This window comes from Mirounga angustirostris, unplaced genomic scaffold (assembly GCF_029215605.1).
Source record: "Mirounga angustirostris isolate CCGP_5_RB_7025 unplaced genomic scaffold, mMirAng1.0.hap1 SCAF_15, whole genome shotgun sequence".
Taxonomy (NCBI): Eukaryota; Metazoa; Chordata; class Mammalia; order Carnivora; family Phocidae; genus Mirounga; species Mirounga angustirostris.
The window spans coordinates 72,662,625-72,798,966 of NW_026991723.1; the positions used below are offsets into that span (position 1 = coordinate 72,662,625).

The 136,342-nt window shown below is 42.5% G+C and overlaps 1 protein-coding gene, 1 long non-coding RNA gene and 1 pseudogene across 2 annotated transcripts; 2 read left to right on the top strand and 1 right to left on the bottom strand.

Moving 5' to 3' along the window:
* The first annotated feature begins 4,663 nt into the window (after nt 1-4,663).
* UGCG (UDP-glucose ceramide glucosyltransferase) lies at nt 4,664-44,763 on the top strand. Its single transcript, XM_045882927.3, has 9 exons — nt 4,664-5,231; nt 25,411-25,552; nt 32,470-32,572; nt 33,291-33,392; nt 34,834-34,946; nt 37,974-38,152; nt 39,212-39,298; nt 40,337-40,526; nt 41,027-44,763. Exons 1-9 carry the CDS (start codon nt 5,134-5,136, stop codon nt 41,195-41,197), a joined length of 1,185 nt encoding a protein of 394 aa, XP_045738883.1. The 5' UTR covers nt 4,664-5,133; the 3' UTR covers nt 41,198-44,763.
* Nucleotides 44,764-46,793: 2,030 nt separating this feature from the next.
* LOC123849414 (uncharacterized) lies at nt 46,794-67,462 on the top strand. Its single transcript, XR_010407845.1, has 3 exons — nt 46,794-49,206; nt 61,320-61,391; nt 67,100-67,462. It is a non-coding gene; the product is annotated as an uncharacterized LOC123849414 (long non-coding RNA).
* A 27,735-nt stretch (nt 67,463-95,197) lies between these two features.
* LOC123849240 (small ribosomal subunit protein eS6-like) lies at nt 95,198-96,015 on the bottom strand (annotated as a pseudogene).
* Between the last annotated feature and the right edge of the window lie 40,327 nt (nt 96,016-136,342).

The window sequence follows — 136,342 nt, forward strand, 5'->3', positions numbered from 1 at the left end:
TGTATCCACCATTATAGTATTGTACAGGATAGTTTCACTGCTCTAAAAATCCTCTGTGATCTGCCTATTCATCCCTTGCCTCCTCCCTGGACAACCACTGATCTTTTTACTGTCTCCATAGTTTTGCCTTTCCCAGAATGTCATATAGTGGGAAAGAGTCTTTCACTTAGTCATATACATTCAAGCTTCCTCCAAGTCTTTCATGGCTTGATAGCTCATTTCTTCTTGTTGCTGAATAATATTCCATTGTTTGGGCATACCACAGTTTATTTATCCGTTCATCTACTGAAGGACATGGTTGCTTCCACGTTTTGTCAATTATGATTTAAGCTCTTATAAACATCTGTATGCAGGTTTTTGTGTGGACATGTTTTCAACTCATTTGGGTAAATACCAAGGATGTGATTGCTGGATCGTATGGTAAGAGTATGTTTAGTTTTGTAAGTAACTGCCAAACTATCTTCCAAAGTGACTGTACCACTCATAATTTGAAGAAAAGTTATGAAAAATTTCTACTTGGTTTTTATTAACTCCTTTGCAACATAGAAAAATGGCAATTTTTCACCATAAAAACAATAATGCCCATTATAGGAAATCAACAACATAAAAAGGCAGGTAAAAAATATTAACACATTTCATTTTTCTTTTTCTTTTTTTTTTAAAGATTTTATTTATTTATTCATGAGAGACAGAGAGAGAGGCAGAGGGAGAAGCAGGCTCCCAAGGAGCAGGGAACCCGATGTGGGACTCAATCCCAGGACCCTGGGATCATGACCTGAGCCAAAGGCAGACGCTTAACCATCTGAGCCACCCAGGCGCCCAACACATTTCTTTCTTTTTTTTTTTTTAATAAGTTTCTTTTTTTTTTTTTTAATATTTTGTTTATTTGAGAGAGAGAATGAGAGAGAGAGAGAGCATGAGAGGGGGGAGGGTCAGAGGGAGAAGCAGACTCCCTGCTGAGCAGGGAGCCCGATGAGGGACTCGATCCTGGGACTCCGGAATCATGACCTGAGCCGAAGGCAGTCGCTTAACCAACTGAGCCACCCAGGCGCCCCGCCCAACACATTTCATTTTTCAAAGACAAATATTTATAATCATCTGGCGTAATTTGTCTTTTTTTCTCTGCATAGCCTTTCAGTGCCACATTTTAAACTTACCTAGAATCTTACCAAAGATGATGTTTTTCTTAGACACAACCCAAATCAGGAATCCTGATTGTTGAAAATGTAACTTTAAAAAATGTAACACTAACTTTTAAATACAGGCAGTTGGGGCATAATGTAACTAAGAGTATCAACATGCCAAAGATAAATTGTTTTGTTTCTCTGGAGTAACTTATGTACCTGTGTTCTCCCAGCCTTCTGCCCTATCTTTTCTGGGACATTGGGCTAGAACCAATACAATTTCATTTCAGTTTCAGTTTTGAGTCAGCTAAATATTTTGGTTTGGGTTTGGTTCAAGCCAAAAATGTGTTCTAACTACTTGGTTTGAACCAGATATTTTGAATTCTTTTCTTGTTAAGGTTTTATAAACTAAAATATCTAGGGCCATTAAATGACAGTCAAATTTGGATTTTGTTTGTCTCTGAAAATATTGCTCCTCAAACAGTATGAATTCTAATATACACTAATGCTACTGGATTGTCCCTGGAAAGCATCTGAAGCCCTGACCTTGGTGAAAACTGGTTTTCTGAAAGAGAGGAGGGCCCCTTAGACAACCAAAAAAAAAAAGCTAACTGCCAAAAAGTAAGATCAGTGGACAGGGTCTTTGCTAGATTCCTATGTTCCTGTGCTACGTGGAAGAAATATACACTTTTACAGTATCTATAGAATGTTAGGATTATATATTCTAATGTTAGGATTACATATTCATGCATATTCATTTTAGAATATGTAATCCTAATATTCTATAGATACTATAGAATGGTTTGGACAAGACCAAGTTTAACTAGGCCTATGTACAACATAGCTGATCTTTACTGATTATACTCAATTATACCAATTCTGTTCTTAAGAATATGTGCTTCTTTCACTTTTCTTGGCCTCATTTTCCATGTTATTGTTCATACTATATAAAATCTTTTGTTGTAAGGTTCCAAAAAAACATTTTGGAGAAAAGCAGAATATAACAAAATGCTTTAATTGACCAACTGATATAGTTCATTGAATATAAGAGGGCATTCATTGTAAGATGCACTGTTACTTACATATGATCAAGAAAAAATCATCTACCAGTTAGTGTTAAGATGTTACTGTGAGATACATTTACATTTCAGAAATGTTAAAATGGGGGCGCCTGAGTGGCTCAGTTGGTTAAGCGACTGCCTTCGGCTCAGGTCATGATCCTCGAGTCCTGGGATCGAGTCCCGCATCGGGCTCCCTGCTCGGCGGGGAGCCTGCTTCTCCCTCTGACCCTCCTCCCTCTCATGCTCTCTGTCTCTCATTCTCTCTGTCTCAAATAAATAAATAAAATCTTAAAAAAAAAAAAATCTAAAAAAAAAAAAAAAGAAATGTTAAAATGTGTTAAAGTGTTGTTTTTTTAAAGAGGGGGAGGGGCAGAGGGAGAGAGAATCTTAAGGAGGCGGGGCTCAATCTCACAACCTGAGATCATGATCTGAGCTGAAACCCGAGTGGGACTTAACCCACTGAGCCACTCAGGTGCCCAATGTTAAAGAGTTTTTTAAAGTGAGTCCTGGGGGTACCTGGGTGGCTCAGTGGGTTAAGCATTAGATTCTTGGTTTTGGCTCAGGTCATGATTTTAGAGTTGTGAGATCAAGGCCCCAAGTAGGGGGTAGGACTCTGCACTTATCACGGAGTCTGCTTGAGATTCTCTCTCTCCCCCTCTGTCCCTCCCACCACTCTCACTCTCTCTCAAATAAATAAATTAAAAAATCTTTTTCTTTTTAAAATGAATCCTAGAATTAATGAACTACAATGGTGATGTTTTTAAAATTTCCATTTATAGTTATTTTGCTGGTAGTATTCTATCCCGCTATAACTTTAATTCATTAATCAGTAACTGAACAATGGAAGTTTCATTTGTAAACATTGTTCTTTCTTACTGATTTTACCCCAGTAAAACAGAGTATAGTGAATGCAGAATTGGTTCTCAGTACAGAGAACTTTACCCCAGTAAAACAGAGTATAGTGAATGCAGAATTGGTTCTCTGATTATAGTTTACCATTTAACTGTAGATTAAGGTAGTTCATTTAATCAATATCAAACATAATAAATAGCAACGATAAAATAACCAACTTCTTTTCAAAATTGAATTCAATTCTGAAATCTCTCAAGGGAGGTCATGGATTATTTAAAAGGAAATCACTTGAAATAATAAACATTGTCTAAACATAAAACAATCAAGAAACAATATAAACTCATCTAGGCTAAAGAAACAAACAGAAACATTTAGTACTAGATTAAAACATCTCTCTGAACTGATTTAAAATTAAGATAAAGCCTGGGGCGCCTGGGTGGCTCAGTCATTAAGCGTCTGCCTTCGGCTCAGGTCACGATCCCAGAGTCCTGGGATCGAGCCCCGCATCGAGCCCCGCATCGAGCCCCGCATCAAGCCCCGCATCGAGCCCCGCATCAAGCCCCGCATCGGGCTCCCTGCTCGGCGGGAAGCCTGCTTCTCCCTCTCCCACTCCCCCTGCTTGTGTTCCCTCTCTGGCTGTGTCTCTCTCTGTCAAATAAATAAATAAAATCTTAAAAAAAAAATTAAGATAAAGTCTAAGTTAACCTATTGTCCAAAGTGCCACTTCTTTACATTTTAGAGCAGTGCTATCCACATGTGTAATTTAAAATTTTCTAGTAGCTAGCCACATTTAAAAAGTAAAACAACAAAAACAGTGAAGTTAGTAATTTTTAATTTAACCCAATATATCAAAAATATTGCTTCGACATGTAATCAATGTAAAATGTATTAAGGAGGTGGTCTTTGACATCCGGTGTATGGTTTAGACGCACAGGACGCCTCAATTCCTACCAGCCACATTTTAAGCGCTCAATAGCCCCGTATGGCTACCGTATTGGACAGTAGTCTTAGGGGACTTTGATACTGATTCCTTACATTCCGAGTTTGAGAATTTCTTTTACATTACACGCTGTCTCTATGGTGCTTACAGATCTGTGAGGAATAAGATTATTTTGCTCTCGGGTCGGCTGTGATCCAAGACAACACAGCATTAAAAGCAGTGAGGGAGGAAGGCAATGGGACAGCCAAGCGCCCAGGAACGTGGCCTGGAGGAGGGCCTAAGCCTCTCTGAGCAAGACCGGGCGGAGAAGCTGCAGACGCAGCTTTGGAAGCTAGATTTCGAGACAACTCGGGCGGCCGCCTGCAACTCCGTGTGTTTCTCTGGGGCGCCCGGAAACACTGGAGCCCGGCAGAGGGCAAGCAGCCTTCGAGCCGGACACAGGGTCACGTGCCGCCACCGCCGAGGGAGGCCGGCCCAGGGCGGCACTCCTGGCCGCCCCGGGCGCCGCCGCCCAACGCCGAGGGTTAGGCGCGGCGGGAGACAGGACCCCGCGGGGAAGGCGGGCTCGCGTCCAGCAGAAGCCTCCCAGGGGCGCGCTCCCGACGGTGACGGTGACGCAGCGGGCGCGAGGGCGGCAGGGTGGGCGGGGAGCAGCGGCGCGCACCACCCCTTAGAGGGACGGGCGCCGCCGTTCCGAAGGGCGGGGGCGGGGCGCGCCGGAGAGTCGGAGCGCTGGCCGCCGGTTTTGATTAGTGCGCGGAGCTGCGGCGGCGGAGCAGGGTGCGGAGTTGTGCGGCCCGGGGCCGGGCGGCGAGGCGGCGGGGCGTTGGCATCGGGGGCGCAGGCGCGCAGGGTCCGGCCGGCGACCGCGAGGGTGTGGAGAGGCGAGCCTGAGCGCGGGCCACGGTCGCTCTGACCACGGAGCCCGGCCACCGCAGCGCCCGCAGCAGCGAGCGCGCCTAGGACAGAGCGCGAACGAGTGCGCGCGGGCGGGGCGCGCAGGCCCTGCCCGCCCCTTCCGTCCCCAACCCCCTCCGCCCCTTCCTCTCCCCACCTTCCTCTCCCCTACTGCGCCCCCGCGCCGGGCGCCCACCCTGTCCTCCTGCGGGAGCGCGGTCCGCGGCGGCGGCCGGAGCGGGCCAGGCCAGGCCGGGGGATGGCGCTCCTGGACCTGGCCTTGGAGGGAATGGCCGTCTTCGGGTTCGTCCTCTTCTTGGTGCTGTGGCTGATGCATTTCATGGCCATCATCTACACGTGAGTGAGGGGCTGCTGGAGGAGCCGTTGGCGCGGGGGTCAGGGCCTCGGGGTGGGTGGGTGGGAGGCATTGCGCTTTGGAGAGGATTGGGCTCGGGTGGGGGTGGAGAAAGCTGATTCTCATACTGTTCCCCGCCCCCCATTCCCTTTCCCCTTGGACCAGCTGGGGCGGGGGTCCTTGAGGGGGGGAAGTGATGAGTGAGGGATTTTGCTGGGCTGCTGGCGACTGCACGGCCAGGGGAAAGGAGACTGCTCTTTCTACGTGTCGGGCGGAAGGTTGCTTGCTTGGTTTCATTGTGTCGAGAATTCGTTTGATTTTTCATCTGGGCCAAGATGTATAGTATGTTGTTGCTGTTGTTTTCTCGATCTGGACGACATTTCTATTATGATGATGATCGTTCCCAGTCTTCTGGGAGCTGCACACAGCTACCCGGGGACCTCCCTGTGGATTTTCTTCTTCCTGGAAGAGCTCTATGCTTTTAGATAGGTGTGAAGCACCTGTCCACCTTGAAAAATGTCCACCAAACCTCCGGGCTGACGTTATAGCCTTGAGTCATGTCAGCTTGTACATTTCATTGTGGTTTTTTTCTTTTTTTCCAGTTCCTTATTTATAGTCTTCCTTAGATTTGTCCCTCCCCCCACACACACACCCCTTTTTCATTATTCAACAAATACTCCTTGAGGCCTACTAGATGCCATTCACTGGGGACACAGTGGTGAGAAGGACAGAATTCCTGTCTTCATAGAGCTTACATTCTAGAAGGGAGAGACAGATAATAAAAATTCGAATAAGGTTATTTCAGGTAGTGATAAAGTCTGTGAGTAATATAAAACAGGGTGGTGGGATGAATAATGACAGGGTATGTGGCTAGTTTTGATATTTCAATTTTTTAAATGTCTTTAAAATAAAATCTGTTTTTCCAAAGAAATGAAAGAATTGCATAGAGCACATTTCTGATGGATTCACTGGCATTTTAGCCTGAAAAAAAAAAAAATGACTATACATAGTAATCTTTATCACCAACTAGAAGAGGGCATGTGTTAATAGAGGAGATGGGAGGACTTTTAAGAAATTTGTTGCTCCCCTCCCCCCTTTTACTACAGAAAAAAATGTGCTTTTTCTTTTGGAAGTTCTGCATTTTATTAGTATAGGGTGGCATTTCCTGGTACTGGAGAAAGATGCTACATTGTAGAAGACCTACCAGTATTTCTTTGGAGATGAAAGAAAATGCCACTTGGATATTGCTGATCTTAGTTTTTGTAGTTTGTGAACTGTCGTCACTGAACACTTTCTGGCGTTCATTTTTAATATATGAGTTCTTAAAAATCAATTTTGTTCCTTTTTTCCAATCATAAAAAATGTTTACTATGTAAGGAATTTAGACAGTACAGAGTGGAATAAAGAAGAAAGTTAAACACACGAACCAAAACTCCCTAACCTTTTGTGACTGTCTTTGTGTGTGTGTTTGTGTGTGTGTGTGTGGGCGTGTGTGTGTGTGTGTGTGTAGAGAGAGGAGATAGAAGGGAGGGGGGGGTCAACATTATGATTATTGTTCTGTAGCTTGCTTTTAAAATTAATCTATTTAGTAAATGCTTTCTGGGAAGCTCTTTTGTACAAGGCACTATTCTAGGTGCTGGAAATAAGGTTGAAGAACAGGACATCCAGGGTTTGCCCAGCCTGCTCACATGGAGTTTACATGTAGTGTCATGACCATTTTTTTCCATGTCAGTAAATGTATGATCTCTATATCATTTTAAATAGATGCATAGCATTTTTGTTTATGAGGTACTAGTATGTATTTGTTGTTATTAATTGGCATTTAGGTTGTCAGTTCATCAAGATAACAAACACTGGTGAATTCATATGTGTATATTTTTGAGAGAGGATTTCCTTAGTTTACATTCCTGAAAGAGGAATTATTGGGCCAGAAGTCTGCACATTTTAAACTTTGATACATATTGCCCTATAGAAAGTTGTATCTATTCATAGTCCTGGTAAAAATGTATAATGGTGCCCATTTCCCAAGTATCAGGCTCTTCACTGTTTTATTTTCATTCCTTTAATTACTGGTTCCATTGAACATTTTTCATATATTGATACGCTAGTTACATCTAGTTGTAAATTACATACTCATAATACTTTGTCCTGCAATCCATTGCTCTGTTAATCTTTATATGAAGATTGTTCTTCTGTGATAAGTTGAAGTTTTTTCCCTAGCTTTTTTTTTTTGTCTTTCAACTGTGTTCATATATTTAACATGGAGAAAATTATGTGTGCCTGTGTTTTGGGTTCTCAGGGCTTTTTTTTTTTTTAATGTTTTTGACTTGTGTAATTTTATATCTAGTCCTCCAATTATTATATAGTTAATGTCTGGTTTTCTTTAGTAATTTGAATTTTCTTCATTTTTTTTTTTTTTTAAGGTTTTGTTTATTTATTTGACGGAGGGACACAGCGAGAGGGGGAACACAAGCAGGGGGAGTGGGAGAGGGAGAAGCAGGCCTCCAGGGAGCCTGATGTGGGGCTTGATCCCAGGACCTTGGGATCGTGACCTGAGCTGAAGGCAGATGCTTAACGACTAAGCCACCCAGGCGCCCCTTCGTTGGTTGTTTCTTGTTTTTGTTTTGTTTTACATTTTATCCTGTAATATACTCGTTTTACTTCATTATATGATGAGAGCCAGAGCCTTAATTTTAGGTTCACCTAAATATTTAGCCACTTGTCCCAAAATCACTTAGTGAATTACTATTTTATTGTTCCACGGTCTTGAAATACTGTTTTTATTATAGACTAAATTCGTCTGTATACTTGCATATGTCTCAAGGCTCCCAGTGCTGTTTCATTGATCTATTCTTGTACTAGTATCCACTGTTTTAATTAATGAAGTTTTACTACCTTATTACTGGTGAGGCAAACCCCTCATTCTTTTCCAAACTTTATTGGCTTTTACACATTTTTACTTAAAGGTGTATTTTAACATTTTTTCCAAGACTCTTAAGTAATCTGGTTTTATAACTGCAATTTTTAAATCTTGTTCTTAAATTGGAATTATTAAATGTACAGCTCAATTTGGAAGAATTTGACTTCTTTCAACATAGGACTATGATATTCCCCTTCCCTCAATTATATATACATAATGGTAAAGTCATAGTTCTTTTTTTTTTTTTTTAAGATTTTATTTATTTGACAGAGAGAGAGAGAGCGAGAGCAGGAACACAAGCAGGGGGAGTGGGAGAGGGAGAAGCAGGCTTCCCACGGAGCAGGGAGCCCGATGTGGGGCTCCATCCCAGGACCCTGGGATCATGACCTGAGCCGAAGGCAGACGCTTAACGACTGAGCCACCCAGGCGCCCTAAAGTCATACTTCTTTAATTAGAATGAACACTAGTGATGTAGCCTAATATTCCAAGTAACCTGTGCTGTTAGACTTGAGACAACTCCACAGTTGTTTTAAGTTATTTATTTTATGTTTAGAGTTTTCTTTAAATACTTTGTGTTTGAGAATAGTGCAAACACTTAGCTTAGTTAAAATACTATAGAGAGGCTTTGTATTTATTTTCTAATGCCCCATATAGTTACCTTTGTGACTGATAGTAACAGGATCCTGAAAATAGAATGAAGAAAATGCAATTAGTTTATAACAGATTATAATGAACAGCTAGTTAAAGGAATCTTGTGAATACCTTTCCGAAATGGGTAATTCAACATAGAGCAAATAGTCAGCAGCTTAATTTATGTATAAATTAAATCTTAACCCTTTTTTTTGGATAAGTTCCTTTCTTCTGGTCCCACCTTCAAAATTACTTATGTGTTTGATCTCATTACTTTCTTACTGAAATAAAGATACTTCCCAGTTTAATGAGTTATTTTAGGCATAGAACTACAGTTTGTGCTCCCTCCCCACCCCCCCCACCCCCCCACTGTTATTTAGTGAAATTGCAAACTTGTTAACATTTTGACAAGGAAAGCTAAAGAACACTGGCAACAATATTTTGGTTAAAATAGTGTGCTAATGTTCTGTATTTTATTGAAGAATATATTTTCTGAACAATATATTTTCTGAACACATGGTCTGTGTCTCTCAAATCTTTTTTGAAATAAGGTAAAGTGTACATAAAATAAGCAGATACTGAAACTTTCCTACTTTGTGCTTGCAACTGGTGGAAATGGAGCCTATTTCAAAAGCTTATATTGCTCCATTATCTGGTTGTCACATTAAAGAGATTAATCATGGACACCTAATTGTTAAAAGCATTTAAGTCATGCAGATATTATAGTAAATGGCTAAGAAAAGTTATAAAACTTTTAAAAACCAATTGGTTATTTTTTTAAATTAAATACAGTGTGTAATGGTATCTAGTTAATTTAGATTCAGTGTTCTATTGAGTTGTGTCCTCTTAGAAAGAGACAGAGCTAATAAGTATTGGCCTGTATTAAAAAATGGAGCTCAGGGGCACCTGGCTGGCTCAGTTGGTAGAGCATGCAACTCTTGACGTCAGGGTTGCGAATTTGAGCCCCACCTTGGGTGCAGAGATTACTATAAATAAATAAATAAACTTTAAAAAATGGAGCTCAATGTGATTAATACAGTGAACAGTTCTTGCTCAGATTATTCAGACTTCACAAATGTCTCACAATTCCTATAAGCCTGCAATTAAAAAAAAAAAAAAATGAGGGGGCGCCTGGGTGGCTCAGTCAGTTAAGTGTCTGCCTTCGGCTCAGGTCATGATCCCAATCTTGGGATTGAGCCCGTGTGAGGCTCCCTGCTCAGCGGAGAGCCTGCTTCTCCCTCTCCCTCTGGCTGCCAGTTTGCCTACTTGTGCCCTCTCTCTCTCTGTCAAATAAATAAATAAAATCTTTAAAAACTAATTTAAAAATTTTTTTTAAATTGAGATAATTTATAAACCTGAAAGCCATTTTTTAAATTTTTTAAAAATTTTATTTATTTATTTGAGAGAGAGAATGCACACAAGGGCATGTGACCATAGGTGGTGGGGGGCCAGAGGGAGAGGGAGAAGCAGACTCCCCGCTGAGCAGAGAGCCCGATGTGGGGCTCCATTCCACTACCCTGAGATCATGACCTGAGCTGAAATCAAGAGTGGGATGCCCAACCCACTGAGGCACCTTCCTTTCCAGTTTTCGTATTGAACTGATGCTTAGTTATTTTGTAATATGTTCTAGATGGCAGACTTTTGTGGGATTACTGCCTGTAATGTTCAAGATAATATTCAAATTAGAGACTAAAATTCAGGGCTCTTATTCCCAAGATTTTTTTTTTTTTAATTTCCTAAAAAAACTAATGAGTCTAGCCTCGCTGGGCAGAGTTAACGGTTAAGTGATCTTTGAGTTTTTCCTTTTTGAGAGCTAGTGTGGTTTGATAGTTTGGGAGCTGCGGTGAAATCCTACAAAGTCTGGAACCAGTCACTTTCTTCTCTTTTTAGCCCTTAGGAGCCATATTGCTGGATTATAAGAGTATCTGAGTGAGGCATCTTGCCTTTTTCCCTCCATCTCCCTTTTTTTTCCCTTCTCCCTCTCCTTGGATTATTATATTTTGTCCTCTGTTTGTAAAGTTCTAATGTTCAGTGCTAGGCTTTATCTTTTAAGTGACTGGAGGTGCCAGGCTAGTGTGAAAATAACTTCTTGTATCTGTAAATATTAACTGCCCTCTAGTAAAGCAGAGGTCTTTCCCTGGAGTTTCCTTTCAAGTTCCTTCTACCTTTTCAAACCTTTTTAGCACAGCAACTTTTATACCTGCTGCATAGCTTTTGAGTGGAATTTAAATACTCATTGTATCAGGATGTCTGTGAACATCCTGTCAGAAACTAATTGTTTTTAATGTAAATTTTAGCATTTCAAATAATATTTTTAGATAGTATGATCTTTGCCTTAAATTCCTTAATACATTGGTGTTCTGAGCCTTAGTGGGATTGTAAATCAAGAGCTTCTTTTCTGGGTTCAGTTCTGAGGATGCTCTTGAACTTTGGTCATGTGTTGATCAGTTAGGGTCATTGCTGCCAGGACCACTTTTGGGAGAATGAATGAGGCAGTTGAGCCTCTTTAACCTGAGCCTGGGAAGACACCGAATTGGGTGACAGTGTGATAACTCTAAAAAGCAACATGACAATTATAATTCAGTGTTAATATTTAGTGATGGTTCTGTTAATGCATTATCCGACCATTTTCCTACATCATGAGTGCAGTACCCTTTATCTCTACTCTAGATTATTGAAACTGTCTCTATTCACTGGTATCTCTACCAACAGCCTTGCTCCCTTTCTGCTTTATTTTTCTTACTGTAGCCTTATCCTCCTGGAGTACTAATCTTAGATCATGTGCTTAAAATATTACCATGGTTCCCTCATTGACTTAGGTTAACATTCAGGCTCCTTAACAAGACACGCATAGTTCTTTAGGAGCTGAGCCCTTGTACCTAATTCTTCAGCAGTATTGAATTACTGACGTTCCCCTGAATATGCTGTGTATTAGAATTCTCTTTCCTTCCTTTTTTTTCCCCTCCCTTCCTTTTTGTTTTACTTCTACTCATTCAAGTCTATTTAGACTTTAGCTTTTTACTGCATTATTAGGCACCTCTTCCTCTTTTTTTTTTTTTTTTAAGATTATATTTATTTATTTGTCAGAGAGAGAGGGAGAGAGAGCACAAGCAGGGGGAGCGGCAGGCAGAGGGAGAGGATGTGGGACTCGATCCCAGGACTCTGGGATCATGACTGGAGCGGAAGGCAGACGCTTAACCAACTGAGCCACTCAGGCATCCCAGGCACCTCTTCTTATATCCTTCTTTAGTGCCTTGAATTTACCCATCCAGATTGTAAATGTGTTCAGTTGTCTCTTTTCCCAATTAGATTGTAAGATCTTGAGGGTAGGGATAGTGTCTTATTTACTGTTCAATGTCCAGTGTGTACTAGGCACTCAATTATTGCTGGTTGAATGAACGAACTTTGAATTTTTTCCAGTGGTAATGGTGGATTTTTCAGTGTCTTTAGTTCAGTGTCATTTGGCCCTTGTGATCTGAGGTAGATGGTCAGATTTGGGGATGCTTTCAGTGGTGATGGACTTTAATGAAATTTATTGGACCAAATGGAATCTTTATTTCACTATTTCTAATTAATAGCACATTAAAATAGAAACAGGGTTTTATAACATGCTTACCTACAAGTCTGAATCCCCTCCCCAAGGTTTTCCTATGGGAATGCCTATCTGACCATAAATAATCTTTACACTAAGATCTGACTTTCAGGGGATGCAGAGCCCAGTACTCTCCTGAGTTGGTTGATGTGCAAATCATCAGTGCCCCCCACTTTTCCTCCATCCAAGAATTTTATTTTATACACAGAAGAATTTGAACATCACATTCTGCTTTAGCCAGTTTTGTAGAAGAGCACTGAGATAGTCCCATTAGTTTCATTTTGATGTGAAAAGAGTTTGAGCATGTGGTATGTTTGAGGGTCTCCTGTGTTTTTGAGCACTATGTGCTGGAACCATAGCTTCTGCTGGGTGCCTGGCTTACTTAGTTGCTATTAGCAAAACACCATGCTCTATCCATTTCCAACTAGGGCAGCTCTGTTGTCACCAAAGGATTAGTGAATTGGGGTTTTTTGGGGGGAGGGTGTGGTAAAATTAATAAAGATCTCTTGTTTTCAATGGTAATGGAATCTTTTGTATTCTGTAGTATATAAGTGTACTGTCCAGTGGAAATAGGTTGTGTTTTCCCATAAAGCTAACTCAGTATTGGTTATTATGTGTTTTGTGGGGAATCTCGTGTCTGCAGAGTTCAAGTTGTACCAGAGGTGTGCTTTGTGTTGCTGAAGAAGCTCATCTTGATGCAGTACCGTTGTTGAAAAGATAGATGCAATATGGAAGTAACATGAGTCATGACACATACTGATTATAAACACACGGTAACAGCCTTCCAGGGCACAGTCAACAAGTAACAACAACAGAAGCCTTTAATCATGGGAAATTGCAGGCATGGACTCTGTGAAGTAGGGGACCTGCTGATACAGCAGTCAGCCTCATTTTACATGACATATTAACAAGCTTGGTGGCATGGAGCAGAGGAGATAAATTCCGAGAATCAGATAAATTGGTTCAACTGAGCCACCCAGCAGAACTATAAAAAAGCACGATCTGGGGCTGTTAAGCAAGGTGAACTTTGCTCTCAAGGAATCCACATTCTCCCTTCAAGCCTTGTGTGAGGACCTTGTGCCGCCGTTCTGGGAGGTGTAGCTTTGCATTAGGATTGCTGCAGAGGCTGCTGTCAGCCGACTGAAGGGGCACAGCCCGCCCTCTCTCCAGGGAGCTTCCCTTCGCACCAAGCTTCCTTCCCTCCTGCTCAGAACGAAATTAGAATATGAACCAGTAAAATAAATCATTTAAAGTCGTGCACACTAGCAAATCAAAAACTTGAGAGGGGGGGAGCTAAAGAGTAGACGGATGAAACAGTAAGCCAAAATGATGAAAAAGAGTAACAATTTTAGAGACTGAGCTGTTAGGAAATAAAAATCACCTAAGATGAAAGAAGGCCATTCCATCAGCTCAGAAGTTGAAACCCCTTGTGCCGAGAGGCGATTAGGCTTCACGAAGATAAAGCTGCTATAAAGTCCAGCAGAACCCCTGAATATTTCTTACCAGTTGCTTGGAACTCTTTGAAGTGTTCCCTGAATAGATGTCCTTCTAGCTCACAATGGAAAGCAGGACCCTGAAGGCCTCTCTCTTTTGCCTGTGATTCATCCCTCACAACCTTTTAGACTTCACTTACTCTGAGGAAGCCCCATGGATGGTGTACCTGCCTGCACTCCGGCTCCCAGTCCTACTGCTGCTGGCGGATGCAGCCCTGCAGGTGCCTGCTGAGAGCACCTCCAACCCCCTGCGCTTGAGGGCAACGGGACCTTAATTACGAGTTTTGTGACAGAGTGACTAGCTTCTGATAGAGAATTTAATTTAGAAATCATTCCTCAGGAGTGACACATTGAAATTTTCCTGTGCTTTCTGTCTCCCCAACATTGCTCACTCACATTCCAGGATCATTTTATCCTTTAAAAATGAAACAAATCAAAACCATTGACCGGACATAGAGGACGTGCATTCCTTTTATATCCAGTGTGTTCCTGAAAATGTAATAAAATCAAATTTCTGAAAATCAAATAGATGTAGGTGTTAGGGGAGATTCTATTTCATAAAGAACTAAGATGATTATTAAAATCCCCAGTTATGGTTCTGCTTGGCCTGCAGCCTGGGACATGGCTACCACTGGATTGAGGGCTCACCCGGTGTTAGGGGTTGTGCAGAGGGGCCTCCCCCTGGCCTGGACTAGGGTGAGAAGGCTGCCTTGTAGCGTTTGCTCTGGGGACTGCCATGGGCATGGTGATTTAATGGTCAACAAAACAGTCTCTTCTGGAATCCCTCAAAACGTCTCCATCCTGGAAGGCAGTGTGCTTGGATTACATAGTAACTGGGAGTGACTTTGCTCATCGTGTCTGGCCTTCTCCCCTCAGCTCTGAGCGTGGCGAACTCTCCCTCTAGCAGAGCCAAGGGAAGGGTTCTTGTGGCAGTGGAATCCCACATTTTGAGTGAGGCTCTGAGGGTAGAGGAATTCAGAGAAGCCAGGACTGTGCAGTGCCTCTGCCCAGTTGAGAACCTCTCTAGTGGTTTAAAAGGAGAGCTCAGGCCACTTTCAATGGATCATTGGTGATATTTAATGTTCCTCTCTGTTGTACTTAATTGCCTCTATGCTTTTGGATGATCTCTGTAGGATTTTGAATTGGTTCCTAAATAGTGAGCATAATTTTAACTTTGAATATAACTTTAGCCTAGATACTGCATATAATTTAAACTTTACATTAGATGTGTTTTATGCCATGTTTTGACTTGCTCTGTTTTAACCATGATTTGGGACTTTTGATGATTCCTTTCCCCCTTTAATCTTTCTTAATACACAAGGGTGATTTTATGTTTTAAAAAACCCCGAGTGCTTGGGTGGCTCAGTCAGTTAAGTGTCCAACTCTTGATTTCAGCTCAGGTCATGATCTCAGGGTGGTGAGATCAGCCCCATGTTGGGCTCCGTGCTGAGCGTGGAGCCTGCTTAAGATTCTCTTACTCCCTCTCTATCTGCCCCTGCCCCCCAGTGCTCATGCTCTCTCGCTCTCTCTCTCAAACAAAGTAAGACGAAACACCCACATAGGGGCACCTAGCTAGCTAAGTCTGTGGAGCCTGCAACTCTTGATCTTGGGGTTGTGAGTTTGAGCCCCACATTGGGTATAGAGATTAATTAAAAACAAAATCTCATAAAAAATAAAAATTAGGGGCGCCTGGGTGGCTCAGTCGGTTAAGCGTCTGCCTTCGGCTCAGGTCATGATCCCAGGGTCCTGGGATCGAGCCCCGCATCGGGCTCCCTGCCCCACGGGAAGCCTGCTTCTCCCTCTCCCACTCCCCCTACTTGTGTTCCCTCTCTCGCTGTGTCTCTCTCTGTCAAATAAATGAATAAAATCTTTAAAAAAAATAAAAAATAAAAATTAATGTAAAAATCCAACATAATGGCTTAATATTTAAATATCTATGAAAGAATCTTTAAATATATGAATTTCCAGTTCTTCCATTCTGGTGTATAAGCCTCATCAATGTTTGACATTTCTAAATCTCTTGGTAACTCAGAGAAGTGGAAAATGTCCTTAAAATTAAAAACAGTAATAGCTGGGTGCCTGGGTGGCTCAGTTGGTTAAGCGACTGCCTTCGGCTCAGGTCATGATCCTGGAGTCCTGGGATCGAGTCCCGCATCGGGCTCCCTGCTCGGCAGGGAGTCTGCTTCTCCCTCTGACCCTCCTCCCTCTCATGCTCTCTGTATCACATTCTCTATGTGTCTCAAATAAATAAAATCTTTAAAAAATAAAAAAAATAAATAAAATAAAATAAAAACAGTAATAGCTATCATTGAATGTTTACCTTGTGGCTTAATCTCATCTATTTCTCACTGCTTTATGAGGTAGGTATTAATTGTCCACACTTTTTTAAAAAATGAGATAAAGAAGTAATTTATCCGAGGATACTCAGTTTGCTGTGAAGCTGGTATAAAAATCCCAGCGATCTGCTCCAGCCCAGGCTTTTAAACCAGCATGCGGCTCTATACAGCTAGTGATAACCTAAAATTAACCCCGGAAGTAATCCACAGGGATAGAGTATCTGTATGGGACTTTTCTCCAGTTGCTGTGAATCTTAAGTTTCTGGTAACTGGCCATGTTGAGAGTACTATGGAGAGACCCCCTACTTCTTTTCTGCAGCTCTTCCCCATTCTCTGACTTGAACTGCTCCTTCACAGCCTCCTTGTTTTCAGCCATCCTATAACTGCTGATCTTCCTGAGTTTCCACCCTTCTTGCGTTCTTCTCTTCTTACAGTGATCTAGTATTCCTAGGTCCATGGTTCTCAGCTTTGCACTTTGAAGTCACCAGGGGAGGCCTTTTTAAAAAAAAAAAATACTGCTTGCTTACATCTTAGCCCTAGACATTCTGATTTAATTGGTCTGAGCATCAGGATTTTTTTAAACTCCCCAGGTGATTTTCTTGTGCAGTCAAAGTTGAGAACAACTGCCCTAGGCTACCTATCCACAGTTGTGGCCTCCACCTGTTATCTCTTGTTTTGTCGAGTTCTCCATCTAGCCAGAACTCAAGAGTTCATCACTCCATCATCTTGCCCCTCACCTTTCCTCCTGTCAGTCGGCCTTGTTATCCTGAACCCATCTTATAATTTATAGCTTCTCAACTTTCAAAATCCTGCAGAGGGCAATCACATAGCCATGTGGGTGAGTACTACTACACATTCGTGGTCTCAGATCTCTGCTTAGCCTGCGGTGCTATCTGAATGCTTTGTTGCTTTATTTAGCCCCTGTCACCCGTTACTGGGAGAACCTCTTCTAATTCTTCACCCCCCTACCTTCAATCTTGTCAGATTTTCCTAACTCCTGCTTCACACCGTGGGTCCTAGCATGCCATTAATTATTTTAAATTTTCTCTCTCTTTACCTTTGACTAGCTTGTTCCCCTTACTCTCTATACTCAAGTATTAAAGAAAAAAAAATTTTTTTTCCAAAATTAAACTGAAAAACCTTTCTCCATCTAGTTCCTCTGGCCAGAGTAACTTTTATTCAGGTCAGATTTCAGGAGACAATAGTGTTTATTCCCTGTTATCACATTGTACTTCTCATTTATTTACTTCTTGGCCTGTTTTCATTTACCTCCCCCTGCCCACAGTGCTCCAAGGTCCCCAAGGCCACACAGTCAGGGGACAGTCAGGGACATGTCTTGACCTCTCCCTCAGCTGCATTTAGTGTTGTTCTTCCTTGAACACTTTCAAAAAGAAAAACAGCTTAGCCAAATAAAGCCTTCTTTACTAAATCCTTTCTTCCTATCTTTCTGCTCCTTGAGTTACTCACTCCTGGTCTCCTTCATCCATTACTGGCCCTCTATCAGTTACATTGATTTGTGGGTACCTGCTAATGGCATGCTCTACCTGAGACAGCTAATGTATTTAACAAACTCTGGATGACTCCGTAATTTTTTTTTTTTAAGATTTTATTTATTTGGGACAGAGAGAATGAGAGAGAGAGCACATGAGAGGGGGGAGGGTCAGAGGGAGAAGCAGACTCCCCGCCGAGCAGGGAGCCCGATGCGGGACTCGATCCAGGGACTCCAGGATCATGACCTGAGCCGAAGGCAGTCACTTAACCAACTGTGGCTCCGTAATTTTATCTCTGAACCAAACCTTACCTTTTTTTTTTTTTTTTAAGATTTTTATTTATTTATTCATGAGAGACAAAGAGAGAGAGGCAGAGGGAGAAGCAGGCTCCCAAGGAGCAGAGAGCCCGATGCGGAACTCGATCCCAGGACCCTGGGATCATGACCTGAGCTGAAGGCAGACGCTCAACCATCTGAGCCACCCAGGCGCCCCAAACCTTACCTTCTGAGCTCTGTATATGTTTATTTACTCTTATTTAGTCAGTGGTTTTTTTTTTTTTAATTGAGATAAACATACTGTTTATCATTATTTTCCTGGAGCCTGGAGAATTTATAGTCTACTGTAGTGTGGTTCACACTAGCCTGCATTAGAATCATTTGGGATGCTTGTAAAAATAGATTCTTAAGCTCTGCAGCTGGTCCATTAAGTTGTGATTTTTACCTCTGGGCATTATGTATATTAAATGTTGAGAAACACTGGTCTCCTGGCCTGGAAATTGTTTCAAAGCAGTAAGCTGGGGCAATTGGAGGGCTTACTTCATTTGTTTTCCATGTCGCAGGAATCACTGTCCTTTACCTTATGTCCGGTATCTTAAAAACCATTGTTTCCCATATTTTGTCTGATTTTTTAAAAATTGCTTCAGGTGGGCAAGCAGATTCAGTCCCTATTTCTTCATCTTGTCTAAAAGTTTAAGTCCAGGGGTGGGAGTGGGGTTTAGGCCAGGGTTTTTGGTACTTTAGTAAGGACAGAGACAAGGCGGCAGACTATTTGTATTAGCCCCAAATTGGAAATAACCCAAATGCCCATCAACAGAAAGTAGCTAAATAAAATGTGGTATATTAATACAAGGAATACATGCTGTAATAAGAATGAATGAACCAAGGGCACCTGAGTGAGACAGTCATTTGGGCTCAGGTCATGATCTTAGGGTCGTAAGATCGAGCCCCGTGTCGGGCCCATGCTCAGTGCAGAGTCACTTAAGGTTCTTTCTCCCTCTCGCTGTACCCCCTCCCGCTTGTGTGTGCGTGCGCGTGCTCCCTCTTGAACATAAATAAATCTTTTTTAAAAATGAACTATAACTAAATGTAACAGCAAAGATGAATCTCACTGAAGTCAAAGAAACCAGACACAAATGAGTACATCCCATGGGATTCCATTTAGAGAAAATTGTAATGCTGGCAGAATTAGTGTGTTGGAAGTCGGGACAGTGGTGACTCTCGAGGAGGAGGGTAGTTAGTAGATAGGGACATGGCAGGGCTTCTGGGGTTCCGGTAATATTCTGCTTCTTGATCTGGGTACTGGTTACATGGGTGTTTCACTCTGAGAAAATGCATGTGACTTTACTATATGTGTGTTACCCATCAATAAAAAATACTCTCCCCCACCCTCTTAAAGAAGGACAAGGCCCGTAAGCCAAATGCACGATGGGGAGGTAGAACTGGATTTCCAGTGTAGAACCTGAAACTGAGAAAGTATTGTACAAAGGATCCCGACAGAAAGCAAGTCACCTGCTCTAGGCCCAGGGTAGAAATGGGCACCCATGATAAAGCCTGTGCAATGTGTGGGTGCAGTGGGCTCAAGTCCGTTCTAAGTAATACAGAACCCCTGCCCTGAGATACCAAAGTTAGAAACCAGATACCAAAGCTTGAAGCCAGTAAACCTTGTAGACCCTGTCACAGACACCCCACTTGGAGGACTCCATCACTCAGGCCACTTTTGAGACTCTGGGCAAATGGGCTTTTGATCATATTTTGAAAAATACAGATGTGTTTACAAAACACTGGCTACGGCTAAGGCATCCCCCTGCATCATTTCTCTGGGTGGCAGGCCAACTTAATATATTTCTCGCTTTAAAACATAGCTTGGTTGACTATACATATAAGTTTTATACGGAGAAGAGCTTATATATGTGTGTGCAACTCCCCCATTAGACTGCAGCTCCCTGATGGTCGGGAATTCCCCTGTTCACTCTACCACCAGTGCACAAGGTAATGCCTAGTGTACATTTGGGGTTCAAAAATGATTGTTCAACAAGGGAATGCTAAGTAGGCATGGAGCCCACTGTGTGCTGAGCACAGTGCGGAGTGATTTTGTGTGTGACTTAGTGGATATTTTACTGTTTTTGATAAACATTTCACCTAATTTGTAACAAGGGGCTTTGTCAGTTCTGTTACATAAATCGAAACAATATTCTCCGAAGTAGGATTCTTGTATCCTAGGGTATACTCCACAAGGTGACTCCTTGGGGTATGGAATGAAAATATTGGGGGGTGGGGGAGGAGAGATAGATATGGGAGAAACACAAATGAGAATTTTTTTTAAAGGTCCTATGATATAGTTTAGGTTATAGTTATTTTGAGTAGAAATTTCAGATTTAGTATTAACCAGTTCTCTTCTTCATAAACCCGGAGAGAGCTTCATTGCTGTTGGGTGAGTCAGAATGTGTCTGATAAAATGCTGCATTCTTGATATGAAAAGCTCTCCAAAGGATAGAAGGTACATCTGTATTAGCATTTAAACTAAAATGTCTTTTTTTTTATGTTGTATTTATCACCATACGTTACATCCTTAGTTTTTGATGTAGTGTTCCATGATTCATTGTTTGCGTACAACACCCAGTGCTCCATGCGGTACGTGCCCTCTTTAATACCCATCACCAGGCTAACCCATCCCCCCACCCCCCTCCCCTCTAGAACCCTCAGTTTGTTTCTCAAAGTCCATAGTCTCCTATGGTTCGTCTCCCCCTCCGATTCCCCCCCTTCATTCTTCCCTTCCTGCTATCTTCTTTTTTTTTAACATATAATGTATTATTTGTTTCAGAGGTACAGGTCTGTGATTCAACAGTCTTACACAATTCACAGCACTCACCATAGCACATACCCTCCCCAATGTCTATCACCCAGCCACCCCATCCCACCCACGCCACCCCCCACTCCAGCAACCCTCAGTTTGTTTCCTGAGATTAAGAATTCCTCATATCAGTGAGGTCATATGATACATGCCTTTCTCTGATTGACTTATTTCGCTCAGCATAATACCCTCCAGTTCCATCCACATCTTTGCAAATGGCAAGATCTCATTCCTTTTGATGGCTGCATAATATTCCATTGTATATATATACCACATCTTCTTTATCCATTCATCTGTCGATGGACATCTTGGCTCTTTCCACAGTTTGGCTATTGTGGACATTGTTGCTATAAACATTGGGGTGCACGTACCCCTTCGGATCCCTACCTTTGTATCTTTGGGGTAAATACCCAGTAGTGCAATTGCTGGGTCATATGGTAGCTCTATTTTCAACTTTTTGAGGGACCTCCATACTGTTTTCCAGAGTGGCTGCACCAGCTTGCATTCCCACCAACAGTGTAGGAGGGTTCCCCTTTCTCCGCATCCCCGCGAACATCTGTCGTTTCCTGACTTGTTAATTTTAGCCATTCTGACTGGTGTGAGGTGTTATCTCATTGAGGTTTTGATTTGGATTTCCCTGATGCCAAGCGATGTTGAGCACTTTTTCATGTGTCTGTTGGCCCTTTGGATGTCTTCTTTGGAAAAATGTCTGTTCATGTCTTCTGCCCATTTCTTGATTGGATCATTTGTTCTTTGGGTGTTGAGTTTAATAAGTTCTTTATAGATTTTGGATACTAGCCCTTTATCTGATATGTCATTTGCAAATATCTTCTCCCATTCTGTCGGTTGTCTTTTGGTTTTGTTGACTGTTTCTTTTGCTGTGCAAAAGCTTTTTATCTTGATGAAGTCCCAGTAGTTCATTTTTGCCCTTGCTTCCCTTGCCTTTGGTGATGTTTCTAGGAAGAAGTTGCTGCGGCTGAGGTCAAAGAGGTTGCTGCCTGTGTTCTCCTTTAGGATTTTGATGGATTCCTGTCTCACATTTAGGTCTTTCAACCATTTTGAGTCTTTGTTTGTGTGTGTGGTATAAGGAAATGGTCCAGTTTCATTCTTCTGCATGTGGCCGTCCAATTTTCCCAACACCATTTGTTGAAGAGACTGTCTTTTTGCCATTGGACATTCTTTCCTACTTTGTCGAAGATTAGTTGACCACAGAGTTGAGGGTCCCATTTCTGGGCTCTCTATTCTATTCCATTGATCTATGTGTCTTAAACTAAAATGTCTTAATAAAGAAGAAGGGAAGGGGGGGAATAGAATCAATACTAGACTGTTTAACACTGTTTAAGTTATCCTTATTGTTTTTAATCTAAAGACTTGCCAAAATCAATGGGTTAGTGGTCTGGGTTTCTCTGTATTGGCATGACCTCGTGCAAGTTTTGATAAGTTTAATAGCACTTAAAGATCATGGAGTGGGAAGAGATGAAAAAATTCCTGGGATATCAGGCCTTCTTGTTTTATCCTCCCATGTCTCAAACTGTTCCATGATTTCAGTGTCTTTCCATCCCATTCTCTCTGTGCCACATCCTGAATAATTTCTTCAAATCTAGATTCCAGTTCTCCAGTTCTCTTTTAAACTGTATATGCATTCTTTTGTCCTACTTGTCTATTGAGTTTCTAGTGTCAGTGATTATGATTTTTTTATTTCCCTTGGGTTTTGTTCAAGCATCACAGGTAGTTTGCATTATGGGTTCCAAACCCATGTGTTTGGGTGTTCTCTTGGAAGACTTTTTTCCTTTTATTCCACTTCATTCAGGAGTGAATCCAAGAAGGGAGCATCCCCATCTTCCCACCGTGGGTCAGCATTTTTCTACTTTGCCTTTCAGAGATGCCATATTTATACACAGTGGACAGAACAGAGTTCCCTCATTCTTGTCTCAGGCTTGTCTCCACCAACAGATGTCCCTGGGGCCAGTCAGCATTCCCTCACTCAGAGATTTCTCCTTGTTTCTGACCTGGGAGGTTTCATTTATTTTCCTAACAGTTCAGTTATGTATTTTAAAACAAGCTTTTAATGCATCTATGTTAAACATTATAAATATGTAAGAATTTGTGCATGTGTGTTGGCTTGTATATGCATTTTTAAAAAGTCTCTGGAAGGATGAGTAAGAAACTAATAATGCTGAGAATGGGGGGCAGGGATGACAGGGAGACTTCTTTTGTGTTTAATATCTTCAGTGATTTGAACCATGTGGATATTACTGTCAATCAATTAAATATATAAACTTTTTTTCTCCAGCAGTCTGTATGTTCTGTATTGGATAGGTTTCTCCAGACATCTAGTCTACCATTTTGTTAGGTATGGAATAGTGGTCATATAAATTTTGTTTTATTTTATTTTTATTATTTTTTTTTAGAGAGAGAATGCACGCATCTGAGAGTGGCGGGGGGAGGGGCGTGTTGGGGGAGAGAAAGAGAATCTTAAGCAGGTTCCATGCTCAGCCCCATGCAGGGCTCAATCTCACAATCCAAGATCATGACCTGAGCCAAAATCAAGAGTCGGATGCTTAACAGACTGAGCCGCTTAGGCACTCCTTATTTTATTTTTTTTAGAGAGAGAGAGAGAAAGAGAATGCATACGTGTGCATGGGGGGTGGGGAAGAGGGAGAGAGAATCCTAAGCAGGCACCAGACTCAGTGCAGGCTCAATCCCATGACCCTGAGGTCATGACCTCTGAGCCAGAATCAAGAGTCGGACGCTTAACCAACTGAGCCACCCATGTGCCCCAGTGGTTATATAAATTTTAGATCATGGTTTTACCTCTGGTCAGCCTCTCGATGAACTTGCTAGATGAATATTTTCCAAACTATCTATGGCAGAGGATCAGCTCTTTAAAATATTTCCAGTCTGGCATGGACTGATACTTTGGTAGACTACAATAAAAATAAATACTGATCACATGCTTGGATGGCATGGAAATGTCAAATTGCTGTAACTGTTTCTAAACGCTTTCTCTCCATTTCTTCTTATCGCAGACCAGTAAAAAAGCAAGTTATGCACTAACCACACCAAGTGGCACTACCGGAAATGGTACCCCATTATTCTCCGGTATTTGGGGGCTGTAGATCGGATATTGATACAATCTTGTTCTTTAAAAAATCTCTTACTGGTTTAAATTTTTTCCGTTGTAGGTAACCTGTTTTCTTTCTGTAAAATGTTTTGCGGCCTTATCTGAAACATTAGATATTCCGCTGTGGCACATCCCAGCCTTTAATTAGTTGAACCTGAGCCCATGGCTAACTGCTCTGCATGCTGTTAGTGGTGTACTTTCAGAAGTCATTCATAGATTAATAGTGTATTTCATGGAATCAAAGATGCATTGATGCTGGTGTTTTCTTGATCTTCTAGAAGGTTTCATTGGTTGGTTTTCATGCTACTAATTTAGGACTGCCACTGGATGCCACCAATTGTTAAGACGCCATCGATTTCAGAGATGTTAAAATGTGGAAGAAGGTGTGTCTTAAAATATCTGTGCATGGTCCCGTGATTGTTCTAACCTCTAATTACTGTTGAGTGCTTGGAGACTTGCTTATGAGAAGGAGGAAAGACTTCAGTGACTTCTTTTAGAAACATCACCCCTCGGGGCGCCTGGGTGGCTCAGTCATTAAGCGTCTGCCTTCGGCTCAGGTCATGATCCCGGGGTCCTGGGATCGAGCCCCTCATTGGGCTCCCTGCTCCGCGGAAAGCCTGCTTCTCCCTCTCCCACTCCCCCTGCTTGTGTTCCCTCTTTCGCTGTGTCTCTGTCAAATAAATAAGGTCTTTAAAAAAAAAAAAATAGAAACATCACCACTCTGCTGAAAGGCATCTCTTCTCTTTGTGGTCACACCACGAACATTAACCGGGGCAAATTCTCTCACTAATTGGCTTGAGAACAACGGCTAACTTATCTGTGTGTTGGTGGCACTGGTTATCTTCCAATGGCATTAATAGACATTTTTCTTATCAGTGAGATTTTTTCTTTTTCTTACTTTCAAATTCCTTCTGTCCCATCACTGCCATTCTGATCTTGTGTATATCAGGAGTTCTGCTAGTTATCCCATTTTCTTGCTTGCCGCTCAGGAGTGTAGTACTTTCAGTCGTGTGCTGTGTGGACTGCTTATTATAGAAATTTCTCAGATTTTTCTGGTTATATTTCTCTCTTTCTGGGGAAGATAGGGATTCCTCCCACTGTTGTTATAGTTCTTGGTCTACAGTGATGGCAGTTTGGGAGGAAGGGTGGTTAATATGTGGGCTAACACTGTAATTCATTTCTTCACCATGTATTTATTGAATGCCTCCTCTCTGCTGGGCATGGTTCTCTAAGCACTGAGACTACAGCCATAAACAACAGTCTTCAGCTCCAGCCTTCACTGGAACATTCGTTCTGCTTAGTTCTGGTTTTCCTAAACTGGATGCTTATTTGGTTACATCCCTTCATTTTCAGATAGCTTTTTAAAACTTAGAATTTAGTAATTTCTTGATAGCTTAACACATACTTTATACAGATTTGGCACTAATGTGTTCTGCAGAAATGACGTAAACATCATTTGCTTTTTAGCCGATTACACCTCAACAAGAAGGCAACGGACAAACAGCCGTATAGCAAGCTCCCAGGCGTGTCTCTTCTGAAGCCCCTGAAAGGGGTAGATCCTAACCTAATCAACAACTTGGAGACATTCTTCGAATTGGATTACCCCAAAGTAAGTACAGCCTTGTACTCATTAGGAATGGGTGAGAGCTTTTCTTCTTTTCTTTCTTTCTTTCTTTCTTTTTTTCTTTTCTCTCATGGTAAACCCTTAAAGAGGCATTTTGACTGTAAAAGGTAGAGGTATTAAAAAAACGCATGATGATGTTGGCCTCATACAATGATGCTGCAATAGCAGCAGTTACAGGACAGAATTGGGGTTGAGGAAGGGGTGCGGATTCCTTCTGTAACCTTGTAACCACCTGCATGTCCATCTGAATTAGAAATCCCAGAGTAGACCTCCTGGAACTCAGACACTGTTAAGTCCCTGATAGTTTGAATATAAAAATCTTGTTCCATGAGAGTTGTATGTGAACGACAGGAGGAAAAGGCAGTGCGAAAGAAAAAACAGTGTTTAGTGGTCTGAAATGAGATTCGAGAGAGCTAGAAGTAAACGTAAATTCCCTTGAGAAATCTGGCTTTTGAGCCAAGAATAGGTTACAGTTAGCAGTAAGATGGGGCTTCCTCATACCTAATTTCTAATTTCTTTATCTTTCTGGGTTTTAATGCCTAATTGTATTGTTCGTATCATTTATCTATACAGTCTGTAGATCTGTGAACTCAACGTACTCCTTTGGCGAACTCCCGGTTTTCTTGAGATGACAGTATTCTTTTTATCTCTTCCCTTTAATATTCCACCTGTAGTTTCTTAGGAGAACTTACTAAATCAAGAGATTTATGTATCTAGCTTTATTGCAGCTTTTTAAATTGCCTCTTTGAAACACCGCTTTTGAATGTGTCTTTACATTTCTACCTGCTTGATCATTCAGTCCCTTGAATTTTCCTCCAAGGTCTTGTGTCAGTTTTTACACTGACTGTCCAGTTTGTCCATAGTTTTTGCCACTTGGAGACCCTTCCCCTCCTATTTCTTTAGGGCAGTGTATCTCAGGTTGTGAGAAGGAAAACAATACACACCACATTTCTTAGGGTGACACTCTTTATTTCTTTTCTTTCAGCCCGTATTTTTCTCGGTAGCATCAATGAAAAGAATAGAGAAGACACAGATGTAATAGCCTTAATACACCTCTTATTAAGTATGTGGACACGAGTATAATTGGTTATTTTTTAGTGTTGTTTTTATATTAGTGCTTTTAAAGTTTGGAAGTGGGTATTTGAAGCTAATTTGAAGCAAAACAGTCATGTATTTTTCTTCTAGTCTGTGTGTGTGTGTGTGTGTGTGTGTATGCACGCAGTATGTATCCAATAAATTGAATATGCAATTTTTAAAAAATAAGATACATACTTGATGTTTTTAAACTAAAAGTGCAAAAAGTGTACTTTTGTAATTTAGGAAGAATGATACAAATAAAATTAATTAGAAAAATGGAAGGTTTTCAAACCTCACATTATGTAAGTAAATGCAAAGAGAATTTTTTAATGAATATTTTCATTGGTAATTAAATCTCATTATTATTAAATATTTCATTGATTATTATTAAGCTAGAATCATGCATTTATCCTTGTGAAACTTGATGTCACATTTTAATTGTTTAATCATCCCACCCTATCCCCATTCACCCACTCTCAGAACTTAGTTATGGAACTTTTAGGTTGGGTCCTTGGGAGATGATGGAATTGAATTGGTTGCGGAAGTTAGTGTGGGTTTTAGTTGTAGAAAGAGTTTCTAAAAATAACCCAGGAACATATGTATCCATTAATCCTGAACATTTGGGACAAATCAATAATTGTTTTCTTCTGAATGAATGAAGATTTTTTTTTTATTACAATTTGAAATTATCTCAAGAGCTCTAGTTTTTGCTTCTTTTTGCACTTACGTCATTGAGGTATTGTGGAGAAAGCTGTTTTGATACTTATAAAATGAGGAACCACATATATAAGAGATTGTTTTTATTCTTTTTTCAGAACTTTACTAATTATAAAAGTACTGTTTGTTAGCTGTGTAAATAGAAAATATAGAAAGTGGAGGGAAAGTGCTAGGGACCTGCAATCTAAAGGAAACCTTGGACCTCCTAGCATTTTATTGGCTTTTTAAAAGACCAAGCCCAGTGGCAAATGTTCCACAAGAAACTGAAGTTAAACTGCTGAAATTCCACAAATCTAAGTGTGAACAGACAAGTTGCTTATGTCACCCATGAGGCATGTAGTCCTGAAAGGGACATCTGTGTGACTGCCAGGCCCAGCAGACTTTACTGTTGGCTTTTTTTCGAGTGTGAACATTGTTTTCCAGAAGTATGTCCAGTTTCATTCTGGACATAAGGTTTTCCTCCTGATTTGATTCCGAACATTATAGACCATTCTGGAAAAAGAACATGTTGAAGTTCAGAAATTTTATTTAATTTTGGACACATGCAAGATTTACTGCTGGTACTTGTTCTGAATTTCTGGGTTTAAATTTTGGTGAGAATCGTTACTATACTAATTGCCCTGAAAGATTTCTGTACTTTACATATCTTGTCAATCCACTTATTTTGGGTTTTTTGGTTTTTTTTTAAGATTTTATTTATTTGAGAGAGAGAACACATGGACCGGGGGGTGGGGGACAGAGGGAGAGGAAGTCTTATTAAGCAGACTCTGCACTGAGCTCGAAGCCTGACTTGGGGCCCCATCCCAGGACCCCAAGATTGCGACCTGAGCCAAAACCAAGAGTTGGGACACTTAACCATCTGTGTCACTCAGGAGCCCCAATCCACTTTTTCTTTCTTTTTTTTTTTTTTTAAGATTTTATTTATTTGAGAGAGAGAGCGTGAGCACAAGCAGGGGGAGCAGCAGCAGAGGGAGAGGGAGAAGCAGACTCCCCGCTGAGCAAGGAGCCCCACACGGGACTCTATCCCAGGACGCCGGGATCACGACCAGAGCCGAAGGCAGCCGCCCAATGGACTGAGCCACCCAGGCACTCCTCCACTTACTTTGATATTTATTCCTTGGGGGAAAAAAATAATGAAAAAGCCATACAATTCATTTTCCGCAAAATTGAGCACTCAGCTTGGTGTCAGCATAGACGGCGTTTTAGGGAGAGATTTAGCTGCGGAGGGAAGATGCAGCAATGTCTCAAATGGCTTGACAGCTTTATGTTAGTAAATTCTGGCCATATGAAGAGTTTTTAAATTAAATGATCAGAGTTATTACCAGAGTGAGGCTGTGGTAATAATGGTGGGTTTTTTGTCTTTTTTGCAAATACAGAATTGGTTTAAAATGTTGCAAGTCCGGTGCCATGTTTGAACTCTTTCTTGCTGGTAGTGTAGTTACCCTTAACAGGATCTAAACAAAGAATTAGAGAAGACAGAAAATCGAATCCATTATCAAAAGACCAAGCACAATATATGTGGTGAATCTGCAAGATAGGAATTTGCCAAGTAAATTTGGAAAACTGTATAGACAATTTCTTGAAAATAGAGAAGTATGTAATATTACTTGTCCAAACTTTGAATTCAGAGCTGTGTTCTTATGAAACATCTCCTTCCTGGCATCTGTCTTTCACTCAGAAGTTATCCTAAGGATAAATGCATTAACTTAACAAGTGTATTAATCACTCCATGCCAGAGAATGTTCTAGGCATTTGTGGTTTAAATCTGTTCTGTTATAGAAAATTCATATTCTGCTGTCATCCAAATATCATCATAAAATTTTTCTGTAAAAATGTGTAGTTATTTATAGAATAGTTCAAGATATTTCTACTTGATATGCAATATGATTGATTAATATCATTAAAACAGTTTTCTATTTTAAGAGGATGTTTTATTTTGTTTGCTATAGTGCAAAGTTTATCAGTGAGGTTTTTCTAATGTTATTTATATACCTAAATCTAATATTATGTATGCATCTGAATTTATTTGTAAAAACTGAAAAGTAGCATTCATTATTGCTGTTTCAGATATTCAGTTCTTAAATATCAAAGGGCTGAATCTCAGTTTGTGGATTTCCTACACCTCTCTTGTTCTCAGCCTTTCAGTCATTGCACTGTTTGAAAAGAAAAAGGGAAAATTAGCCAGTTTAGCTATTTGTATAGTAACCTTACCAAAGAGTTGTGGAACACTAACCTTCTTATCTAAACTACTCTGGGGTTTATTTCTAGACTTTATGTATTCATAATACACCGATTTATAATGGAATTCACTATATCTTGTAGCCCTTTCAGATTTATAAAGTAAATGTTATCTTGAAATATTTTTAAAGTGTAATATTTTTAATAAACATTATGTTTTTGAACATATATACTTATGTCCGATCCTTAAGATAATATAAAAATATCCAGGGGCACCTTGGTGGCTCAGTTAAGCCTCCACCTCTTGATTTCAGCTCAGGTCATGATCTCAGGGTCGTGAGATCCAGCCCACATTGGGCTCTGCGCAGAGTCCGCTTGTCCCTCTCCCTCTGTTCCTCTGCCCCCGCCCCCCGCCAACTCATGCACTCTCTGTCTAAATAAGTAAATAAACACAGTCTTTAAAAAACATTTCAGAAATTTTTTTTGTATTAACTAAGAAAGCCTTTAACCAATTTGATAATGTTGTGTTTTGCCAGTTGCAGGGTAGTTGGAGTGACTTAACTATTCTAATAGAGATTCCTAGCAAATAAAATGTTTGATCAAACTGAAGACACAGGTGATTATCACAGCTAAAAAACGAACACCTGGTTAAAATCTCATACTTTAGGAAATACGTGAAATGCTTACCTCCTATTTGGTATGATTTTCATTTTCAATTTCAGAAACAAGCAAAAGTTATGTTTTTTTTAATAAGAGTCTTAACGTTTTTTAGATAATGTGAATTGAGTTTTATTTGTACCCTGGCTAATCAGGAGGTTTTTGATTTTTGTTTAAAATTAAGTTTAAGAGGTATAATCAATAAAAATAAAAACTTTAATTTTTTGAAGTATTTATTTTAGAGAGTACAAGCGGGGGGAGGGGCAGAGGGAGAGAGAAAATCTCAAGCGGACTCCCTGCTGAGCAGGGAGCCCCATGTGGAACTCCAGCTCTCAGGACCCTGAGAGCATGACCTGAGCCGAAATGAAGAGTTGAACACAACTGACTGAGCCACCCAGGTGCCCCTAAAATAAAAATTTTAAATCTTGCATTTGAAGAAAGGTAAACTCTGCCTCCTTTGAAATCATTTCTAGAACATATATTTTACAAAGTTTTTTCATTATATTTTATGGAATTATATCACTTATGAATATCCCTTTCACTGTATTCGCTCATACCTGCAAAACAACATAAATTATAAAAGCATTAAAGAAACCATGCGGTGTTTGGAAAAACAAGGAATTCTTTACCACAAGCCTGGCTGAACAGCTTGCTCTAGTAGGGAAGCCAGTTGTTACTTTTACCCTTTGGAAGGTCACTTAATCTTTCTGATCTTCATTGTTAAGGTCAGTACCTTTTGGCTGGTTCAGCCAAACATTGTTTTGAGAGTCAGGTTGCAAGGATGACTGATGCTTTATAGGACCTAAGAGTCAACCCTTTGGGAAATTCAAGGGTGTGGGCCAGAGTGGTGTCCTTCCCATCCTCCGATTTTTATCTGGTCCCTGAAGACTGGGTAGTTGTAAAGTTGGTTTTGATACCTCCTGAGTGGCAATTTTGGTCAGTCATTATTAAAGGTAGATAGTTGATAGAATGTATGCTAATAATAGGTGGAAAGTATGAGGGAAGTATACATTGTTTTCCCCTCTACTTAATTATTGAGAAAACTTTTTTTTTTTTTTTTTGCACTTAAAAAATCGTATTACCTCCTTCTTTGACCTTAGTCCTGGCCCCTTTTCATACTCAGCCACCAATTTCCATATTGCCAGTTTTTGCTGAGTTTCCCCTTTACGTGGGCTAGTCCCTGTATGTTAGACACTTAAAAAGTTATGTCTTTAGTTCTTTTTATTTTTTAGGACCCATGGATTTGTTATTTTTTTCATGGACATAATTAACCTCCCTCCTTTGCTTAAAAATGCCAACCCCATTTTAGAAAAAGATTGGTAGGAAATTTGTTGCAGAGTCAGCATGAATTTAGCAGCACTTCTGGAAAAAGAAATTACTACTTAGAATACCCCATAAAATATTGAAGTAGCATCTTTGTATGTGAAAGCAGATACTTTTTAAAAATTTAGTAGTTTACTAATTGGTAACTTAAAGTTTAGCTCAAGATTTTATAAACCTGGTTATATGTCAGAATCACCCCGTGAGTTCTAATTCAAAAGTCAGAGTGGGGCCTAGTATTCTCTTCTTTAAATAAATATCCCAGGGTAACGGACCAAACCAGTCAAGTGCAAAGAAATGACTTCCTAACCTACTGAGCAGAATAGAACCCTGGGTATTTTCATTGTTAAAAGGCTAACCGTGCTTTTCAGGATGATAGATTTTTAGTCAAATTCTATTTTATTTCAGAAATTACTATACAGCAAAAATCTAAACTCCCTTTGTCCTTTTCATGCGAAGAGTTTGGGAAAGTGCTTTAAATTGATCATAAGGGGAATTGATACGTAACTGATAGCACCTTCATGAAATGATAAATTCAGAGACCAAGCTTCTAGAGAACAGAGGGGGTGTTTATTTTGCTTTCTATGTTGCGTTTACACTGCTGGGCACCCTGTGAGTATTTGGTAAAGCTTCGGAGCCACAGAGAAGCTTGAGATCCAGTTTAATTACCAGGTCATGCCTATCTGGGAATGGCCCTCAGCTGTGAGGGCTGCCAGGCCCTTCATGATCTCTTCTGCTTGCAAATAGGCCCCTGTTCAGGGGGAAGCTGCGCTCAATTAAAGCAACACTTGATACCATAAGTGTTTGCATCCATTATGAGTACTCTCTTAACTTTTAAACTGTGTGTGTACAATTGCTTGTTTTTCCTAACGCCTTTTTATCAGTCAGCAAATACTAATAATGTGCTTATTTTTGTAAGAGATTAATTTACATAAAATGTGTTCTTTGACTAGTATGAAGTCCTCCTTTGTGTACAAGATCATGATGATCCAGCCATTGATGTATGTAAGAAGCTTCTTGGAAAATACCCAAATGTTGATGCTAGATTGTTTATTGGTAGGTAACAACTTACTTCTGCAATAATCCTTTTGCTTTAATAATATTAAGTATCAGCAATCTTTGTATTAAACTAGAGTGAAGTTATTAGCGTGTTTGCTTTATGCATGTTGGAGTAGTGATAGGATATGTTTATATCCTTTTGAGAAAACTTAAGTTCTAAAAACACAGGTTTTTTCATATCTGGGATTAACAAAATAACAACAAAAAACCCCTACTCCCTCCCCCCCCCATTACCCTGTTTTCTCAATCAGACATGAGAGTCTGTTTTTTTGTTTCTTTAATATTTTCAATCTGTGGGCTTTTCTATATCACATTCACTGTAATTGGGAGTGATCGATAGAATTTGCTCTTATGATATTGCAAAAAGAATATATATATATATTTTTTAATGTTTTTCAAAAGCCTATAGGCTTATTCTGAAGACTTGTAGAGAGATATTTGCCATTAAACATTGATTCATACTTACTACTGATGCATTTAAGAACTAAAAAACTGAAAATAATGTTTTCAAAGAAATTAATTCTCTTTGAGAATGAACAATTTCTTTCTAAATGTTACGAATAATAAGGAATGTTAAGCATAATGATAAAGTATGTTTGTTTAAATTATTATGTATGAAAGTACTTTTCACTTCTCTCTACCCTATATCTGTATTATAGAAAATATTTTCAGTATTGCATGAATCTTTTTCACTGTTGCACCTTTACATTTTTAGGTGGCAAAAAAGTTGGCATTAATCCTAAAATTAATAATTTAATGCCAGGATATGAAGTTGCAAAGTATGATCTGATATGGATTTGTGATAGTGGAATAAGAGGTGAGCTTCTTTTTATTTATTTCACAAAACTATCCATTTGATGGTAAAATGCCAAAAGCAGTCTGAAAATATATTTGTCAGTCCTTTTTATTTGCCTAACAAAGTAATTTATTTCATCTTATTTCATGGTAAAATGCCAAGTTACACTTACTAAGATTTGGAATTTTGTAATGCTAACCTAGAATGTTACATGTATAAAAATATTTTTGCTTTAAAGAGAAAATTCCAGCTATTAAGAAAAAGATAGTCATGGTCCATTTTACAGCCCCTTATATAAGATTTTTCATAGTTGTAAATTTTCCCTTGTTCATGATCTGTTTGTGACACCAACAATATACTATCTCACACAAAATGTAGTTCACAGAAATTAATAGGTGAATGTATTACCAAAATACAGACATGGCTTATTTTAGTAGGAAGGCGTTTATATACTGAAATTATAATTTGCAGTTTTGCATTTTTAAATATTTATATCTAATTACCACAAGTTTCTCGACCTTAGCATTTTGGACTGGATAGCTCTTTGTTGCTGAGGCTGCCCTGTGGGATGGTTAGCGAGTATCCCGGGCCTCTACACACTGAATGCCAGTCGCACCTCTTTCTTGGTTGTGACAACCAAAAACTGTCTCTAGACGTTGCAAAATGTCCCCTGCAGGGCAGCAGTTGAGAACCACTGTATTTAAGGTCCAAGTACACTTTATAGAGTAGATTTCGTTCGAAAGACTTGAAGGAAATAAAAATAAAGTCATGTAAAAAGATATGAGATGTTTGCTATTTGAAGAGGGGACAGTGATTTAAATTTTTTTATTAGCTTAAAATGCAGATTTGAAACTAATAGAAGTGTGGCATGCCTAATTAATCAGGATCATTACAGATCTCTCAGTTCGTGGTCAGAGATTATGTTCATTCTTCGTGTTTGCTATGTTCAGTTGTTTTTCTCAAATATTTGTTACGTTTTCATAACATGTACACATCTCTGTCAAGTATCATCCCATTCAGTTCGCATTAGCATTAGCGGTTTTAGGAGATAGGATATCTCATACCCTCTAAGAAAGTGGAGGCTCATTTCCTATAGTTAGAGAATGCTAAAGGACCGAGGTCCTTTAGAGCTCTGCTCCTGTACCTTTTCTTTTAGGACATACTGTCTCTAGTCCAGTTTGGAGGTTCTGAAACAGGGAGAGTAACATTTTCAAGGTATATCCTGTCTCTGGTACATGTTAGGTATTTATTAGCCTGAAAATGTATCGTGTAAATTAGCTTATCATGTATTATACCTTTTTTGAGATGTGTATTCTTAGAAAAGTGATTGAGAATGATTCTATTAGATCCAAATATAAAAAAAGGATAATAGCTCACAAAATATGTTTCACATTAGTGGGCACTTTACTAAAAATTTTTTTTCTCTCTCTCCCTTGCCACCTTTTTGTTTTTTTCATTGTAGTAATTCCAGACACACTCACTGACATGGTTAACCAAATGACAGAGAAAGTAGGCCTGGTTCATGGTCTGCCTTATGTAGCAGACAGACAGGGCTTTGCCGCCACATTAGAACAGGTAAGTATGGTGGTCATATGTAATATTCCTATTGTCACATCCCTCATCTACCAGAAACCTGAGACTAGTTTAAGTCTGAGAGTTGGGATGAGCTACCCGAAGTTAACTGTGATTAAGTCTGTTTTAACCTGCTAGGTGCTGACATCCTCAAGATGAGAGTAGTTGTTTTATTAGTGAAGACATTTTTGGGCCCCTGGAATCACTCACAGCTGAACTTAACTGCCCTCTGGCAGAGAAGGAATATGCACAGGAAACCTCTTACGGTCTCGTCACCAGCTGAACAGAGTGTATTCTTTCTCCTTAGGGCTCTCGCTCTCAGATCTAGAGTTAGGTTCTAGACTACTGATTTACATAAAAGCACATGGCATATAATTCTTTCAGAGATCCAGTCTGAAAAGAATCTTTTTTAAATATCACAGAATATTTTAGTTTTTAAAGATTTTATTTATTTGTCAGAGAGAGAGTGTGTACAAGCAGGGGGAACGGCAGGCAGAGGAAGAAACAGGCTGCCCGCTGAGCAGGGAGCCTGATGTGGGACTCAATCCCAGGACGCTGGGATCATGACCTGAGCCGAAGGCAGATGCTCAACCAAGTGAGCCACCCAGGCATCCCCAGAGTATTTTAAATATACAAAAAAGGGAAAATTATTCATACAAATCATTATAAAATCCATTTGATGTCCTACTTTTTTTAAAGTTTTTTTTTTTTTTTTTTAATTTGAGAGGGGAGAGCGTTCTGGAGCTTGGCTGGGGGTGGGGCGCAGAGGGAGAGAAAGAGGGAGAAGCAGACTCCCCGCTGAGCAGGAAAGCCTGACATGGGGGGGACCCTTGATCTCAGGACCCCGAGGTCATGATCTGAACCAAAGACAGGCGCTTAACCAACTGAGCCACCCAGGCACCCCTGTTTGATTTCCTTTAAAAACAGATTTCTAAAAGTTACCTGAGAAACTTACTTTGGGTTTTCCTTTTTTTTTTTCTCTTCACCCTATAACAGAAATATAAACTATAAATTTTAGAAAAATAAAAGAAGCAAAAATAAAAAACAACCCATAACCCTACCTATTAGAGGAAGTTTCTATTTTTTTCTATGTGCTTTTAAAAAATAAGTTGACTTTTGTCACTTCATTAGCTTTTCTCCATATCATTAATAACTTTTTAGAAAGTTATTAATTTTTATGGGCTGTGTCACAGTCTATCATATGTATGTTCTATACTTGATTTAACCATTCCTGTGCTGTTACACATTTGGGAAGAAAAACTTGCCTTAATGTCATCAGGGAAGGATATACGGTTGTAGTCTTCTAAATATATCAAATTGCTTTTAAGCATATCTGCACTTATATTATTTTGTATTTCAGTCTTGTGATTACCACAGATCTAAGGGGGTAAAGGCACATTGTGAGTGGAATTTAACCTTTGGCAATTTGAGCTATGAGCTCTTAATATTGCCTATGAATATATTTGTCCTATTGCAAGAAATTGTTAAATCTTTAAATAGTGGAGTTTTTGTTTATTAAGAAAAACTCTGAGCCGCTACTTTAAAATAAAATACTTTTTATTCTTATATGCCACATTGTATTTTTGTTTTAGAAATATCCAAGTTGATGTATATGGCAGTGGTATACCACATCTTCTAGATCACGGTCAGTCCCTTAGGTTAAATTTAATCCTTAAAGGCCCCTTTTGCCGTACTTAGAGTGAATGGAAATAGAGGGATTGTTTCAAGTCTGTAAAGAAATCCTGGGAGCCGTTGACATAGTCCCTATTTACACCTCATTCTTAAAGCCCCACATAATAACTGCTTAAGGAATTAAGATGTGTGCTTCTGGTCTTATATATTTGGTTCAGTTCAGTCCCACAAACATCAAAGCTTCATTGAAGTCTGGACATAGGGTAGGTAGCAAGAATCCTCTTCTTCATCACCCCTGATAATTCTCTTGTTCCACGCTGTGTGCATAACTCCTGCCATTGAGAAAAATCACCGTTCTCCTCTCAAGCTAATTGGAAAAGGCAGCATATCTCAGATGTAAATAATAATGTTTTATGTCTAATAGGGTGATGACCATTTTATTCTACCACTAATTTAGCAACTTGCATAGCTCATGACTTCAAAGCATATCTAGGGAAAGGGGCAGTAAAATGGGAGACAGAATTTTAGTATCTACCCTCTTTATGAAAAATACATTGAAAAATAACATTGGGGAACTCGGGGAAAAAGCTCAGTGACTTGGGCAGGAAGCGGCTAGCTATGAAAGGAATTAAAATAGGATTGTCCTGTAGGTTGATACACCTATGGGTGGTGTTTGTATGTATGTATGCATGTGTGAGTACACATGTACATTCACGTACATACACTTGTATATGTAGGTGTGTGTGTGTGTCATTACACGAACATTTGATAGTAGGCTATGTAAAATATTTGTTAATATTTGACATGTCAGTGAATGATATTTTTACCTAATTTATTTTATATCCCAGTTACGTTTTATTTGGATAATCTTTGAATCTTGCAGCTTTATGGAACACAATATTTATCTGAGAATAGAATACACTTTTTTTTTTCCCAGAAGTATATTTTTCTTTGTAATAGTGGTAACAAGAATAGTCAATCTAGGGGCATCTGGGTGGCACAGTTGGTTGAGCGTCTGACTCTTGGTTTCGGCTCAGGTCATGATCTCATGGTCGTGGGATCGAGCCCCACATTGGGCTCCTCGCTCAGTGCAGTCCGCTTGAGAGTCTCTCTCCCTCTGCCCCTGCCCCCTGCTCACATGCTCTCTCTCTCGCTCTCTCTAAAATAAATAAATCTTGAAAAAAAAAAAATAGAATAGTCAATCAAATAAGAAATTACTGATTGCCCGCTACATGTAAATGTTATTTTGTAATAACTTTTATTCAGGTAATTATATAAGAATAATAAGATACTCAGTCATACTTAAAGGAGGTTCATTAGGAAAAAAAAAATGTTTATAAATACCATACTTTTAACATAACATTCTAATTACACATAAATGTTCTTTTGTTTTGGCAGGTATATTTTGGAACTTCTCATCCAAGGTCATATATCTCTGCCAATGTAACTGGTTTCAAATGTGTGACGGGAATGTCTTGTTTAATGAGAAAGGATGTTTTAGATCAAGCAGGAGGGCTTATAGCTTTTGCTCAGTACATTGCTGAAGATTACTTTATGGCCAAAGCCATAGCTGACCGGTAAGCAAACGAAATGACATCAGGCTGTAGTAGTCTTAAACCAACTCCTGTTGGTTTATTGTATTTTTTAAACCCATGGGTTTGGGGCTATTTTATTTCTTGCTGGTGAGTACAGAATAGGTTAATATTTTACAAAGTAATTCCTATTATTCATAGATACATTATGAAAGAAATAAGTGAGGAAAATAAGTGTTCTGATTCTTTTAGATTCTTTAACGTGGTTTGACATTAAAAGAAGCTTCTCTGTGATTATAAATTTACATTATTATAGATGTAAATTTCTATGTGTTTTAGAAGAATTAAAAATATTAGTGCAGTCATAAGCCAGCAGGTGAAAATTTAAAGAATATGATTTCGCATTTTGGAATTTCTCAGTAGATTATTTGGTGCTTTGCTATGAAGCCACCTAACGATTCACAGAATGACTTAATAACATTTCTCTGTCACAAAATACTTGTTTGCTTTTAAAAGGGTTTTCATTGCCTTGTGTGATAATTTACTAAAGATAAGATTTTAAAAATTGAGGTATGCTTTTAAAATTCTTTCATGATGTTATTCATGTGGCTCATAGTTTCATAGTGTTTCCCATGAGATACATAATGCTGCATTTTGTTTGCATTTCTTGTTGAATATCCACAACATGTGGATATCTTGTTGATACGCACGTATCACATGTATCTCCCACCCCCCCACCCCCCCATTTGAGCTGGTGGTTTTTTGGTTTTGGTTTTGTTTAGTAGTGATCAGGGACTAAACTATGAAATACAGAACCCACTCCACTTAGTACTTTCAGAATGTCTGTATTTTAAGTTCTTAAACTGTAAACGGAGGGGTTGTAGTTCCTTCCAGCTGTAGATGGTACTGTCATGGGCCTGTGTAATTGCTAAAATATCCATAAGTATGATACACCCCAAGTAGGGTGCTAATCCTGAGAACTAGGCTCCCCCTGAACACCCAACAGTTGCTTCCTCTTTATAGTGATGAGTAAATGCATAGTCAGTCATGCCTGTATGTGTTCATCATCAACATAGTACATTTTATAATTGTCTTAATTTTCAGAGGCTGGAGGTTTGCGATGTCCACTCAGGTTGCAATGCAAAACTCTGGCTCTTACTCAATTTCCCAGTTTCAATCCAGAATGATCAGGTAAATCAGCTGGTTTTTTTCTTTTTATACTTGGTTAAAAGAAAAAGGGTGGGGGGAGTAATTTTTACATGGTCTAACTTGGTATTTAAAATATCTAAAAGTCAAATTTTGCTTAGTTCCAGAAAAGAGAGTTTAACATCATTATTAAAATAAATTTATTGTATAAATACATTTTCTTTGCTGTGTAACCCTGGAAGCATTCAATAAAGAGATGTTGAGGTGGGTGGGGGGTGGGGTAACTGGGTGATGGACATTAAGGAGGGCACATGATGTAATGAGCACTGGGTGTTAAATGTAACTGATGAATCACTAAATTCTACCTCTGAAACCAGTAATACAGTATATTTAACTAAGTTGAATTTAAATAAAGAGTTTTTAAAAAGAGGGGTGCCTGGGTGGCTCAGTTAAGCGTCTGCCTTCGGCTCAGGTCATGATCCCAGGGTCCTGGGATCAAGCCCCGCATTGGGTTCCCTGCTCAGTGGGAAGCCTGCTTCTCCCTCTGCCCTTCCCCCTGCTTGTGTTCCTTCTCTTGCTTTGTCTCTCTCTGTCAAATAAATAAAATCTTTAAACAAAAAAAAAAGGGGCGCCTGGGTGGCTCAGTTGGTTGGGCGACTGCCTTCGGCTCAGGTCATGGTCCCGGAGTCCTGGGATCGAGTCCCACATCGGGCTCCCGGCTCAGCGGGGAGCCTGCTTCTCCCTCTGACCCTCTCCCCTCTCATGCTGTTTCTCTCTCTCTCAAATAAATAAATAAAATCTTTAAAAAAAAAAAAAAGAATTAAAAAGATGTTGAGAATTTGATTTCTTTAATTTGCTGATCTCTGTTTTCTAACTTTCTATATTTTGACTTCTATAATCCATACAAATGAATTTATAGACTTTTTTATATATACTGAATAAAAATAGAAAAGGAATTCATTAAATACTCTTTAAAGAGAGGGCCTTTATATTATAGGGTAAAGAGCTGATCATTTGGGGGGGAAATTGATTAGTCTTGTAACCAAGCTGTTGTTTAAAGAATATCTTTTTTTTTTTTTTAAGGTGGACCAAATTGCGAATTAACATGCTTCCTGCTACAATAATTTGTGAGCCAATTTCAGAGTGCTTTGTTGCCAGTTTAATTATCGGATGGGCAGCCCACCATGTATTCAGATGGGATATTATGGTATTTTTCATGTGTCATTGCCTGGCATGGTTTATATTTGACTACATTCAACTCAGGGGTGTCCAGGTATGTGGATAGGCATGAAAAGGTTGGCAGTCATTTGGTAGAACTAAAACTATTTTAATTTAGAAAAGGTTGAAGAAATCTATCTGAGCCATTCTTTAGCTTCCCATTGAAGGTTAATATCAGGTTTAAACATTACTTTCCTTAGTAGAATGCGGATGCAAAACTCAACTTGATTTTCAACTTTCAGTTGGTAGTTATACTATGACTTTTATTAAGGCTCAAAAAATAATGTAATAAAATGATTTTTATTAAGGCTCCCCAAAGAATCAAGTATTCAAACTAAAATAGGTCAGGATAGCCATGATTTTAATGGTTTTTCTACTCATCATTAACACTTTTTAACAGATATAGCATGGCAGTTAAATCATATAAAGAAGCAGGCTTGATTTTTATGTAGTGTATTTAAAAGAGTGAAATTGAAGAATTTCATTTTTTTTTAACTGTGTCTAGTTCGACAGTCGGTCAGTCAGTTGTTGTTTTTTTTTTTTTTAAATCCCCAGGGTGGCACACTGTGTTTCTCAAAACTTGATTATGCAGTAGCCTGGTTCATCCGTGAATCCATGACAATATACATTTTTTTGTCGGCATTATGGGACCCTACCATAAGCTGGAGAACTGGTCGCTACAGATTGCGCTGTGGAGGCACAGCGGAGGAAATTCTAGATGTATAACGACAGCTTTGTGACTGTACATAAAGGAAAAAAAGAGAAGTATTATAAATTATGTTTATATAAATGCTTTTAAAGATCTACCTTCAGTAGTTTTATCACATGTATGTTTGATACCTGTTCTTTAATTTATTTTGCATGGCACTTGCATCTGTGAAGAAAAAAAAAAACACATCTGTAGTCTTGGCCAAATGGTACACTTTATTTTGTGGAAGTAGTGAATCAAGAGAATTGGTTCTAGGAACCTGGGTTTGGTTTTTGTTGTTGTTTGTTTATTTTTTAAAAATAAATAAATATATATATATAAAATATATGAATGCTCTGCAACAAACACTATGACAGTATCCTTCAGTAGAGAAAGTTTCTTATTTGTGAGTACACTCTTTTAGAACATTCATGGGATGGCAGCAGCTTTGTTTTGGGGTTTAGGAAAGGCTAGAAAGTAATCCCTTTACGTGTCTAAAGTGAAAGGTATTATGTGGTGGACAGCCCACAGTGGGGTACTAACTAAGAAACTTTTTCATGCTCTATGCCTACCTCTTGTAGTTGTTGCAGAGCAAATATAAATTGTAATAAGGTAGCTAGGCCTTGCAAAAACAAATGGGAAAACTTTAAAAATAATAATAAAAGAGCTGGAGTCTAGTATTTATATGAATCTGTGAGAGAGATTTTTTTTGTCTCACTGCAATGAACCAAAAGTGGTTGAGTTGGGTTTTTAATTGTAGCCATGTATTGAAGGCATCCTTTTGACCAACTCCTGTTGGTTCTGTCTTGAACCATTGTTAATCACTGTGCTGGTAAACCTTTCCTTCCTTGCTCCTTACCCGACCCCACCCCATCTTTCCTGAACTTTTTTTTTGGGGGGGGGGCGGTGGTGGTGGTTTTGTTTTAGTGTGAGTGGATGTTTTGATAGTTGTGAGGAAAAATGCATTTCAGACACATTTCACACATGAGCTATTTTCTTACACAGTATGTCTTATTGTTAAAAAGAATGTAATTTCATGATACAGGTATTTAATATCTTTTTTAAGTAAGTAAATATTCTAGCCATCAAATAAATTGCAGTAGAGTATTAAGTGGGGACAAGATGAGTTTTCCTCTTAAAATTAATCAGTATCAAACTAAGTCTACTGTGTATGTGTTTTTTTTTTTTTTAACTCTTACAGTTAGTCTAGTCTTATTTAAATTGGATTTTTGTATTCCAGTTTGTATGACAGAATAGACTAGATCGGCGCTAGTTGTAAATGCATGCTGTCTTTCACTCTTCTCCCCATCCTGCCGCTAAACTTGCTTGTCAGGTTGTACTTAACTTGTGGTGAACTGGACTAGTTACTGTTTTTTTTTTAAAAAAAAATAGGCAAAATGTAAGGGACAGTGCATAAGCCTTTTTTTTTCTGTAGTGGAATTTTTGCTTTTTCTTCAGGATTGGATGGCATGTTGTCCACATGAACGCCTGCTGCAGGGCTGACGCCAGCAATATGGCAGCTTTAAAGTCTAAGTTACTACAGTTTCCGTGTCAAAGCATCATGTGTAGCATATCAGCAATAATTACATATTTATAGAAAATGGACACATTGTCACTGCACTGAGCCAATTCATTTAATTGTCTAATGACTAACATGGTTTCAATTGTAATGTAGCTATTAATGTGTATATACTATGTATACACATTATGTATAAGCTTTTCTCTGGGCCAAACTGCTTCATTCAAAAAAAAAAAATTATTATTATTTTTTTTTTTTTTGCGCCTTATGACAAATTTGGAGGGCATTTTTTTCATGAACAAAGGCTTTGATGCATATTCCTTTCTATGTGAAATGGGTAGTAGTGTTCCCTGAGGAAAGTTGCACAGTGAAAACCAGTCTAGTTGTGACCCACTTTGTGTTTTTTTTTTAATCTCTATTACACAAGTTGAGTTTTACTGAATTTGTAATTTGTCGGTTTGTTTAATGAAGTTTGGTTGATGCCATCTTTTGCACTGCTGAAGTGAAATCTTGCTTATTAGTTAGCTTTTTGCTAATCTCAGTATGGGCAATGTAACAACGAATCCAAATGGCTGGACAGACTTCTTGTGTTTTGTAAATATAAAAATGACTGTTCTGTATGTGTGTTTTCTGTGGTAAAGTGAAGCTTCACTTAGAGTGATTCTTTGTTTAGCAAGTTTAGAGTGGTGATAATATGGTAAGAAATAATATAAATGTTGAAGGAAGCATCACAACAGAACTGTAGGAGTCCAAATTTAAAACAAAAATACCAACAAGTATCTAGAATATACCACATTTTATTATTTAAAATCATTGTATTAAGTTTTTTGTTCAAAATAAAAATTTGAATACAATCAAAACATTAACAATAATGTATTTTTATTTACTGTCTTTCCTTTTTTTATTTTATATTTTTGTAAATAACATGTTCCACCATTCATAGCAGAATTACTGGGAGAATTCTGTCAAGTGTTAATTTTGAAATCTTCCTTTTTACCTGCACTACAGTCAGGCTTATGGCTTCACATTGGGCTTTTCTACGTTGGTTGCATGTTAGAACCACCCAGAGAACTTTAAAAAAAAAAAAAAATACAGATGCCTCGCCCTTGCCCACAGGAGATTCTGGTTCAGTTATTCTGGGGTGAGGCCTGAGCTCTGCTTGTTCTGAGCAGGCAGACCTGAGAAGCTTTGGCCCTTTTTGGCCCCTTTGGCCCCCCCCCCTCCCGCCTTGGCTCACAGCCTGACTCAGCCTCTTAGATGGTACCACTCCAGTGGCTGGGAAAGGAAAGAAATGGCTCCACTGGCTGGAGACCCAGATGGGAGATTGCTAAGCCCGCCCCCCCGCGCCCCCCCCCCACTGTCCAGGGCCAGGCTCCTCCCAAGCTGGAGGCATTTCCAGGCCTATTTCACCATCAGCCTGTGAGGGCAGAATACTTTTAACTGGAGAGCAAGATCCCAGGGGAGGAAGAGTCTGAAAAGAATTTGAAATGATGAAAATGTTTTGCCGTAAAACAGCAGTGATGGTTGCACAACCTTGTGAATAGACAAAAAACCCTGAATTGTATACTTTAAAAGGCAGATTTTATGGTCTGTTAATTATATCTGAATTTTTTAAAATAAATAAAGGAAATCGTGAAACCACCATTAATGTATTATTTCCTTCCAGTCTTCTGATACCTGTTGCCGAAATGGTTCGAGAAAGTGCGCAGAGCTGCTCGTTGTTTGGTATCCTTGCTCAAACACAGAATGGCCGGTTTCAAAATCTTTCTAAAATTGAGAGATGAAAATATTGTACCTCCTTGTTTAAACAAGGAGTTTTTGGGTTTTTTTTTTTTTTAAAGTAGGCTCCACGCCCAGCGCAGAGCCCAATGCAGGGCTTGAACGCAGAACCCTGAGATCAAGACCTGAGCTGAGATCAAGAGTCGGATACCCAGGTGCCCCTCAACATACGGATTTTTTTAAATGACTGGCAAAATTGAGTATTTTTGTATGTATGATTTATAACCACTGGAATAGTGAGGGTCTTAATGCGTCCTTATTGTATATTCCAAGTCTTGTCTCTTAATCATAATAAACAATTTACATCACCAGATAGAAGTTCATTTCTGAACTTTATTTGCTAGTATTTAATGAAATATTTTCTAGGCTTCAGAGTGAGGTTATGCTAACTGCAAAGTCAGTTGGGTTTTTTTTCCCCCCTGTGCTCCAGAAATTACTTATTTAGCCAGGAATGATCTGTTCCATGAAAGTTTGAAAGCATTTATCCATAAAACTATATGGGCCTGGCACTTCAATAACCTTTTGCAGTTTATTTCATTGGTACGAGTCAGTTCACATTTTCTATGTCTTTTAAAGTCCGTTTTGGTTATTTGCACCACAGAGATGCACACAGCATTTTCGTAATTCTCTGCGGACTCCTACTAGCTGCGTGTGCTGCTGGGCAGGAGGTTTGCAGCCCCTGTGCGGATTGAACTTGCACCTCAGGTCTGAGAGCAGAGTTGCAGGCAAGGCCATCCCTCCCCAGGCCGCCAGTATCCTCTAAGAAAACCTGGCCTCCATTGCTCCTAGTCTTAAAACACTTGAAGGGCTTGATGTTGCCTTCAGGATAAAGCCCAAGGCTTACTCATGGCAGAAAGGCCAGTTTAGGTGACATCCTTGCCCACACCTCCCCTCTTGCTGTTCTGCCTAACCCACTCACACTGAACTCTCACTGTAAGCTTCCTGCCGTTTACCTGATGTCTGCTCTTGCCCGCTCTGCGCCTCTGTGCCTGTTACTTCCTCCGACTCCGTTCCTCCAGCCTCCACATTGCCTTTGGGACTCCACTCAGGTGCCAGTTCCTCCGTGACTTACCTGCACGGCTTATGGACCCTGTGTCTGCCTCCACAGCCTCGCCCTGCACGTCCGCCCTAGCACCTAGTACCTAGTACCTAATACCTAATACTAGTTATTTTCATTGGTCCTATAGTTGTTTGTGTTCATCATTAAATTGGAAATACCAAGGACAGGGAGGGTCAGTAATGTACTTGACTTGGTGTCCCAAGCTCCTGGCTTAGGACCTGATACAAAGTCCACTCTCTGGAATGAACGAACGAACAAAGATAAGCATGCCTTTGTCACTAATCTGAGACCTATAGCTAATCGCATGATAGGAATGCAGTCTGTGGAGCCAGCCTGCTCGGGTCCGCTTTCCAGCGTCACCATTTGCTTCCTATACACACTCTCTCTGCCTCAGTGGACGCCGACGTGATCGACCTCTCAGGGTCAGTGGGAGAATTGAAAGGAGGACTGCATTTGAAAAGCCACGTTCTCAGTAAAACCTTGTGCGTGACGATAAGGATCTCGAGGCACTAAGTGAAAAAGAAAGCTTAGTTACACCGTCGACAAAGTAGCTCTTCTTCCTCCAAGGCTTGAGGGAAAGAATTGTTCACAATCTGATGGAGAGAATTGCATGATCTTTTGTAGGGCAACTGACCCCTCGGCCCTTGGTGGTTCAGAGTAAATATTCTAGCCTTCAAGATGAAAATCAATCTGATTCATTTAAACTATTCTCAATAGTGCTACTGTAGCCCATGTAATACTGTTCAGAATGTCAGAGCCAGTGGCCTGAGCTGCAAGGCCTGGCAACACCGCAAGACCCCACCGCACAGACCCGCAATCCGACAACAATGGTCACAGAATCTAAAGGCCGAGAACCTGGTGTTCACAGCAGAGCATTACAACACCTGTGTGGAATGAGGTGCACCCGTGACACTTGGCTGGAATGGCTGGAATATTTCCAGCTATTACTCCTTTATAGGACAATTTTCTGTATAATTCAGAGTTTCCTGGGTGCTCTCTGACTCTGGGCACTGACAGCAATTAGCATGAAGGCCGAGGTCTCTAGACATGGCCATCTGAAGGGGACTTTTCTTCCGCATGGCTTTGTAGCTTTCATGGTTTCCAAACGAGTATTAAGAATTATTTTTTTTTTACTTATTTTTTTAAGATTTTATTTATTTATTTGAGACAGAGAGAATGAGAGAGACATAGAGCACATGAGAGGGGGGAGGGTCAGAGGGAGAAGCAGACTCCCCGCCGAGCAGGGAGCCCGATGCGGGACTCGATCCCGGGACTCCAGGATCATGACCTGAGCCGAAGGCAGTCGCTTAACCAACTGAGCCACCCAGGCGCCCAGAATTATTTTTTTTTTAAAGATTTATTTGTCAGAGAGATCACAAACGGGGGGAGTGGCAGGCAGAGGGAGAAGCAGGCTCCCCGCTGAGCAAGGAGCCCTGTGCGGGACTCGATCCCAGGATCCTGGGATCATGATTCGAGCCAAAGGCAGACAGACACTTAACCGACTGAGCCACCCAGGCATCTCATATGAGAGTTATTTTAAATGCCAACTGCAGTGCTCCACTCCCATGTCCTAAAGCCAAAAACCCCATACCTTTATAAGCTTTCCTTAGATTCTGATGCAGGCACTTTCTGGGACACTTGAAGGAACATTTCAGTAGAGCTATATTACCAGGGGGATGCATTTCACACAAGTCAAGGACTGTGGAATGAAGGTGGTGGCCTTGTGGGCAGGAAAGTTGAGGCTCAGCCCCTAGGTCATATTTTTTTTGATCTCTAAGTGAAGTGGCTGAGATACTTTGATTTATAATAAGAAACAGGGGCGCCTGGGTGGCTCAGTTGATTGAGCGCCTGCTCTTGGTCTCAGCTCAGGTCTCGATCTCAGGGTCGTGAGTTAGAGCCCCAAGTTGGGCTTTGCTGGGCGTGGAGCCTACTTTAAAAAAAATAATAAACATATATTTGATCTTCACCCCCCTTTCTGGCACAGAGCTCCTAAAACCCTTATAATCTCCTACATGAAGAGAGGCCTTTTGTTATGTTAATGAGGTGCCTCTCCGACTGCAGCTAGGGTTGGGGCTGGTCGCTGGGAGAACCAAATGTGATTGGAGGGTTGGAACTTTCAGGGAAGGGAGAGCACCTGGAGGTTGAATCTATCTCCAATGGCCGATTAATTAATTGTACCTATATAATGAAGCCTCCATGAAAACCCAAAGGATGGGGCTCAGAGAACTTCTAGGATGGTGAACACCATCCTGGAGATTTGGGGGAGATCCACGTGCCTGGAGAGAGCATGAAAGCTCCAAGCTTTTCCTCCTGCCATGGCCTCTATATCTTTTCCATCTGGCTGTTCCTGAGTTACTCCCTTTAGTAAACTGGTAATCTAGTCAGTGAGATGTTTCTGTGAGTTCTGTGAGCCGCTCTGGCAGAATAATGGAACTCAAGGCCGGGGTGGTTGGAAACTCCAATCTATAGCCAGTTGGTCAGAAGCTGAGGTGACAACCTGGACCAGCTTCGGAAGCGGCAGGGGGTAGGTTGGGGAACGGTCCTGTAGAACTGAAACCTTACCCTGTGAGATCTAATGCTATCTCTGGGTAGATAGTGTCACAATGGAGCTAAACTCTGGGACACCCAGCTGGTGTCCTGAGCATTGCTTGGTGTGGGGGGAACCTCCCCCGCCACATGGGGGAATGGTGATCAGGAACCAAATAGTGGCCCCATGCAAGTGTAATCACCAGAGGTTGCCATAACACCCAGGAATCTACGAGGCAGATCATACAGAATGGCAGATGTGGACTGGCAAACAAGAGGCCGGGTAAGTGGGAACTTAGACGCAGAGGAAAACACATTGAAAAGTTAACAAAGTTTTCAAATATTTTTCTCTTAGAAACTCTAATTTTGAACTTTGTTACCAGGGTAGCTGGAACTTAAAATTTTTACTTTGTTTTCATGGATTAGCCCAAGGGGGGAAATGTGTGGAAGAGTACCTGCCATTGCTGTGTCTCAAGACACTGAGCCAAAGTTGCTGGGAGCAGCACCTGCCGTCCCAGGGAGTTCTGGGGAAATGACCACCTGTTATAGTCACTTTTTTTTTTAAAGATTTTATTTATTTATTTGACAGAGAGAGACAGCGAGAGAGGGAACATAAGCAGGGTGAGCGGGAGAAGGAGAAGCAGGCCTCCCGCAAAGCAAGGAGCCCCATGCGGGGCTCGATCCCAGGACCTTGGGATCATGACCTGAGCCGAAGGCAGACGCCTAACGACTGAGTCACCCAGGTGCCCCTGTTATAGTCACTTCTGATCTCAGTCCCTCCCATCTAGGACCACTCAGCCACAGAATAAAGAGTCCAGACACAGCTAGGAGCTCGTTGCTTGAAATCTAGGCACGAGTCCAAATCTGGCTGCCGTACGTCCTTGCCGTGATCTTGTCTGGGAGACACCGGTGCATTCCACTGATGGTGCTAGAAAGAAGATTGAGCTTTCTTCCATCTGAGAACAGAGACCCCACCCCCAAAGCCTCAACAGAAATGTCAGGCTTCCTGTCCCTGTTCCGGCTGGCCCATATTACAGTGGCAGTCAGCCCACCACTGCTGGAGGGATTCCACAGCTGACTTACCAAATTATCAGGCAAAAGAAGTTGCAACCGAAGAGAACATGTCATTTGCAGGAAAGAGACCAAGTGGCCAGAAGATGTGGGTAAGTGGAGGCAGAATTAATGGGAGAAACAGAGGGGAATTCAATTTAAAAACATAATGAGTGGGAAAACATAATGAGAACTTTCAAGAAGATGGAATTAGAGCATAACAAATGAAATTATGGAACTAGGGGCGCCTGGGTGGCTCAGTTGGTTAAGCGACTGCCTTCGGCTCAGGTCATGATCCTGGAGTCCCGGGATCGAGTCCCACATCGGGCTCCCTGCTCGGCAGGGAGTCTGCTTCTCCCTCTGACCCTCCCCCTCTCATGCTCTCTCTCTCTCTCTCTCATTCTCGCTCTCAAATAAATAAAATCTTTAAAAAAAAAAAAGAAATTATGGAACTAAAAGGCAAGATTTCTAAATTTAGAATTTCGATGTAGAAATAGGGTGATTCCGTCTAAAAACCAATTAGTGTTTGAGGGTGGGAGGGTGTCTCAATAACCCAGCGCCAAACAAAACAAAACAAAGCAATTCTAAATGCGAAAATGCACGGATCCAAAAGGTAAAGGACCAGTCGGGTGAAGACTTAGTAGTCTAACAGTAGGAGGCCCAGGGAAAAGGGGACGAGAGAAGAAACCTGAAGACATGATTCTTATTTAAAGGGCCCAGGTGGGTTTATTGAAAAGACACACCCACAAAGAAGCATGCTGGTGAAAGGTCTGAGCTTCAAGGATGAATTTTACCCTCATCAGCCAGAAAGAGCAAGTTACTGACAAAGGAAAGAGAGTGAGGCCAGGATTGGACTATTAGCAATACCAGAGGCTCTTGGGAGGCACAAGAATGATATCTACAGGCTGGGGGGGGGGGGGGGGGGGGTAGTGGATTATGATCAGAAAAGCTCACATCCAGTCAAAACATTATTATAGGAGGGCAAAAAAAAGAAGGCATTTTTTGGACACGGAGGGCCTCAGAAAGTACACCAGCCATGTTCTCTGTCTGAAGAAATTAGTCAAGGAAATACTCAAGAAAATAAATCCGAAATCTCTGCATGGGAGAATTGAAAGAATTCAAGGAAACTGTGGTAAATAAGGAACCTTGTGGGCGCCTGGGTGGCTCAGTTGGTTAAGCAACTGCCTTCGGCTCAGGTCATGATCCTGGAGTCCCGGGATCGAGTCCCGCATCGGGCTCCCTGCTCAGCGGGGAGTCTGCTTCTCCCTCTGAGCCTACCCTTCTCAAGCTCTCTCTCTCTCTCATTCTTGCTCTCTCAAATAAATAAAATAAAATCTTAAAAAAAAAAATAAGGAACCTTGTGTTAGTATTGATCTGAATGGATGATGCTAGTGTGGCATGGAATAATGAAAAATTTTTGAATCAGTTAAGACTTTTTATAGGGGAAAGAAAGTTCAATAGCCTTGGCTAAAATTCTAACATCTCTAAACCTAGGAGTAGGGATGTGAAAGAAAATGGAGACGTAAAAATGGTTTCAGGCTTTGTTGAGGTTTACCAAGTCGCGAGCTGTGGTACCATGCCACAGTGCATGAAAAACAACTTCAAATTGCTCCTCAGACCTGCAAAGTCCTTTGCCCATCCTTCCACTGAGGATTTCTTAATGGTAATAGTAGTATCCCCTCAATCTCTCTCTCTTTCTGCCTGTCTCTCTCTCTCTCTCTCTCTCTCTCTCTCTCTATCTCACACACACACATAGTGGTGTCCTTTCTTTACCTTCTCAGCTCCCCATCCTTGTTTTTGTTCCTAGCCACATTCGTCTTACTCTTGACACAGGGCAGATTAGCTACAGATTGCAAACTTAGCTCCAGGCCCATCTGTTCAGCTCCAAATCCATCAAGATGCTCAGTTGAACAAAAGGAACAATTTCTCCCTTAGAAATAAAAAGGACTAGCAAAACCTTGTGATTGTGGTCTTTCTTTTGATAGAATCCACCCCGTTAGAAGGCTGTAGGCTTTTAAAGAACATTTCTCTTGCTTCATGACAGAGTCCTGGATGAAGTTCAGGGTCACTGGGAAGCAATAGGGTTGAGAGTAGGGGTAGGGATGGAGGTGAGGACCATGAGATGAAGATGGATGGAACGACAGGGCAGGAGCATGCTAAGCCTTGAAATCCTAGATAAAGAATTTAAATTTAAAGATAAAGAATCCTAGATGAAGAATTTAAGCTTTATCCTGAAGGCAGTAGGGAGCCATTGAATGTTTTGTGTGTTAGATTTCTCTGGTTGCTACATGGAGATAAAAGAGTGGTAATGACCCTGAAGGCAGAGACCAGAAGGAAAGTTGTTGCTCTAACCTAAGAGGATTTCTGTTTGTTTATGGAAACCATCCCTACCTTTATGACCACAGCGTGGCTAGAAACTTCTTTTTTCCCTTTGCACAGGTCAGATGGGAATGTTCCACCTACAACCTGCTCGCTTTCTACAGTTGGGAATCCTTTCTGTTCCATACCGACCCTAAGTCTGCCTTCATGAGGGTCTGACTTCCCAAAGTCCCAGGAGGCTGACACCTAAGTAAAATCCATGTCAGGATGACAGCCCACTGCATCTGACTTCCTACCCTCACCTGACTTCTCAAGGACACCACTCTCCAATTTGTTCCTGCATATGACGGGCTCTTGGTGCTATTAACTTTATTTCCCTGTTCAAGTCTCCTACTCACAGCTCGGCTTTCCCTGCTGCCACCTAATATTCAAAATTTGATTTTGAAGCTTGTTAAATTAAAACCTTAGCTGAATCCATAGCTTCATCAGGTCTATTGCAAAAGTTATGGCACTGACCAGAAAGAAGTAGGTCCCCAGGAATTGATTTGGGGGGATTTGTGTGCTTCAGAGTATCCCGAATCCCACAGAGCCTCTTGCCGGCAGACGCAGCTTCTCTTCCTTCTTGTCCAGTGGGGATCCCGCAATGATCTTCTCCCGGGACTTACTCTGCAAGGGGGAGCCAGTTTCTTCAGGCCCTACCCTTATCATCTCTGATTATCTCCAGACTTTATAACTAGAATTATATCCTAGTATGTCCCCAGGGGCCCAGAACCAGGAAGATGGCTAAGACATCAAAGGAATTTTTAAATCTTTGCTAATTTTTATCAGCAAAACCCTGGTGAATGTGTGTGAGATTAAGGGCTTGACCAAAGAGAGAGGGACATGACTAAAGATTAGGCTGCATTTTTCGAGACCGTATTCTTGCCAGAGATTCTGGATGAAACTACTAGCTCCAACAGCTGGGAGTACGTCTGATTGTCTTGCTCAACTGGCTGGCTGGAAACTACCTCAGAGGTGGACCCCACCAAATGAAGCCTGAAAGTCAGAAATTTCTGGGACAATGGCAAGGAAGGAGTAGACTTAGGAAGACCGGGATTGGGGAATGCATTTATCATTGGTGATTCAGTACTTGAACCACTACAATAGAAAACCCCATGTCCTCACTCAGTTCACAGGCCTGATTTATTTCAGAAACTCTGAGCCTCTTAAATGAAAGGAAGGGTGCATATCCCTGACAAAAGCCTCTATGATAACATGTCAGGTTTATACTGTGCCTCTTTCTCCCCATCTTCTCCGAAGAGACAGCTATTCATCAGCGTCAATGTATACTGAGGGAAAGAAAATTTCCAAACCTCTGGCTTTGAAATCATGGCAAACTAGGATGCCTCTGTGGATTACCAGTGAGTGGCAGCCTTATCATGATCAGATGATAAATATTTTAATTCTAATCAGCTTCACATGGGGCCCTGTGAAACCCCACACCTATCTTGTGGTTGAGTGTAGCTAGAACAGATCAATTTGGCAATGAGCATAATTTCCAACTTTGCTTCCTGACGCCTGTCATGAGGGCTATTGTGGTAAGAGAAGCAAATTAAGCCTCCAAGGAGTACTGTCCAATAGAGATATAATGTGAGCACACATCTAATTTTAAGTTCTCTAGTGGCCATATTTTACAAAGGTAAAAAGAAACAGGTAACATTAATTCAGTAGTATTTTTTATTTAACCCACTATATCCAAAATAGTATCATTTCAACATGAAAGCAATACACAGCTTATTAATACACTTATTTTTGTACTAAGCTACACTTACAGAACATCTTATTATGGACTAACCACGTGTCAAGTGCTACGGTATTGGAGAGCCCAGCTCTCGAGCTTCTCCTCCCCATTGTGAGGGCTAACCAGAAGCAATGACACGTTCGGGAAGATTCTCAGAAATGCGTATGCAATCGAAAAAGATTTGATTGTGGTTATGGTTATTTGGGAATGGTTCCTTTCATAGCCCTTTTTTTTTAATTAATTAATTTATTTATTTATTTAAAAGATTTTATTTATTTATTTGAGACAGAGAGAATGAGAGACAGAGAGCATGAGAGGGAGGAGGGTCAGAGGGAGAAGCAGACTCCCTGCCGAGCAGGGAGCCCGATGCGGGACTCGATCCCGGGACTCCAGGATCATGACCTGAGCCGAAGGCAGTCGCTTAACCAACTGAGCCACCCAGGCGCCCCCTTTCATAGCCCTTTTTAACAAATCTGTTTTATCTATGCAGCTATCAGATAAACTCAAAGAAGTATACAGTATTACTATAGATTTAATTAGGTAGAGACTCCAATTGTATCCGCCTCTCCAGATGTGGTCTCTTCACTAGAGCAAACAAGCCCAGTTCCTAATGTCTGGTGTGCAGCTATGGGTGGTAACTGTGTCCATTCAAATAAGGAGAAAGCATTAGTTGGTACTTCGCTTTCACCCGGCAGGCACAGCTGCTCACCTTCTCTGTTTGGCTTTGGGATTACACGGACTCTGCCTCCGTGCCACAGTTGTGTCCGAGCTTGGCTTTCTGCCTATTCCACAGGACGTGATGCTGGCCCATTATATGGATGACATCAGGCTAATAGAACCTGGAGGCCAGGATGCAGCAGGTGCTTTAGGTACCTTGGGGAAGATACAGATGTGACTAAAGGGAGAGACGCATGCCATGAAAATATAGGGGGCTGCTGCCTTATTAAGTATAAAGCTCTCATAAAGTGCAAGGCTTGGGATACCACTTTTTTTTTTTTTAAGATTTTTGTTTACTATTTATCTGAGAGAGAGAGAGTGCAAGAGAACACAAGCAGGCGGAGCTGCAGAGGGAGAGGGAGAAGCAGGGAGCCTGATGTGGGACTTGATCCCAGGACCCCGGGATCATGACCTGAGCCGAAGGCAGATGCTTAACTGACTGAGCCACCCAGGGGCCCCAAGGCTTGGGATACCACTTTCAAAGGAAAAGGTCGGTGTGCCTTGCAACTTCTACCATTAAGAAAGAGGCACATCGCTTGGCAGACATCCTTAGATTTGGGAGGCCCTGTATACCAATTTTAAGCATGCTGTTTGGACCTTTTTACTGTGTGACCAATCCTTCCAGGATTGAGCAGGATCCAGAGCAAGAAAAAAGATGAAATGGTGGGTGTAGCATCTTCACTGTTGCATCTGATATACCACTTAGTTTGATGCTCATTTCCACAACTCTGAGCTCTGTTAGTTTAGAATCTTACTACCAGACGAGGAACGTTTCCACCAGGGACACAAAAACGATGACACTGAAGTAAAAGCTGAGCCAGTCACTTGGCCATTTGGGCTCCTCCTATCACTTGAAGAACAGGCAGAAAGGGGGTCATGGTGTTGACCAGGATGATTTATCCTGATTTTCAAGGTGGAAGAGGGTTGCAGTTATACAATGGAGGCAGGGAGGAGGTTATGTCGGAAAGCCAGGATATACCTTAGGTCTCTGTAAGGACAAACCTGGTTTTCCTCCTGTGTGTCTCCTGTGCCCTCACCCTGCCACGCTCACGGTACTTCCGACACCAGGTGTGCGGAGGTTTTCCCCCACCGAGCAATTCTCTGAGACACCAGCTGGGTGTCCTACAACTTAATTTAATTCACTTCTGATGCTCCCTGGAGATAGCCTCAGATACCCCAGGTTAAGGGTCAGCCCCACGAGACTGCTCCCACCCCACTTGCGGTGCCAATCACAAGTCCAGCTTTAACCTGTGCCTCTGTCCCATGGCTCCCCTCCTCCGGTTCAATTAATTTGCTAGAATGGCGGGCGCCTGGGTGGCTCAGATGGTTGAGCGTCTGCCTTCGGCTCAGGTCATGGTCCCGGGGTCCTGGGATCGAGTCCCGCATTGGGCTCCCTGCTAGGCGGGGAGCCTGCTTCTCCCTCTGCGTCTCTCTCTCTCTCTCTCTGACTCTCATGAATAAATAAATAAAATATTTTTTTAAAAAAAATTGCTAGAATGGCTCACAGAACCCAGAGAAGCCTTTACTTATGTTTACCAGTGTATTGAAGGACATGATAAAGGATACAGATGAACAGCCAGGTGAAGAGATGCATCAGGTGAGCTCTGGGAGGGTGCCAAGCTCAGGAGCTTCTGTCCTCATAGAATTCGGGGGCATCACCCTCCAGTACCTGGATGTGTTCACCAACCTGGAATCTCCCTAGACCCCATACTACTGGGATGCTATGGAGGCTCCATCACAGAGGCATGATCACTTATGAACTCCATGTCTAGCCCTTCTCCCCTCTCTGGAGCTGAAAACTCCAAACTGCTAATCATGGCCTGGTCATTCTGGCGACCATCCCCTATCGAGGAGCCCACCAAGAGTCATCTCAGTAGACTAAAAGATGCTCCTCGTGCTCTGAGTGCTTAGAATGTACAGTCTGAGTCAGGAACCGGGGACAGAAACCAATATGTATTTTTCTTATTATTTCACAACCTCCCAGTATTTCTTCACCCAGTAGCAGTTAAATAAAAAACGCTATAGAATAGTGTAGAATCATCCACCCAACAGGCTAACTGAGGACAAAGGAACATAGAGTGGATGGTAGAGGAAAGAAGACATATAAACACCAACTCTGACCATTTAATAAATAGTGGGGGGAAAGGCTATATTATGTACTTGTATTTTTTCCTTTCTGTGTCATAACTGTTATTTTTCCTCTTTCCTATATGCTTACTAATGTATATGGAGGGTTGTGGTACTGGTGGTTATCTTAACAATATAATCCATAGGTTCCCGGATATAAAGCCAGAATCCAGATGAAACTAGAGAATGTGCATCACCCAGAAATCCGGGACTTGAAGCCGGATGCCCTAACTGGTGAGACCTTGAGTTGTCTCCTTTTTGGACAGAGGATAAGTCTGTTTTCTCTTGGAGGATAGTTGCATTATCTCAAGGTAGAAGACTTGTCATCGGTAAGCTTAAGTATGCCAGAAGAGTGTAGATTAATGTTGAGTAAACAGGGTTGACTATACCATAAATATTCATCACATTTTCTGGCTGCCCAGCAATATTTGAGCACTCTTGCTATGTTTTGGGAATTTGCCATCTTATAATTCTCAGCCCAACCCACCCCAAGGTAAAAGCCAAAAGAACTCTCCCAGCGTTCCTGTCAACCGTAGCATAAACATGTAATCCAGACCCCATCGATAAGGCTTACCCACGGAGACAGTGATTTTGAAGTAAGCAATATAAGGAAACAGTAGTGCATACATATTTAATTTTTTCTGTCCAAAGGGTAGCAGAAGTCTGGCTTCTAGAGCCCTCCAGACTGAGTTCTTGCTGAAGAGATGTCACAGATCCTGGCAGAAATAGCAGTTGCAGGGCGCCTGGGTGGCTCAGTTGGTTAAGCGACTGCCTTCGGCTCAGGTCATGATCCTGGAGTCCTGGGATCGAGTCCTGCATCGGGCTCCCTGCTCGGCGGGGAGTCTGCTTCTCCCTCTGACCCTCCTCCCTCTCATGCTCTCTGTATCTCATTCTCTCTGTCTCAAATAAATAAATAAAATCTTTAAAAAAAAAAAAAAAGACATAGCAGTTGCAATAAAATTGAATTTCTGACCCAGAAGTGGCAGCAGGGAAAAACCACAGATTTGGTTAGTGCTCAGGGAAACAACCAAGGTGTTTTCATCATAAACCCCCAGCTCTGTGGCTCGGCTGTTCGGGCTCTAGAAATACAGGGCTGTGGCTGACTCTCTCTGGTCTTGTCAATCAGTCTGCAAACTACCCCAAATCCAGAGACTATTTCTGTCCCTTGCACCTGGTGACTGAAGGATCCATACAGGTGCTAGTTCCATTTGAAAGGGTCGAAGGGTACACAAAAGGAAGGAACAGGAGGCAAGTTTAAAAACTGTGATTGTAGGGGTGCCTGGGTGGCTCAGTCGTTAAGCGTCTGCCTTCAGCTCGGGTCATGATCTCAGGGTCCTGGGATCGAGCCCCACATCGGGCTCCCTGCTCCGCAGGAGGCCTGCTTCTCCCTCTCCCACTCCCCCTGCTTGTGTTCCCTCTCTCGCTGTGTCTCTTTCTGTCAAATAAATAAATAAAAATCTTAAAAAAAAAAAAAAAAAACTGTGATTGTGGAACCAGGGCGGATCTCCGAGCAGGAACTGATGACATCAGAGTGGTGCATCGGGAAAAATTCAACTGGCAACAGTAGGGAAGCTTTATTGAGGAGGAACTTGAGAAAAGTTCCAATTAAGGCCAAGACAAGGCCCATGAAGAGGCCATTGCACTAGTCTAGGTGGGATGCCAAGGCTTGGACCAGATGGGGGTTTAGGTCAGGGATATGGAATTGGAGAAGTCTCATTCCTGGTTTGACTATTGGCAAAGAACTCACTTGGCTTTCTAATCACAACTTTTAATATATTAAAAGTCACTACTGGAACACCTGAGTGGCTTCAGTGGGTTAAACGTCTGCCTTCGGCTCAGGTCAGGATCTCAGGGTCCTGGGATCAGACTCCCTGCTCAGCGGGGAGTCTGCTTCTCCTTCTGCCCCTCCCCCTGCTCATGCTCTCTTTCTCTTTCTCTCTCTCTCAAATAAATGAAATCTTTAGAAAAGTCACTGCTAATCATTTTTAGGGTGTTTGAAAAAATTATCAAACTCAAATCTGTCCAGATGTCACATGACAGTTCTCTGTGTGGATTCAAGTTTGAACTTGACATTCTGTGAGCTTTCTTTGTCGTGTGGTCCTTTCTGCAAAGCAAGTTACTTCTATAAGAAACATTTCTGAGGAGTAGCATCCTACTCAGTGTTTAATGGAAAGAAGAGACATAACATTTAACATTCTAATCATGCGCCTGATCACTGAGCCCATTTATTCCCCCTGAGAACTTTATGAGATTGGAATGATTATATTCATTTTCTAAATGATAAGAGTAACCAGGGATTCTGACAAGTGAATTCCCCACAGTTTTCAGAATACCCCCCTGCCAGGCTGATTTAGTCCCAGTTGGTCTGGCTCAGGCCCCGGTTCTCCTTTTGCTCCAGATGAAGGGGCTCACAGAAAACTTAGCAATGCGATAGTCATCAGAAAACTACTGCATCTTTTTCGTTTCCACCAGAACACAAGAGGAAAAGCAGAGGGAGGTGGGTGGGTGAGAAGAGCACAATGCACTCATTCTCAGTGGGATTGTTGGCAACCACTCCCATCTGCAGAGTCGACAAACGTGTTCCCACTTATTTCCCTATTGAATGAGCTCTTCACAAGGACTGAGTAGGTATCACGAGGTCCATCTTAAAGATGGAGAAACTGAGACTCAGTAGACTTACATATATGTACAATTATGCAAATAGTAACCAGCAGAGCCGAGATTTGAGTTCAAATCCTCTCACCCCAAACCCAGAACATTTTCCACTGCACCGAGCCACAGAAGAAAATGAAGAATGGAGCATCTTTCTGGATAGAGTCCGGGGCCTGGGATTCCCTCGTAGGAGGCCAATATCCCTGCAAGGTGTCCTTCTTTCCTCAGGTTACTTTGGGACCCTTGAGGCCAATCACTCTGGGCTGTATCAAAGCTGGTGTGGCATGCTTTCTAACATCCAGGCCCAAGGATGGGCATCTATTGGGAAACAAGGTGGTTCTCGTTGACCATACTCCTCCCTCCTAAGCCACCTTCCAAAGTGACTGAGACATAATTGTAACATTTTACAAAGACAAAAATAAAAATACTAGCTTTATGGCTGCAAAGGAGACCATGGCTTCACCTCCCCAGACTTCCTACTATTTACCCCCCAAATAGTAGTCTTTTCTCTCTCTGAGGGGCAGAATATGTTCTGGTAAGTTCACTGCATCGAGAAGCAGAGAATCTGCCTTTTCCGAGAGTAAGCTCCTCCAAAAGAGAATTTTCCAGTTGGTCACTCCTCCTCCCTTGGGGAGCACTATGTGGAGAGACAGGCTGGATGTGTCTGCCCATGCTTTCTCCATGACAGTGTCAGGAACGGGGAACAAGCATTCCTTCCTCTCAACACTGTGCTTCCCACATTGCAACATCCTGAGTCTATCAGAGACATCAGCAGATGCAATATGTAATCCATTGTGATGAGGAAAGAAAGACAATGGTCTTTGATGTCTTATCTCAAATGGTAGGTAAATGAGACAATCATATAGGAGGAAGGACTGGTAACCAGGAGGAGCAGATGTGTTATTTGCGGACTGGTATAACCACCAAATTAGATTGTCAGAGCTGTAAAGAACCTTGAAGATCATGTGCAAGAAATCCCTGCTCACCTGACAGGCTTGTTTGTCGTATGGGAATACATAGAGCTGGAATGTGAGTCCAGGCATTTAGTCTGGTTGTCCTAAAGAAGTCTAATGACCTAAGCCCCATACCCATGACCCCCTTCTAAGGCTTTCTCACCCTGGATCCCATGCTGCCACTGTTGACCCCTCCAACATGGCCATAACTGAATGAGCATCTGATGGAACAGTAGCCAGCCTAGATGTCAGTCTATAAACTGAGCAGAAGGGACTCCAGTGACTAATTGAACCCACCACATTCTATCTTTTGAGGATTTTTGAATTTAAGACATTGGGCACTGAGCAATTGATAGGAAGAGCAAAAGACACAGAGAACAGGCAGTAAGAAGACATGAGCTGAAGCTATGAGTGCGCAGAGTGTGAGGTCAGGTGGAGTAAAGAGTATTTCATTGGCGGAGATGTAGATGGCAGAAGAAAGGATGGAGGAGCTGGATCCAAATGATGGTGAAGCTCCAGAGTAGCAATTAGCTCCTCCTGCTGCTGAGGGAGGGGTAGACATCACCTAGCTGTCAGACCCACACTGGATCCTGTACCTTCCAATTATCAAACTATGTCCTAGGCCCTGGGGAGGTTAGCTACTGAGCTATTGATAGGTTCACCAGAGACCTGGTTATATGGCCAACATGTCACTCCTCCTTAAAACATGTAGCTTCACAAACCACCAACACTCAGGGTAATCTGGATAAGCCACTTTGTATATTACAACCCAAACAGACTAACACACTAGCTTTTCCACTGGCAACTTCCCCTGTGCAAACCATATACATTAGTATTAAAATTTTTGATCCAGTAGTTTTATCCCCCCCCCCCCTCGCAGTAAGACCTAAGGTCTTTTGATTAGACCAGAATCTCACCTGTGATCATGTCCTCCATCCCAAATAATCACTAATGCAGCCTTAGAAGCCTTCCGGTACAGCCTAAACAACTCCTTTTTTCCTGGCACACTTGACAGGGACTCCTTGGGCAGTGGGTGCCTCCATGGCTAGTGTCCATCCTGAGGTCCAAGAATGGCATTGGGATGATTAAGTGCCCAGAGCATAACTACCTATTCACGGACGTGGAGCAGCTGGGTGGGATGTATGTGTTGGATGGAGGGAGGCAAGTCAGGTGGAGAGAGAAGAGGAATGCATCTGATACCTAGGAACTGTCATCTCTAGGTTCACTGGCTGTGCCCCAACCTACTACTACTTGACTTCCTCACCCTCTTCACCCTTTTTTTCCCCTCTGTACCACTCTTCTCTCCTCCCCACTTCCCCTCTCCCCAGCCTCTCTTCAGGACCCTGGGGTGATAATGAGTAAACCTCAACAAAGCTTCTGCAGAATCCAGATCTCCTTCTGCCAAAGAGTCTCCAGTGATACAAGCATGAATTTTTCACAGTTGAATGCAAACTTTATTTTATTTGCTCATCTATAAAATTGGCAAAAGCCCATTTTATTTACAAAGGTATAGGACAGCAAGCACTCTTCTCATACACTGCTGGTGGAGGTATAAATTGGCATAATTTTCAGTATGAAAATTACAGATCATGTGCCTTTTGACCTACAGTTCCACTTCTAGGAGTTTATCCTAAAGATATACACGTAGCAAACTTTATTTTTATTCTCTTTCTTTCAGGAGGTATCCGTTGAGGATGGCTCCAGTGAGGAAGAAGGTATCTTTGAAAGTCTCTTCAGTCCGAGATATAAGGTAAGCAGTGTTGTAGCCAACAGTCTGTCTGGATCAAGAATGGATAGAGGTGGGGGCATCTCCCTCCATCAAACCTTCCTCGATTTTTCCCATAGAACGACCACAGATAGCACTTTGCTACATCCCTTACAGATTGCAGCTGAAGAACTCAAACTACTCACCAACTGTTCTGCCTTTTTTTTTTTTTAAAGATTTTATTTATTTATTTGAGAAAGAGAGAATGAGAGACAGCACAAGAGGGAAGAGGGTCAGAGGGAGAAGCAGACCCCCTGCTGAGCAGGGAGCCTGATGCAGGACTCGATCCCGGGACTCCAGGATCATGACCTGAGCCAAAGGCAGTCACCCAACCAACTGAGCCACCCAGGCGCCCCAACTATTCTGCCTTTCTGATGCATGAAAGAGTGCAAGAGGGTTGTGACCATGTACTAGGGGATACTGGGCAAAAAGTGACAGTACTGTTGCATAGGAAATGCCAGGATGCGGTGTAAATGGGGAAGTCACTTTCAGTTCTGACCTCAAGCAGGAAGGGACTCCTCTGGCCAGAGAGCCTTTAAAACCCCTTTTTGCCACCACAATTTATAATGAATCCAGCCACTAGAAAAGAGGAGTCCCAGCAGAGTGTACGCTCAGAGACTTTGGGTAAGAGATTCAGGGCACCAGCCTCACTCAGCTATTCCCAGACTCAGCATCCAAACACTGTACCTTTAAGCATATGCAGAAAGATGACATGTAGCAGTTGGATCCTACAGAAAGAGGCAGACCTTGGTGTGCCTGGGTGGTTCAGTTGGTTGAGTGTCTGATTCTTGGTTTCGGCTCAAGTTATGATCTCAGGGTTTTGAGATCAAGCCCCTCATCGGGCTCCACACTCAGCACCAGAGTCTGCTTGAAATTCTCTCCCTCTCCCTCTGCCCCTTCCCCAGCTTGCATGCACATGTGCTCTATCTCTTTCTTTCGCAAATAAATAAATAAATAAAATCTTTACAAAAAAAAAAAAGAAAGAAAGAAAGAGGCAGACCTCCCAGTGCAGGGCATACTGTGTGAGATGGGGAGACATGGGCTGCCTACAGAGAATTAGACCTCATCTGCCCCTCTGCTTTAGGGTCATCACCAGAATCATCTAAAGAGGAGCCGGAGCTGGGGTTCAGAACTCACCATGGGCTGTTACCCAGTGTGTACTATAGCCGCGCTTCAATCATTCTCAACATTTCACTTTGCCATTTCCATAAAATTCTGAGCTTGGTGAATTCCAAGGCAATATTAGAGTCCTTTAGAAAAATAAAGATATGTACCGCCTTTCCCATCATTCCTGCCACATATTACACCAGTTCTTAATTTGAGGGGGCACGGTAGTTGGGTGAAAAGACCATTTCACTTGCTATTTGATGTAGAATGAGCCTTCTTGTGCTTATTTCCTTATCTGCAGTATCAACTTTTATGATTCTGAGATAAATTTTCTGACATGGAAAGAATGGCGGAGGAGGGAGGGAGTTGAGCAGAATAATGGTGGGGTCTAGAGTTCCTGGATGACAGGCAGATACTTCCGACAGAAAAATAAGTTGTGCCCTGACTGTAATGTTAGCTGTGTTCATTGTGTGGACAGGTGTTTGCCCTCTGATAATGAGTAGACTTTAATCCTAGGTGTGAGTACAAGTCATGTCAACAGGGGTGGTTCCAGAGAAATCCACAGTAATTGCCCAAGACACAACATGAGCCCACAACCAAATTCTCACACTGAAAAATGACTGACAAGTAAGAATGTCAGTCTTAATGCAGCTCATTAGGTAATAGAAAAGGCACTGATTGTTCAAGTCAACAAACATCTTCTGATGCTGCAAAGGCCAGCCAGGCAAGCTATACCAGCAATGGAGAGGTGTGGCTCCAGTGTGTGGTGACACACAGTGAACACCCAAGCTCTGTAGTGCTGATTAGTTGTGTAATGGGTGGATGAGTCAAAGATCATGCTTCCTAGTTTGTCAGCTACTTGGTAGCTCCCAGGAACTTGCTCCAGATTTCCAGTGGCTCCATGCAAGCAATCCTGGGGCTGGTTATGAGCCCACAGAGTCATCATCAAGACTCAAATTTCAGTGTCTTAAGCAGTGAAACAAAATACTCCTGACTCACATCCTTGAATCCAACGAGGGAGCTTTTGGTCAGAGATTGTGTTTCTGTGAGCATCTTCATTTTCATCAAGGCCTTGTGAATTTATGTTGACAGTGCAGGAGAAGGAGCAAAGTAAGAGTCCAGCAAAGTCAGCTCTTGCAAGGTTTGAAAACTTACTGGCAAGACACGACCCCACTGGCCAGTCAATAGCACCCACAGTTGTGGCCCCATGTTCCCTCCAGTGAGCTTCCTCCCACAAGTCCCCTGACTATAATATTGGTATCAACCCTGATTGCCCTGGTACCCAGTAGTCATGGAGTGGGTGGAATCGCTCGCTTTCCTTCCAATTCTCAGGGCTCCAGGAAGAATCAAGCAGTCATATACTCCCAGGGATAAGCCCTGGCTAATCTACTTAATAATTGGATGACCATGGACAAATAATCGGAGTCTCAATTTCTTCATCTGTATATTAAAAATAATAACATCCATTTTGTTGTGTGGTTATGAAGATTAAATTAAATCAGGAATATAAAGTACCTAACACAATGCCTAGCACAAGTATAAGCTCCATAAATGGTAGTTTTCTTATTTATTTATTTATTTTTATTATTTTTTTTATTTTTTAAAGATTTTATTTATTTATTTGACAGAGAGACAGAGAGCATGAGTGGCCACCCAGCCTCTGCTTTGAGTCTACCCAAGGCAAGAGAAAATATCTTTAGGGCTTCTGAGGACTAAATAGCAACCCCTTGCCCACATACAAGAGTAGCACTTCTGGCTGTGCAGACTTGTTGTTCACATAGACTACACTGTAAGGAGTTGGGCAGTGTGGTGGCCCTGTCTATGTAACAGTCATCCAAATATTTGGTGTCAACCTCATATTCCTTTGAGTCTTTTCTTCTCCAATGAAAACTTCCAAATTCCTTTTGTCATGTCTCACATGACAAGTTTTATATCTCCCAACACTCAAGTCACTCTTCTCTCAGTGCTCAACTAAGTACTGCCTCAATCTGGGCACAACACTCTAGTCATCATCTGACCAGTTGGGAGAAATGAGATCCACTTTTCACATTTCATGCTGCTAAGCTACGTTCTCCCACTACTCCATCCTGACTTGCGTGATGTGTTTTATTATTTTAGTTCTCACTTAATCCTTACACTTGCCCTGTGAAATTTCATCCTGCTAGGTGCAACTCATCATTCCAGATGATGAAGACATCTTTGTATCATGCAACATACTCATTCTCTCATGCTGGTACAAAGATTACTCAAGACTCACAAGACAATGGGCAGAGCTCTTTTTTTTTTTTTTTAAAGATTTTATTTATTTGACAGAGAGAGAGAGATCACAAGTAGGCAGACAGGCAGGCAGAGGGAGAGGGAGAAGCAGGCTCCCTGCTGAGCACAGAGCCCGATGTGGGCAGATGCTTAACCATCTGAGCCACCCAGGCGTCCCTGGACAGAGCTCTTTATTCCATTCTTAGAAAATTCCCTCCAATGTGACATGGATTCTTTCTTTCTTCTTTCTTTCTCTTTCTTTCTTTCTTTCTTTCTTTCTTTCTTTCTTTCTTTCTTTCTTTCTTTCTTTCTTTCTTTCTTCCTTCCTTCCTTCCTTCCTTCCTTCCTTCCTTCCTTCCTTCCTTCCTTCCTTCCTTTCTTTCTTTCTTTCTTTCTTTCTTTCTTTCTTTCTTTCTTTCTTTCTTTCTTTCTTTCTTTCTTTCTTTCTTTCTTTCTCTCTTTCTTTCTTTTTCCCTTTTGATATTTGTTGCACTAGCATCCAGTTAAGATATCTCTTTACTGACCACAACCTAACTATGGGAGACTTTGTTGAGTTTCTTGCTCAAGTTATTTATTCCTTCAGACAACAGTACTGGGCACCTGCTGTGTCTTGGCAGTAGTAGACACCTAGAGTACAGGCAGTGTTGTGCTGGAGTATGTTTAAAGTTGACTACCCCCGCCCCCGGAAAAAATCCCTGATTTGTAGCATTTGCTGATTTCCATGACATAAGTACTTCCCAAATGGCAGATTCCAAACTATTAATTTGATGTCACTGAATATGGAGAGGGAGGACATGTGTATGATCAGCTCTTGTGAGCCAGCATGAGCCAACTCCAGCACACCACTGATGAGGTACACATGAACCATAGATGGTTTCTTTTTTAAAAAAGACTTTTTTATTTTAAGAGAGAGAGAGAGCTGTGGGAGGGATAGAGGGAGAGGGAGAGAGAATCCCAAACAGATTCCACGCTGTGTGTGGAGCTCATCACAGAGCTTGACTCATGATGGTGAGATCATGACCTGAGCCGAAATCAAGAGTTGGATGCCCAATCAACTGAGCCACCCAGGTTCCCCGAACCATAGATGGTTTCTGCCATAGAAAAGCTCCAAGAGGTTCTTAGAGTCTGGTGATGCACAATGCCTGTCTTCCCTCCAGACCCACCATGGAGAAACCGTGTCAGTGGAGGAAATAAGATTTGTCTGATGTGATTTGTTCTCAGTGAACCCATGTCATTTCATAATTGCAATGGACCCTTTTAAGTGCTTGTGAACTTCAGTGTTTCATCCAAAGTTACTTCCAGGAGCAATGTTGAACTCATTCACCTATAGTTTAAGGAATCTACATTCTCCGTTTTAAAAATCAGTACATTTCTAATCTTTTAACATGTTTACTAATACTATAAATCCTTCAAACTCTCCACGACTAATTTGGAAATCTCATTCCTAAATTCTCAGTATCTTGGAGTGAATTCCATTCCAATCTGAGAGCCCAGAGCACATACTGCCGCTTCACCCACCTCGAGCTGTTTATTCTTCTCTTTTGGGTCCAAAGATCTTTCTACTTGATGAGAATGATAAAAGGAAAGTAAGGATAAGGATCCTTTCTCCTTGTTTTCATGACGGATAATCTTTGCTAACTGATAGGCAGAATAAGCTCCCCTCCCATGATGGCCACATCCTAATCCCTGGATTAGGAGTGATATGTTATCTTACATGTAAATGTGTTATATTTTTTGGCAAAGAGGAATTAAGGTTGCACATGGAATGAAGCTTGCTAAACAGCAGGTCTTAAAAATGAGAAGATTATTCTAGATTATCCAGATAATCCCAGTGTAATTACAAAGGTTTTTTTAAATGTGGAAGAGAGAGGCAGGAAAGATTTCAAGATGCTACATTGCTGGCTTTAAAGATGGAGGAAGGGACCATGAGCCAGAGAATGCAGGTGGCCCCTAGAACTGGGAACGGCAAGGAAATGGATTCTCCTTTAGAGCCTCCAGAAGGAAAACAGCTCTGCTTACTCTTTGATTTTAGCCCTGTGAGACCCATTTTGGACTCTGACCTCCAGAATTGTAAGACAATAACTTTGTTTTTTTTTAAACTACCAACTTTGTGGTAGATTTGCTGCAGCAGCCAAAGAAAACTCATACATGAGGGGCGCCTGTGTGGCTCAGTCAGTGAAGCATCTGAATCTTGATTTTGGCTCAGGTCATGATCTCAGGGTCATGGGATCAAGTCCTGTGTCAGGCTGTGCGCTTAGGGGGAGCCTGCTTGAGGTTTTCTCTCCTTCTCCCTCTGTCCTCCCCTGCTCATGCACGCTCTCTCTCTAAAGTAGATAGATGAATCTTAAAGGAAGAAGAAGAGGTAGAAAGAAAGAAGAAGAAGAAGAAGAAGAAGAAGAAGAAGAAGAAGAAGAAGAAGAAGAAGAAGAAGAAGGAAGAAGGAAGAAGGAAGAAGGAAGAAGAAGAAAGAAGAAGAAGAAGAAGAAAGAAGAAAGAGGAAGAGGAAGAAGAAGAAGAAGAAGGAGAAGGAGAAGGAGAAGGAGAAGGAGAAGGAGAAGGAGAAGAAGAAGAAGAAGAACTCACACAGAGTAAGTGTTCAGGACATGTTCAAGGAGCAAAGTACAGTCTTCTTTTCTCTACAGCCTGGAATAAACACCTCCTACCCTCAATTCTTGTGCCCAGACCAAACTACTAGGTGGTTGATACTGAGTTTTCCACAGCTGGTCATAGGCATCACTCCTTTGGTCTTGTTCAAAGCACAGGTCAGGGAGGGGAGGAAGTAGAGGGCCTAATTCCATAAGCCCCACCTCTCTCCCCACTCTCTCTGTTTACACTGGGGTTGCAATTGTAAATATCCAGAGAACAGACAGGTATATAAAACACGGGAAGCAAGCCAGGTGGGATGTGTGACAAATTGGAGAGTCCAGTTTGATCCTGGCCCCATAAAATCGCCTTTGCTTACACTTCCTGGGGTGCCCAGGGCTGGGAGACAGACAGCCATTATGGACCCAGCCATGGTTTGAGTTATACAAATGCTTACAATGTCATGTTTGCAGGGACACATGAGTCATTTCTTGACTCATAACACTATCAACACTGGGTGGGTACCTGTAATCCCCGGCCTGAGCTTTTATCTCACGGACATGGTGAGCTGTACCGAACAATCTGTACTTGGGGAAACTGCAGCACTGACAGCTCAGAGGAGACTTTGCGGCCCCACACAGAGATGCATCAGTTACTATGCATTTTAGGGTGGTTGTTTTTTTTTTCCTTCTTTGATCCTACCTAATTTTTTAAAATCCCCTATTTCCATTAAGAAAGAAATTGTGCTTTGGTAATATGTTCAAGTAAAAGTGTATAAAGTCAAATGTATAATTAAAATCCCTTCTAGAACCACCTCTTCGGAAATAACCTCAGCAAGAGTTTGATAGATCTTCTCCAGTTTTATTTTATTGCATACACACACTGTATTAGTTTGCTAATAACTTAAATCACAGAAATGAGTTTTCTCACTGTTCTGGAAGCTAGAAGTCTGAGGTCAAGGTGGCAGCAGGGTTAGTTTCTCCTGAGGCCTCCCTCCTTGGCTTGCAAATGGTCATCTTCTACCTCTGTCTTCACATGGCCTTAACTTGTGTGTGTCCGTGTCCTCATTTCCTTTTCTTATAAAGACACTAGTCATATTGGATTAGGGTCCACCCTCAAGACCTCATTTAACTTTAATTACCTCTTTAAAGATCTTTCCTCCAAATACAGTCACATCCTGAAATCCTGGGGATTAGGGCTTTGGCACAGGAATTGGCCAAATTGGTGGTGTATAAATTCCACCTGCAACACACACATAATAATTCCTTTTCTGCACAGTTCTGCAACTTGTTTTTTTTTTTTTTTTCACTTAAAGTAGTTTCAGCACGTTTCCAAGTCAGAAGATTGTGTATGTTCCTGAGGAGGCTGAGATAGTGAGTATTTAGCTTTCTTACCTGCTATATATATATATATAGCAAGAGAGAAGAGGTTGGGAATGGCCATTTGTGTCAAAACCAACAGCATCCGTCAAACAGCTATGGCGGCTCTTCACTGCCTCTCTTCCTTCTTCTTCTAATTGCCTTTTTTTTTTTAAAAAAGATTTTATTTATTTATCTGCCAGAGAGACAGAGAGAGATCACAAGTAGGCAGAGAGGCAGGCAGAGGGAGAAGCAGGCTCCCTGCTGAGCAGAGAGCCCGATGCAGGCTCAATCCCAGGACCCTGGGATCATGACCGGAGCCGAAGGCAGACGCTTAACCGACTGAGCCACCCAGGTGCCCTCTAATTGCTTTTATTACTTTGTGTTTTCATCTAAAGTTCTTGTGATTTTCTTATGCTTTTTCTTCAGATCCCACATTAAGTTGGCTATTGCATAAATTATGCTCTATGTGCTATTTCTATGATGTGTATTCATTGAAAAATGCTATTATGTCCTTGCTTTCTTTTCTTAGCTCTTCTGGCTTCCTTGTTTTATTTCATTCCATTGATTTATTACTATATCTTTTATCTCTTTTTTCCACAGAGGTCACATGCTCTATCTTCTTCTGTGGGAAGTGCAAGGCATGTGCTATCTGAAAGCCCCTACCGCTCCCTGGGATGTGTTCTCCAAGTCTCCTGTTTGACTCTCAGTAGTGCGAGTGGGTTCTTTTACTCACTTCCTTGTGCCTTTGGGTTGCCCCTCGTACTTCAAAAGGCACATGGATGCCCTATTGTTTACCTTCAGAAGGTATGTGTGTGCATGCATGCATTTGTGAATTTTGTCTCAACTCTCTTCCTTGACCTTGTCAGGGCCCATCCTGTGGGCATGCCTTCAGGCTTTAGAGTGTTCCCAACCTGAGATGAAGCTCATTCCCTTTGCAGGCTCCTTAAGGCCCCTTGAGCATTGCTTTGATGTGTCAGTCAAATCTATTTTAGTGTCTTTAATGTCATTGTTAGGAAAGATTTTCTTACTTCAAGATTATGTAAATGTTCATCCATATATGGAAGTATACTTATCACTTTTTTCCAAATGGCCAGCCAACTTTTCCAATATCATTTTAAAAATTATCCAAATCTTTCCTACCTGTATAATTTGCTGGATGGTGTTTATATACTTAATGTATATAACATACCAAATAATGTATAGACATAGAACTTTCCTAGGCTTTTCTTTCAGCCTCACAAAAATAGCTCTTCAGGTTATATCTATTTTCAGAACACTAATGTATATTCACAAATAGATTATATTGCATTATATTATATTATTATACATAATATATATGAGATTTTAGCTTTATAATACAGGAAATTAAAAGTTGCATAAATTAAATAAAAGCTCCCACTGCTCTCACCTCCCACTTAGACCCCATGGACAAGGTCTAGTCATAATGTTGACCTGAGTAGAGCACAATAGATAAGCCCTAAACAAGAAAACTTAGGGACAACCTCTACTGCCTGTGGGTAAGCCTGCTAGAGCAGGGCACAGGACCCATGCTGTGACCCAAGAGTGAGAAATTTGTCTGAAGTTACCAAATCTTTATTTTCATATAACAGAGGCAAGTCTTATATAGATCATTCTTCAAATCATCAAAACAAATGGCCCTGGATTTATCTTAGGGAGGGAGCACTCTGTTTAAAAAACATTTCATAGTCCACTTAGATAGATAAAGTGGGTTCTCAGGTCACAAAGTCTAGTCATGAGGTGCAAAAGGGAGTTCAATTGCTTTATAACAAAAGGATATTTTAGAGCCCCATGAGGAGAAGACAGAAACAGGAAGGCAGAAAAATCAGGAACCAGTGATACAGTAAAATCCCCAGGGCTGGGAGAGCTAAATGGACTTTGAAGAGGATACCCGATATTCAAAGTTGAGTTGTTAGTATTCTATTTTTTTTTAAGATTTTATTTATTTATTTGAGAGAGAGAGAGAGCATACACGAGCGGGGGTGAGGGGAGGGGCAGAGGGAGAAGGAGAAGCAGACCTCCTGCTGAGCAGGGAGCCCCACATGGGGCTCGATCCCAGGACCCTGCGATCATGACCTGAGCTGAAGGCTGATGCTTAACCAACTGAGCCACCCACGCACCCCTGTTAGTATTGTTTTGACATAAACTCCATTTCTCCAAGTTCCCAGCATCCTTTGCTCCTCAAATGAAAAGCCTGTGTGTAGTGGGGGTGGAGAGGGGAGTAGAGGACAGTAGCTGTGTCCATATCTAGGTCTATGTGTTGTCATGGATGGTCCATAATCTAAACTTATTCAGCAGAAACATGAACCAGAACAGAGGTAACCATGAGCAGGTGGGTTCCTCAAACTATTGCAAAAACTTGGGGAAGATCATTGATTTCTACAAGTTATAAAATGGGGACTTTAAATTACACTAAATTTTGCAAGCAGGATGAACCCAGCTGACATCTTGTAGTTATCCAAAAGGTCACTGCCTATGCCCACATTTGCCCCTCAAAAGAACTGGCATTACTCATACCTTTGGCAAAATGCATTGCCGTACTGCTCAGTGTACCTCCCAGAAACAAGCGGGGAGAGAGAAGGAATAAACAAAATTTCAAAACCTCTGCTAGTTTTTCTAATGGTCCATTTTTAAGCAGAGCAGATGGGATATGATTACATTTTTTAATTGTAAAATGTGATGAATCATAATAGCTTCTTCACAGGATCGTGGTGAAGATTGCATGATTAATGCTGTATGTCCAGTGCTTTAGAACTGCCTGGCACAGGGTACATTCCGCATATGTTTACTATTACGACTACAAATACAGTTGTCATGATCATGCCTACAAGAATAAGGGGAATTGAGCTGGAGGGATTCTAAGAGGAAAAGAGTTGGAACCTTCAGGAGCAGGGAGTGGAGTGCCTGTCCCTGGCTCCCCCTTCACCTCCAACCTTTGACAAGTGGACCATATACAAAAAACAAAAGCCTGTGGGAAGTTTGGGGGGGCAGTTGGGGGGCAAGAATCACAGAAAAGGAGCTGCCTTATGGAGTAGAGAAGAGAGAATGGCTTCAGGAGGTGGAATGTAAATGAAACCATGAGTGTGAGGGAGCTGGAGCTTGAACTCAAAACCAGAAATGATTGGGGGTCAATAAACTCGCCTGCAATCTGCAAACATAATTGGAAGGGACATTGACCTTCCCACTGAATTTGGGATTAAAGAAAATCTTGCCAATCAAAACAAAAGAGAAAAAGGCCAAAACAACATGCAGAGGATGATCTCAGCTGACCCAAGCTCACCTTAAAAATAGAATGTACAAGAAAGTTAAGAAACAACTTGTTGAAAATGTGTTAGATAAACACTTCTGGGAAAGTGGTCATTCAATGCAAATTGACAAGTTCCCTTCCAGCCTATACTCGTTAAAATAAACAAAAATATCCCCCAATAGAGGAGGCCTCCATCTCATACATATTAGGAAAATTCGCTGGCTGTGATTCAATTCATACCAAATTGAAAACTGGTGCTGAGATTGAAAGCATTAACATTCCAGTTGGTGAGCACCTCTGGTATTGGTAGGGGACAAAATTCTGAGGGTCCCACCATTACTACCCAATAGAGAGTTGGGGTGGGTTGTGGGATAGTACATTCAGGACACATTGCTCTGTAAGATCTTAATAAAGTTACAGAGAACACTGGGGAAGTAGATCCTCTGCTTCTATCCTGGACAGGTTAGGTCTTTAGGGAAGCTGCAGAACAGGAGTGACTGGGTGGGGTGTGGGGGAAGATACACCAACCAATAAAACCAAGCACTAGCATCTCCCTAGCCAGACCTCCTCTAAAATGGCTGCCTTTCCCCAAAGTCGGGATCAAACAGAAGGATGGAGACTCACCCACTGTTCCCCCACCAGAAAGACAAGATCCTAAATCAGTGAAGTTGCTCACAGCTATGGGAGTTTTAACAACCTCTGAAAGGAAATGCCACTTCCCCGAAGATTAACAAAAAAAAACCCCAAATAATAAACAAATACTCACAGTATGTCTATTTGCCAAAGCACTTATAGCCAGAATATATAAAGAACTTCTATAGTTCATAATAATGAGACAAGTAACTCAATTCCTTGTCTTGGTGAGGGAGGGAAATAGGCTTTGGAAGCCTAATAGTAATAAAAATAATACAAAGTGTTTCTTGTTTGCCAGGCACTCTTCTAAGTCTTGTATACATATAGCTCATTTAATCCCTTGAACAATTCTATGAGGTAGAAATTCCTATCTCCATTTTACAGATGAGCAAACTGAGGCAGGGTGAAGATAAGTAGTGTGCCAAAGTGCCAAATGTCACAGAGCTAGTAAGGGCTGGGCCAAGATTTAGACCCAGGCAGCCTGGCTCCAGATACAGGACTCTTGTCTCTGCATTCTGCTGCCTTCCATTACAGTGTCAGGAGCCATAGGGTGAGGGAATGGCTGAAGGAGCACACTCTCCCCCTGTCATTTCCTCTCCCCCACATTTCCCTCCCTGGGTGAATGGCAGGAGGATGGCAATGCCCACAGAAGTTCAATTGGAGAAGACCCTCCCGTCCTCCACAGCATCTTCTGATAATGACCGGTCAGGCAGGTGCTTGGCCCCTGATCATCACCTTGCTTCTCCCCCCACAGTCTGTGAGTAGGAAATGACAAACTAGGATACCACCCCTGCAAAAGATCTGTGCCTGGATACAGTGGTTTAGAGATTGTCCAAAGAGTGGGATTGCTAGGGGATTGGGGGGGTGGTTCTTGGAAGTGCACTCAGGTGGAGTTGTTGAGCCTACCCGGGGCTCTCCCGTTCCACTCATCTGGAGAAGAAGACAGTGCTCAGGTCTTCATCCCTCCCTGGGAGACACATGGTCAGCCAGAGTGGCCAGCAGGCACAAGGGAATATGAGCTCACAAGAAAAAAAACAATGAAACATCTGAGGAACACAAACACTATAAAATACAGATGACAAACTGAAAAACTGACAGCAGAGGAAGCTGAGTTAAAGGACTGGCAAAATAAATATCAAATTAAGATTATAGATGTCCAGGGCGCCTGGGTGGCTCAGTCGGTTAAGTGTCTGCCTCGGATCGAGTGCCGCACCGGGCTCCCTGCTCAGCGAAAAGCCTGCTTCTCCCTCTCCCTCTGCCTGACACTCTACGTACTTGTGCTCTCTTTGTCTCTGTCAAATTAAAAAAAAAAAAAAAAAGATTATAGATGTCCTCGGAAACACAGGGGAGGAATTAGAAATGCCACAGTATGAAAAGAATAATAGATGTTATGAGGAAGAAGCAATGTCATGTGAGAAATAAGGTTAAACAAATAATTTTATGGCCAGCTAACTAAATAATGGCAAAAATTAAAAAACAAAACGTGTGTTCATGACAATGCATCACTACAACTAGAGAGTTCCAACGTTCTGGGAGAGAAGGCTGGGTCACAGGGATGTGAAAATGTGCTGAGAGACTTGACTCATTTGGGGAGAAGACAAGGAGAATTTTAAAAGGTATAAGATAAGGTGACAAGGAGGAACACATCAGATGATAAGGGCTGGAGAAAGCTGGAGTCGCAGTTTAATTTTGGGGAAAATAGATTTCAAACTCTTTATTCCCCTCCCCCGCCAAAAAAAACCAGACTCTGGGGAAAATAATGATGTCATAAAATGGTACAAGTATAGTACACCCAAAAAGACATAATGATTATAAGCATGTATACATCTGACTACTTAGCCTTAAAATAGATAAAGCCACAACTGATGCAACTAGGGGAGAATGAGCTAAAACCACCATTTTTAGAAGAGGTTTTAACACTTACTCAGAAACTGTTAGATCACACAGATTTAAAAAATTAACTTCAGTATAGAAGATTTAATAAATAGAGGATTGGACATTTTTAAACCAGGACTTAGCAACATATTTTTTCTCAGCACATCTGAAGGAAGAGGCTCACTATAGCAGTGATTCTCAAAATCAGGAAGTCTCGTTGAGAAAGAGACAGAATACTAATTCATAAAATTAATAATGACAAAGGATGGGCGCCTGGGTGGCTCAGTTGGTTGGGCGACTGCCTTCAGCTCAGGTCATGATCCTGGAGTCCCGGGATCGAGTCCCGCATCGGGCTCCCTGCTCAGTGGGGAGTCTGCTTCTCCCTCTCCCACTCCCCCCTCTCGTGCTCACTCTCTCTCTCTCAAATAAATAAATAAAATCTTTAAAAAAAAATAATGACAAAGGAAACATACAGAATCAGAAAAATTAAAGCGAGTCTAAAAGTTTAAAAATCTGCAATGAAAGAGATAAAATTCTATAGGACAGTTGGCTAAACAAGAATGAGACTCTGATATAAACATGGAATATCTATCTAGACACTGGCTAACCCTAACTCATCTCCTTCAATTCTTAGAACTAATATTTAGTAAGCACCTACTGGGTGCCAAGCACTCTTTCACATCGCATCTCATCTCATCCCATCCTTACAACAACTCTATCAGCTAGGTACCATTAATATCTCCCATTTTACAGAAAAGGAAACTGAGGCACGGAGAAATTAAGTATCTTGCTCAAGGTTACTCGACTTCTAAGTGTGCTATAAGTAAGCAATTAAAATATACTAAATATTAGAATATGAGAGGTAATATTATCATCACTATATCTATTATTTTTTTTAGAGAGAGAGCATGTGCGTGTGCATGTGTGCGTGGGGGGTGGGCGGGGCACAGAGAGAGAGAGAGAGAATCCCAAGCAGGCTCCGCTCTGACTGAGCTACCCAGGAGCCCCCATTATATCTATTTTTTTTTTTAATTGTGGAATCGGACCTAGGGAGTGTTAATTATTTTTCCCAAGGTCACAGAGGTAGGAAGTGATGGAGCAGGTACTTGAATCCAGTTAATCTCACTCTAAGAGCCAAAGCATGTGACCACTAACATGCCTCTCATCAGTGAGATCAGAAGTGGCTCTCTCTACACTCCTTTTGAAATTGCTGCAGGGGGGAGGAAATTTAACTCCAAAAATAGTATGTAAAATATTTCCTTTAAAAACATAACATACCTCATATGTGCACATTATATCATATAATATATAATAATATTATTTTTATAAATTTCTATTGTATATAAATTTATATATATAAATTTTATATATGTACATATAAAATATATAGTATTATATATTTATTAATATATTTATATAATATTCATAGTAACTATGTAATAAAATTATATATTATATATTATATACATAGAGAGGGAAAGAAAGAGACAGAGAGACAGAGACAGAGAGAGATTGGACAGCCTGGGAAGAGTGTCGGAGTCACATTGCATATATTGGATCCCAGCTCTACCATTTACAAACTGGGTAGCCTCCAGCAGGATATATAATCTCTCCAGGCCTCAGTTCCTTTGCCGTAAAATGGGGCTAATAATGGTACCTAATTCCAGGCTGTAAAGATGAAACCAGTCGCTACATGGACGAGTGGTTGACCAAGGGCAGCTGCCTACTAAGTATTAGTTTACTTTTGTTGTTAAAAGTGGCTATTTCTGGAGAGCATTTCACTGTTGTTACTTTTGTAATCAAGGAAAATTATTAAATTAGGAATAACTCTTCTGTAATTAAAACCATGTAATACTGATGCAGATATAGGTAGATCAATGAACTAGACTGGAGACTTCAGAGAAGTCCCCATTATCCTGGGACATTAATGGATAATACGAATGTAGAATCAGTGGGGAAAGTACGGGCTATTTCATCTCGCCATTTGGGAAACTGTGCGGCTATTCTGGGGGGACAACCAAAGCTGAAATCAACAAAACCTCTCCATTCCTTCTGCAGACGTGCTGGGCAAGGAGGGATGGGCTAACTGAGCCATCCTGCCTATCTGCAGTGGACCAGTGAGCTGGTTTATTTTAGTGCCACTCATATTGCTTTTCCTCTTCCCTTTTCTGAATTAGAGTATCCACCTGAGCTGGGAGTCAGGTGGATAGAGTCCACTTAGGACAGTGTTCTCAGCCCTGGCCCGCACAGCAGACTCAGGTGGAGGCCTTTAAAACTACTGCGGCCCAGGCGCCGCCCCCCCCCCAACCCTGTGCATTTAAATCATCTCTGGAATAGGGCCCATCCATCAGCATTTCTCAAAGACTCCTCCAGATGATTCTATCATGCAGTCAGGATTAATAACCACTACTTTACAGGGTATTATTTTACCAAAATGATATATTAAAGGTTAATTTCCTTGGAACAAAAGTTCACACAAGTTGTTTATAAGAGATTTGCTATTCCTGCATTCCTCCCCTTTGGGGATCCTAGTTGGCAGGTACACTTTGCATTTAGATTTGCCCTCGGGAATGTTAATTGCTTGAGCTATCATAACAGTATGGAATTTTTACTTTTCCCTGGTAGAGTGAGAGAAGAATCTGTATAGCATGGCTGAACTCTGACCTCTCCGTCTATTTGGATAGCGCCCCCCAAACCCAGCAAAGTAAGTGGTCCTGTTTATTTATTTATTTTTAGAGATTTTATTTATTTATTTGACAGAGAGAGAAAGAGCACAAGCAGGGGGAGCAGCAGAGGGAGAAGGAGAAGCAGGCTCACCGCTGAGCAAGGAGCCTGATTTGGGGCTTGATCCCAGGACCCTGGGACCATGACTTGAGCCGAAGGCAGTCACTTAACTGACTGAGCCACCCAGGCGCCCCGGGTGGTCCTGTTTGCTGAACTTGTGCACCACTAAAAATGCTGGACTGAGTCAGTTAACAGCACGGAGAAATCACCAGGGCCCCACAGAGCCTGAGATAATGAGGAAACCAAAAGTCTTTCTAATGTCAGATAGTTCTGCTGTATCTCCAAAACTTCTTCCTAGTTTCCAAGCAGCCAGCCACCTGCTCTCTGCTTTCACCAAGAACTAAACAATTTAAGGAAGGAAAAAGATAATTCTAGGCCAGAAAGTTTCTGGGAAACTTTAACTTTGCCTGTGGGGAGGACACTCCTTGGCCTCTTTCCCTTGTCAGGCAGGACCATCTTCTGGGTGGGGGAGAAGAAAGCCCTTTATCTTTTCCTAGTCAGGATCATTTTTTTAGGCCTAACCGCCTGAGCTCACACTGAAAGAGACCTGTTAACCCCTGCTTTGCGGGGAGAGGAGCAGTTTCAGATTAGACCACCAAAGATAAGGTTGAGCAGGATCAGGTGCTAGATTCACTCATTTTATGTTTCCGCGGTGCGCGTCTTGCAGTAAGTAACACTCAGAGATGTGTTGCTGAGCCAGAAATTACAAAACATCTCAGGTCTTTCCAGAAACCTGTGAAAGCTGCCCCTTGGGAGGTGAGGGCAAGTTGCAGATGGGAATGGTTTGATTGATGGGTTTAAAGAATTAGCTGACGGCTCAGTGTGGACACACTCCTTGCTTTCAGCGCCCATCCCTGACTTCTGGAGCAGCTGCTAGAAAAGCCCTACTGTGCAGACTAAGCGTGACAGGTAAGGAGAGAGTTGACGCAGGAAGCCCGCAAAGAAAACATAAGAAGGCTGAGGAAGGTCCCAGCCCTGTGTAGGCCCTCTCCCTCCTGCAGTCCGGCTGCGCAGGGGGCAGTGGACCGGGGCTGAGCCCAGGCCTGGCGGGAGATGCCCTGGTCCCGTGTTTTAGGCAGTGCGCTTCCTCAGACTGCCATCCGCCCAACGCTCCCCAGCGAGTCCCCGGCTTTTACACACACCTGCCTTCCTTTCCCTTGAGAGATTTTTCTGGGTCCCCAGAGAGATCTGTATGAGCAAGTAAAAGGAGCAGGAAGAGCATGATCAGGAAATGAGTAGATCAGAGCTTTGGGACCCTGGGCCCAAGGACACAGCTTTTTCTTTCTCTGAACCTCATTTCCATATTTTAAAAGAATGAGAGCCTAGATGTCCCCGCTCCCCTCTAGGGACATTTACCCTGCCTCCCTCATCGTGGCAACTGTATTGCTATTTCTTCTTCTGTCTCCTGACCAGACTGAGAGCTCAGTGAGAGAGGGGCCACGTCTGTCTTATTTATTCTTGTGTCCCCACTACAGGGACACGCATATAAGCAATCAAAAAATGTATCTGTTGGATGAGAGAGAGGAAGGAGGGAAGGAGGATGAGATATCTCAGCCGGCCACTGGGTGCCTATTTGCATAAAGGTTGCTAGGGGTACTAAAAATTGCTACAAATCAGGAAGGAAGCAGCACCTTCTTTCCAACCCCTAAGCAAGGGAAAATAAATGAGGCCAGAGGCAAAAACCAGATGTGGCCTAGATCTCCAACACAAGACTCTGTCAACGGGAAAAAGCAAAGCTACCTGTGGGGGCCATGGTTTTGTTGAACACCCCACGTTGCCCCCCCTCCAGGCGTTTGGCAGAAGCGAGGGTGGAAGGATTTTCTTCCAATGGGATTGGAGGGGACTGAGGCCTTGCAAGAGCCAGCAGATGAGACTTTGTTAGAGCTTTGCTGTTTATACACTTTTTCTTAAATCTCAAAGGAATTCTGCCGAACAGGGAGGTCACCTGGGGGCTGGGGAACAATGCTGGCCTTAGCATGGGGCCGGGCCTGGGAAGGACTGGCTGGAAGGGTCCCACAGCTGGCAGCCCCAGGATTCTACCCCCACCTGGAGTGATTGGGGGAAGACTCTGGTGTATCCCTTTAGCAAATGTGGCCGCAGAGGAGGAGGGAGAGGGGACGACGCTGGTGGACTTGGAATCAGGGAGTCTGAGGATAATTGGGTGAACACATCTCGGAGTATAATCCAGGGTCTTAGTATTTCCAAAAAAAAGGAAAACAGAGAAATATTTACCATTAGATTATTTTTGTGGTAATCCTGACCTCATGCTCAAATCATAGAATCACAGAATCAGGGACCCCTGGGTGGCTCAGTCGCTTAAGCGGTCAACTCTTGATTTCCGCTCAGGTGGTGATCTCAGGGTTGTGAGATCTGAGCCCCACAACAGGCCCTGCGCTCAGTGGACCCTGAGATCCCTCCTCTCCCTCTCCCTTTGCCCCTCCCCCCGCTCACAAATGCTCTCTCTCTAAATAAATAAATAAATAAAATCTTAAAAAAACAAATTACAGAATCAGAGGATTTGCCCAGAGGCCCATCCCAACTTTTATAGAAAGTATCCCTAAGAGTAACATCAATAGCAACTACCATCTTATTGCACTGCTTTCTGCCCACAGGGCCAGGACCAGGGGAAGATAAGTGAGGCACTGGCCTTGGTGTAAAATTTAAGGGGTGCCCCCAAACCTAATAATCACAATAGATGTTAATGCTCTGATGCAAAAAAGCCCATGATGAACAAAAGAGCAAAATTTTAGAAAAAGACAAATACCATACAATTTCACTCATATGTGGAATTTAAGAAACAAAACATGAACATAGGGGAAGGGAAGGAAAAATAAAGTAAGATGAAAACAGAGAGGGAGGCAAATCATAAGAGACTCTTAACTGTAGGAAACAAACGGTTGCTGGAGGGGCGGGGGGTGGGGAGATGGGGTAACTGGGTGATGGGCATTAAGGAGGGCACACGATGTAATCCTGGGTGTTGTATGCAAATGATGAATCACTAAATTCTACCTCTGAAACTAATAATACACTACATGTTAATTAAATTGAATTTAAATTAACAAAAAAGAGTACACTTATGGTGATGAGCAGTGAGTAATGTAGAGGACTGTTGAATCCCTTTCTCATACACTTGAAACTAATATAGCACTGTACTTCAGTAAAACAACTAAAACGAAAACAAAATCAAAATATTTTAAATAAAGACAGAATCTAATCCTGTACTTGCTGGACCCTGAGAGTGAGCATTGAGTTCGCCTCACTCTAGTCGTGGCTCCAGCCAAATTCATTCTCATTTTAGGGCTTTTGTACTTGCTGTTCTCTGTCTGGAATGTTCCTCCCAAATCCTTGCCTAGCTGGCTTCTTCTCATTATTTAGGAATTTGCTCTAGTGTCCTCATCTCAGAAAGGCCCTCTCTTCTCTGACTTTGCTATAACATCACCCACCCTGTCCCCACCCCGACCCCCGCCCAGTTACTCTCTATTCCATTACTGTTTTACTTTTCTCAAAACACTCATCACTATGAAATTATGTTGTTTCTGTATTTGCTGATGTCTCTTCAGTCCCTGATACGTAGTATAAGCTCGCAATATATTTGTTCCATGAATAAAGTACATGAATGGAGCACTTGCCTGTGAGATACCATGCTAAGTGCTTTCGTGTATGATTTCAACCCCTGTCATACAGATAAGGAAATTGGAGCTGAGTGGGCTTAAGAGACGATGATTTCAGTTCATGTGACATAAGGTCACATAGCTAGCAAGTGAACGAAGGCTAAAATCATCCAGAATTCAGTGATCGATTTCATCATATCTACGGTTACCACCCGTGCTTTGGGTTCCTTATTTCTCTCTTCCAAGGAAAGATTTAACTCTTTTATTCCCAAAGTCAGCCTGCCTTCTCCAGGGAGTCATTGTTGTGAACACAGTAAAATGCCAACCCCTTCCTTGATTAAAAGCATGGCCAACAGTAGGTTTGCATGTCTAGGGAAGGCTCTGGTATGACCCGTTCGTGGATGGGGCTGTTCTCACCAGTCTGACTGAGGTGGGGTCTGATTCCTTCATGCAAGTCTGGCCCGGAATCATGTAGAGTGCACCCACATTCTCCCTCCTTCGAGGCTGTGAACTGTCTAACGTCCCATCAGGTTTGATGAGATAATGGTAGATCTGGGACCCAGAGCCGATCTGTGCTTGACCTAATTTCCTCTTTGGCCTTGTATTCAAAGGTCCTGTGCTTCTGCCCTCCTCAACGCCTCTACGTGTGTGTGTGTGTGTGTGTCTAAACAAGTTTAGATACCATAAGATTCACTAATAATTTTACCAAGTTGTGTAACTAGCACCACAGTCCAGTATTAAACATCCCCAGCATCCACTAAGATCTCTCATCTGCATTTACAGTTAAACCCCATTTCTACCCACAACCCCAGGCAACCACTAATCTACTTTCTCTATGGCTTGGTCTTTTCTGGACATTTTATACTGATGGAATCATTCAAGATGTGACCTTCTTTTTTTTTTAAAGATTTTATTTATTTATTTGAGAGAGAGAGAGCACATGAGAGTGGGGAGCGTCAGAGGGAGAAGCAGACTCCCCGCTGAGCAGGGAGCCTGATGCGGGACTCGATCCCGGGACTGCAGGATCATGACCTGAGCCGAAGGCAGTCGCCCAACCAACTGAGCCACCCAGGGGCCCCCAAGATGTGACCTTCTGTGTCCAGCTTCTTTCAGTTAGCATAATGCTTTTGAGGCTCATTTATGTTGTTAGTGTGTATATATTGTGTTCCTTTTTATTACTGAATAGTATTCCAGATGTGTGATTTGAATGGGACTGAATGAGCAACTCTAGCCCCTGGCTCCTTCCTCTAGCCTCCTTCTTGGAGAAGACATCCAACAACCCTACCCACGGGGCCTCCTCCAGCTCTGAGTAACCTTCTTCCAGAATTGTCTTCATGGGTGGGCACATCTGACCCCTTCATCTTGCACTTGGAAACAGGTTACTTTTCACATCCTCAGCCCAATGTCTTCTGGTGGTCCTGGGTCTCCTTTATCAGACTGAAAGCTCTCTCCAGGGAGAAATTGGGTCCTCAGCTGCTTCTACATTGTTTCAGTCTTCTAAGAACAGTGCTGAGCAGAAAGCAAGTGCCTGCTAGGTATGTGCAGAGATGCTTGTGCGCGAAGCCAGGCTGCCGCAGGGGGTGTGGACGATCCCCGCGTTCCTTCCGTCCCTTCAGCCCCAGCTGCCCGCCCAGTGCAAGCTCAGCACGGCAACATTGAGTGAGTCCAGCGAGACACAGAGCGAGAGCTTGGCTGCGTCAGCTCCCCTGAGGCCATGGGCCCAGATGTCCCTCCAGGCAGGTCTCCAGAATATACTGGAAATACTCAGTTCTACAGAATATACAAAAGCTCTGGCTCTGAGTGACCTCAGGCACGGTTTCTCCTCTGGAAAACAGGGCAAGTGTCTATGCCACAGGCTATGAGGATTCAATGAGATAAGGTATCAATAACATAGTCAGGCCCAGAATACAGTAGTGGCCTTCCCCGCAGTGCTCTCATCTTCTCCCTTCCCCTCCCCTTTGTGGCTCTTCTCACCCCTCCCCTCCCAACTCTCCCAAAGTCAATAGATAATGGAAATTCGAAGCTACTTTGGAACTTGGTAAAAGCGGTATTATCAGTATCCTCAAGGTATTACTGTCTCTGTGGGAGGATTTAACCTGTTGGGGGAAGGAGTCCCAAGGACTGATTCGGTTTTGATATTGCTGAGCTGTTGCAAGGCTGAGTGGCAAATGGACAGCTCTCAGCTGTGTTTCATTTGATTTCTATAACAGAAGTTCCAGGGAGGTATTGTCAACATTTAAACAATTTAGAGGTTTCGTATTATAATCTGGATTTCTGTCTTCTCTTGAAAACAAAAACAAAACAGAAGATCTGGCCATTGGGTTTCATGCTTTGAAGGGCAAGGGTCCCAAATGGCCTCAGTCCCCATGGGTTTTCTCTTGCCCTGAAGACTAGGATCCATTTTCTTTGCTGACACTCATTTACATTTCCTGCCTGGCCCCTGACACACTTGAATCTGTGCCCCCTTAAAAGGTGATGCCTAAAGAGAATCGTTCCTGGAGTTTACAAAGGTTTGGTAAAGAGGTGAGTTGCTCAGCGATGTTAATTGTCCACGTGGGGTGAGGCTGCTGTTATTCTGCCTTTATTTTATCTTAATATCCACTGCAAAATATAGATGATAGTAAGAGCTTGAAGTGGGGAGTAGGGGGTGTTGGAAGGGGGGAGGTTCAGCTTGGTCTTAACTTTTGACCGGGGTCTAGGAGGGGGAGGTTTGGTGAATTCCTTTCTATGCTTCAGAGCAGAGGTCCTGCCCGGCTCTTTACCTTTCACACGAGACTGTGACTATAAACTGCTTAGCCTGGTGGCTGGGAGCACTCCATGCACACTGGATGGCAAGTATTATGACTAAGCCCCTGATTTCCTGCCACTCAGCCAGCTCCCAGCAGGATGGGCTCCTGATACCCTTGCCTTTTAACAGCCACCTCCACTACTCTCTGTCTCCTGACCTCTTCCAAATGCCTCAACTCACTTTGTAGCCCTGCACCCACCCCTTAGACCTACCCACAGCCTCGGCCTTTGGCCCTGCCTTCTGGTTTTCCTCCTCCAGCAGGACTAGCACATCTATCCCTGTTGCACTGCTCCTAGCTACTCCAGGTCAAGGGCTCAGGCTGCCTCCTCCTGCATCTGGCCTAAAATGCAAGCTCTTTGAGGCAGTGCCTCCCCGTGGGAATCTAGATGGCGGAGGACACAAATGCAGAGGCTCCTGTGACTCCCAGGGGAGTGAGGACCGCCTCGGGAGCAGGGACATGTCCGTGGCTGCCTTGTTCGCTGCTGTATCCCCAGGGCCTAGGCCAGTCCCTGGTACACAGCAGGTGCTCAGTAAATGCTTGTTGAATGGGTAAATGAATTCATAGACGAATGAATGAAGGAGTAAATGAAATGGATAAGAGACCTGAGTGGTAAAAACTGTATAAATTCTCTAACTCTCCCAGATGGGTTGGTTTTGCAATGCTGCTTATTTTTCTTTCATGAGTAGGGACAAAATCATTAAGGGGAGGACAGTCTGTGTGCCGGCCTTATAGGGGAAGAAGCAGGGAGATTGCCTTCTACACTGCAGTCAAGCCTTAAGTAGGGCATGGGGTCAGTGGTGCTGACCTCCAAAGGAGCTGGGTGGGAGAGAGGGGAGCACCCACAGCACAGGAAGGCCAGACAGCTTGGGGAGCCAGCTGGCGATTGAGAAGCCACCGAGAACCACACAGGAGAGAGGCCTGCTGGGATTTTCCTGCCGTGGGCACCACTAGTGAAACGCGTACTCCACAAACCCTAACCCTGATTTGCTACTGACCTTAAGCAAGGCCCTCTTTCCATTCATGAGTGAGTCATCTGGGGGCCTGCTCTGGGGCTATCAAAAGGCAGGCACCTCATAAATGCAGCTGGTTATTAGCCCTGAATGATGTAAAACCAACAGCATCACCACCCCAGGACATAACCTTCCTCTTCCGCTCAGTTCTGTTTCTCTTCCTGCCTGTTTCCTGTACTAAGTGGATAGCTAAGGCAGCTGGGGCTTCTCGAGCCCCAGACCGATGAACCCACTTCCTTCCTTCAGAGCAGTCCCAGCATCGACAGCCCCGATGTGGATTCTTCCCCTTCTCCTCCCCCACCTGTCCATTTATCCCCAGAGATGAGCCACGAACCCCTTTGGGCAGTGCGAGCCAAGATGAAAGTAGCAGGCCCCAAGCACTGCCCAGCAGATGGCTACTTCTTCCCTTTCTTCTGGCCATGTGTCTCTCTCATTGGGCACAAGTTAATTTTAGCCAACCTCTATCAGCTTCCTGAGGTTGATTGTTTTTCACCATGATTTTTCTGGAAATTTGAGCTTTTCTATTTCTGGGGTACCCCGAAGGCTGAGCTGGGGGCAGAGCCTAAGCAGCTTTCGGCCTCTGGGATGCTGCTCCTTCTGCATCCCTGCCTCCTCCATTCCCTCCCACCTCGATGATGCTATAGTTGAGGGGCACCAGGGAAGGCCCTTTGCATCGTATTTTCCACTGCACTACCCTAGAACTCTTTCCCCTCGGGGTGCCTGGCTTGGTTCAGTTGGTGGAGCATGCAGCTCTGGATCTTGGGGTTGTGAGTTCGAGCCCCACGTTGGGCAAAGAACCTACTTAAAATTAAAAAAAACTTTAAAAGAGAGAGCATCTGGATTGTGATATAGACACTAACCGAAGGAAGCATCTGGTAGGCAACACACAGTCCCACTTCCTGAAAAGGGGGTACTCTGTCCAAGACAAAATGAAGGAATTTGGGAAGTGTGTCCCACCTTCTGATATGGAAGCAAGGCTGGCCATGGGACGTGGGGACCCACGGTGTTTCCATCATCTCTGTTGCTGTGGATCGACCATGGTCGGAGTGGCTTCCATGGTAACAGAAGACTACAGGCCAGCAAAAGGAGGTAGGGGCCCCAGGAAGGAAGCCACAGACCACCAGGCCATGTGCCTTGAGTGGCGGTTGAGCCGAGGAGAAAACATGGGAAAACTGGCCCCTCTGTAGCTGTTACACCAGATGAGAAACCACAAAGAGCAAAGCTCCCCCCTAGGGCTGCCCTGAGCCCAGCTCTCTGCAGGCTGCCCTGTCAGTTAGGCAACAGGGGGTAGAGATTTCCTCTTCTTACAGAAACACCTCTCTCTCAGACAGGAATAATGCTAAGGACTAAAATGCCAGGCACAGACGAGGCGGCCGGGGAGCTATCCCGGGGCAGCTGGGGAACCTCTAGCAAGGCCTGGCAAGTTCTACCACAACGTGCCCCCTTCCGAACCCAGGCAGTTTGGGGAAGTTAGGAGAGCTGATGTGAGTTTCTCAGCACCACACTCAGATGTGAGAAATGCCACATTTCTTTGTTTCTATAAATACAACGAGTTTTCTTGGGGCCCTCACCCACTTTGCTGAGACGAATATTCCATCTCGGTCACAATCCAGACGCTCTCTCTCATCTCAGCATCTCCCTACCACATACTCCCCCGTACACACAGAAAATGCTGCCAAAATCCCGAGATTGCCAGGGACAGCAAGCCAGGGAGGGGGGAGGTTGGTCCAAAAGAGGTGCATCAAGGAAATGCATTGAGACGAGCCACTGGCTATGGAAACTGCGGAACATCTCAGGGCCACCAGCTGCGAACCCGTTGGATTTCTGCAAGGGGTACAGCAAACTAAGCGGTAAGAAGAGCCAGCACTGGTCTGGGCCCGTTGTGCTGTAGGATGCTTTCCCCCAGAGAAAGAGACCATCAGGGTGGGCCTCACCGAGGGTCACACAGCGGGGGGAGGAGGCATGCCCAGGAGAGACCCCCAAGAGGGCTCCTCCCACCCGGGGGCTCTGGAGGCAGGCCTCTTGCAGTGTTCCTGTCACTGTGTACTTCTCAGACAATCCTCCTCGACCCACTTGCTCCTGTCTTGCTTCTCATCTCCCCTTCAGGGCCTGGCTTTGTATCAGGTTTCAGTTCTCCACTTTATTTATTTATTTATTTGTTTATTAAGATTTTATTTATTTATTTATTTGACAGAGAGACACAGCAAGAGAGGGAACACAAGCAGGGGGAGTGGGAGAGGGAGAAGCAGGCTTTCTGCTGAACAGGGAGCCCAATGCAGGGCTGGATCCCAGGACCCTGGGATCATGACCTGAGCCAAGGGAAGATGCTTAACGACTGAGCCACCCAGTCGGCCCAGTTCTCCACTTTATAATGTTCAGTCTCTTCTTGCCTTTCCAAGCTTCCTTACGCAGGACTCAAGCAGGGTTCCTTCGTGATTCTCTCTTTCCTCACTCTGAAGCCCCGGTCCTATCTACTGACTCCCTTTCTCTGACTGCTTCAGGGAGCATAGGACGGAATCCATGGGCGCTACTCTCTCAAAAGCCAAAGTTCAACAGTTATCCGTGTTGCCCCGGGGTGGGGGTGGGGGGTCTACATTTATCCCAGGCCCCAGCTCAGGCTTGATAAGACAACTCAGCTGATTCTTCAACAATTACAAATTCTTCTTACTCAAACCAGGGAGCGAGCAGGGGCTGTTTCACGGCTGAGTTCCTCAGTCCGGAAATCCTGTTCCGCTTAAGGGGAAGGATTGTGCCCCTAAGGCTAACAGCTCCCTCTAGTGGCAATGATGCATCTAGAGCTGAGGGCACTGTTTAATGTGTTTACATATATTAGTAATTTAATATTCACATCAACCCACTGAGAGAGGCATTCTTATTATTATGTCACCATTTTACAGATAAGAAGACGGGCACAGAGAGATTAAGTAACTAGCCCAAGGTCACACAGCCAGTTGGGAACAAAGCCAGGCTCGAAGCCCAGAAAGTATGTTTCCAAAGTTGGTGATTCAACCTCTGTACTACACTGACTGTCAAAACAAAACACAGCACGCACCTACTCCACTAAAATGCTCAGACACACTTCTACCCCTCCCACAGAAATTCCTTTTCCAGCAGACATGCCACAGGCTTACAGATGGGTAGTGTGAGCCCCCTTCCTTATTTTACTGTTAGCAGGTAAGGTGAGAGAGGATGGGACTTCTCTGAGCAGCCTCTGGTTCTGGAGCAGCAAGATGCATATTCAATGGCCTTATCCAGCATAAAGATAGTCACTGTCTTAAGCTGCAGGTTCAGCCTGGGGAGAGACGGGTTCTCTTCTTGCTATGTGGTATGGCTCTTAGCCAGGCACAAGAATGGAATGATTTTGGACTATGGACTCGACTCGGTTCTAGAAAGAACTCAGGGACATACTCTCCAAAGAACTTGTCTGCCCCATTTCTCCTGGCTGCCAAACCTCCCTATGAAGAGAGGAGCAAACCTCACATCTCAGCTGCCACTCAGGCCAGAAGCCGGACCCAGAGATGCTGAGGAACTACCAGATGGCTCAGCAACTGCAAGAGATGTCCAGCTTCTGGTCAAGGACCCCCGTCCTCACATGGGGCCGATCTGAGACTCAGCCCATGACTCCACCAGGACGTGGTCCTACAGGCTCAGTAGCAGTGGGAGGAAGGTGAAGGGTCTCACGAGATGCTTCCTACTGACCCTCATGCAGGAGAGCATGTGGTCCTGGTGGGGTGAGGATGGGCCCATGACAGTCTCGTGGGCGCTGTTCTCCCTCTCAGTTTTCCTTTCACTTTTGCTGCCTGCATGCCCAGAACACTGCAAAACCTCTTTCGGCCTAATATCCCCAGGGCGGGAGTTCTGGGAAAACACAGACAGCATTTATGAATCCCAAACCCAAGTAGGTATGAAGTCATAGTTTAAAAAGCACAGTCCACAAGTGAAAAGAATTTTTAAAAGGAAGCCAAATCTTTAATTTGCATCTCTATGGTATTAGAAGGGATTTAATTTATAATTTCTAACGAGGTTATAGGGGACAGAGCCTTTAAAAGTAAGACTGCCAAAAGAACAGTCTTTGAAGTTTATAAATGAAACTTCATGAGAATCTTCTCTTCCTTTTTTCTGTTATGTCATCTGTAAAGTTAACTGCCCAACCCTCCAGGAGCTGTTGATAGCAAAAGGAGGCTTGATGGAGAGTTTTGCCCCTCACCAAAGGAAAGGCCCAGTGTTCTTAATTAGAAGGACAAAGCAAGGGCACAGTATTAGAATAAATGTCTATTCCTGCTGAGGCCTGAAAATATAAAAGAATCTCACAATGGGACATCAGACCTTCTCTAACTTAGTGGTTCCCAGACTGGAGTTCACAAAGGTAGCACATTTTGAGCTGTTTGAATCAAATCTAAGACATCATTAGAGTGAATAACAGCACTATTTTATGTACCATTGAGAAAGAAAAAAAAATGCTATCAATTAAACCAAGTGTTCTATTTGTTATAAGATGCATTCAGGTTTTAGAGATGTTCAAATGTGAAAACGAATTCACAGAATCAATGAAACATGATTGATTGAGTGTTGTTAGGATGAAAGGGGTCACCCCTCACAGAATGCTTGGGGCAGTATTTGACACGCTGGGAGAGCCCCGATAAATGTTAACTATGAACTGTAATTGTTGGAATATCTTGGCTATTCCTATATTGGGGATTTAATCCTAAGGAAGGTAAGAGGCTGTATTCAGGGAGAATAATTCACTTCCCACAGCAGAGCGGAGGAGTATAGGTTGAGTTGGTGAGGAGGATGGTCACGAGGAGGCTGCCAGAGGACACTCCAGAAAGATGGGCTGCATGGAGCTGAGGTGAGCACACTCTGTCCATGCCAGGGAGGACCTGCAAGTCTGGTGCCTGTCTAGATCCAGCTGAGAGAATGGGAGCCACTGCCTACCAGAGGCAAAGTCACAGCAGGGGAATCCTGTGACAAGGTCTGAGGAACCTGTATCATTACCATAAAAGTGAGGCCACGAACTAACAACATGTCTTCTGGGCAAGGGTCCCTCACCCCCCAAGAGTAATTGCGTTCTTAAGGGCGCCGGGGATGAAGGAGTGGTTATACCACCAGAGAAGGGAGAGTAAGGCCATCGCATGACACCTCTCCACCCACCACAAAGTTCTGTGTAGTTCAGGCAGGGGCCCAACACAAGACCATGAAGGAAGGGCCATCTGGCTCAGGCCTACTTCTTCATTGCCACCAACTGTGTCCACATTTGGCAGTTGCCGTTTTCGGCAGCTGCTGGTACCAAATGACCATGAGGAAAAGAAGCCCCAGGTTCACACCAAACCCACTGTGCCTCATTTCCAGGTCCCAGCTAAGTCCTGTTACCCATACTTTTACCTCTCCTTTTTCATTGCCATGAGACAATAGGACCCATAAGATTTTTGCTTCGGGGAATGTATGATCGTTGCCTGTCTGGCCAAATAGGTGGTGGTGTTAGTACTCCATGAGCAAGGGATTCCAATTAAACAAGGCAAATGGGGCACATTAAAAACCCACTCAAATGACAGGGAAAGGAATGTTTTACAAAAGCCATAAACCAACAAAGAGAATTGTGGAGGAAATAATAGTAGACTCAATTGTCAGAACTATTTTTTAAGATGGAAAGCCGATAGAAGAGATAGAAGATGGGAGGAAAGTGGGGAGCCTGTTGGGGAAGCCAAGAAGAAGCAAGATGATTCCCACCCAAGAAAGGCTTAGGGCTTGGAGACACTCGTACCTCTCACAGCAACATAAGAAGCCAGAAGACAATTGAACAATAGCAGCCCCAACTGCTACAGGTATCATTTTTTAAAAGAAAAAAGAAAAGAAAAATTAAGTTTCCTCATCTTAAGGGGAAAAAAAGCATCATTCAACCACCCCCTGTCCTCATCAAGATACATCCCTCTTTTCCTTCTCTTCTATAGTCAAACTGATGTTAAATATTGTCATGTCCTCACCTCCCCGCCATTCCTTAATGAACTTCAGTCTGCTTTTCTCTCCCATCACTTTGCCTAAAACTCATCCTGCAGTCGCTAATCCTATGGGCACTTTGGCATCCATATAAGATTTGAGATCTCTTCTGTCTTAAGGTGACATTGTTCATCTTTCTCTCTTTCTTAAGACTCTTTTCTGCCCTTGGTTTCTGAATCTCCACACTCTTCTGAGGTCCGGCCTCTCCTTCATGACCTTCTTAACAAGATCTTCCTTTTCCTCTCCCTTATGTTGGTTTCCTGAGGATTCTGCATTTTCTTGTTCACTCTAGCCATTGTACCAACTCCTTCTATACCTACTGGAAACTCCACAAGGGTTTCTTGTTGATGAATGACACTCAAATGAATTTATCATCTTCCCAACCATCTTCTAGTTCAGAAAAAGGCACCACCATAAACCCGGCATTCCTATTACATTTTCCCCTCTCCCTCCCTGTTCTTGTTATCCATTGCTGCATAAAAAATTACTCCCAAAGCATAGTGGTTAAAAACAGGTATTTTACTCATGATTTTGTAGGTCAGAATTCATGAAGGGCTTGGCTAGGCAGTTCATCTCTGTTCTATGTGGTATCAGCTGGGACCTCCTGGGGTGGAGGATCTACTTTCAAATGTCTTCTTCACTCATATTGTGTGACACCTCAGTACTCCTCGATCTCTTTCTCTTCACAGGGCATCTCATTCTCCAAAGTCTCTCCAATGCCTTGGGCTTTTCACAGCTTGTTTTTTGCGTAGTCATATTTCCTACCCAGAGGTTCTAAGAGACAGGAAATGGCCAGGCTAGTTGGGTACTAACTTGGAACTGACACAGTGTTGCTTCTACATTCTAGTGGTCAGAGTAGTCTCAGGGCGCACCCAGAGTTAAGAGGGTGAAGAAAGGCTCCATTTCTTGATATGGATGGGAAATACTGTTGAGACTGTCTTTGGAAATAAAATCTACCATGTTTACCTGCACAACCAATCATCGGATCTTATCTCTTCTACTTTCTAACTGCCTCTCAAATGCATTTACTTCTCTCCTTTTCCTCTATCACCACTTTATGTAGGTCACCATTTTCTCCCTCCTGGACTCTTGTCTTAGCTTCCTAACTGGCTTCCATGGTACATTCTAGATCTTCTTTATTCTCTGTATAACTGATAGCATGATCCTTTTAAAAGGCAAATATAATTATGTTTCTTCCTATACTTAAAACTTTTACATAGCTCCCATTGCCTTTATTTTTTTTTAAGATTTTATTTATTTATTTATTTATTTGAGAGAGAGAGAGAGAGAGAGCACAAGCAGGGGGAGTTACAGGCAGAGGGAGAGGGAGAAGCAGTCTCCCCGCTGAGCAAGGAGCCAGATGTGAGCTCCCATTGCCTTTAAAAGGAAAAATCTAACATAGTTTACAAGTCCATTCAGGACCTACCTCTGCTTATATTTCCACCCTCAACCCAGACAGTATGATGGGTTAATGTATAGTTCTACATATTTAGAAGTATTTTAAAAGAAGTTTTTAACTTTACACAAAGTTGTTTTTGTATTTGTGTGAAAGTTTCATCTATACCTTTTGGGTATAGAGCTTTCATGACAGACCTTTGATAGTGTTTTGGAAAATAAATCAATGTTTCTAGTTCTCTTTGTACTTATCTTTATATCTTTGCATGATGAAAAATTTTTTAGAACTTTGACTATAGTATCCAAAATCTATAAAGAACTTCCCAAACTTGACACCCAAAGAACACATAATCCAATCAAGAAATGGGCAGAAGACATAAACAGATATTTCTCCAAAGAAGACATACAAATGGCCAATAGACACATGAAAAAATGCTCAACATCACTCAGCATCAGGGAAATACAAATCAAAACCACAATAAGATACCACCTCACACCAGTCAGAATGGCTAAAATTAACAAGTCAGGAAATGACAGATGTCGGCGAGGTTACGGAGAAAAAAGAACCCTCCTTCCCTGTTGGTGGGAATGCAAGCTGGTGCAGCCACTCTGGAAAACAGTAGGGAGGTTCCTCAAAAAGTTGAAAATAGAGCTACCCTATGACCCAGCAATTGCACTACTGGGTATTTACCCCAAAGATACAAATGTAGTGATCCGAAGGGGAACCTGCACCCCAATGTTTATAGCAAGAATGTCCACAATAGCCAAACTATGGAAAGAGCCCAGATGTCCATCGACAGATGAATGGATAATGAGGATGTATATATATATACAATGGAATACTAATCAGCCATCAAAAAAATGAAATCTTGCCATTTGCAACAACATGGGTGGAACTAGAGGATAGTATGCTAAGCGAAATAAGTCAATCAGAGAAAGACAATTATCATATGATCTCACTGATATGTGGAATTTAAGAAACAAAACAGAGGATCATAGGGGAAGAGAGGAAAAAATGAAACAAGACGAAAAGAGAGGGAGACAAACCATAAGAGACTCTTAGTCATAGGAAACAAACTGAGGGTTGCTGGAGGAGAGGGAGGTGGGAGGATGGGGTAACTGAGTGATGGACATTAAGGAGGGCATGTGATGTAAGGAGCACTAGGTATTACATAAGACTGCTGAATCACTGACCTCTACCTCTGAAACTAATAATACATTATATGTTAATTAATTGAATTTAAATTTTAAAAAATGGAAGAAAGTAAAATTTTGACTAGACCACTTTTTTTTTCTATGGTTCAATATTGGTTACTGACCACCTAGTATGCACAAGACACAGATGAGACAATTGTAAAGAAAAGAAACACTCTCTTCCCTCACAGAGCCTATACTTTAGCAAAGAAGACTGACCATAACATAAAAAAAAGTAAAATAAGGCCAGATACAGGTTTTATAGTCAGGTTATTGTCATACATGTTTAACTATACAATCCATTGCAAGAATAATCTTTGGCTTTTGTGGTCCATTTGGAACTGACTTTACCTTTATTATAGATAGTAAGTGATTTTTCAGGCTGCCGTGCTGTTCCCATTATTGGGTCCTTTATTTAGCTCCCCTAGGCTATAACATGTCATTCAAGTAGCTGGGTAAAGGGATTCTTTTATGGGTCCTCCAAGAGCCAGCCCTCAAGGCAAAGGGAACTCAATGCCATGAAAAATTGACACATTCATGATTTTTCACCATCAGGGGACCACGATACATGCAGCAAGCCTGTGGATTAGAAAAAACAAAACTTCCTAGCAAAGTTATAGGGACCACAGCTTGGTTGTTTTTTTTGTTTTGTCTTGTTTTTTTAATATTTTATTTATTTATTTGAGAGAGAGAGCGCGCGCGAGAGAGAGCATGAGCAAGGGGGAGAGGGAGAAGCAGGCTCCCCGCCAAGCAGGGAGCCCGATGTGGGGCTCAGTCCCAGGACCCTGAGATCATGACCTGAGCCGAAGGCAGATGCTGAGCCACCCAGGTGCCCCCACTGCTTGGTTTTGAAAGAGACATTTTTCTAAGACTTTAGGAACTGCAGTAACCTTTATGCATTGAGTATAAGAACAACGACCATTTCAAGGTTCACTGCACCCATACGGAGATCTCATAGCTGGCCATGCCAGGGTTGTGGCCGTCCTGGTAGTCAAAGCAGGGGCAAGGCTGTCTCAGGAAACCAGAACGGAACTGAAATGATGGACTCTGCTCCCACAGAGTCTAGATTGAGATGGCACCCATTTCCTCTCTCATACCAGACATCTGGGACCTGACACAGGATAGTGGGTAAGGGGAAGGACTTGCATAATGACTGCTTTCATGAACAGATACTTAATCTAGACAAATAAAAGCAGGAGGCCAACTATGAAACTGTAGAACCCAGAGACTGGGGAAATAAAATTAGTCTGAGAGTCAAGAGAGCATGTCAAGAGGTTCATGTCAAAAACCAGCCCAAGTTCCATGCCAACATTGTACACCGTTGCCCGTATGTCAAAGACAGCTGTTTACTCTTTGGTGATACAATGCATATTAGCGGTCTGTCTGACTCTGGGAACATTCTGCCTGCTTGCCCATGTGGGTCAGCCTCCTGAAGGTGGTAGAAGAGAAAAGAAGCTAGTGAGAGAAAGAGGATGAACCACCCAATATTCAGGCCTACTCTCTTGACCCTTGAAAGGTCTAGAGGAGTTATCACTGCCACCAAACCCTTAACTTCTCAAATAGGAGTTAGTCCTAGAAAAAAAGGGTGGGGTATTTGGGGCAGAGCCTCATATCCCATACTCTTGGGGAAGGTGGTGGAGACACCTGGAGAAGAAATAAATTTTCTATGTGGGACCACAGGATTTACTAAAAGGAGATGTGTAGGACAATGGTTTAGTAATATAAAATAAGGATTTGTTCCCACCATTACTTCACTCCTCTCCTCTCTTCCATTTCTCCTCATCAAACATAGACTATGTATTCACAAGTGATTTTCAGTAAAAGGAATTTCTTTTAGATCTATATCTATCATCTAACCACCTATCTATCTACCTATGTACCTATCATCATCTATTTGTATACATATATATGTAGGGGGGGGGGTTTGTGTCTGATCTTATTTACTTGTCACTCTTAGAAAACCTCATTTTTGACTGGACTCAGACTTAGAGGTAGAAGCTCCCAGAGAGGACAGCCTCCGTCTCTTGGCAAATCTGTTCCTGGCGTTTTTCTTTGGCCTCCTTCATTCTCTTGGCCAAAAGTTTAGCATATTCTGCAGCCTCTTCCTTATTTTTCTGAGTGCGCTGCTTCTTCAAAGCAATATGCCAACGTTTGTGCTGGAGGACACGTGGAGTGACAAGACGCTGAATCGTAGGCGCTTTGGTTCTAGGTTTCTTACCTTCTTTGTTTACGGGTTTTCTCACAACATACTGGCGGACATCATCTTCTTTAGAGAGACTGAAAAGTTTGCGGATTCTGCTGGCTCTTTTGGGCCCCAGGCGATGAGGCACATAGTATCAATGAGTCCAGGAATATCTGTCTCCCCTCTTTTTTTACAATGACCAAGTCGAGAACACTGAGATTGGCATCCACAGTGCAACCCCAAACAGATTTGCGCTTTCTCTCTCCAGTCCTCTTTGGTCTATAGCAGGAATGCCCCTTACTCAGCACCAGGCAGACACGGCCATGGGTCAAGACACCCTGCTTCAGGGGAAGCCTTGTTTGTCACTGCCACCATGGATTCGGACCACATAACCCTTCCATTCTTCACCCAGAGCACCAGCAGCAACTTCTGTGGCCATATGCTTCTCATAAAAGGTATGAGGTTTGCGTTCATTGTCCACTTCAATGAGTTTCTGGCAGCCAGTAGCTGGGAAAGAGATGCTTCATCCTGAAGCAGCCTACCGCCTCCGAGGCACCACGAAAAAGAGCTATATGTAGTTTTTTATATATTTATAGCTCTTTATATATAGTTATAAAGTTCATTTAATGAATTCTATTAATTATATATTTTCCCCATTTTTTAGGAAATAAAAAACATCATTTTTGCATGGTATATAATATAGAAGTAATTTTAACTTTAAAATAATTTATTTTAGATCAATATCTTATCAGTGTAGTATAAGTTCCTTTTAATACAGTCTGATAATTTTCATAATATGTAAAGGCAAAACTCTATTTTCTCTTATTTAACAAATGACATACTCTGAATTTCTTTTTTTAAAGATTTTATTTATTTATTTATTTGACAGAGAGAGAAAGAGTGAGAGCGAGCACAAGCAGAGGGTAGAGGCAGAGGGAGAAGGAGAAGCAGGCTCCCCGCTGAGCAGGGAGCCCGACGTGGGACTCGATCCCAGGACGCTGGGATCATGACCCAAGCCGAAGGCAGACGCTTAACCGACTGAGCCACCCAGGTGCCCCTGAATTTCTTTGATTATATACAAAGATAATTTTTTGAGAGACAGAGCATGCCCAAGCGGGGCAGGGGGAAGGGCAGAGGGAGAGGGGAAGGGCAGAGGGAGAGAGAGAGGGAGAATCCCAAGCATGTGTGGGGCTCAATCCCACAACCCTGAGATCATGACCTGAGCCAAAATGAAGAGTCAGATGATCAACTGACTGAGCCACCCAGGACTCCCCCCAAATCATAATTTTAAACAAAAACTTAAACATGTTATGTTGAGTTTAGTTGGGGATCAAGCACATACTAAAATGAACTAAATCGCCAGTGTGTTATGTCATCAAAAGTAGACAAAACCCATCATTCATAACTTTGAAATTTTTGAATATTAAAAATAAATTGATTTACTGTTTTAATTTTTGCGTTTGATTTCTGATTAATAAGATTAGAAAGAAAGTTCCAGGCAGCTAACTGGAGACCTTCTCTGCAAATAATCTTTATTCCCAATAGGCAAAAAAAGGTAAATGGGAAATGCATGTCACCATAGTTTCTTTTTTTATATTAATTTTTCAAGTATCAGACACTCTTTGTTATGCTATATGAGAATCTGATTTGGATGAATGCAACATTTGATAGAATGAAGATTTGTTTGAGGCAAACTTACAGAATTATTCCTACATATCCTTCATGAGTTTGTGGTATTTATCACAATCAGTAGTGAGGATGAATCAAATAATATAAATGATAAGTAATAAAACAGCTGTTGAACCAAGCAATACAACCTCTAGACAATTCATTCACCAGAACATTTGTCTGACTCCCATTAAATACTATGTATGCTCACTCACCGTGCACCTGGAGGCTCTCAAATGTTCCAGATCACAGGGAAGAACACTACTTAAAGAAAGAGACGTTGAACCAGATGCCATTAGCCACCTTTAATGATATGAATCCCCAGAAATATCACTTGAAAAATGCTAACGTACTGATGTTCAAGATAATAGAACACAATTTAGAACTGCCTGACTCACAGCTTTAAAACTGACCTTTTCTTCCTTATAAATAAACATTTCTGCAAATCATTATGTATAATAATAACCTTAGGAGGAAAGTCCCCACAAAATTGCTGGAGATATACAAACTCTTAAAAATGCATTTACAAATTTACTTAAACACATGGGAGTTGATTTGAATTGAATTGCAGTTACTAGAGAAGGCCCACCCTCCTTCCAAACTCAGTGCTTTCCACAAAGAAGGTAGTCTTCTGAATATGTAATTATTTTTCATGCCATATGTTGTTATTTGCACTGGGTTCCTGAGCATATTCTCAAACTGCTCTTTCTACCCAAACCTACAGAATAAATAAGAAAGGGAAACAGTGATTAAATAGGGACTGGACTATTCCCCAGGAAGACACCTCCAAAAGCCCTAGGCAACAGCTGATAGCTGAAAAAGTGAGGTGAGTTTTTGGAAAATCCACTGATGTATATTCAAGGACATTGTCACTATATTTTTGTATCAGAGACATTTGGTCTTCAACTTGTAAAGAAACCCATCCAACTTGTCTTTATTATTTGCTCTACGGCCCAAAACAGAAGACTTAAGAAATAAATTTTGGCATAACTTTCATTTTGTTTATTTGTTTTCCTTTAGCACACCAGTTTTAACACCCTTCCTCCCTCTGCTGGGTTATATTTGTTCTTCTAACACCTGTCATAACTAACTTCAGTAGCAATGACATTGAGTGAAGTATCTCCCCAAGGTGCCTGACAAAGCTAGCCCCCCAAAACAAAATCTGGCTGCTTAACTCAGAATTCTTCCTGCAACACCGTGCTGCCTCAGTTCTCCCGAGATGTAAGCCACAGGACTGGCTCTGGGACAGCCATGGGGCAGGGATGAATGGTGGTTATCAGAATTACAAGTGTTCTCTTTTCCAACTAATTCATATCATCAAATAAATCACAGAGATTACTCTTGCAAGTTCAGCTGCAAAGCACCGTTCATTCCTTCCAGGAAAAAAAGAAAAGCAAGAGGAAGTCATCCTGGAGAGTGATGCTATCTCATATTGCCTTTTTACATTTCCTAAATCTTTCCTAAATCAGCCAATGTACCATTTCTCTCCTCACTTCAATTCAGACCTGGAATGTGGGAAGAGCTAGAAAGACTTTACCGAAGGCTCAAGGAAGCACAGGAAGGAAATGAGACCAGAGTGTTCCCACCTCATGAGAAGGCCCAAAACAAAGTCACCATCCACATGGGATTAGGCTCAGTCTCCTTCTACCATCTCTTTGTCCATGCTCCTGCCATATTGACACAGGACAGAGGGAAGTATTTACTGCTGAGTCAGGCACATCTCTTCTGTTTTGACTTCATGGGAATAACAAGAGTTGCAATCATTAAAGCACTATCTAAAGGAACTGGAACCCTCATATACCGCTGATCTGGAATGTAAACTGGTATACACTATTTCTTAAAACATCCAACATGCTCTGCTAAGTGAAAGAAGCCAGACACAAAAGCCACATATTATATGATTCCATATTCATAAAATTTCCAGAATAGGCAAATCCATAGAGATAGAAAGTAGATTAGTATGGTTTTCAGGGGACAGGGGGAGGGAGGAATTGGGACTGACTGCTAATAGGTATGGGGTCTCTTTCTGGGATGATGGAAATATTCTGGAATTAGATAGTGGTGATGTTTGTACAATATAGTGAATATACCTCATCTCAGTAAAACAAATTAAAACTAAAAACACTGGGGCCCCAAAAGGTCTGAATTAAAGCAACCACTTTATATGGATATATCCAATTACATAAAAGATACCTTTCTCAGTTTGGAAAAAAAGGGAATGGAGAGAAATAGGAAGACCAGTTGTGTCTGATAAAAATGATCTACTGATCTACTTGTGTTTTCATAGGCAAAAAATAAAGTCAGGCAGAATCTTACCATAAATCTTACCAAAGAGTCCACTCCTGAGAATCTACCCAAGGGAAATGAAAATACGGTCACACAAGTGATTGTTCAAGAATAGTCATAGCGACATTATTCATGATGGCCAAAAGCTGGTCCACCCAGTGGTGAGTAGAACAGTAAAATGTGGTGTATCCACATAATGCAATACTATTTAGCAATTACAGGAACGAAATAATGCTCCATGAAATGATGTACTCAAAAGACTTCAAAAACACAATGTTAAGTGCAAAAAAGCCAGAGACAAAGACTATATATTCTATGATTTCACTTGTGTGAATTTCACAGAAAAGGGGAATGATGAGAAAGTTCTAAAATTGGACTGGGGTAGTGGTCGCACAGCTCTATGAATCTACAAAAAATTACTGAAGTGTGTATTTCAGTTCGTGAAATGGCGGGGGCGGAGATTGCCAGAGGAGGGTAGGCAGGAAAGAAGAAGAAAAGAATTGAAACAGAAAGAAATATTTTTTAACACAAAAAAATACAAAACAATGTGACAGAAGTAACACAAAAGTTTCAGATTAAGACATAGTTAATGCAAAACACTCAGAAAAGTTTAAATAAAATGTAGGTAAAGATACATCAAGCAAACACATAAAAGCCTGGCAATATTCACAGCAGAAAAGTGGAATTCAAGGGCTAAGCCTTTAACGAGACAAAGAAACTAATGATGTAATGTATGGTGATTACCATAACAATAAAAAATTTTAAAAAAAGATGCAGGGAAGAAATATTAAAGCTTATCATGTTCTGATTTTCTAAATATATGATTGTAACTGTTCTTATTGGTCTATCACCAACCAAACGGACAACAAATAAGCTTATAAAAATGTCCAATAATACATATAATTTTGAATTCATAGATATACATTAAATATGTATAAAATTGTTTCTTTTTAAATGTCCAGGGAAAATTCGCACAGAGAAACAGCCCAGCAAGAAAATCTCAAGTTCTGAAACACAGAACCTTTTCAGACCATATTCTTTGACCACAGAGCGTAAAGCGACATTAATAACAAAACTACAAAACAAAAATAAAACCTCAACTATAGAAGAAGGGAAATTTTAGTTCTTCTCCCCACGTCACATGCTTCTCTGCCCACCCTCTTCCTCCCCCACACTCTTCCCCTAAGCCAGGTGGCTGTTGAGCTCTGCTCACTTCTTTGTCCTTTTCCAGTTCTGCATGTCTAGGACCACTGATACCCAGGTGGGCACCATCAGGGCCCCTCGTAGAGCCCAGCCAGCTCTCCCAGCCTGATGCCTGAGTATTTGCTCCCAAGATTTAGAGCAGGGTCTCTGTTGGGCTTGACCCCGAGTTCTGTGCTCCATTCTAGCTTCTCCAGAGCTTCTCGATGAATATTATTATGAACTGGCTCAGCTATTAATAAAATGGTGCTTTGATTCCCATTTGATTCATGTTTCTTCTGTAAAGCTCTGTGGGAATCTCCAAGAAGTATAGAGTGACTGGATGAGGATGATTTATGCATTTCTGCAATCCCAGATATAAATATTACTGGCAAGTTTCACTAACATTCCATCCTGATTTTTAATATCTACCAATTGGAAACTAGAAAAGACTCCTGTGCTGCCCAACATTAAAATACTATTACAGACTATTTATAAAATAGAACTTATAAAAACTAATGAGATGCTTCCAAAAAATGAACTACTGGGACTTCATCAAGATAAAAATCTTCTGCACAGCGAAGGAAACAATCAACAAAACTAAAAGGCAACCTACAGAATGGGAGAAGATATTTGCAAATGTTTTATCAGATAAAGGGCTAGTATCCAAGATCTATAAAGAACTTAACAAACTCAACACTCCAGAAATTAGTAATCCAGTTAAGAAATGGGCAGAAGACATGAACAGACATTTCTTCAAGGAAGACATAAAATGGCTAATAGACACATGAAAAAATGCTTAACATCCATCATCAGGGAAATACAAATCAAAACTACAATGAGATACCACCTCACACCTGTCAGAATGGCTAAAATGAACAACTCAGGAAACAGCAGATGCTGGTGAGGATGTGGAGAAAAGGGAACACTTTTGCATCATTGGTGGGAATGCAAACTGGTGCAGCCACTCTGGAAAATAGTATGGAGGTTCCCCAAAAAGTTAAAAAATAGAACTACCCTATGATCCAGCAATTGCACTACTAGGTATTTATCCAAAGGATACAAACATAGTGATTCGAAGGGACACATGCAGCCCCATGTTTATAGCAGCAATGTCCATAACAGCCAAATTATGGAAAGAGCCCCAATATCCATTGACTAATGAATGGACAAAGAAGATACGGTGTGTACACACACACACACACACACACACAGGAATAATATCCAGCCATCAAAAAGAATGAAATCTTGCCATTTGCAATGACATGGATGGAACTAGAGGGTATTATGCTAAGCGAAATAAGTCAGTCCGAGAAAGACAAATACCATATGACTTCACTCATATATGGAATTTAAGAAACAAAATAGATGGGCGCCTGGGTGGCTCAGTTGGTTGGGCGGCTGCCTTCGGCTCAAGTCATGATCCTGGAGTCCTGGGATCGAGTCCCGCATCGGGCTCCCGGCTCGGCGGGGAGCCTGCTTCTCCCTCTGACCCTCTCCCCTCTCATGCTGTTTCTCTCTCTCTCTCTCAAATAAATAAATAAATAAATAAAATCTTTAAAAAAAAAAAAGAAACAAAATAGATGAACATAGAGAAAGGGAAAGAAAAAATAAGATAAAAACAGAGAAGGAAGGTACAATAAGAGACTCTTTTTTTTTTAAAGATTTTATTTATTTATTTTTTTTAGAGAGCGAGCGAGAGAGAAACAGCATGAGAGGGGAGAGGGTCAGAGGGAGAAGCAGGCTCCCCGCTGAGCCGGGAGCCCGATGCGGGACTCGATCCCAGGACCCCGGGATCATGACCTGAGCCAAAGGCAGACACTTAACCATCTGAGTCACCCAGGCGCCCCGAGACTCTTAACTATAGGAAACAAACTGAGGGTTGCTGGAGGGGAGGTGGGTAGGGGATGGGCTCGATGGGTGATGGGCATTAAGGAGGGCACATGTTGTAATGAGCACTGGTTGTTATATGTAAGTGATGAATCACTAAATTCTACTCCTGAAACTAATACTACACTGTTAACTAACTTGAATTTAAATAAAATCTTGGAAGAAAAAATATAGCCCTTTAGAGAGGTAATCAAGTTGAAATAAGATCATTAGGGTAGTCCCTAATCCAACATGACCAGTGTCCTTATAAAAAGGGGACATTTGGACACAGAGACAGACTTGCACAGAGGGAAGATGATGTGAAGACAGTGAGGATGCCATGTAAAAGTGAAGACAGATATTGGAGGGATGCATACAAGCCAAGGAATTATACAATTTGCCAGCAAATCACCCAAAGTTAGGAGAGGGGCATGGAGCAGATTCTTTCTCACAGTCCACAAAGCAACCAGCCTGTGGACATCTTGATATTAGACTTCTGGCCTCTAGGACCGTGAGATAATGAATTCTTGTTGTTTGAGCCACACAATTTGTAGGACTTTGTTAAGGCAATCCCAGAAAACTAAGGCACCATCCAAAATGCTAGCTCTTTTGCAGGGTAGGTCTTTGGAAAGCCCTACAAAAAATTGCCCCGCCTCAGGCTTGTTCTATGACATGAGCTTTCTGGCCTGAGTGTGATCTCTTCCACCGTTCCCTAAGCCCCGAGAGACAGCTCCCATCTCCTGGGATTCCTTGTCTGGGAGATGGCCCTATTTGTAGGGTACCAGAAGGAAGGCTCAAGCCCAACGGCCTTCCTCGGTCAGTGCTCACTCTTCCCATGGGAAACTTCTACCACACAAAATGTTGAGAATGTAGGCTTCTCCACTGGTAAGCATACATCCAAGCAGGGAATAAAATGCCAATCCTCCATTCTTGGTCTTTAAGAGTGATTATTTTGAACCACCTTGCCATTGAAAGGGTCAGTGGCTCCTTCCTCCTCAGAGGCTGTGAGGAGAGCCTCTACTTAGGATCACTCCTTTCTCAAAGACGTGTCAACCTCCTTGTGCTTCTCAGGCCTTCCCCTGTACTGACCTGGGGTTGGGAGACTGAGGTTAGTGGCAGGGCCAGATTTATTCTTCCGTATGTCACAGAGCCATCTGTGCGGCATCTGACCCCAACTTCCGGAAGGTTTTGAACTTAGAATACGTGGTGCTTAGTTACCTCCATTTGCCCTCAGTTTTAGCCACAGTTCCAAAATAATAGGAAAAATGCCACTCAGTACCTTGTTATGTATGGATGGTGATTCTGTTACTAAATTAAAATATTTTCTTGTTTAAAAAAAAAACTAATGAGATGCTTCCATTTAATAATGCATTTTTTTTTAACCAGACAAAATAACAATAATGTGTTAACATTTAATGACAGAGATTTAAATAAAATCCACTGGAAAGAAATTAAGACAATCAAAATAATAAAGATAAAGGTGGAAATTAATTAGGAAACAAAATTGGACAGAACAGATAACTAAATCCAAGAGCTGTTTCTTTGTTTATCTAGTTATTTAAAAATAATACTAAGGCAACACAAATAATAAGATTTATCCTGAGTTTTAAAAGGATTTGTTTAGTGACATGAAGATTTAGAAATCATCAACAAATACCATAAATTTTTGTGTGCTAATGATTATGAAGAGCTCAGTGAAATACACAAATCTCACTCTGACAAGCTCCCTGCCACCCACCACACCCCACACCCCGAGACCTCAACTCTTCACTTCAACAGCCCTGAAACAGTGAAATTTCCTTAGAACAAGGACATTGGCCCTTAAGGCTTGGCAAGACTTTTCAACCCATTTCTCTAACAATGTAAAAAAAATTCAAGGTTACACTGCAAACCTCAGGGCACAATGCCCACTCCTTTCAAGTAGTGTTGACCTTGTCTCTATTCAAAGCTGACCCACAACCCCACTGTAAGCCTTGCAAGAAAGCCTAACTATAAAATAAGCTGGGAGAACCTGGAGACTAAAGGGTGTAGATCCCAGTGTTTGACCTGGAAAGTACTGAACTAAAGACTTTGTTACAGGAGAAAGCAAACAGGGATGGGGGTGGGGGAAAAGATCATAAATGTTGCTTGGGAAAAAGCTAAACAATTTTGCACCAGGCTAATCCGTTCAGTTTCTTATCTAGTCCCATCTTTTCTGTTTTAGTTGTATGATTTCTGATTTTGTCTTTTCTGTAAATTGGACATAATCACTTACCCCACAGAATTGTTAGAGGAAAAAGGTAGGCTATGTGGAAGAACTTTGCAAAGAACAATGCTTGATAGGATGGTAGTGCAGGGCGAGGGGTTTCACTGCTCAGTGAGGGATGAGATAAGACAACACATGCCTTGAGTCTGATCCAGGACAGTCATGACATTCGGCTTTCAAATGCAACTGCCCTCCTTGGTCTTCTTGAACCCGCTTCTAGCTGCCAGTAGGCCGCTGTGAGGTTAAAGATCCTTTATAAGTCAGAAGGTCCAACTGCCCCAGCCAAGGAGGGGAAGTAGCATATTTCCAGACCCCAATAATCCCACAAGGATATTAATAAGGGCAACCCTGGACCCTAGCTCCTCCTCTTGGGCACCCACATTTCTTGATCACTAAGGCCTTTGGATAAGAGCTTGAGTGGAAGAACAGATCTAGAAAACTGACTTTTAACTATGAAACAAATATTTAAAAACCCCCTCAGGACTCAGACCCATGTGGAGAAACATAAAGCAGATGAGGCCATTGGAGGTGGCTCAGCCCAGCTGGGACTGGGGGCTTATCGATTGGCTTGTACGTTGGTGTGTGGTGGAAACCCACTGCTCCGTCTTTCTTAGCAAATATTTAGTAGAATCCACATTGATCATTAATATTCTGTTAAATGGATTTTCTTGAGTAAGGCATGCAAAGAGGCCTTGAGTCTGGTGTCATGAGTAGCAAGATCAGAGACTGCACTTGGAAGATAGAAATTCCTGAAATAGACAGTATACATCTTAATAGTCCAAATGAAAAATTTTAAGAGAGAATTTCTGCTGGCCCAACTTGGGGCAGGAATGACGGTTTGGATTAATAAACTATGGCCAAGTGGGTACAGCCAAGTAGTATCATCATGGCAACGAGAGGTCTTGTGAATCAGGGGCCGTGGCCAGGAAGAGACTCTTGGCAAGCTGGGCAAGTGCTCTAAGAGGAGCTATTTTGAGAATACACACCACAATGTGAAAACAGCTTATCTCTGGGGGTGAGCCTGTGGATGTCTTTTTGTTTTGGTTTGTATCATTCAAGAATGGGTTAGTTGCAAGAAACAGAAACACAACTCTAACCAGCTGAGGGAGAAAGTGAAAATCATCAAAAGGCTAACATGCGTGCAGTGCGAGCAGGGTACAACTCGTCTCAAGAATAGCCAGAAACAGAATCTTGGACACTCTGCCAGGACCATCTCTCACTTCTGATTCTCCCTGAATAACAGTTTACTTGTCTCCAGATTTTTCCACACAACAGGAGACATGGCTGCAAGAGGCTCCCCAGCCTGGCATCTCCCTCTTTCACCACCAGAATGAGACGGATATTTACTCTTTCTGGTTCCAACTTTTAAAAGCCCCAGAGAAAATCAGCTTAACTCAGGCAGGAATCGTTACTGCCTCGTTCCCCCTCTGTCCACACTCTCTGGCACGTGGGAGAGCCTAAGTCCACATGTTAAACAAATAGTGGATGTGAGGGAAATGGAGGGAGCCTCGTGAAAGGTAACTCCTGAGTTTGGTGACCAATGGGGAGATGATGCCATGAACTCAACCAGGCTGCAGAAGAGTAACGGCCAGGCGGAGGGCCCAGAGCATTGCTTTGCAGTGAACAATGTGAACGTCAGAGTTAGACGGTCTGGATTGGAGTTCCAGCTTCTCCACTGACCGTCTGTGTGACTGTGGGCAAGTTATTTCAACCTTCAAAGCCTCCACTTCTCCACCCATAAACATGGAGATCATTTTAACACCCAGTTTATAGGGCTCCTTGTCAAATTTAAATAAAATACCCTGTGCAGAGCGCTCAATAATCAACTGATATTATTATATTCTTCTTTCAACCACACTGCATTATGTTTGTTTTTTTTTTTAAGATTTTATTTATTTATTCGAGAGAGAGAGAATGAGAGAGAGCACATGAGAGGGAGGAGGGTCAGAGGGAGAAGCAGACTCCCTGCCGAGCAGGGAGCCCGATGCGGGACTCGATCCAGGGACTCTAGGATCATGACCTGAGCCGAAGGCAGTCGCTTAACCAACTGAGCCAGCCAGGCACCCTTTTCTTTCTTTCTTTTTTTTTTTTTTAAGATTTTATTTATTTATCAGAGAGAGAGGGAGAGAGAGGCAGGCAGAGGGAGAAGCAGGCTCCTTGCTGAGCAAGGAGCCCGATGCGGGACTTGATCCCAGGACCCCGGGATCATGACCTGAGCCAAAGGCAGAGGCTTAACCGACTGAGCCATCCAGGCGTCCCTGCATTATGTTTTTGAATTGACTTTCACTATCTTTGTGGTCAGAACAAATTGTTTCCTGATGATAGCATTGTTTCGTGTTTCCACGTCCATGCCGGTTAATCGGTGTGTTTCTCCAGCCCACAGGCAAAGGTACGTGCTCGATCAAACCTATCTCAATGGGGAGGAATCACTTTGGAGGCCCCACTTTTGTTCGGGTCCTGGTTATAACGGCCTATGCCGTAGAAAGTGTCTGTCTGTCTTTCAGGAACGTGCTTGGCAAGTTGCCAGGCGGCAATATCCAGAAGAAGGTGAGTCATGTTCAGAGAGTGCAGGCCTCGCCCAGCGAAATCTGAGACACTCTGGGGACCACCACACGGGCGAGTTCACTCATTATTGGGACCACACCTACATGTGGGGAAATCCAAAGGCTTTGGCTTCTCTCTCTAAACCTTACGGTTGAAAGTAATTTTCCCCTCTTGGTTTTTAAGTATCAGCTAAGGGGTTGGAATATGTCCTTTACCTGGGAGAACATGTACATTTAAAAGCAGAAGATTTTAATGTGGTCTTTTTTTTTTTTTAAAGATTTTATTTATTTATTTGAGAGAGAGAGAGAGAATGAGAGAGAGAGAGCACATGAGAGGGGGGAGGGTCAGAGGGAGAAGCAGACTCCCCGCCGAGCAGGGAGCCCGATGCGGGACTCGATCCTGGGACTCCAGGATCATGACCTGAGCCGAAGGCAGTCGCTTAACCAACTGAGCCACCCAAGCGCCCTTAATGTGGTCTTTTAAATTTCTCCGTACATAAGGACTATGGCTTTGGGGTCATCCCCGCCCTCTAGACAGGTAATGCTTTGAAGGTATATAAATAGAATCTAGAATAAGAAAGAAATTTTGTGGGTTTACTTTTTATTAGTAGAATAAATTTTAGTATTTTATATAAAGGTCCTAATTTTTATAACATTCTCAAATATGTTGGGGCAAATTATATTTTCCAAAGATGGCTACACCAATATATACCCCAGCCCACATCCTCTGATTATAAAGAAGTACAAATAACTAGTTTCATTCAAAAGATACTGATTGCATCCCTGCAACTATTGACTCCTGTGTCATGACCCAAAATCCAGACCTCAGCACTTGACTTAAAGTCATGTTAAATCCTATTCTGCATTCGTGAATGTTAAAAGCCCTGGATGTAGAATTAAATTTCCTGGGTTGGATTCTTCATTGACCACTAATTGTATGACCTTGGACAAGGGACTTAACTTTCCACTCAAGTACCAAGCTTACTTCCTTTATTCAGGTTAATAAATGAAGGCAAGGAGTCAACTGTTGACTCTATTGCTGGCTCTGCTCTGCTGGGCATTTCTTGGGCAGCCATGTCCTATTACACTGTGGCAGGACTGGGGCGGGGCTGACTTGACCCACATACTTCCTGGAGGCTGAGGTCTGGGAGTAGATGTGTGTGTTTAGAGGGGAAGATAGAGACATCAGGACACTGGAAGGAAAGCTAATCCTAACGACAGAAAGGACCCAATTCAGGATATTGGTTGCCCCAGGAACTAAGCCCATGTTTTATCATTTCATCCAAGTCTGGGCCCCACCTGCCCTCAGTCTTGACACCGGAGGGAGGGAAAGAATGGGGCAAGCCTGTAGAGTAACTTGTGCTAACTGAGGCCCAAGCTGGGGCTTCTGGGCAAGGAGTGCACTTTGGAAGAGGGGAGAGAAAAGGTGGAATGTGCTTTAGAGGTCTGCAACCTTCCTACTCCAATCAGTGAGGGAAAGACGGGGTCCTGCTCCCTGCCCCCCTTCCCAGCTGAATTGTATTCCTCATGACTTCCCAGACTCACCCTGCTTACCCCACTCCCTCCACCCTGAGCACCACAACCTATGGAGACCTTCCCACGGTCAAATGCTTAGGCTGGGTTTGGGGCTAAAATTAAAACAGTTGGGGGTGGGGTGGGGGGCAAAGGGGTGCAGAGAAGAGAAGAAAGATCATTTATTGAATGCCTACTAAAAGTCAGGAAAAGAGCTGAGTCCTTTTCCATGATCTCACGTGGTCTTCAGAAATGACTCTGAGGGGTTCCTGCATGGCTCAGTCGGTTAAGCGTCGGGCTCTTGATCTTGGCTCAGGTCTTAATCTTGGGGTCGTGAGTTCAAGCCCCATGTTAGGCTCCACGCTGGGCGTGGAGCCAACTTAAAAAAAGAAAAACAACTCTGAGTTCAATATTTCTATTTATCTTCAGGCAAAATGGAAACAAGTTTGGTGTCAGGACTGGAATTTGAACCCAGTGCTGGTTCCAAGGTTCGTGATCTTCTGAGTAAGCCAGAAAAAAAGAGGGGGAAATAGGATAGTCGATGCCAAAGCAGGACTTCAGATTCACAATAACAGGATATGCTGAGCACAGCAGAGTTCTCTGGTTATCAAACTCGTCAGTCACCTGCTCTCATCCTGCCTATTTACAAGTCAGGAAATGAAGTGGGGATGGCAAGTGTGAGGAGAAACTTGACAAGAAAGCCAACCCTAGAGCTTTCACTCAGCAGTACGGTTCTGTCTCATTTTGTTATCAGCAGGATAGATAAACTGTCAAGGTTGTAGAAGGTTGCAAGATGAGTTTGTCAGCCACGTCTCCCAAAGCCACACCAGATATGCAGGCACAGTTAAGAGATGTTGGCTCAGCAATGGTCAGCGGAACCCCTGGGGCACCGGCAGCTCCCTCCCCGAGCCAATCCCTCCCTTTCTGATTCAAGGGCTCACACAGCCTCCCAGACCCAGTAGGGTTTAGCAGACTTCACAGGTAGACATACTTGGTTCAAACCCTGGTTCCACTGCACCCCCTCATAGGGTTGTTGTAAGAAATACACTAAGACGACATCTGAGGGAAACCGCCCTCCCGCGCTGTAGCGTTCACTCCCGTCACTGGCCAAGGGTAATTCTAGACTATCCAATGGTTACAGGGTCCTTCCAGCTCCAAGTCTTAAATATTGCAAGTCAGCTTCCTTCCCCAGCCTTAGTTCAGGCTACCAGAATGCTCCATCAACACATCCAAACTGACTTCATCATAGTCACAGAAAAATAGATTTGAAGGGGAAAAAACATATCATTTAGTTTTCAACTTGTATTCTACCATCACAACACACACCTGTAGTGTTACTACTAACTAATATAGTTTAGAAATTCTCTGGTTCTCTTTCGAAACAGTGCGTTCTTTACACTATCTGAATAGACTGTGTGGTTTTCAGTTGTTTCAGTGGGAAGGGTCATTTCCACTTTACGGCTCCTTCTCTACTACTCACAGCTGACCCCTGAACCCATTGGTGGGCTACGTGGCTTGGCTCAATAGCAGTCGTTCCTCTTCTGTAAGAACTAAGGCTAACCTATCAGACGGAGGCGTCCTGGCCTGGGAGGCCTGCAGGCCAATCAGGGATTCCCCAGGCTCACTGATTGCACTGCGGTCCAGCTCACCCTGACTGACCCAATGAGTGACTTTCTCAGATGAGGAGAGATACTTAACTGGGCTGCTTTTTCAGCGATTCTATGGGTTGAAACCCCAACTTCCCTTTTCTCCAACCTGATCTTGCAAGTCAAAACCAACAGCTCCACACTGTGGTGGGGCCATTCTGCTATAAGGACTAGCTGTCTGATGCTTTTTTTTTTTTTTTTTTAAGATTTCATTTATTTATTTGAGAGACAGCATGTGAGAGAGAAAGAGCGCACACAAGAGAGAGCACAAGGGGGGGCAGAGGGAAAAGCAGACTCCCCACTGAGCAAGGGGCCCAACACGGGGCTCAATCCTGATCCCAGGACCCCAGGATCACGACCTGAGCTGAAGGCAGACGTTTAACCCACTGAGCCACCCGGGCACCCCTCTCTGATACTATTTGAAGCCAAAGAAGTAGATGCAACTTCTTGAGGAATGAGTATTGGATGGGAGGAGGGTCTAGGACAGAGCTCTAAAGAACTCCAACAGATGAGACTGGTTAGAGGAGTCACTGACCAGGAGGCTAAGAAAAAGTAATCAGAGACGTAAGAGAAAAACCCAGGATTGTGAGATGTCACAGAAGCCAGTGAAAGCTGGTTTCAGGAAAAGGAGAGGAGTCAACAGAGCTCAAAGAAGCTGAGTGTGAATAGGCGAGCTTCGGGAGAGCAGGGCCAGGGGAGGCCAGATTGCTGTGGGTTGCAGGTGGAATGGAGGTGAGCGGGTGCAGACACGAGAGTACTCAATGTCAAGAAGTCTGGTTACCAAGGAGAGAAGAGAAAGTGGATTGCTTCTAAAAAGGGGCATGGGGTCTTAGGAGGGTTATTTTGGGGTTTTGTGTTGGGGCATGGAAGAAAAGAGCGTTTTAATGCTGATGGGGAGTCTTCCATAAAGGGGAGATTTGACTTGCAGGAGAGGGGACAACCACATACCATGGTCCTTCAGAAGGCAGAGGATGGAGCCAGACCAGAGTTCTCCTGAGGACAGATCTGCTGCAGCCATGGGAGTCTGGGCGGAAGACCATCAGGCACACAGTCTGTCAAACATATCTGGAAGCTGGGAGAACCCTGGCAGTGACAATGTGGGCACAGAAAATGGCAGGTGGAGGGCTCCTCCCTGGACTGGTCTGTCCTCACATCAAAACGACTTCCCATAAGTGGTCTCAGACAAGGAACTGGTGCAGAGCCCGCCTGGCTCCCGTCAACACCCCTCCCTCGGGGACTCCCTCACAGCTGTCCTAGTGGCAGACAAAGCCTCCATTTGAGAGTCTTTCATTGCGTAAAGGGATAGTAATGAGTGGAAAAGGTGGATTAGAGCAAGAGTCAGAAAACAGGATTCCCGACTCCCCAACTCTGATTCCTACCCCCTTTGACAGAGGCAACACCCCTCCAAGGGAGCAGGCTCTGAGGAGTGGGCCAACTAAATTGACAAAGGAAATGATCAAAATAAGGGCACAGAGCATGTTTCACAGGAAGAAGTACAAACAATATCTTGGTTCTTTAAAATAAATAAATCTGGAGGATTTTGAATCATTAATTATCCTGTTTCTGCAGGATGTCCATCCTGAGATTTGTTTGTCCTCTCCCGGACAGTGGCTCCATTTCCAATGAGATTACACAAAAGCCAGGGCCCAACAGGAGCCGAGAAGGAAGCGTCACATCTCCTGCAAAGACACATGATCGGCGGTGGCGCTAGTGACCAGGCCGAGGGTGGGCTGCCCCCCGCCCCGGGGGCCCCGTCTGCAACACACCAGCCCAGGCAGTCGGGCGCTCTGCTCAACCTCCTCAACTTCGGAGTCTCCACGGGCTTCCGCCTCACCCTGGTGTGACAGTTCCACTGATCCGATTCAAGCTCTCCCCTCCTCTCCTCCTGGGTGTTCCCAGCACAATGATGATCACGTGATTACGATGTGCTTATGACGGTTGAGGTGGGGGTCAGGTCAGCTACTGATTCTCAGGATGAGTCACAACCGTCCGAAGAAGGAAGAGATGTTGGTGTCAAGTGCCTGTTTCCCAAGCCAGGGCCTTGTCTTGCCCCGAGTTGGATGGCAATGGATCCTGAGATCACGGATTCCTAAAAAAGCACTTTTATGGCACTGTCTTACTTAATCCTCACATCTCTGGAGGCACAGAGGGGATTACTAGAACATTTCAGATGATGAAACTAAAGCCCAACGATGTTAATGATACGCCCGTGGTTTTACAGGCTACGGGATGAGTCAGAATTTGAACCCGGATCAAGCTGATTCTTGTCCAGTCTGGTTTACCTACCTAAGACTCAGTCCTTGTACTCAAGGAAAAAACAAGGAATGTACACAAATTACCAGAACGTGAATGTGCATTAGAATCCAGTAGGGAGGGGCACCTGGGTGGCTCAGATGGTTAAATGTCTGCCTTTGGCTCAGGTCATGATCCCAGGGTCCTGGGATTGAGCCCTGCATCAGCAGGGAGTCTGCTTCTTCCTTTCCGTCTGCCCCCTCCTCCGCACATGATCTCTCTCTCTCAAATGAATAAATAAAATCTTAAAAAAAAAAAAAAGAATCCAGTAGGGATTGAGAGAATGGAGACCCCACATCTAAACTTTTTAATTTGGGAGATATGGTTCAACTGTCTGAGGAAAAACCAGCCAGGATATCTAGAAGCAAATTTGTTTTGAAAAATCTTGTTAGGCAAACTTGCTAGCTGAAGTAACAAAGTGAGACTTCCAGGGGTGGAGGGGAGGGCGAACACTGAAGTTGGGACCTAATGGTCGGCTTAGGATATGCAGCGAGAGGAGACCTATGGATGTTAGTACCAGAACAGGTTCGGGAAAACAAAAGCCATGATTGTCAAACAGAAGGCCTAGAAGCTGAAGCATGACAGGAATGAATTAGTAACTCCAACCTGAAAGTGCAAGAAAGAGCACATTGCTCTATTTACTTTACATAAAATTAGGGTATGTGTGACACTGAGCCTACCGCCCCCCACCCCACCCCGTTCCCTTCCGCTGGCTGGATTTAATGTCAAAGATTGAGAGGGCTCTCTTCTCCCTCCACCTCCCGCTGCCATCGCCACTCCAAGAGATAATGATCAGGAGTTGGGATGTGAAGTCAAACATTCATCCTGGTCATCAAGGGCAAGCAACCTTTTCTCCGTAAAGGACCAGACAGTAAATATTTCAGGTTTTGCAGGCCAGATGGGTCTCCGTCACAACTACTCAACTGTGCCATTATTGCTTGAAAATAGCCGCAGACAATAATAGGTAACCACTCTTAACTAACAGGTCAACAAAAACAGATGGTGGGCCAGATTTGACCCATGGGCCCACCCCTTATCAACATGGTTTCCACCACGATCCCCATAGGCCAAACTTACATAGATCCTTGAAGTTGGGTGGTCCTTTGCCAGGGCTGAGAGCCCCATTACCCAGAGGCCAGGAAGACCATCCTATATTTAACATGGAATTGTTGCCTCTGGACGGCTTGTCATCTTCCTGAGGTTCTGTGAGGATGGACTGCAGAGCACCATGACAGGTATCCCCTGCTTTTCGAAAGTTTACGTTAGGCCACTTTGCTTTTATGACAGACCTATATTAGTACCTGTTTTCTCCAAAACGGGATTTTTTTAATTGCATGTAAAAAGACAAAAAGCAAAAATAGCGTTCAGTGTTTGTGCTGCAGCCAGCCTTTATAGAGGCGGCATGCACACTCTGAGCAGTGAGCGGCCCCCCAAGCTCCTTCCCCGAAACCACACTCAGCATCTCAGCATCAGGCCGCCGGAGGTCTGAGCTGCGTCTGTGAGCATCTGTGCTTGATCTCGATTTATTCTGTGCCTCCATTAGCAAGGTGCGGCCTAAGGTATCAGAAAAGCCTGAGAGCGGTTATTTTGGGGGTCTAGGAATGCTCAAAAAATGTTTTCATATAAATTCCCGGTAATGCTTCTTCACCCCATTTCAGCTTCCGAAAGTTTTCACAGGAACGCTCTACTTTTGGATAGCCGGGGAAACCTGTACTTGCAAAAACTGCAGACATCTGTTCCTTCTCTTGGGCAAAAATCTTTGCTCTTTCACTACTAGAAACTCTACACCTCAAAGCCACTCTCAGCTCCTTTCCCTGATAAAATATGCTCACATCCCTCAGGAGAAAGGGGGGAAAATCAGGAAGGGAGATGGCCTGCCAACTACTTCTAGAGGCCCCGAGGCAAGGGAGCACAAACACTTGGCACCTGCTGGAATGCTGAGTAATATACAAAGAAAACAAAGACAACCACTTCGTTCAATAAATTTTTCCACCTAGTACCAGAACTTTCTAGCCCCAGAGCAAATTCAGGCCTGATATTCCAAACTTACAAGTCCGGACTGTCCCTTCACACCTCAATGGGTCCTGGCGCTCAGGTGTCCTCAGAAAACCTCCGAAGGGAGGTCAGGGTTCTGGTGACACAGAAGGGAAGTACAAGATTCAGCATTCCCTGGGACCCCAGGGTCCAATGAAAGTGACTCACGGTCTTGGCTTGTAAGCAACTTTGCTAATCACTTTGACAAACCACTGTTCCCCACCAGCTGCCACTCCAGGAGGACTCCCAGAATTTCTGTGATACGTATGAAGAACACCTACCAGCCAGTTTCCATTTCCCCACAAAAGCCCGTTTTGCTTCTGCTTTGGGAGAATTGCTTAAGCTGTGTGCAACGTGAGCCATAATTCCCAGACTGGGAGAACATAGGCTACTTTAGTTGGCATATGAACTTGTCTCCAATCCCCCAGCCTCAAAAGGCCTCATCCCTCCTGAGTTCAAAGCACACACTCAACAGTGCCTGCTGTTCATGTCATCATTGGACCCTTGGCCCCTCTCAGGCCCCTTAGTCATAGCACTGGCTCAAGCATAGTTCCTGTACCACCTGCTCCCCAGTAGGATGGCCAGGCTTACTGGAAGAGAATGTTCTCTACGCAAGGCAATTTGAGATAGGAAAAGTCATCTTTGGAGGGTAGGGGTTGGGTGAACATTAGAGCCTGGGAAATGCAAAGGGTCTGTGCTGGGAAATTGCTCTTGTAAAGAGTGCACGGGAGGCAGGTGTCTTTTGCCCAGACTTATTCGCTCAAGTGGAAAATAGAGACCATCATCCAGGTTGATTTCTTGCTCCTTATCTCTGCACCCATCAACCTTTGACAAGATCACTTTTTTTAAGTTTATTTAAGCAATCTCTACACCCAAAGTAGGGCTCAAACTCATGACCCCGAGATCAAGAGTTACGTGTTCTTTTGACTGAGTCAGCCAGGCACCCCAAAGACATCATTTTTTGTGCCCACAAACATCATGCAGGAAAGACTCAACCAAGCCTTGTAAAATGGATGAATTAATGAAACTCACTCTCAGGAGTTTGGCCACATTTTGCCTAATTTTCCCCACAGCTCTAGAGAAAAAAATATATTCTAAAATAGCCCTCTCAGGGGCACCTGGCTGGCTCAGTCGGTGGAGCATGCAACTCGATCTCGGGGTTGTGAGTTCAAGCCCCACGTTGGGTGTAGAGATTACTTAAAGATCAAAATCTTTAAAAAGAAACAGTCCTCTCATTCCACAGAGCTGTACAAAGCATGCTTGCTTAACTGACTTTATCTTCTTTTCTGGAAGTGGCAAGGACTTGCCCCTTACGTTATGTAAGAGGAAGAAAGTCTCAGTTTCTGTTCTGTGACAGTAAATTTACTCTTTATTAATAGATCTGTGATAATTCCCTTATGAGCCAGCATGTGTTTGGTCTGTGGGAAAACCTGAGCAGAAATTTCTAGAGAAGGAGAGGGCGACCATTGTTATGGTACTTCGTTGAGCACGGGCAGAAATGATCCTGAAAGTTCATCAGTCCTCTTCATGGATGATGATGATGATAATGATGATGATGATGATAAAAATAATAACAGTAGCTAGCATTTCATGAGCATTTAGTATGTGCCAGGAATACGGCTTCTATCCTTTAATCCTCAAAACCACCCTTTGGAATTCTGCTATTGCCGTTCCCCCACCTTTTTTCTTCCAGATGAGGGAATTAATATAAGTTAATCATCCAAGGCGACCCACCCAGGAAGTGATGAAGTCAGAATGCAATCCTTGGTGGAGAGACTCCAGTGCTCACACCCCTAACCCTTATCTTCTCCCACCTCCTTTGGCAGAGCCCCCGATCTACCAGACCGACTGCTGGCAGGCCGAGACCCGACACCAACAGCAGGAGAAATGGTCCTTCCTGGAATGAGAGCGCATGAAGGTAAATATCTGAATTTTCCTGACTCCTTCCAGCTTGTAGGTTAGTGAGAAATACCTGCAGGGTGCCTGGGTGGCTCAGTCAGTTAGGCGTCTGCCTTCAGCTCAGGTCATGATCCCAGAGTCCTGGGATCGAGTCCCGCATCGGGCTTCCTGCTCAGTGGGGAACCTGCTTCTCCCTCTGCCTGCCACTCTTCCTACTTGGACATTCTCTCTGACAAATAAATAAATAAAATCTTAAAAAAAAAAAAAGAAATTGGGGTGCCTGGGTGGCTCAGTCATTAAGCGTCTGCCTTTGGCTCAGGTCATGATCCCAGGGTCCTGGGATCAAGCCCCACATCGGGCTCCCTGCTCAGAGGAGAGCCTGCTTCTCCCTCTCCCACTCCCCCTGCTTGTGTTCCCTCTCTCGCTGTGTCTGTCTCTGTCAAATAAATAAATAAAATCTTTAAAAAAAAAAAAAAAGAAACACCTGCATTGTATAAAAATGAGGACACCACTACACGCCAGATGAGCCCAGAATTGCAGCGTTTCAAGGGCTCAGTCAAGAACGGGAGGAATCAGATGTTTTCTGAATTCCTCATGTTCTGGAAGAAAAGCAAATCCCCCTACTTAAATCCCATGGTGGACAAATAGGGAATTCTAGCTTCAAGAATGTGTTTAGAAGTCTTAGACAACACCATAAGTAGAATTAAAATGTGATGGGTGACATCCCAAACCTTGAAAAATATAAAAGTGACACAGAATAAAAAATGGACAAAGAAATATGATGCAAATGCAAACTAAATGAGAGACTGTCATTATTCTAAATAAAGTAGAATTCAAGAGAAAAGAACTAAATTGAAAAAAGGCACATCATTTATGACTGAACTATAACAACCATTATCTTTTATGTATCAAATAACATGGAAAAGTGCAAGCTGCTGAAAACGAAGGAAAAGATGACAAAAATAGAATAAAAATAAGAGAGTTTAAAATATTTCTATCATTATGTGACAAATCAAGCCTGCACTAAAGGTAAGAGAAGCAAGGAAAAGGGGAACTGAAAATAAGTAATAAGATGAGGATGGATTCAGAAGGGTATTTGTAAGATCTGTTTCTGGGCCCAGCCCCGCAATTCTAAAGGACACACTCCACACCTCTCTTCTCTTATGTGTAAGAGAAGCAAAGATGCAGCAATGATCTTTGTACACCTATACTTACATATCAGTGTCCTTATTTCCTGGAGGTGGATTACCAAATGTGAGATTTCATGGCCAAATATAAATATGTTTTTCGTTGTAATGGATACATCTGAATTGCATTCCTAAAGACTGCAGCAACTCATTATTCCTACCGCCTCATCAATGCTTTATGTTCTGCCAATGTCAGGGGAAAATGGTATCTCCTAATTGCCTTAATTTGTATTACGCTGTCTTCCATATTTATTGGGCATTTGCATTTCCTTTTTTTATAAATTGCCTAGTTATGTCCTTACCCCTTTAAAATTTGATTTGTTTTTTTCCTATCAATCTGTAGGAGCTCTTTGTATATTAGAACATTAAATCTCTATTACATGTATTACTAGCTGGGATTCTTTTGACTTTGATTTTGGTGTTTTTCAAGATAAAAAAAAGTTTTTTAATGTAGCCAACCATGTCTATGTTTTCCTTTGTAAGTTGTGGGTTTTCTGATTTGTTTAAGAATTCTCCCCTTATCCCAGTGTATATATATATTCTCCTAAATTTTCTTTTTTTCACATTTAAAACTTTAACCCATCTGAGATATACTTTTTGTATGTGATGCATGAGGAAGAAGTCCAACCTCATTTTCCTCATAATGCACAGCCAGGCCACTAATGAAATAGATGGATTCTTTCCCCACTTAATCTGATGTCCACCTTTGTCCTATATTAACTACCCACATGTACCCAAGGTTATTTCTGGACTCAATTATGTTTCTCTGATCTATGCATAGGTTTTTGTGTCAAGTTCATAGTGTTTTCATCGCCATTGCTTCATAGAATTTTAAAAGGTGTTAAGTAGGGGCACCTGGGGGGCTCAGTTGGTTGAGCGTCTGACCCTTGGTTTCAGCTCAGGTCATGATCTCAGGGTCGTAGGATGGAGCCCCCTGTCTGGCTCCATGCTCAGCGTGGAGTCTGCTTGAGATTCTCTCTCTCCCTCCCCCTCTGTACCTCTCCCTGCTCTTGCACGCACTCTCTCTCTCTCTCAAAATAAATAATAAAAATAAAATTTAAAAGGTGTTAAGTAACTACAGGTCAAGCAAAATGAAGAGTGAGAAGCTACCGGATATGGATTTGAGTCCCCAAACCATGATCACCCTTGTGAGTACAGTTTCCATGAAGATAGGAGATGGACGCTAGATCTAGCGATGTTTGGGAAAGAGTGGAAAGTACATGTTGTGCTCTTGAAGAATTTGGCAGTGAGAGGATGCGAGAAGGTGGTACGGTGGATTGAAGGAAAAGCAAAAAAGAAAAAAAAAAAGGGAAATGTTTTAAAGCCCAGGGAAGATTAGCACGTTTGTGACCCTGAATGAAGGTGTCAGTGAAAGGGATACACACCCACCGAAGAGTTATAAACATCCATAAACTTCTTCCCAAAAGAACTAAAATACTATGATTATCATAAAACGGTGTGACTTAGTTTCAGGCTCTGTATAATATGTATTGCCATTAGGTTTCCCGTATTCTTTTTTTTTTTTTAAGATTTTATTTATTTATTTGACAGAGAGAGAGCACAAGCAGGGGGAGTGGGAGAGGGAGAAGCAGACTCCCCTGCTGAGCAGAGAGCCCGCTGCAGGGCTCAATCCCAGGACCCTGGGATCATGACCTGAGCCGAAGGCAGATGCTTAATGACTGAGCCACCCAGGCGCCCCCCAAGGTTTCCCGTATTCTCAATTCAACATGAAGCACTATATTTAAAAACACAGGTGAAAAAAAAACAGGTGAAGGAGATTAAGAGGTACAAACTTCCCATTACAAAATAAGTAATAGCAGTGAAAAGTACAGCATGCAGAATACAGTCAACAATATTGTAATAATTTTGTATGCTGACAGATGGTAACTACGCTTAGTGTGTTGAGTAGCAAGGCATGTAAACGTCGAATCCCTATGCCGTACACCTGAAGCTAATATAATATCGCATGTCAACTACACTTCAATTATAAATAAATAGATAATAATATCAACTACATTCTCCCTATTGGTAAAAACAGATGAAGTTCATTTTTTCTCTGTAAAATACAGTTCTGAGGATAGACACTGGGGGAGGAGGCCAATGCAAGGCACTGGATTCTGAGGCATCACACAGACTCTGCTTCCTAATAACTAAGGTAGCAGCAATGGTTTTACCTAGTATTTGCCCATTCCCTTTTCTTCTGCTCCAAACAAGAAACCAGCTAATCTGCACTCCTGCACTTGGGGGGCATGCACAGTAGAGTTAGCTGAGGAGTTAAAAAAAAAAGCAATGCCCAGGTGATACTCTAGGCCAATTAAATCAGTCGTGTGAGAACTGAGCATGAGTATTTTATTTTAAAATTTTTATTTATTTATCTGAGAGAGAAAGAGTGCAAGAGAGAGAGAGCACAAGAGTGAGCGGGCAGGGCAGAGGGAGAGGCAGAAGCAGACTCCCTGCTGAGCAGGGAGCCCTATGGGGGGCTCGATCTAAGGACCCTGGGATCATGACTTGAGCCGAAGGCAGATGCTTCACTGACTGAGCCACTCAGGTGCCCCTGAGCATATTTTTTAAAGCTTCCCAGATGATTTCAGGGTCTAGCAAAGCTTATGAAGCACTGATCTGGAGCTTCCGAATCAGCCGACAACACAATGCTGTTTTCTGAAACTGGTACATGTGAGCCTTGGCAAGGTCCAGTGTGAAAAATATTAGAGACAGACGACCAACACTCCTTCATGTGACAGGGCATATTCTCTGCACGCCGCTTTACTTAGGATGTCCTTCAAGGAGAATGCTAATGATACCTTGAATTGAGGTGCTTTCCCGGGTATTTCTAACATAGGCAAGACTCAGAAAGGCACAACAGTGTTGCATAATAGAGTGTTTTGGTCACAGTGCGGTGGGAAAAAAAAGGTTAAAACATCACAGGAAATGAAACAGAAGCTACTCCTGAGATGAAGTTGAATGTGAGAATTTAATTACTAAGAGCAAGAAAAGAGTTGTTCATTTAGGAGTTTCCTAGGACATGAACTCATTTCTCTGTCAACTCTCCAGTGGCTGGAATGCTGTTTAAACCAATGGCCAAGAGGAATTTAAAAATTAACTGTACTACAAACTGTTTCGACATACAAGCACCTAGAACAAACACATATTCACACCCACCCTAAGGTCAAAGTTTGCAAAACTAAAAAGATATTTACAGGGAAACAAAATGAATCGTACTGAAATTTGGAAAATAGAACACTAGGGTGGCACCCTGACATTTGAGAAGCGAAAAGAAGTATTTGCTAGTGTTTGATTTTTATTCCTAGGGGTCGTCTTTTTGTGATCTCTTAACTAGAGAATGGGAAGTTGAGTTTATCATCCAGGAACTCCTCTCAGAATGAGACAAATGTCTGCACTTATGGAACTTTGTATTCAAAATAATTTCCTAGCTCAAGATTGACAGTACAAAGCCCTGGGTTGGAATCCCAGCTCTGTTAGGTACTCGTAGGTGACCTTGGATAATGATTTAACCACTCTAAATCTCAGTTTTGTCATCTTTAAAACAGGGATGATGATGATTATGATGATGAAGACAGTTAAACACCTACAACATGAGTTGTTTACAAAGGCTTAGCTCCATGCTCAGCATTTGATAGATCATAATCATTCCTCTAGTCATATTCTATTTATAAACTAAGAGATTTAGAAGTGTCCCTGTCATTATCTGATATGTAAAGATCATACAGAAATAGCTGAAATGTTCTGGCCTGAATAAAGGACACATGATTTCATTTAGAGATGCACTATTCTGAATCTTCATTCGTGATTCTGATCCCTCAGCTGGGACCACTCTCCTTTGATGCAGTGCTCCTGTCTCTTAGCTACCCTAGTGCCCTCTCTCCAGTGAAAAACTAAAAATACACTGAGTAAACAGAGTACAAGCTATTGGTTTATTTTTAAATTTTCTAGATTCCCTTGGAAACATAACCATCTCCCATCGGCAAATCAGCACACTCTGAAGAATACAGCCAGATAGAATGCCATGTGGAACAAATTGAGAATCCCATGACCTAACGCCAGTCTCTAGCTCACGACTCAGTGCAGTGCTGCAGGTCGCAAGGGAAGGAAATTCCAAAGGTTCCCACCAGTATGAGTTCTGGAGGCATGGACAAGCTTCTGGAAGAATAAGAAACACTCCCCCAGAGAGCCCATTGGGCCACCACTGATTGCTAAGACTGTCCTGCCAAGCACACCATTTCTTCATTGTTTCCTCTCACACTGGGGCAATGTCTAAGGGCAAAGCCTACCTCACAATCATGGAGATTACTGAATAATCCTGTCTGACATAGTTGGAAAACTAGATGGAAAGAGATTCATAAGTTACTTAAAATGTTCTAGGTTAGAGAAAGAAGGAATTCTTGCCAGTTAACAAATACCAATATACTTCTGTCTTCAACAGACAATGCACAAGAGAAAGCTAGAGATATCAAAACTGATTTTTTTTAAAGATTTTATTTATTTATTTATTTGAGAGAGAGAGAGAGAGTGAGAGAGAGAGCGCAAGAGGGGGTAGGGTCAGAGGGAGAAGCAGACTCCCTGCCGAGCAGGGAGCCCGATGCGGGACTCGATCCCAGGACTCCGGGATCATGACCTGAGCCGAAGGCAGTCGCCTAACCAACTGAGCCACCCAGGCGCCCTCAAAACTGATTTTTAAAAGGTCCTAGGGGCGGCTGGGTGACGCTGTTGGTTAAGCGTCCGACTCTTGGTTTCGGCTCGGGTCGTGATCTCGGGGTTGTGGGATCGAGCCCTGCATGGGGCTCCATGCTCAGCACAGAGTCTGCTTCAGAGTCTCTCTCCCTCTCCCTCTGCCCCTCCTGCTGGTGCTCGCTCACTCTCTCTCTCTTTCTCTCAAATGGATAAATAAGTCTTAAAAAAATTTTTTTTTAAATAAAAGGTTCTATATAAAGTATTAGCAAATAGAAGCTAGGAGTAGATTTAAACAGCAATACCCCATGACTGTGAGTGTGTATTCCAATAATGCAAAGGTAGCTAAATATTAGGAAATCTATATTAATATTGACCAAAGGGGGAGGAAGCATATGATCCTATGGTAGATATCAACAGTTCTTAACATTTAGTGTTCACTCCTGATAAAGGCTCTTTGTGAAATGGGATTCAGTGAATGACTTCCTTAATATCAAGACATATCTTAAACCAAAAGTCAGTATCATCCTTGGTGATAATGTCTATGACAGTGTTTTCATGTGATCGATATTCCAATTAGAGAACAAAATAAGAGGTTTAAATATTGGAATGAAGAAAACAAATTATCATTATTTGCAGATAATACAAAGTCTAAGATTCAGCAGAAAATTATTGAAAAGTAAAAGTCCCAAAAGTTTTCATGATATATTAATATTCAAAAATCACAAGTCTCACAGTGTTATTAGTTAGTATTAAAATATAACCCCAAATCAATCTGTAAAAATATAAAAACATAAAATTACACAAATAAATTTGAATGATCTGAAAAAGCAGAAAACTCCCAAGAAATATAAAATAATAGGTGACGAAGTCAAAAGGCATACGCGGTGAATAAATATTCAGTATGGTTGAAACATAAAACATAAATTCTTCCAAAATAATCTAGAAAATCATCTATTTCTGGTCAAAATCCCAACATGATATTTGTGGGAGGGAGCATTTTAAAAAGTATCCCAACCCATGACTGGGACAAGATAATCATATAAATAATTGTGCTATTATCACTGTGATGAATAGTAGGAGAGATAAACACAGGTTTGGTGCGAAATATTTTATTTTATTTTATTTTTTATTTATTTATTTTTTTTAAAGATTTTATTTATTTATTCATGAGAGAGAGAGGCAGAGGGAGAAGCAGACTTTCCAAAGAGCGGGGAGCCCGATGCAGGACTCGATCCCAGGACTCCGGGACCATGACCTGAGCCGAAGGCAGACGCTTAACCATCTGAGCCACCCAGGCGCCCGGTGCGAAATATTTTAAATAAAATGTGGGCTCTTGTTTCATTCATTACTCAAAGTAAATTCCAAACACAACAAATGTTTTAAAGTAAAAACTAAAATTATGTAAGACCTAGAAGAAAGACTGCACAACTACTTCTATGATCTTGGGTGGAAGGTCTTTCTGAGCACATCATGAAAACTAGCAATCACAAACAAAAGATTGATAACCTCGACTGTGAACAATGAGAACTTTCCAATGGCAACAACATACAGAAGCCTATAAATATAGCTGAAAGACAAAGGACAAATGTGGGAAAATATGTGTAATACGGATGAGAGACAATCTGCTGCTACTCTAATATAAAGAGTTGGGCAATTAAGAATAAATCATTCCGGGTGCCTGGGTGGCTCAGTTGGTTAAGCGACTGCCTTCGGCTCAGGTCATGGTCCTGGAGTCCCGGGATCGAGTCCCGCATCGGGCTCCCTGCTCAGCAGGGAGTCTGCTTCTCCCTCTGACCCTCCCCCCTCTCATATGCTCTCTCTCTCATTCTCTCTGTCTCAAATAAATGGATAGAATCTTAAAAAAAAAAAAAAAAAAAAAAAAAGAATAAATCATTCCTCCTTCCAAGTAAAAAAATAAAAAAGAACCAATACGTTCGTCAAAAGACAGAAAATGAAAATAGTAATTCATGGGCACCTGGGTGGCTCAGTTGGTTACGACTGCCTCCGGCTCAGGTCATGATCCTGGAGTCCCAGGATCGAGTCCCGCATCAGGCTCCCTGCTCAGCAGGGAGTCTGCTTCTCCTTCTGACCCTCCCCCCTCTCATGCTCTCTCTCTATGTCATTCTCTCTCTCAAATAAATAAAATCTTTAAAAAAAAAATAAAAAAAAAATAAAAAGATCCAACTTCCTTAAAAAAAAAAAAGAAAATAGTAATTCGAAAAGATACATGCACCCCTATGTTTATAGCAGCATTATTTACAATAGTCAAGATACGGAAGTAGCCCGAGTGTCCATCATAGATGAATGAATAAAGAAGATGTGGATATTTACACAATGGAATATTACTCAGCCATAAAAAAAGAATGAAAAAATGAACAATGTGGATGGAACTAGAGGGTATTATGCTAAGCAAAATAAGTCGGTCAGAGAAAGACAAAATACCACATGATTTCACTCATATGTGGAATTTAAGAAACAAAACAAACAAAGAAAAAGGACAACAACAAAAAAGTATAGTTTCTACAGCTGATAAATTTTTTTCTCCTGACTCAACTGGCCTCTGAAGAAGAAGGGAAGAAGTATGACCAACGGCAGTTCCTACTACTCACTCCTACCAGGATTCTCCCAGCTCCCTTCACACACACACACACACACATACACACACACACACACACACCACCTTGGGCAGTTTATTGAGGAATCACACCTGCATCCTTGTAGCTTGTTCCTTCCCAGTGTACTGCTCAGCTGTTTCTAAGCTTTCTGTTCTTCCGAATCAAAATACTGCCCATGAATGTGGTCGTGGAGGGGGCAGTTCTCTTCAAAATGGAATCAGTACATAGAGAATCAGTACATAGTTAACCATGTTTATTGCAAGTTTTTTCAAAATGATTCAAAATGGAATCAGTACATAGAGAATCAGTACCTACATGCCTTTTGACTTCGTCACCTATTATTTTATATTTCTTGGGAGTTTTCTGCTTTTTCAGATCATTCAAATTTATTTGTGTAATTTTATGTTTTTATATTTTTACAGATTGATTTGGGGTTATATTTTAATACTAACTAATAACACTGTGAGACTTGTGATTTTTGAATATTAATATATCATGAAAACTTTTTGGACTTTTACTTTTCAGTAATTTTCTGCTGAATCTTAGATCAGTATGGAATCAGTACATAAAGAAGCTGTTTGTGCATCAAACCCCATACACAAACAGCTCTTTGTTGTGAAACAAAGCCAGAGTGTGCAGTGAGCTGATTCCGCCACTAGGCTGTCTTCGTCTTTGCCAGTGCTGGGAAATCCCCTTCCTTGCCCAATTTTGTCAGTCTTCATGGGTGATTTAGCAAGAGGTTCTAATTATGAGTGACTGCACTGGAGGCCACCCGTGAACCATATGCTGTCACATAACAACTTGTCTACTCACGGTGACAAAAACTCCACAGAATACATATGATCATAGAACATGGTCCCTGCGTCTACAGACACTGTGGGGGCCAACACTGACTCCATTGTGTGGCTTCTCAAAATACTGTTGGAATCTCTCTTCGGGGATTGCCATCAGAGCCTGCAGCACATTGTTTTGGGGATTCTGAGTCCACGAGTGAAATCCTTTTTAGATTGCATTTGAGTTTTGGGAAGAGGGAAAAGCCATTTGTCACATTCTCCAATTTATAAAAGGAATGTGCAACTGGTTAAGTTTTAATGATACATATCTTATATGCATATAGGATGCTTTCATCATATATAGAGTCACACAGAGACAGAGAAAACTGTAAGGTAGCAAGACTAGTTGATGCTCTGTTATAGGTCATTAACACATTCTGAAGGCAATTTCCAAAGGGTATTTCTAAATATTTTTTTTAAACACTAATAGTGTCACAAGTGAATAATCTGATTTGTTTTGGGGAAAACCATAAATATCTGGTTTGTTTTTGGGGAAAAGTCACATGAGAGTATTCAGTTTATCCAGCTGATGTTTTCTTCTTTCTAAATGTTATTTTGAAAGGCTTAATAAGCAAATCTTCCCCTTCCTCTATCTACTTCCCTGCACCCTCCAACACCAGCCAATCCAGTGCACCATCACTTCCATTTTTTCTTTCATAACATCTCCCTTACATTGGACCTTCCTCTCTAGTTCCTCCATTGTGATCTTTAACATCTCTCTCATTGAAATTTCATGTCTTTGTTCGAACACTCTTATACCCCCACCCCCGTTACTGGAATTTCCCCCCTAGTCTTTCTTCTCTGCCTGACGAAACCCTCCTAACCCTCCAAGGTCCAGCCCCAAATCCACCTGAGTAGTGGGCTTGCTGCCTTCCTGCTTTGCTCCCTGTCATTCTGCTTGTCACTCTGAACCACTGTGTAGTGTAGGAACTCCATCGCGGGTGGCATTCAGTCAGACATCAACTGGGTGTTGTGAAATGAAGGTTGGACTGATTTCTCAATCACAGGGGAAATTCAGGGTCAAAATGAAAGGGGGCAAAAAATAAGTTTGTTTCAGTTGGGCTGAAACAGAGGGGACTGAATTTTACACTTCCAGTCTCATTCCTTTGAAACTATAGGGGGAAGCTTCCCAGGCACACTCCATCTGGGGGGACACACATCAAGTCCTCCTTCGGGTTGAAGAAATAGGACTCAGAGAGATATGATCAATTGGAAGACATCAATTAGAGAAGACTAGTGGTAGGCAAAAAATAATAATAATATCTGGGAATAGAGAAATTGAAGACGCACACTGTGTGAGCCAGGATGAAAATCACACCTCGCCTTTAGATAGGGAGAACACTGGTCAGCCCTCTGATGTGTTCACCTGGCTTCCAACTCCAATGTTCTCAGGTTCTTCATGGGCTGCTCCATTTTTGGCAGTGCAAGAAAAACTAAACTACAGGTATGACTTCCAGAGAAAAACATGGGCAGACTTGTTGTGAATTGTCTGATCATTTTCCCCCCTTGTACGAGGGGCTTACAGTTTTTCTTACTGATGGTTAAGACTTTCACATAGTAGGCCTCTTAACTCTTTTGTTAACCATGTTTATTGCAAACGAGTTTTTCCCAAATGGTTAGACATTTATTCCTACGCCTCCCTAATAATCCATCTTTCCCCACTAATTTGAAATGGCCACCAAAGCTTTATACTTAGCAGGGAGGGACGGCCAAAGGTCACACAGGCTGTAAAGGTGGGCTCAAAGGCGGACCCCGAGCACTCCAAACCAACTGGACAATGACATTCAGGAAACTAGCAGTTAAAAACAAATCAAACAAAAAACCTGTGGTGATTCAGCAAGTTTATTCCTGGGAATAAAAAATAATAATAATCTACAAGTCAGGAAATGACAGATGTTGGCGGGGATGCGGAGAAAGGGGAACCCTCCTACACTGTTGGTGGGAATGCAAGCTGGTGCAGCCACTCTGGAAAACTGTATGGAGGTTCCTCAAAAAGTTGAAAATAGAGCTACCCTATGATCCAGCAATTGCACTACTGGGTATTTACCCCAAAGATACAAAAGTAGGGATCCAAAGGGGTACGTGCACCCCGATGTTTATAGCAGCAATGTCCACAATAGCCAAACTGTGGAAAGAGCCAAGATGTCCATCGACAGATGAATGGATAAAGAAGATGTGGTATATATATATAATGGAATATTATGCAGCCATCAAAAGGAATGAGATCTTGCCATTTGCAACGACGTGGATGGAACTGGAGGGTATTATGTTGAGTGAAATAAGTCAAACAGAGAAAGACATGTATCATATGATCTCACTGATATGAGGAATTCTTGATCTCAGGAAACAAACTGAGTGTTGTTGGAGTGGGGGGTGGGGTGGGAGGGATGGGGGGACTGGATGATAGACACTGGGGAGGGTATGTGCTCTGGTAAGCGCTGTGAATTGTGCAAGACTGTTGAATCTCAGATCTGTACCTCTGAAACAAATAATGCAATATATGTTAAAAAAAAAAAAAAAGAAGAAGGTAGCGGGAGGGGAAGAATGAAGGGGGGGAAATCGGAGGGGTAGACGAACCATGAGAGACGATGGACTCTGAAAAACAAACAGGGTTCTAGAGGGGAGGGGGGTGGGAGGATGGGTTGGCCTGGTGGTGGGTATTGAGGAGGGCACGTTCTGCATGGAGCACTGGGTGTTGTGCACAAACAATGAATCATGGAACACTTCATCTAAAACTAATGATGTAATGTATGGGGATTAACATAAGAATAAAAAATTAAAAAAATAATAATAATAATCTACACACTTAGAGTCTCAGATGTGTGGCCTATTTGGAGCATTTCCAAAAATACAGTGTAACAGACTAATTTGAGCTACGATTTCTTTCACTGTGAATCAAACCCCATCCCTTCGTGTTACGGTTTAAAAAAAAAAAAAGTTTTCTTTCACTTTAAGCATTTACTATAAATCTTATAAAAATAGATATAAACAACTCTAATGACCCATCACCACCCTCAGAAGGGTGTCCCTAAGGAGCCTCCTCAGGATTATGGGAATTCACTGAGATCAGAGAATTTTAGAGCCTCCCTGTTGAAACACTTGCAAGTTGGGGATAGCTGGTCATCCTCCCCTTCAGACTCAAGTCTCAGGCTCTCATTTACTCAGAAAGTATCTGCTCAAAATAAGTTCTTTTTCCTGTTGCTCAGTTCAAACACCTTATTTTACTTCTGGTTTATCAGCATGCAGCATGGTGGCTGACCAAGCAAGCAATTATGCAAAGCAGAAGTCCTACAGCAAAAAAAAAAAAGTCCATTTGGAAACTTTGTCAGTTTCCTAAAATGCAGGCTAACTCGCAGTGGCAGATGAGAGGTTCTATGAATCCTACGTTCTTGGGAAACCGGTGAAGTCCCAGGGATTAAGGGCAATGACTGGGTGACCGGCTGACGAAAGCCACACGGGGAATGAAGGGCCAGTTGGCAACCCACCTGCCGGCAGAGGCTGAGGACAATGAGCTGCCTGGTCAACCTTAAAAAGCTAAGTGTGCAGTACGATCAATACAGAACACATTCCAGGCCACCTCCCTAAAGCTCTCTGTCAACTCCCCAAGGCTGTTCAGCTTTGTGCATCCTTCCAGGAAGGCGGACTGCCTGTTTCCCTCCAGAAGTGGGTCTCTTTCTTTGATCTCAGTGATAAGCCTGGATCTTTCTATGCTTGGCTCTCACGGAGACTCACTTGCTCTCCTGGCTGTATCTCCACTGTGACTTCCAGCTCTGCATCAAACTCCAACCCCATCTGCGTGGCCTCTCCATGAGGCCTGCAGGGGTCCGCAGGAGCAGCCTGCAGGGAGAGGGAGAGGAAGCCAGAGCCGTGGCTGCAGCAGTGAGGGGAAAGGGAGGAAAGCGGCTGACACCACAGGTGTGTTACAGCTGGAGACGGAGATGTAGTCTTGTGAGATCAGTCTGGGGGGCTGGGCCTTTTGCCTTTGCGGAGTTCCTTCAGTCCCCATGTAATCCAGATGCACCAAACTCAGACTGATAGACCAGATGGCTATGCATTAATTTTCCAGGAGAAATCCAGTAAGAATGTTGATGAACGCAGATCACAGGCAGCCAAGCCAGACTCAGCAGCTCTGCACTCTTGGCGGGAAGCTGGAGACAGGCTGATTCTTGGAGCCTTCCAGCCCCGTGCGCCATCTCCCTTACAGGGCTATGTGCCGTGTGGACGGTTACAACCTCTGGCCCAGGACCGGGACATAGTCTTCCTTGTTCAGCCCAGGACTTGCACTGCCCAGCCACTGCCCCTTCCTAGGCTCTGTGATAACAATGCCCCTGTCCTGGGCACTGCCCTTTTTTAACCAAAAGGCAGTACGGTGGAGAGCCTCCCCGTGTCCCTGACCATCACCAGCATGGCAGAGCCCCTGCAAACCACAAGGGCCCTGGATTCATCTGGTGCTCATCTCTGTGAGATCCCAAGCCACAGCGATCGCCCCCCAAAATGCCAAGTTCCCTTCGCTCTTGGAATTCAGGCCTCTTTCAGGTTCTTGGGTCCACTCTTCACCGGAAGTCACAGCTGGTGGCTAAGAGCTGTGACTGCTCCTCCCTCAGCCTCAGCCACTTTCTGCCTTACAGGACGACTTCCAAGTCCTTGGCTAGGGAGGGTCCTGGGGGCTGGGCGTAACCTTTGCGCTCTCCAGCTCTGATCCCGGGAGCTCTCTCCACCCTCTGGAAGCGTTGAGTCTGGTCAATGTTGCCTTACCCTGTCTAGCCCACCAAGTCTCAGGATGGCCACCTCCAGGGATCATAGGAGAGAGCTAACCCTCCGGGGCCACACGCTACCTCTCTCAAGTTTGGCAGAGATAGACTTTTTCAGGCCAAGTTCACAAACCATGAATCCTGCTAACTAACCCAAAGGCTAGGAGATAGGACACACACCCATGGACCCAGAGAAATGGCGCCCTTTCCCTCCCCCAAATCTCGGTGCCTCACTCAAGTGAATGCATCCAGTCAAAGATGAGAAAGCAGCCTTAAAGACCCAGGTGCCTTCCTAAAATCTCTGGGCCATTGGTCATTTCTACTCCCGGCAGCCTTGACACCTCTCCCTAGAGAGAACAGAATTATGCCCTAGGGTTTTGCTATAAAGTCAAAATAGCCCCATCAGAAGGACCCAGGAAATACTGTGGTGAAGTTTAAAGTTCATAATTGATTTTTTTTTCTTTAGCAACATGTGGTAGGCAGAATTCTAAGATGGCCCGCAATCCCTGCCCCCTAGTGTTCACAGCCTATATAATCTTCCCCTCCTCTACCCCTACCCTTACACCCCTCCCCCTCCCCACCTCATCCTCCCGGTGGGACTTCCTTCTAAACTATAGAATACAGCAAAGGTTAAAGGATTTTGCAGATGTAATTAAAGTTCCCAATTAGTTGACTTTTAGATAGTTAAAAGGGAGAGAGATTGTCCTGGGTGGGCCTGACTTAGATGAAAGCCCTTTAAAAGAGGGACTATGTCCTCCCTGCATAGATTCTCCTTGCTGGCTTGATGAGTTAGGCAGCTGTGTTCAGGAAGCCCACAAGGTAGACGACTGCAGTTGGCCTGTAGTAACTGTAGGTGGCATCTAGGACCTGAGCCACCAGCCACCAGCCAGCAAAATGTTGGGATTTTGCCCTACCATACAACCACAAGTAAATGAACACTGCCAACAATCTAAATGCATGGAAGAGAAATTTTCCTCAGTCGAACCTTCAGATGAAAATGCACCCTAGCCAATGCCTTGACTGCAGACTTGTGATACCCTGAGCAGAGAATCCAACTAAACTACACCCAGATCCTGACCCACAGAAACTGAGGCAGAATAAATGTTTTAAGCCACTATCTTTGTGGTCATTTCTTGCACAGCAAACAGAAAACTAATAATACATGGCGACAGGCATATATAGTCTTTGCTATACTTCTCTTACAAAGAGTTCACGTTCTAGTTTCTGGTTGTCCCCCAAAATCACATGGCCAAAGATTCACAGAAAACTTTTAAGAAAAATCACTCAATCACTACTGTGCAACAAAGAAAAATACACTCAATAATAATAAGACATGTGAAATTTTCAGAAGGCCAAATATATATAAAATTGAAGTGAACAGCTAGCAACAGAATTAGGGAGGAAAATATTTTTGTTTAAAATAATACTTTGGTGGGGCACCGGGGTGGCTCAGTGGTTAAGCCCAACTCCTGATTTTCATCCCAGTCATGATCTCAGGGTCGTGAGCTCGAACCCTGCTTCGGGCTCCATGCTCAGCAGGGAGTCTGCTTGAGGATTCTCTCTCTCCCTCTCTCTTTGCTCATCCCCCCCCCACTTTCTAAAATAAATAAATCTTAAAAATAAATAAAATAGGGGCGCCTGGGTGGCTCAGTCATTAAGCGTCTGCCTTCAGCTCAGGTCATGATCCCAGGGTCCTGGGATTGAGCCCCACATCAGGCTCCCTGCTCTGCCGGAAGCCTCCTTCTCCCTCTCCCACTCCCCCTGCTTGTGTTCCCTCCATCGCTGTCAAATAAATTAAAATAAATAAATACATACATACATACATACATACCTACATACTTTGGTAACAACAACAAAAAAACTTTGGTAAACTATTTGGGTAAAGGTGGATGCTTACAGCATAGATTAGCAAAAAAAAAAAAAAAAAAGGACATAGCTAAATTGTTCTATATTTCAGGAATTTAGAAAGTTTGATAAAGAACAAAGATGGAAAGGGAAGAGAACTTTGAAGAACAGGGATAACTAATCTCCATTTGTAATTTGCATATATAAAATAGAATACTCTCCGTGGTGGGCAGAATAAGGGCCTTCAAAGATGTCCATGTACCAGAAGCTGTGACTATGTTCTCTCCCACAGCAAAAGAAACATTATAGATGTGATTAAGAAACCTGAGGTAGGCACTGATATGAGGAATTCTTAATCGCAGGAAACAAACTGAGGGTTGCTGGAGTGGGGGGTGGGGTGGGAGGGATGGGGTGACGGGGTGATAGACACTGGGGAGGGTATGTGCTCTGGTAAGCGCTGTGAATTGTGCAAGACTGTTGAATCTCAGATCTGTACCTCTGAAACAAATAATGCAATATATGTTAAGAAAAAAAAAAAGAAGAAGAAGGTAGCAGGAGGGGAAGAATGAAGTGGGGGAAATCGGAGGGGTAGATGAACCATGAGAGACGATGGACTCTGAAAAACAAACGGAGGGTTCTAGAGGGGAGGGGGGTGGGAGGATGGGGTAGCCTGGTGATGGGTATTGAGGAGGGCACGTTCTGCATGGAGCACTGGGTGTTATGCACAAACAATGAATCATGGAACACTACATCTAAAACTAATGATGCAATGTATGGGGATAATATAAGAATAAAAAAATTTAAATTAAAAAAAAAAAAAAGAAAGAAACCTGAGGTAGGGAGATTATCCTGGAATTTCCAGGCAGGCCCAAGGTAATCACAAGGATCCTTATAAGTGAAAGAGGGGGTGGGGAGCCAGTCAAGAGTCAGAGAGTGATGTGAAGAGGCAACACGGTCGGCTTTGAAGATGAAAGAAAGGCCACAGCTACAGAATGTGGGCAGCCTCTAGGAGCTGGAAAAGGCAAAGAAATGTATTCTCCCAGGAGCTTGCAGAAGCATCACAGTTCTGCCCCTATGTTGACGTCAGCCCAGAGAGACTCATGACAGACTTGTGACTTCCAGAATGGTAAGTTAATAAATGTGTGTGTGGTTGTAAGCCACCAAGTTTGGGGCAGTTGGTTACAGCATCAACTGGAAAGTGATACACTCTCTCTTCATGTTCTCCAAACGCCCAAAGTCCTTAGTAAGACTTCGAGTGGAAATCATGGAAAGGAGCCAGGTTCTACAGGCGGGTCAGTGGGGGTGGAACAGGGACCCCACACAAGTGAGATGACCCGTCCACTGAAGCAGTTCAGAGGAAGCAGAGACTCCACCCTAGAGTTGATCCTAGGGATATAACACAGGCACCTCTACTCCCTCACAGAATTTGCAAAAATTGTAAAAGACAGCACTGGATACTCTACCAATTTTGGAATAAGGAGTTAAACCAATCCTACCCAAATCTTCAGTGTCCCAGATTAGGTTGAGAAGGAAGCCACGCTGTCCCTGTCAGGTTTTGCTTTGACACATGTGTAACTGAATATGAAAGGGCATACTTTTTCTTAAGAAACTTTATTTTTATGTTTTTGAATATATTCATGTTTCAAACCAAAACAAAATGAGAAGATAAACACTCAAAAGACTCCCGTTCACCCTGTCCATCCCACCCCATTCTCCCTTGCTCTATTTGTAACCATTTGCATTAATTCATTATTATTCCAGTGTTTATGCAAGATTGAATACATATTTTCATTCTCCTATCTTACACATTAGAATACCATATACACAAACAATACATCTTAGAAATCTCTCCATATCAGTGCACAGAGTTCTTCCTCATTCCCTTTTCACGACTGCATGATATTCCACCGTGTTATGAGGAAGTATCATAGTTCATTTAACTGGTTTCCTCCTGAGAGGCATGGGGTTGTTTCTCAGCTTTTGCGACGATAAATGATGTCACAGTGAATAACTGTTCCTGTGTCATTCTGAATGTGTGCAGGTGAGCCCACAGGAAGTGGGACTGACAGGGTTGTGGGACAAAGGCAAAGCAACTATTGCCAGGTTCTCTTCCTTTCCATAGAGGTCGTACCATTCTGTACCCTCACTAACAGTGTTTGAGTGCCTCAAAAGAGAGTGGGTTGTTAAAACTTTTGGATTTCCCTCAGATTGATAGGTGAGAAACAATATCTTACTAATTGGCATTCTTCTTAAAGGTGAGGTTGAGCATCTTTTTTTTTTTAATGTTTAAGGGCCATTTGCATTTCCTTTTCTGTGAGCTATATTTTCATATCCTCTGACCCCAAACTGTTCTTTTTGTTTTGACCAAAGTTCCAAAACCCTGAAAATAATAGGTTGCAAGTACTTCCATATTCTAAAAGGAGGTTTTTCCCATAGTCTTGAGACCCTTAGCCCAATATCCAGGGTATAAAGTGATTTAAATGGAAAAGGTCAAAAGAAAGAAGTTCTTTGGAGAAAGCCATTGGTGTGCTGAGCATTTTCTATCCCCCCACCCCACCACAATGGCGGTGGGGGTGGGGGACCTTCCTCAGGGCAAGCCTGGAAAGAGAAACTTCAAGGGAGCCCCACACTCAGAGATTCTGACTTGTGTACCCTAAAGCTTTGGAAGACACACTGGCCTGGTAACTGATTCCAAGGATAACAAACTCAAGGGTCAAGAAGCTGAGGCTGTCAGGCCAGACAGCAGGACAAAAAAGTAAGAACCACACTGGGAGTGAGCTACACTTTCACTAATGGGAGGACAAAAAGTCAAATGAGTAAGAAAACTAGTCTGTGGCTGGAGCTAGCTGTGAGAGCAGGCAGTCCTCCATTTGGCATGGCAAGGATCTGTGAGTTTCCACAAGTCCAGTAGATACTTTGGAAAGTAATTAGGACTTCCAGGGCAGGAAAGCTACAGTAATGGCAGCAGAGAGCATTTTCAGGGGCAGGAGCTGAGGTAGTGACTCAAGAGTCCAGGATAACAAAATATAAAATACCTAGACATACATAAAAATAAGCATAAACTACCTTGTAAGTTGAAAAAGTAGAATACTCTAGAGAGGGACACACACACAAAAATTAAATGGAGATATGTACCATGTTGTGGGATGGGAGCACTCATTATTTAACACATCTCTCCCCCTCCCCCCAAAAATGTTAAGATTTCAGGGGGGAAACTGACCAAATAATTCTTTAGTTTATGCATAATAAATATGTATCCCTGAATAAATACATAATAAAAGCTGAGGATAATCTGAGCATTAACAGAAAGAGTGGTAACTTAGTTTTACTTGGTATGAAAAACCCTATTTTGGGGGCGCATGGGTGGCTCAGTCGTTAAGCGTCTGCCTTCGGCTCAGGTCATGATCCCAGAGTCCTGGGATCGAGCCCCGCATTGGGCTCCCTGCTCCGCGGGAAGCCTGCTTCTCCCTCTCCCACTCCCACTACTTGTGTTCCCTCTCTCGCTGTGTCTCTCTCTGTCAAATAAATAAATAAAATCTTTAAAAAAAAAAAAAAAGAAAAACCCTATTTTAAAGTTATAGCAGGTGGTATTGGCACAGAAATAGATCAGTAGAACAAAGGGGAACGTTCAGAAATAGACTTTGGTATATGATTCAGTATATAATTCAAATCACTGGGGGAAAAAAGTCAATGAATATTAATAGGACAACTGGCTAAACCATTTAGCAACTGAATAAAAAAAAGATCCACCCCCCGAACCTCACTCCTTATACTAAAATAAATTTCAGATGGATTATAGACTTA

Bases quoted from the DNA above. Each gene is read 5' to 3' on its own strand.
- UGCG (XM_045882927.3), top strand. From the start codon at position 5,134: ATGGCGCTCCTGGACCTGGCCTTGGAGGGAATGGCCGTCTTCGGGTTC. The intron at 5,232-25,410 runs GTGAGTGAGGGG...TTTGCTTTTTAG, and splicing joins TTCATGGCCATCATCTACAC to CCGATTACACCTCAACAAGA. The intron at 32,573-33,290 runs GTAGGTAACAAC...TTACATTTTTAG, and splicing joins TGATGCTAGATTGTTTATTG to GTGGCAAAAAAGTTGGCATT.